Source organism: Cavia porcellus, unplaced genomic scaffold, assembly GCF_034190915.1.
Source record: "Cavia porcellus strain 051 isolate PalLab524CR breed Dunkin Hartley unplaced genomic scaffold, mCavPor4.1 scaffold_14, whole genome shotgun sequence".
Classification (NCBI taxonomy): domain Eukaryota; kingdom Metazoa; phylum Chordata; class Mammalia; order Rodentia; family Caviidae; genus Cavia; species Cavia porcellus.
In genome coordinates this window covers 63,624,650-63,758,553 of record NW_026947497.1, presented here as the reverse complement: position 1 = coordinate 63,758,553, position 133,904 = coordinate 63,624,650, and the positions used below count along the sequence as shown (strand labels likewise).

Genomic DNA, 133,904 nt, shown 5'->3' with positions numbered 1-133,904 from the left:
AGATGAGAACAGCTTGACTGTGAGAGCTTAAGCCAAAGTGCGATATCTCTGCTGAGAGATGGCATAGCTGGGGGCAGAGCCTGAGACCAAGTGACTTGGAAGCTCCTTAACTTGGGCTCAGGGTCGCTTCAGGTTTGGCCCAGCTGGACCTGTTATGCTCTCCGCAAGTGGTCCTGGGCCAGGCCTCTGCTGGGAGCTCTGCCCAGCTGTCTTCGGAAGCCGTGGCCAGGCCTCCACCTCTGGCTCCGTCTCTGGCGCAGCCTGCAGGGTTCCTCATCTCCCTCTGCTCCCTGCGCAAATGCCTTGTGCCGCCTTTCTCCTCCTGAAGCCTTGGCCCTCTGCCTGTGTCCTGCTGTGTCTGAGACACAGGAGTTCCCAGCTCCATTGCATGAGTCACCAGGTCCTGGACAGTGGGGACTGATGTCCTGTAGCTGGTGACGCACCGTCCCTTCCACTCCCAGCTCCCCTCCACGTCTCCTTCCACCCTGCATCCTGCAGATTCCTGCAATACTGAACTAGGAGAAAAAACCAAAAAGGAAGATTCCTCCTCTGGTGTGGGCAGTGCAGGGGGCGCTGGGGTGTAGGGAGCGAGGAGATGGAGAGGAAGCAGGAGCCAGAAGTAAGAGAGCGGCTCCCGGCAGGCTTGCTGTCCAGGGCACTTAGAGGCCTCTGGGCTGCCACCTGGCCTTGGACTTTCGGAGCTGATAGAGGGCTTGGGAAAGCAGAGGAAGGATGGGAGTGGGTGCGGAGGCCAGGCAGCAAGAAACAGGCACAGGAGGAGGGAAGGATGGAGCCAGATCCTGCTGTTCCATGCTGCTGACCTCTTTCCTTGCCTGTGTCTCCCATGCCCCCCACTTTTTGGGCCCCACGCAGAGCAAGGGAAAACAGCCTTTCAGACTGGGCAGGGTCTGCATTTGTCACTGATAAACGAGGTCATTTACTTCCTCAGCACTTTTAGTGGGAGAAAGATTTCATGACATTTATAAATAGAGACCTGCTGGGCAGAGCCCTTAAAGATGAGAGCAGAAGAGGAAATGGAGGGGAACAAGTGGGTGCCAGCAAAGCAGGCTCTGAACCCCAGCTGGAGGGATCCTCACAGCAATGGGGAGCTGGGCTTCCTAGCAGCTGATGTCAAGAGGGGGCACAGAGAGTTCCCAATTCTCGGAACTCCGGAAATCAAGAAAGCTGGCTTCCCACAGATACTGCTGTTCGTGCTGGCTTCCCGGCATGACTTGCTCTGAGAAGGCCCGGAAGGAGGAAGCCTGTCCTGAGGTCTTGCACATGAGACCTAGATTCCACACTGGGGAGCGCCAGGTCTGAGTGTCACAGGCTCTGCTGCTAGAGGCAGATGGACTTCCAGGGCTCTGGGTCCCATCCAGCATCTCCCAGTCATGAGGCACAGGATAGCAGCCACAGGGATGGTGTCAGGACCTGTGGTGGAGTTGCAGGCTCTGTGGAGTGAGCACAGCTGTGTGTCCAGAGGGAAATGCTCAATAAAGTCCCCAACACAGCTGTGACGTGTTCCATGTCATGACACAGCTCAGTAAGCTGCGCTGCAGATAGGAGAGGGTGCTGGTGGCCTCTGCCTCAGGTCCGCATTGCACACACCTGGGGGTTGGATCTCCTCTTTGTACCCCAAAAGCAGCGCCTCCCTGAGACACTGAGCCCATTCTTGGGTTGTGGGTTCTGCTTTTCTTCCAGATTGATCAGGTCACCTCCTCAAGGGTCCTCAAGCCTGAAACAAGGAACCAGTCCCACGCGAGTAGGGGAAGCTTGCAGGTTCACTGCCTCCTAATGAGCAAAAAGACTTTTTAGGAAGTCGCCCGAGAAGGGTTACTGGCAGAGATAAGGGCTCACTGGGGCAAGGGTGCTCAGGGAAATGAGGCGGCTGTGAGCTGGAGCTGGGTGAATTTAAGGGGCCTCAAGGTGGGCAGGCCATGGTGGCTGTGGTGGCCATGGTGGCTGTGGTGGCCATGCCTGTGATCCCACCATTTGGGAGGCTGATGCAGAAGGAGCGCTGCGAGTTCAAGGCCAACCTGGGCTACATAGTGAGACTGTCTCAAAAACAAAATCCAACAGTCAGACACCAGCCCTTTCTGGGGCACGGGCTGGGAAACAGGAAGAGCCACTCCACTTTCCTCACCATAAGTGACCAGCTGATGCAGAGAAACACACCTATGGACGTGAAATGCAATTGGATGCTTGTGGTGTTTGATGTTTCACTGATCTTGCAGATCTAGGGTCTGTAGTATGATCATCTATTCAGAAGATAACAATACGCAATGCAGCATCTATGGGGATCTCCTGCTAAAGGTGGCAGCCATGGTTAATTCCCTATGGTCTTGTCTGGAAGTCCTGGGTTTTACTCTGTATTGTTTTGTTTGATTTTGTTACAGCTGATTGCACAGGCAGCTACCTAACCCTGACCCATTTTGGATTTTCTGTTGTCTTGTTTTGAAGTCCTTTATTGTATTCATTGGTTTGTTTTTAATTAGTTTTGTCTGTTCTGTTCTGTTTGCTTTTTACTATGTCCGAAAGTATCTGCAGCTCTGTTGAAGACAACAAGAGGCTTTATGGTAACTATTGTTGATTTTGTATTGTTTTGAAGTCCTGTGTCCGCCTTAACTTGAGCCCAAGTTAAGGAGCTTCCAAGCCACTTGGTCTCGGGCTCCGCCCCCAGTTTGTTTGTCTCTCAGTTTGTTTTGATTGGCTTTATTCTGTTTTATTTTGCTTGGTTTTATTATCTTTAAAATTTAAAAAAACCACTAAAATCAAAAGCCAAACAAACAGAAGAGGCTGCAGTCTGGGTTGAGCACCCTCATTGTCTGTTCAGTTACACGGCAGGAATTGCTGCCCGCAGTGCTGTGGCTTCCTTGGGGTGGAGGTGAAAAGGCAGGCCCAGAACCCCAGCACAGGTGTACGGGTCTTCGGAACCGTTAGGGATTCCTTTCTTCCTTTTTTTTGAACGAATTCCATGAAGGGAAAAAGGCTTCAGCAACTTTTGTGTCTTGAAGCTGCACCTAAGTATAATTTTAAAAATCTTGATTTTCTTGTTTCCTTTCAACCTAATTCTTCTTTCTTCTTACTTCAGCAGGGCTTGAAATTTGCCTTTTAGGGCGTTCTCGACAGGAAAAGTAACACACCTGACACTTTGGTGGAGAGGAAGTGTGTGACCTGTGACACATTTCCCCAAGAGGAAGGTTAACACCTTGGGGCTCTGGCCCCATCCCAGCATGTCACCCCATCCCTCTGCCTTTCTCCAGCCCCAGGGGCTGGGGTGGGCTTTGTGATGGGCTGCAGGCCCCTTGTGCCCTGTCCTCCACCTGTAGTCCTCACTCTATACCATGGCAGAGGACGCCGCTCTCTGCTCAGTCACTGCCGTGCAAGGACCCAGACAAGCACCAAACCCAGCCCGCTCTTCAGAGAGCCACAGGGAAAGGGCAGGGATGTGCTCAACTGGAAAGCATCGTGGTCACCCTGGACTGCTGGCTGCCTCAGTTTCTACGTATGTGCGACCTCCCTCCCCCCATTCTTTTACCTTTTAGCCTGCACAGGGATTGAAACTCACAACCTTTGCATCTGAGCTCGGGGTGATTTCCCTCTCCCAGTTCTGGAGCCGCATTCATGACTCATTGGCCTCTACTTTCAGAAAGTCAGTCCCTTCTGCCCTCCACCCCCAAGGCCACTCATCCTGGGACCTGCCAGTTGGCTTTGATTGTTTCACCCTGGCTGCCACATCAGCCTTTTCTCTTAGGACTGAGGCTCAGTGATGCCTCCTCCTTCCACACCCACGGCACCCCTTTGGGCTGTTTCCCTCCCTTCCTCAGTGGTGCTTCTGGGCTCTGCACAGTCTTTGGTGACCATCCCACTTCCAGGAGGGGGCAACTCCTGGATTAGAGAGGCCAGCAGTAGGAGGTGGAGGCAGCTCAGGAACTAGGGGATGCCTGTATTTCCTTGTGGAGGACCACCAGAATTGATGTATACAGAGCTGGGGAAGCCATTCCCTTTGCCCTTCAGTTGGCTCTGAGGAATGCAAATAGGGCTGGCTGAGGTGCTGATCTGTAATCTTTGAAGCCAAGTGATAGCCCTGTCTCCTTGCCTGTGTCTCTTTGTAAAGACTGAGCCCAGCAGGATGGCAGAGCCACAAAGCTCCAGGAATGTCAGCTGGGTTTGAGCCTCAAAATAAGAGGCCATGCCTTCCCAGGGCAGGAAAGTTTGCTCATTGGAACGGAAGCACCAGCTCCCTCCTGTTAAATGCTCCCCCAGTTGTGTTATGCAGATTAGCCTTTCTGCATATTCTCTCTGCATACTGCAGAGCTGTCCTCTGGCCTCCTCACTAGCCCCACTCACAATGATTCCCACCATTCTCACCTTCACTCATCCTTGAGACACTCCCTTCTTCATGAATTAATACTTCTGGGTTAGGCCCTGGGTCAAGGTCTTTGCCCTGTGAACCTTCACCTGGACTGGACTCACGATCCTCTGGCAGCCTGTAACTGTAAATATACCTCAGTGTCTTTATTCTCACTATGGATTACTCTGGAAGTGGTAGATTGGACTTAACTCACTGGAATTCCAGTAATGTTTCCATGGGACCACACATACAAACTTCCCATACCTCAAGGAGGTCGGGGAAAGGGATTTCTATATTTCCTCACTGCTGTCCTCACCCCTAGTGTCCACACTGTCACTGCTACGCAAGGATTCATGGGTAGCAGAAAGAGGCAGGCAAGGCCTGGGCTGGAGCAGGATGGGGAGGCGGCTGGACAGTGAGTCTCACCATAGGACCTGCTGTCAGGGGAGCACCCTCAACAGTGCCCAGCGGTGAGTCCTGACCCCCTTCCTGGGAACCTAGGTCAGAGAAACAGAAGGATTGACCGCTGTGTAAGGGGATTTAATTGGGGGGAACCATGGGAACTGATTAATCAATCTACAGGGAATAGCCAATGAGTCGTCAGAGTCCCAAGGGCTGTGAAGTCGGGAGTCTCTGGGCAAGGAGATAGAGGGGATCATGGCAGAGCCAGTTGATGAGGTGGAAGCCTAGAAGTGGGTAACATTTTACTGGAGATGCTTGTGATGGGTTAAAAGAAAGCACACAGGCCTTCTCTTCCTTAGCATTATTTTTTCAAGTATACTGAAAGCAGAGTTGTACCTGCCTTGCTAATCTAGCACAATTTGCTTTGCTAGAAGCCACCGTCAGGAGGGGAAATCTGGGTGCGAAACTTGTTCCTTATCTCATCAAGGTGTGACTTTCCACAGCGGGGCCATCATGGGGCTGTTTGTCTTTTTCGCCTAAACTTGGAAGAGCTCCTCTGTATGATGGACATCCATGCTTCCTGAAGCTCCTCCCTCAGCTGCTATTTTTATATTTATTTTGCTCTATTTCATGTTGCCAGAAGTTAAAATTTTGTAGCCTTGAAGGTGTTCGTCTTTTCTAACTTTTGGTTTCCTGTGTCACTTGCTACCAGGGTAAGATTCTTGTATGTTATAGAAGCATTTTTAAAAAATTTGTTTGTTTTCCTAGAGAGACTCAAGGGTTTCTAGAAATGCAAGCATGCCAGGGTTTGCCACTCTTTTCCTTGCTGTCCTCCCCGGGTTTGTGGGAGAGGCCCCTGAGATGAGACAGGTTCCCAGGCACCACGTCTGCGAGTGGTTCCTTGTGAACATCACTGGTTTAGCTTTATTATTTTGGGAGACATTTTTGAAGCTTTAGGGTAGCAGACTTCAAAACAAACAGATCCAGAGCTTCTGTTTTACTTAGAGTTTTTACTGGAAACAATTTTAAGCCTTTAATCAAACAATTTTCAGTATCTACGAGTGTGTTAACTCGGGGCTTGTTATTTAACTTGATCTAATGCATGGCAGGAACACAGCCACCTTTTCCCATGTGGATAATGTGATGTGAATATAGATATTATCTTTTTGGTACATTGCTGGATTTTATTCACAAAAGTTTGGGTGATTCCTTATAAATTTATAAGTAAAATTGATACACAGAAGGGCTTTCTCTGCATTCTTACTTTCAAATAGGCAGGCTTCATAAATTAAACAGGAAGATTCCCATCTTTTTATAAATGCCAGGATAATTTCGATATCATAAAAAACTTTTTTTTTAAAGTGTAGGTTGAATTTAACTGTAAAAATCTGTTTCTAGTAACCTCTCCTTTTTCTTAATAGCTTAGCTCTCTAGTTTTGCTGTATTCATTGGCCCACCTCTATTTTCTACTACTTTTTGGGTTATTTTTATTTATTTAACTTTTTCTGTGAGCTCTCCCATTTCTTTCCAGCTTTGAAATGCATCACTTCAGAGTTTATGTTTTCTCCCTCAGCCCCGATCAATGGACGGTGCACAGAAAGCAAAACCAAACAGCAGACATACAAATTCCGAAAGGACAGGTCCCCTTGGGAGCGTGATGCTTCTGCCCATCCTACTGACCACATTTTGGAAGCTTGGTCACGTGCACTCAGGGGCAGGGCAGAGAGGAGAGCCAGGTTCCAATCCCTCTGGAAGAGTACAACCAATTATTGTAACAATTTCAGAGAATAATCTAGCAGGATATTTTCACTTTGGAAAACACACACCCTGCCCACTGATCCCGTTCCAGGAACCTATGCCACAGAAATAGAAGGACTGGTGACCGCTGTATAAGGAGATTTAATTGGGGACAAAACCATGGAAAGTAATTAATCACTGTACAGAGAACGGCCAATGAGTCATGGCCCATCTGCACCTCGGAAATTATTGAGCTTATTAAAAGGAAGGAGGCTTGTGGCAAGCTCAAGGCCAGCCTGAACCACATAATAGAACCTTCTTTCAAAGAAAGGAAACCATTAGTAACTATTAACCTTTGATGCTGTTCCCATCTGATCTTTCACAGCAGCAGGTGCACCTTGGGTCAGTCCATAGCTGGGGCGTGGGGTGGGTGCTAGGAATCTTGCCACCGTCACTTGCACCTTGAATTGAGTTTGGAGTGCATGTCACCCAAGCACATGCTCTCTGTGACCTGGTGTCCTGAGGATTCCGGGGGGAGCAGCAGGCTATGCTGAGCCATGATGATGTCTCCCCACACAACAAAGAGGGAAATGCAAAGACAGGGGACATGCTCGTCAGTGGAGAAGGGAGCCCCTCCCTTCCACTGCTCCTTGTGTTTCTCCTATTCTTTGGCCACCGCCTCCCGAGGAGGCTGCAGAGGTGGCCTGGTCCACCATGGCACTTGTAGATGCTCCTCCAGGCTTCCCCACTCTCTGACAGATGTCCTTCTCTGTCCCTCTCTCTCATTTCTTCTCCTTCTCCCACTGGGGCCGGGTGGCATTCTCTGTTTCCAACTAAGGAGCACTTTTTGGGGTCACCTGGGCCAGAGGAGCCCCGCTAGCAATGCAAGGACAGGAAGGAACCTTGGTGAGTGGATCTTGGGTTCAATCCTGGGATCAGCCATCTCCTCCCTCATCTCCATCCATCCCGACCCGGGGCTCCGCAGCCTGTATAGCTGGGCTTGAGTGCAGAGACCAGGTTCTGCCTGTTAGCAACTCAGCTGAATGTTTAAGTCATTTTAAAAATTCTGCTGACTTTTCAGACCTGTTGGAAAAAGTTCAGCATCATACCAATCCATCTTTAGCTTTTTACAAGGCTTCCTGGAATATTTCTCTTGAATATTTTTATTTAACCACACAAATGTTGCTTTCTTTTTTCTTGTTTTTATGAGTCATACAGGACAAAAATAGTACCTAGATTTTGACAAGTACCCAGCAGGGAAATGGTTCACAGAAGAATCTAGGGCTGTTTACCCCGAGGTGGAGGTGTAGGAGGGAGGGAAAAGGCACAGCTGAACAAACCCGAGTTGGGCTTCAGGGTTGACCTCACCCACTGGAAGATCAAGGAGCCAGTGTGTACACTGACATCGGTTTTGGGGATTCCTGAACCTCTGAGGGATCAGTAGGCTTGTTATTCTGTAGGAACCCATCATATCAGTGCTCACAGACTTACTGTAAGTAACTAAGTGGTCAGTTTCAGACATAAGTAAACGTGTAGACGTAGCAGAGGGAAAAACCACCATACCCACTGAAATTCTGTTAACCAGCTGGAGTGTAAATATACACTGAAATTACAAAATAAAATGCTGCAGAAAGTAATAACATAAACTGTCAGTTTAATATATAAAACTAAGATTGTTTTTCAGGTAGTAAAATAAATAGAAAAAACAAATTGGCAGATAAAACACATAATAAGAGAGAAGATGTATTATTACCTTACATGAATTAGGGAATTCATGGACTCAGCCTTGGACTAAGAAATATTTATGGGGAGATAAATAGCATTAAAAAGTAAAATAGAGGCCGGATGTGGTGGTGCATGCCTATAATCTCAACCTTCAGGAGGCTGAGGCAGTAGGATCACTGTGAGTTTGAGCCCAGCTTGAATTACATAGTGAGACCCTGTCTCAAAAAAACAAAGAAAAACCAAACATGAAAAATAAAATAGAGACGAGCAGAAGCCACAAAGACATACATCATAATTTTGATCTCTGTAGAGTGGTTTAACACACTGGAATTATTCACAAATCAAACAAAATAACCTGTAAGAATTATAATTAATTTTTAGTTTTATTTCAATTTTAGCCAAGAATCTTTTCAAACAATTTTCTATTTGGGAATTCATGACATTTGTAATGATGAATTAAAATCTTGATATCCAGATTCCATCTTAAAATTTACCCGAAAGTCACCAGAAGAATTATAGAAATAGCCATGATAAACTGTCTTTGGTCCAAGTATTAGAAGTAATAAGTCATAAGGAAGAAAAGCAAGTGGTGAAGCAAAGAAGATCTCAAACATAGTCTGTCTCACTGTTCAAATTTTGAAACAGGTTGCTTCACAAGAATATTTTACAAAGACCCAATTCTTGCCTTCGAAGGATGATTGAAGACATACAGGCTAAAATATAAATAAAAATCTTATTAAAAACACTGGGTAGCTAGGTGTGTGGTTCTCACGTATACTTCTACGACTCAGGAGGCTGAGGCAGGAGGATCATTGTGAGTTCGAGGCCAGCCTGAACTGCATAGAGAGACCCTATCTCAAAAAACAAACACAAATGCAAAAACAAAAACATTGCTGTCCATTTTCAAAAGTCGAACGATTTTGAGATACGTCCAGGGTGTGAATTCCAGACTCAGTGGTCTTTCGAGAAAACACTTCAGTTGCAGGTTACTAATAGTGCAAAGTGTGCTGGTTTCGTGTCCGGTGCACCTGATGTTTAGACACAGGGAGACAGCGTACACCTTCTCATTGTTTGGTTTTTGAAACGGGGTCTCACTAAGTTGCTAAATTGCTCAAGCTGGGCTCAGGTTGAGGTCCTCCTGCCTCAGTCTCCCAGAGTGGAGGGATTACAGACGCACACCACCGCACCAGTCCCAGATGTCTCTTCTTGCTGTTTGCCAGCACAGTGGGGTGAACCCTAATTCTACTGAGCACTGGCTTATAAAGAGATTCCTGGGTGTCACAGAAAAAGCAAGCTAGAGCATCTGAAAGAAGAAACGCTCATTGAGTGGAAAATGAACAAAAGAAATTTCCTGTATCTGTCTTCTGATGTCGGAAGACACAGGGTGCCCCTGTGAGTGATTTCAGGACCCCAGATGGGTGGTGCCTCCTCACACCTTCAGCTGTGTTTGTAGAAAGTACAGCTACAGGGTTGTAGGCAAAACAGTTTTTGTTATGCCATTTTTCAAAACTCATTAACAACAAAACTCATTACCATTTTGTGTAATGTTTATAATTTAGATAAATTTGTCTTACGACATTTAAAAAACTGTCAAAAGTATGATTTTTGCTTATAAAGAGAAAAAGAAACCCAGATATCCTGATTATGTTTTATTTTGCTTTGCTTTGCTTTTTGAGTCAGGGTCTCGTTATATATTCCGGGCTGGCCTTGAACTAACTGTGTAGCTCAGGCCGGCTTAATCTCAGTGACCCTCCTGCCTCAGCCTTCCAAGTGCTCATGATATAATCTCATGATTATAGGGATGTATCACCACACTCAGTCTCCTCATGATTTCTACGAAGTGAAAACAGTCATATATCTTCAACCCTTTTTAACTGACCTGTACATCTCATGTGTACCACCAGTTTTATCCTGAAGTACACTATGTGATATATATGTATATATAATATACATGAGAGAGAGTGAATTTATGTCATGCATTTTTACCCCAAATGCTCCAACAAAAATGGTAGCACCCACAGTGTCAAGAGAGGCTGTGGGTTCTGAAGAAAGTGGAACCATAAATTTCGCAGAAAGCGGCGCTGGCACGGTGGAACTTGCTAAGAATCACAGTGGTTTGTGGAAAACTAGGTCACTTATGGGAAACAGCTGAAGAAGTTATACAGAGAACAGAGATTCTGCTGTGAGGGCCCTGCCCTCTCTCACTCCAGAGTGTGTGCAGCTGGAATCTTAGGCCTTGTCAAAAAACTAATGCCAAGCTGTCACCTGTCATCCCAGCTCTGGGAAGGCTGAGGCAGGAGGATTGCTGTGAGTCTGAGGCCAACCTGGACTATGTAGTGAGTTCTAGACCAGTCTGAACTACACAGCAAGACTCTGTTTCAAAAAATAAAAAGATTTTAAAAACATGGATTGTATTGCTGAGTGGTACATTACGGGATCCAAGGCTTAAGCTTAGGCTCTCTCAGGAGCTTGTGTGGGAACTCTGTGTGTGGAAAGCGTTAGACCTTTGGAGATTAAGAAAGAGGTAGGACACGAGCCCAGGGCAGGAACTGAGGCTGGGCTTGCCTGTGGGAACTGACTAGGTCCTTGATGAGGCCAGGGAGGGGAGAGGAGGTTGCAGCCAGGTTAGAGCTCTCCGATGGCTCTCAGCTTCCCGCCGTCCCTCTGGGGATGAGGAGTACACCCCCCACCACCACTCCTGTGCCCCCAGCACCAAGGCCCACCCATGTCCTCTGTGGGTGCCAAGGGCCACAGAGGAAGCCTGTGGCACAGGGGCACTTGGGATGGGGCCCAACAACCTCTCTTGGTTATTCCACAGTTGCTGGTTAAGTTGCTTATGGTTCACACTGTCACTGCCACCAAGGAAGTTTTACCTGCACCGTTCTTTGTCATTCAGTGTCGTGGGCCTCGGAACCTGAGCAGTGTTCAGTCCTCCCGAGTGCCTGGTTTCCTCCCTCCGTGCCTTCAATACGTGGATCATCACTGCCACCCCAAGAGCTGGGGACAATGTACTCCGTGCTCATTTTCCAGACTGGGCAAGAGCCCTGTGCACCTCTGTTCTCAGCTCTGTCCCCAAATTACTCGCTGCTGCTCAGGGAGAGTGTGCTCCATGGCACTGTGGTTTTCTAGGCTTCAACGCCTTTGGTCAGTGTTTCCGGACAGCACCCAGGCGCTGGCAATCTGTAGTTGACAGCCAAGGACAGGCTCAGTGGCACCCGGAGACCTCCGTGCTCAGCTTGTGCCAGCCTGAGCCAGGCACACCTCTTCTCGTGGTGGTCCTAAATGGACAGAAAAGAAATTAAACACGCATTATTGTTGTAAGCCACTAAGTTGGGGGCCATGGATAACCAGGCCTGTCTGGTGACTTGTGATGTCCCCAGATGACCCTAGATGACCTGTCCAGGGCTTGCAAGAGATGCTTCTGTATGGCTCTGACCCTGGACACCACCGTTTCCCTAAGGTGAGAGGCTTTGAGAGTAAATCCCAAACAATGAGGATGACACGGCATTTTGAACAAGATGATAGGGAATTAACCATGGCCATCACCCTGTGTAGACATTTTTAACTTGATGTAATCCTATTTGTTGGTTCTTGCTATTGTTTTCTGAGCGATTGGAGTCCCTTTGGAAATTATTAACCACGCCTGCATCTGAAGTGTTTCTCCTATGTTTTCGTCAAGTAGTTTCAAAGTTTCAGTTCTTACCTGAAGATCTTGGGTCCCATCTGAGTTGAGCTTTGTGCAGGGTGACAGGTAAGGATCTAGATTCAGCCTTGCATACGTGGATATTTCATTCTCCCAGTAGCATTTGTTAAAGAGGCTCTTTTCTCCAGTGCATGCCTTGGGCATTTTTGTTGAGAATCTGATGGTTGTAGGCACATGGATTTATGTCTGGATCTTCTATTCTATTCTGTTGGTTTGTATGTTTGTTTTTATGCCCATACTCTGCTATTTTTTTATTTTAAAGATATTAAAACCCAACAAAACAAAATAAAACCAATCAAAACAAAGCAGTGAAATTGGTACAGAATTTCGAAGCAGAATAGGAAATCAACAATGGCTACCATAGCAGATTTTGTAATCTTCACAATAGTTGTCAACTCCACCAGACATAGCAAAATCAAACCAAACAACCCAGAATAAAACCAATCAAAACAAAACATTGAATAAAGAGAAATAATAAATCAGAATAGCACAAAACAGTGGAGAACAATATTGGATTTCAAAAACAAGGCAGGAGGGAATCCCCTAGTTGTTACACTGCACACTGTCACCCTCCCAACAATGCCCAGACTCCCGCCTGTTCCACAGCTTCCTGGCCTCTCACACACTCGCCTGGGAGGAGCCAGCATCTGGACAGCTCTGCAGATGTTGAGTTCAAATCTGCGAGCCAGCTGCTGAGGGGGGTAAGCTACGGCGAAGAGCAAAACCTGGGTGACCGGAGCATTTTCTAGCACTAAAGACAAGTGGTTACCTAAGGAGAGACCTGGGGAGGGGACAGTGTGCCAGAGGGTAGTAGAGGGTTAGGCTTCCAGGGATATCTGCATGCCCATCAGTTCTCACAATGTCAACTCCTTTTCCTACAAGCTTTCTGGAAAATTTGTGAATTCAGTTCACCTGCCAACCCAGCTCTGAACTGATTTCCAGCAGTCTTCACTTGGTGGATTTCAGTAATATAAGATTTTTTTTTTAACTTGGTCACTGAGAGGCGCCAACTTTCACTCTAACTTGGATAGTGTTGGATAGTGTTGGATAGCGCTGCTCCCTGAGGCTTGGTGCCATCAGGGGCAGCCTCTTTGCCCTCTGGCATCTCATCTCTTCAGGCTGGGAGATCAGTCCCTGCCACACTGGTTCTGCCATCAGTGGACACGCCCTGGAGGTGTTAACCTGCCTGGTTGTGTCATCGTGCTGCCACACAGGTCGCTCTTTTGCCACCGGAGAATCTGGAGGGGAGTTTCACTTTCCGTTCACCAATTCATCCACTGGCCACCTCCCCGGAACCCCCATGCCTGCAAGCACTCACTTCGTGTCCATTCATCTGAAGCCCCCGCTTCAGCCAAGAGTGGCCATATGGGCACAGTGCCAGTGACTCATCATAACACAGAAAAGCAGTGACACCAGGCAGGGCAGGGACCTCAGCCCTGGACGCTCATGGAGCCTCTCTAGCCTGCAGGTACAGAAAGAGTCGTTCCCACCCGCATTCAAGTTCTTGATTCCAAGTGGCCTGGCTTGGGTCAGGATGGGGTAAATCAAACAAGTCCAGAGAGGGAGTCGAGGCAAACAGGGTCACGGCCACAGCGGGGTCACAAGCCCAGTAGACGCCACCTCCCACCCAGCTCCTGTCCTGAGCATTGTCACACCCCAGGGCCCATGGGGAAGTAGCGTCTGAGGTCTTAATTCAGACACCGAAGAGCCCTTGCTTCCACACATGCTTTCCAATCTCCCAGCCTGCCATTTCTCTGGCCCACGCTGACTATGGGTCCTGAGCATGCTCTGTCCCCACCGCAGCTGCCTCTGCTTTTGGTCCTCCTCCTCCTCCAGGAAGCCCTCCCTAGACACCTCCCTGTCCCTCCTGGATCTCTCTCTCTATGATTAATTTCCCTTCCTGTGCTATATAGGGTCTCCTGAGGTCATTCAGGGTCCCAGCAGGAAACAGTTGTCATACTTAAACAGGGCAGTTTGGGGAGAGTTTGATTCGAGGAGGCCCATTTACAAAGAGGGCAGCAGGGAGAAGGGAGAATTAGCCCCTGAGATGAGCAAGGGCAGGGACTTGTGTCCAGTTCCTGGGAACCATGGCAGTCCTGACAGTTTTGTGACACAGGTGGACGAGTTCAGACTTAAGCATTCCAAGATCTTGCTGTGACTGCATCAAAATCTGACCTCACACCCAGCGCAGCCCGCACTCCGCTGCAGGGCTGGGCGTGGCTGCCCTCCACCTCCGCTCCGCTGGCCAGCGCCCCCTAGTGTTGACATCTCCTGCTGTGGCCGGAATCTCTGCGGAGGATTGGGCCCAGCCCAATGGGCCAGGAGAAATCGTGTCCACCAACTGGGAGCGCCTCCCCTCAGCTCCACACAGTCTAGACTGCATGAGGCAGCCCTGCTGAGGGGCGAGTGGCAGTGCCCAATGGGCCAAGCCATGCGTGGTTAGGAAAAGCTAACCCTGAAACAGGCAAAATCTCGGTTCCTAGGTTTCATTTAGAGTTTAGTCCATACCTCTGAGGAATGATGCAAATGCATGGAAGTTGCACCTGGACCTCAAAGAACTGAAATTTGGGGGTTTTGATTTGCTCCCAGTGTACGGAAGGACAGGACTTACGAGTAACGACTTTACCTTTGCATCCACAGTCCTTTTACAAGGAATTAGGCACTCAATCCTTCGCCTTGAGTGAAAGCCCAGGCAGTCCTCTGACCTCTGTCATGGTGCTCAGGTACAAAAAGCCCCAGGGTCATCTGAAGTCACAGAAGGACAGCGTTTTGATTCAGAAATGGAAGTGTCACCCTATGTGAGACAAACTCAACTGTCTGACATTTAGACCTCCCTCCCCCTCCCAGGTGGCCCAGGGATGGTGACCTGTGACCTGCTGGAGACAGCAGTGGTCTAGTCCTACCCAGCTCTCTCCCCACCCACATTGCAGGCCTTCTCTGGCTGAACCCCCTGCTGAGCTGAGTGGGAGAAGGGAGGAAAGTCCGCAGGCAGGGAGGCTCGGGCTGTCATCAGCTATCACCTTTTCTGGTCAGTGTGGCAGAGGTGAGCTTTGCCTAAGTGGGCTGCTTTGGTGGGACCCTGGAGACTTCCCTGTGATTTAAGGAAGTGAATTTTCCCTGCCTGTCCCTCTCCTCCTCCTGTGACTCCGGCCACCATCCACTGCACCCTCAACTGCTGTGGGTCCCTGCAGAGCAGCCCCAGCCAGGCATCCTCATGATCAGATTTCAAGGCCTCCTGCGGCTCTGCCTTCTCTGGCCTATGGGAAAGAATTACACATTCTTGACAAAAATAAACTGCAGAGTACACAGGCATTCAGCCCAGAGGCCACTGCAGCTCCTGCACAGCAGGCCACCTGGCTCAGGGCTCCAAATTTCCAGGGTCTGAGTCAACTTGGTGCCTGTTTTAGCCATGATGACTCATACATACCCAGCCCTCAAGTGATCCCCCTTGACCTGGCTTTTTCCTGTCATAGGGTAGAAGTGGGTGCCCACCTGCTTCCGTCCCTCTCTTCCTGTGCAGAATGGGTGGCACTCCTGGGCCTCAGCAGCCTTTCCAAGCACCCCCTAGTTCCATCATGCAATCCCTTTGTTCCCTGTAGGGGTAGGTGTTGATTGTGGAGAATGGTGAAATCTGCTTTTGGAGTTCTAGTGCGAATTCTGTCTCCCTTGGAGCTGGCATCTATGGATCTTGCTGTTGCAGTGACATCTGTGTGACAGCTTGGTATTTGCATCAGTGTTGGCATTTGCATCAGTGAACCTTTGGGGCTGGCACACAGGCTAGCTCTAGTTTGCTCCTTTGGACTGCAGGGGGTAAGGCAGAACTGACAGGAAGGTTACTCAGCACTGGCTTCTCCTCCACTGGTCTCTCTGGGCGTGGCTGTGCATATGGAGACCAAAGGCTATGGGGCATGGGTTATCGGGGCTCAGGAAACGTCTTCTGTAGGGGAGAAGACAGTAACTATTTCAGGGCTCCTCTGGGCCAAGTGCTGGTCTGCTGTGGCAGCACAGAGGCAGCTGGCGACAGTCCCTAAAAGCACAGAAACCCTGTGCATGACAAGGCGATGAAAGAGCGGGATGCAGCACCCTGGCTCTTCTAGCCCTTGAGTGAGAGAATTGGCCGCGTGTGACCACCCTGAAGATTTCCAGTGGCTTTAACCCCATGCCCCTGCCCCACTCACCTGTGTCCCCCTTGCTGGCATCAGCTCCTGCCGTCCTGCCTGGAGTTCCCTGCTTGTTTCCAATAAACTCACTGCTTTCAAGTTCTTACTCAGGGTCTGAGCCCAGGGAACCCCACTGAGGCAGAATGTCACTTTCGCTGTGTCCCTTTCCCTTGGTCCCCACCCTGCATTCCACGGCAGGGCCCCATGGGCACCCGCTCATTTCATTACTATAAATCCCATGAGTCAGATGCAAGTGGGGTTTCTAGAAACATGTTTTTACCATTGCATCAGCCGCCTTTCCCTCCTGGGTCACACAGGGTCCAGGTCGCATGTTTGCTGGCCGCAGGAAGCTTCCTGTGCGGGGAGGGAAAGGGCCCAATGTCCCAGGGGCAAGTTCAAGGCAGCCAATGCTTTACTCCAAACCAAAAGTGGTAGGTGCTGACCACACCAGCTACTTAGCTTAAAACCCAAAGTTACCTAAATTGTATACAATTGTAAAATTCAGTTCTCCAGTCGTAGAACCTACGTTTTTGTGTGTTTGATAGCTGCTTGTGGCTTGTGATAACCAGACTGGTTTCAAAATATTTCCATCTTTGCCTATCGTGCTATGGGACAGAGTTGAGCTGGGAGCCGAGCAGAGCCCACAGGCTTCATGAGTTGGTTGTGTGCAGCTCTGTGTGGGTCTCCAAGCTCCTGAAAGCTTCTGGGTATACACAGGCACCTGTACCCATCGCTGTGGTTACCCACGGGCAGATGCAACTTCAGAGTGCAAGAGAGAACCGCTGGCTTAGAGTTAAATCTATAAAGGATGTTTTATTTATATTTTGGCTGAACCACAAAAAAGAGAAAAGTACTTCAAAGCCTTCCAGCCAACTTGAGATTCCGTGGCGCAGTTTAGAATGCTCCAGAGTTCACCTCGTATGTCCCCAAGCAGAGCTTTCAGGTAGGGACAATAGTAAGAGACATCAGGGCCACTCACTAAGGCTGGGGACCACAGCATGGACAGCTGAGAACCTGCGCAGACCTCTCCGCACTTTTGGCTGGGAAGGGAAATGTGTTTTCTGGTTTTGACGTGGAAGTTTCTCTCATTTGGGCTAAAATTAAGTGTCAGCAATTCCTCTGTAAGCCCTGGCTTTGAACCCTGGCAGAGGGGGACAAAAACTATGTGCAGTGTAAGGTGGCAGTGAGCCCTGAGGGTGGGGTCTATGGTATACTCAGGGTTGTTCCCTAAGGATGTAGCTGAGCCTTTTGGCCAGTGTTTGCTGAATGAATGAATTGATATAAGCAGATGACCAAAGGAGTAGGCACCACCTGAATCCACCCCAGTGAACATCGGCAAATGTACCTCCAGCTCCTGATACGATAGCAAGGTCCCCTTGCTAAAGACCCAATCCTGCTTCATTACTACGTGGATAAAGAAACTGGAGTCAAAAGTAGTCAAAGGGTTTGCGCCAGGTTGAAGGAATGAAAAGCCACAGCTGAACACTAGCCTGGCAGCATAGCATTTTATGTTTTAAATATAATCCTTAGGTTTTATTTGAATAAGTAGCGTGTTTCATGGCTCAAAATCCAAAAGGCATAGAGGACCACCCTCCTAGGCTTTAAAGGGACGATGGATCTCGGTGCATCCTCTCTGCTCAGCTTCCTGGTTCACGATCTAAGAGGTTCAGTGCCACATGGGCTCTTTGCTCTTGCTCGAAGACCCACCAGAAACTCAGAGCTGCTGGATCTTAAACAGGAATCTCCAGAGCCTGAGCTAAATACCTTTTCTCTTTTATAGAGAACTGCCTCGGGCACGTCGCTGTAGTAACACACAGCTGAGCAGTACACTCATGCTCTGTCTTGTCTGTTGACTTTTACAACCACCCATATATTGCTCCTAAGTCTTTGACTCTTCCTTTATCCCATTTTGTGGATGAATTGTTGTCTGGCAGCTCCTGGCGCCACTCTCAGCAGCCGTGATCTTTCCTTGCCTCCACATTTGCGTTCAGCTCCTAATTTACCTCCCTTCGCAGTTCTGGGTTCTCAGCCCACACTCCACATGTTACAGATTCAGCTTCCTAGTGCACAGCATTTACTGTTTTACTCCTCCGTGCCTGTTTCTTCCTAACAAAGCCCAGGATTCTTTGCTTGAAATTCATGACCCACGCCACCCTGTCCCTCACATTCTGCTGCCTACGCATATACACACTGTCTACCTCACCTTTTCCTTGGCTTAAAGTTCTTCCCCCAAATTCTTTCCCTTTCCCTTTCCCTTCCCTGCCTGCTTCTCAGAGGACTTCTCAGGAGCCACGTCCTCTGTGGACTCTTCCTTCTCAAGTTCCCACTGGAAATGATTTTTCCCCTCCTAGCTCATAGGAAGTGAATGTTTGTCTCTTTGCACTGGAGTCATTTGCTCCTACTGCAGAAAAACTAGTATCAAACTGAACAGAAGACTCTTTGCACTTGGAGTTAGAAGACAACTTTATTATGCTAGCAGGGAATCTCAGTTCCAAATCATCAGCACTGAGGCGGTTTTGCAAGCAGGAAGTACAAGCCGTTACATGATTGAATTAAGTCATACAGTGTCAGATGAACTACCCTATTACACTTGCTTAAAAGGAGTTGTCTATCATAGGAAATTCTTGGAGATGAGGGCAGGGAGTCCAACTTGAGCAAGCAGAGTTAAAAAGTATCTTTATTTTACCCAAACCAAAGTTCTTGAAGCCAGTTAGAAGCAGTATATTTGCTTAATTAAGGGAAACAAATTGAGAATAGTCAAATTGACCCAGCACATTATCAGAAGGAAAGCAGCTGGACCCAGATGGTCAAGGCTGACTGAAGTTAGCAGGTTAGCTACAGGACAGGCAGCAATAACATCGGCAGAGGCTATTGTTTGATTTTAATTTGCTATAACGTCTATAAGTTTGTTGTTCTATAACTGTGCCTTACTAATCATACAATGTGCTCCAACACTATCTTGTAACTCCTATTAGACTGAAAGCTTCATGGGAACAGAGATTGCATTTATGTATTAGTCAGATTTTCAGTTCCTGGACAGAATACCTGACAAGTACACCCAAGGTCCACCACCAGTATGTGCAGGAGCCAGACCCTCTTGAGCCATGGCTGCGGTGACTTCTGACTGCCTGAAAGACTGAGTTCATGAAGCAGAATCCTGGAGAACCAATTCCCTAGGTGACCCTCTGTAACAGGGACCCCAGAGACTTTCCTTTCAAATGAAAGCCTTACATCTTTGTACCTTGAGCCTTGCTGTATAGTTGGTGATGCAGCTTTGCTGATTCCTGAGATGCCCTCTAGGCATCTGTCTTTGTCTTTGCTAAAAATATTTGGGTTTTTAAAATTTTATTTTATTTTTTTACAGTACCAATCTCTTTACAAATGGTCCCCTTCAGGCTAAAATGTAACATTTTCAAATATTTCTGTTTTCCTTTTTGTTCCTAATTCTCACTATAAATCTGGCTAAAAAGCAGACAGAAGTACTCATGACTCAGCTTGAACACTGGGCTGTTTTGAAATTTCCTCCAGCAGATCAGTGAACCCACCATCCTTAATGCCAGCCTTGGGCAGAGTCTCAGGACGTGTACAAACTACCGCAAAAAAAATTTTTTTCCCAGAGTGTATCGCTCATGACCTTTAGTTTCCTTCCAAATAAGGTCTTCATTCCTAACTGAAACCTCCTGAGCCTGACCTTGATTATCTGCATTTCCATCAGCATTCTGGTCTTCAGAACTCTGAGCATAAATCTTCTACAGCATTTTACTATCAAGCTTATCCATCAAGCTCTTACAGAATTTTAAGGCTTCTCTAGGTCAAATCTCCAAGCCCATCCAAACTCCTTCCACAAACCAGTTCCAAAGGCTTCCAAGCCACATGGTCACATAGAGACACAGCAATGATCACACTCTCATTACTAATTTTCTATAGTAGTCAGTTTTCTTATTTCTGCACAGAATACATGACACTCACTAGTGTCAAGATATTTATTTGGCTGGTGGCTTCAGAGGATTCCACCCATGTTCAGCTGGCTCCAAGCCAAAATATCATGGCAGAAAAATGTGGCAGAGCAAAGCTACTTAGTTCATGGAGATGAGGATGCAAAACAGAGGAACAGCATCAGAGAAGAATAAACGAAGGACTGGGCATAGTTCCCAGGTCCCCCACACTGAGAAATGTGGTTTGCAAATCCCCTAGGTAGCTCCCAAGTTGATCATGGTAACAAGCTCAGCTGTCATAGCTTGTCATATATTTTTGCATCTTCACTGAAGATGTATACCTCGTGTCCCTGTCTCACCTGACAGCCGGATGAACACCTGGTGGCTCATTTGACACTGTCAAACGTGCTCGCTAGTGCAAGGTAAACATTAAACAGAAATTTAGACCTTCCTTCTTTCCCAAGAAGACTTAAACAGCAAGAAGAAAGAGAAATGAGGACCTGGGCTGTTCCTTTTAAAAAACACTTAAAAGTTGTATTTCCCTCCTTAGGATGTGCTTCTCCCAGGTTCCATTCATTTTGTGCCTCCCACAGCTTCTAGTACAAGGTGTGAAATACTGACACTCAAGCAAAGCTTAGCTGAGTCAAACTGGAGGACTGGAAATCCTCTCTAGACCACTTAGCGGTGGAGACAACGTTAGCAACTGTGCACCACGGTGACTGACTATCCTTTATCGATCCTTTATCGTTAGCATAGCTGCATCCACGGGGCTTTTGGCGTCTCCCTCTGACTACTGTCTGACCACCATGAAATCTTTAGTTTCGTGATCATCCTGAGTGTGTCTAAGAGCCTTCTAGCCAGAGCAGTATTTCTCAAAGTGTGGTCCCAAAGTAAGGCTGAGAGCCACTGAGCTGCTGAGCTAGTGCCCTTCTGAGCCTGACCTTGCTCCTGTCCGCTCACGGAACTCATGTGTAGGGGAGGCCCTTGACCTGCTCTACTATAAGAGGCCGGCATTTGAGAGGACAGAGTGCACTCTCCTGGCCTGTGAGAGTCACTGGTGAGAAATCTGGTAGTTTGTTATAAACTGGATGTGAGTCTCTATTAAGAATATCTAGAAGTGGTATGGCATGCTATTATGTTGCTTGGGAAAATTTATTCACATACAATCCCCCACCTCACACTCACAAAAGCCTTTCACAAATCAGAGAAAGGAAATCAAGTAGATAGAATATGGTGTTTTATGCAATTACGTCATTTATGCCAGTAGCTGGCAGAAGTAAGTCTCTAAGTTATAAGATATGTCACCTGTTTGCAGCCAAGCATACTAACTAACTGGTAGGTGCATGAAAATTTAGGTAACTCTTCAGGGAATCAAGCAGAGGTTTCTTTGGAGGAAACTGCCCATCCTATGGCTTCTGGTGATGATGTTGGGGTGGGCATGTTCTGGCACCATTGTATGTATTGCAAGGACTTCAAAAGCTTCAGTGTTGTGCTGCACATTCAAAGCACTGGCCAAGAGGCTGATGTAGCCGGCTTCTCCTGCCCAGTCCATCCTTAGGAATCTCTCAGCAGTGGATCTAAAACACAACAGAGAGTTCCGGGTCCCCTGACGATGGGGAGATTGAGCTGCTCCTTTCCAGTTTCTCACTGGTGAAGAAGGGAATGTATTTGCTCAAGTGCATGGTCACATTCCTGTGCAAGAAGTGGCGCAGGTACTTCTGGAACCTCTCCCCCACGAAGGCGTAGATGATGGGGTTGATGCAGCAGTGGGTGTGGGCGATCACCTCTGTCACGTGCTTGGCCATGTCCAGCTGTTTGCTCCGCTCACAGTCATCCAGGAAGGACAGATCAAAGGCAGAGAAAAGGAGGAGCAGGTTGTAAGGTGTCCAGAACACAAAAAAGACCACCATAATGACAAAAATGAGTCGGATGGCCTTGTACTTTTTTTTACTGGGACATCTCAGCAGGGTCTTAATGATTCCTGTGTAGCAGATGATCATAATGAGCAGAGGGAGTGCCAGGCCAAAAATGTTCATCCTGAGAGCTTGGAAACGCTTCCAGTGGTGTTCTTTCTTCTCTGGGTAAGAAGGACCACAGAATAAGACTTCAAAGTGCCCCTGAGTCCCATAAAACATGAATTCAGGGAGCGCAGCTAGCACCGCCAGAACCCAGGTGATGACACTGGTTATGATACCAAAAGTTACAGTACGGGTTCGCAGGGCGAACACGGCATGAACAATGGCCAGATACCTGTCAATGGTCAGCAGGATGATGAAGAAGATCTCGCTGAACAAGCCCACGTAGTAGAGCCCTGAGATGATCTTACACATGAAGTGGCCAAACACCCACTTGTTCCAGTGAACATAGTAAGTCCAGAAGGGAAGCGTGAAGAGGAAGAGCAGGTCAGAAATGGCCAAGTTGAGCAGGTAAATGTTGGTCATGATTTTGAGCTTCTGGTACTTGGTGAGGACCACTATGACTGTTATGTTTCCCAGGAGGCCGACAATGAATACCAGGGAAAACAGAGAGGGTAGGAACTGGGCCCCAAGATCTGTGATGCTGACTTTGAAACAAGGCTGTGCAAATTCATAGTCATAGAATGTGGTCCCGGGGAACTCGGTCTCCAGCTCAGCCTCCTCTGGGTAGGTCGCCATGCCACTGGTGCCTGTGGTGGAAGAAACAATAATCCCATAATTAAGCAGAGTCACCTCTGCTTACTTATCCTTAAGCAGGATCTGTTGAAACACGCCAAATGGTCCATGCTCCCAGAAGATATGTGACGAACAGCCCAAGCATTTCGGAGGTTCTTTAGCACGTAGTTCAAAAGCTGTATCAGAAATAATTTAAGTAGGGTCAGGAAGTGAGACTAGGAGATAGAGGGATGTAGGCAATTGGGACAGAGACCTGAGTAAACTGAAGGCATGGGTAAACGAGATATACAAGCCTCAGGAAACTGGAATGCAGGGGATAGTCTGCTGAGGACAACGAGGAGCCCAGCCACAGTGGCAGCTACGTACCTGCATTTCCACACACCTGGCATCTGGCGACACCTGCCAGTGGCAAACTACCTGTTTCATACACTAAAGGCTGCATATGAGCCCCTAGATGCAGGTGCTTCTGTGTCTTCCCTTAGAACCTCAACTTTGCTTTATTCTTTCTAATAAACCACATCTGGTTTGTTCTCCACTGCTATGCTGCCAGCCTCATTCCTCAAGAGCCCAGAGGGAAAAACTGGTTGTGTTTTTGGTGTCTAACAGGGAGCTTGACTTCTCTGTGGAGAGCTAAGTATGGGGAGGGGTGGTCAGATCTCTCTCCTCCTCTCGCTTTCTCTCTCTCCTTCTCTGTCTCTGCCTCTCTCTCTCTCTCTCTCTCTCTTTCTTCCTGTCTCTGTATCTTTCTGCCAGTTAAAAGCTACCAGTGGGTCAGCAATGGAGACTGGGGGCAGCCACCTTCTAATCAGTGCTCTACTGACTCCCAGGGACAGGGGTGAGCTGGGTCCCTTTCTGAGGCAGATTCTGGATGTGTGAAATTTGTAAAAGTTGGGGTGACAACTTTGAGAGTCTGACTGAACTGCTCTCTGGTGGGCACTCAAAGGTGGAAGTCTGGTCCTGATCACCCCATGAGAAACCTCCATCAGCCTACTGTATGCAGCCTGCACGCCTCTGTGAGGTGAGGCGCTCTCCATGTGTCGTCTTTTCAGGGTGACCCGTGGTCCCTCCGTCAGAGCCCTCTCATAAACCTTTGCTAAGGCTGGGGGAGAGTCCTTAGGCCTTGGTCCTATGACAACACTTTGGGGCTGTCTGTGGCTCTGGTCTGGAACTTTCTCCAGTGCCCTTTCAGAGCCAACTCTGGACCCTCTCTCATAGATGCCAGGTCAAGGGGTGGGCCTGCCTCTGAGTTTCAGTCAGGTTAGTTCATACAGGTTAGTACTGGTTCCTTTCCTATGCAGACCATATTCATCAATTCCTCTACTTCCTGAGAGAAAAACTCCTACCCCTCAGGCAGTGACCACCCAGCATCCCTGTCCCTCCCAACTGGAGGTTGGGGAGAACCCTCACAAGGGCCTTTTGTGACTTCTGAGAAGCCTTCAAAATGTATGTCATCCAGACCTAGTTAGCCGTCATGGGGAGCAGGCTCAGGGTGCCCCTTCTGGGACTTACCGGCACACGGGAGACTACCACACATAGACCCATGGAGGGGGTCCCTCCCTTGCTGCTTTGAGCAGGGAGAGGTGGAGAAGAGAGAGCAACAGGGAATGGCAGGGGGTCTCTCCCCTTACCATGTCTCTTACAGATGGGGACACTGAGACTCAGAGCTTTCTGGTTCTCTCTCTGTTGTGGTTTGTGTCTGGATGTCCCTCCAAAGCCTTATGCAGTCATGGGGAGTGGGCTTTTCAGAAGTGGTTGAATCTAGAGTTTGTGATTTATTCATGGTCTAATTCTGAGACTAAGAGTGTGAGTGCTACACCCACCCTAGAGTACATACAATAGGATAACCTGCATACAATATAAGGGACAGAAAGAGTTCTCTCTCTCTCTCTGTCTGTCTCTCTCTGTCTCTCTCTCTCTGTCTCTCTCTGTCTTGTTGCTTTTGCTGTCTTCCACCTCCATGAATGATTGCCTCTTGCCATGTGCCACCCTGCCTTGGAGCCAGATGATTATGAACTGAAACCTCTACAAACTGAGATAAAAAGACCTTTTCTCCCCTACCTTGGGTGTTGAGTATTTTGTCTCTGTAACCAGAAAAATCACTAAGACATTCCCCATAGGACTACACCATTAAGAAGCAGGAACAGTTTGACCCTTAGGACTTGGAGGAAAAGTGGCTAATCTTCTGTCCATACACCTGGTGAGGCTGCCCTTGGGGTGATGAAGAAAAGCTGCCAGTAGGAGGAAGCATCAGTTACAGTGAAATGCTCCAACTAGACCTATTTTGTCAAAAGCAAGGTAAATGTCTCAAAGTGCCCTATGTGCAGGCTTTCTTTGCTTTGAGGGACACTTCTGAGCTGTGCAGGTCATGCAGCGATTCGGCCCTGTTGATAGCCCTTACCTTCTGACCTTGGGAGGGGTCCCTTATCCCAAAATATCTCCTGCGGGACTCTGCTGCCCTCACCCACTCCAGGGAGATCCACCTAGGAGCCCTTCTGTCTGCCCTTTCCTGAGCTCCCAATTCATGAATAAGAGCAAGGATGTCCACTTACCTTCCCCTGCAGGTGGCAGGGACAAGGCCAGAGGGGACCCCAATGTGGGCTCATGTTTCTTTCCCCTGGGAGACCTCTGAAATATCAAATCAGACCTGAGAAAGATCTCAGGATCCCAATAAATGTATATGGCATTCAGGGAACAGTCCTAAAAGCATGATCTTTCTGAAGAGACATGATGCGTCTTTTACATTAAACTGTCTCGGACTCAGGAGAGGCAGCTCTGAGAGCAGCACAGCTGTATGGCGATGAACTCTGCCTGCCCGATGACCAAGGGGAGCCCCAGCTGGGGTTCATAGCAGATCCTCACGAAGAGCCCAAGTGGGACCCTAATGACTAGGTGGGAGGAGTGTTCTGAGACAGAAACTTCCTGAACCTCTAAACCGCTCCAAGCTCTCTGTGGTGATGCCAGGAAAGAAAGATTCCCTCAGTTGACCTCCAGTGACTAGAGGAAGCCCTAGCCAATCCCCCCTCCCTGCCATGAATCTCTTGAGATGCAGCTTATTCTGAGAGATAAATGCATTATCTGGTCCACCCTTTCATTTTGAGAAAGCCACAAAAGTCAGTTGTGGGACCAGACCATACTCCAGATAACCTATGAGGAACAGATCATCTATAAAATGATCTTTTTCACTCAAGATCAGCAGGAGGCCAAGGAGCAGGATTGAAAGGATAGGAAGAGGCAGCCTTGACAGTAGCTACTCTACAGACTCACCCCACCAGGCTTCTTGGTAGATGGGGGGTGGATGTTAAAAGTGTGCAAATCCGAGACTCTTCAAAAAAACAGTACAGTTGGCCTCTGCTAGGGCCCTCAAGTAACCACCATGGTGACCACTGGAATGCTCTTTGTCCCCAAGGATGAAGATGCCCACTGCCCAGGAAGGTGGGAAGCATCTCTCTGCCAGTGGGAGCCTTCCGGTGAGGCAGAGAGGGGGTGGTTTTTGGTGTTTTGGTACAACTCGCATGTACTATCGAGTCCACAGTGTCTCCATGTCTGACCCAGTAAACAGTTGATTGCCATGTGAGGAGCTCCTTGCTTCCTTGAGCAGAAAGCGAAGGTCCTTCCCCTGGCTTGCTGTCAGCAGAAGAGTGATTTTCCTCATTTGTTGGAACCCTCCTGAGGGAGGTATGTGAGTGCAGCCCATTGCCAGGAGCTTCTTCAGTTCCTCCCTGAAGTGGGGAATGGGGACTCAGCCTCTCTGGGGAGTGTTCCTAGAGCAAGGATTTGAGGTGGCACCGGGAGGTTCTCACACTACCTCATAAACTGCAGTGCTGACCATGGCCTCCCCCCGCCCCCCGCTGCTACTCCATTGGCCCCCTGTTGCTGCCCTTTCCAGAGGATTATTATGTCTCGTGGGGTAAGTGGGGACACTGCACATAACAGGTGGTCACTTCTTGATGCTATTTTATTGGGGACCCTGTGGCTGTGAGGAAATTTTGTTCTGCCCGATGACAGGTTGAGCCTAAAGCTCCATACTTCAGGTCTGTGCGCGGATTAGCCCTGGCCCTTCTCATTGGTCTGAGAGCCCAAATGAGAGCAACTCCTGCCAGATAAGCACCTGTTCCTGGAGAGTTGAGTGAGTTTTCGATGACTTTTGGCAGAGAGATGCTTCCCACCTTCCTGGGCATCGGGCACTCAGTTCCTCTTGTTCTGGGTGGGCACAGTCACTAGATACACAGAGGCATCGCCTACAGGAGAGAAATGCCCACTGGGTGGTCTGAGCCCTAATAAATGAGATCACCCTCGATTTGGCCCACTCTGGGGCTCCAGGGCAAGAATGGCTCCTTCTACTGGGATGCAGCTCCTCAGGGCTTCTTAAGGGCCCTGGGCACACAGTGTCACCTGCACTGTGCCTGGAGACCTCAGCCTCCAGGGAAAATAGGCCCCACAGAATTCTCAAAACTTACCAGGATGCCAGGCTTCCCAGATCACCCTCTTTCCCAACCTCTTGCTTAGGACAATGCACTGTCCTCAGCATCCAGGCCTCAGCCCCTTGGAGTGCTGTAGAGGAGCCCAAGTCTCAACAATGATTTCCCACTAAATCTGGAAGAAGCTGGCCAGGGGAAACACCTCACCTCTCAGTCCCACTTCCAGAGAACCCTCAGAGAGGCCCAGCCTAGAGAGGATGGGCTCCGCCCTGCCCTTAACCCAGGAGCCCAGGGCTAGGAAAGACTGGGTTACCTCCACTCTTTCCTGGATCTCATTACCCTGTCCTAGGCTAATGTCTGGAGACACTGAGGGACCTAGCCACCACCATCCTAGGCTGACCAGAGGTCCCTATAAGCCTCTTCCACTCCTTTATGCTTTGATACCTGCTTTACACGCATAATCATGGTTATGAAGGCCCGATCACTAAGGCTTTGCCCCAGAACTGTACCACATTCCTCAGCCCTGCTCCTGACAGATAGCCAGACACCCTACATTATTCTAGCAGACACTGCCCCTCCTTGTCACTGAGCTTTTTCACAGCCTCAACTTGAATGTTTCTCCTCATGGCGTTTCTTTATGCTAAAGACCCTGAAAAAGACCTCGTCCTGGCAGTCATAGGCCAGGAGAAGCAAGAAGCCAACCTCCTCCTGGGTGCTGGCCGGCACATGGCCTGGAGACAAAAAAAGCCCCCCATCCCACCCCTTAGTAAGTGGCTGATTCAGAGGAACACAAGCTGAGATGATAGCTACTGAAGTAAAAAAAAAAAAAAAAAAAACAATAAAAGCAAAACAAAACTTGATCCTCCTGTTGTTTGACTTTGCAGGCCTGGGTTGGTAGTCTGAGCATCTGTTTAGAGGTTAACAATGTGCAGTATAGCATTGGTGGGGGATTTCTTTCTGTGTTCTTTTTGAAATCCAATAGTGTTCTCACTGTCTTGTTTGTTTCCATTTTATTGTTTTGCTTTATTCCCTTTAAAATGAAAAAATTAGAAAAAAAGAAGCAAAATGAGGGGTATCTGATTTACAAAAGAAAAAACATGACCTCATCCCCTGTCCTCGAGCTGCAGTGTGGGCTCCATGCTGGGGCAGCCCCTCTGTGTTTGTTCTACAGAAAGCTGCCCTGACTGGTGAGCATGCATCTTTGCTCCTCGTTCTCCCTAACATTTGGTAGCCCATACGGGGAGAGTCTGAGGGGACTGTTCCAGGATCCCTCACCCTTCCTCCAGTAGTCCTGACACTGCAGATTTCATCCGGCATAAGGGACACACAGTGCCTGGTCAGAGGTAGTCAGGGCTTACAGTGACCTGTGAGCAGCCAAGAGATGCCTTCTATTGGAACCCTCTCCCAGTTCTCACTCTCTCTCTCTCTCTCTCTCTCTCTCTCTCTCTCTTTCTCTCCATCCCTCAAGAGCTCCAGTCAGCAGGGGTGGTCATTTGTTTTTTCCTGCTGAGTCTCCATGCAACACTGGACTAATTAATCCCAGGATTGGACAGACTGGCCCTGCCTTCCTGCAGGCACCTGGAGGAGAAGAGGTTATCCATGCTGAAGTCCCTTGGGGTCTCCTGGGGCCTCGCTGGAGATTGGAGTGGGGATGCTGGCCCAATTGCTCAGGGAGTCACTTTCTCTGACCCCAGGCATGGCCACTAGAGAAGCAGATTGGATCCCCAGTCTTGTCCTGGAGAAGCCCTGAAACAAGCTACCAACCCCTGGCCATTCTCTTATCAGTCACCCCGGGCTCCCAAATTTCCCAGATTCTGGCTAGCTCATTCCTCATTAGGTGGTCTTTCCGCAGGGACCTCCCTGGAGAATCCTCTCAGCTCGAAGGGAGGCTTGAAGCCCAAATGTCTGTGTTTCACCCCTCACAGCCTGGTGTAAAGCCCACGGGTCACAAGGCAGCATGTTTCATCCCTGAATCCTCCGTGATCCTGATAACTGCTGTTCCTGCAGAGAAGCTGCAAGTGGGGAGCGCTTCTCTATGCCCAAGCCTGCCACTTCCCTCTCTCTTTCAAACCCATGCTGCCCACCCGGTCTCCCTCCTGGAGGGACAATCTACAGCTGGCCTTTGAGAGTCTGACACTGACCTGGAAGAGGAGCCTTTGCCCCATGGGTGCCCCACCCCACCCCTCCTGAGACAGTGCCCTGCCAATGCAGCCCAGGGAGCTGGAGGAGCAGCTCAGCCCTCCACCCTGCCATCGTCTTGCTCCCACTGATGGCAGGGGCCATGAGACAGGTACATATTCAGGGGTCCCTTTTCTCTGATGGAGGTATTGGCACCGCCCAGCCCCTTTTATCCATGAAGGCATTGGCTCAGGTGGACTGGAATCTGGGCTACTTCTCTGAAAGATCGTCCTGGGTATACACATCCCTGCCTAGAACCCGGCTCTTCTCATCTCCCACCTAAAGTACGCTACTATCAACCCTCACCCCAGGGAAGCTGGGTCTGTCACCACTTCCAGATCCTGTCCCAGTTTACTTCTGATGTAAGAAAAAAAATCTTCAGAAGTTAAAAGACCCCTAGAAACCAACTCATAAATGCTGCCTTCTGCATTTTTAAAAATTGGGAGGGTGAGCAATGGGCCCCAAAGTAAAAACAAAACAAATTAAAACCCCAAATGCTTGTCTCCGCTACACCCAGACCTATAAAGGACCACTACACCCCTCCTGGAGCTTGTTGATGATGTGGCAGTGGTGGACCCTGGACAAGGAATTATCCTAATCTTTGTCCTCCAACTATACCGTGCCCTAACTGGGATCCACGGGGACATTGGAAGATGGGCATCCCCAGAAGATACGCCCTTCCAGCTCAAGAATCCAAGCCAATCTTCAGCCGTCTGTCTCACTGCCAGCTTCAGCAATGGAAGAGTGAAAATCCCTGGGATCCACTGTCCCACAGAAAGTGAGTCCATGGAACCCACAGCTCTCAGCATAGAACCTGTGATGGCCATTTCTTTATTGATACCAGGGCAAACCTTTCTGTCACCCTCCAAGTCCAGGGGCCCCCTGCTGGCTCTGTTGCTTTGGTTGGCATCAAAGGGCCCCAGGACCCCCTGTTACACCCCTTCCTGTGTGCTGCACAGCAGGCTGGCCCTCCTGCATGCTAGTTACTCCCCACTGCCCACCCCCTTATGGGCAGAGACCCCCTACATAGTTAGGGCCATGCTCCATATGTCCACCCTCCTCAGCTGCAAAATTCTTACTTCTCTGCCAGAGAGCCAAGCCTAAGAAATGCAGCCTGCCTAATGCCCATCCAGTCTCAAGAAAATGGGTTCTACTAACCCCCAGGTCTGGGACACTAGGATCCCCAAAATATCATCCTATCACACCCTGAGGCAAGTTTCACGAAAGGATTCCACAGGCTTGATTTCAGCTCCCTAGAGCCCTCTTACCCCGTAAGTCCGAGGGGAGTCGCACCTGCTATTGACCACCTTCCTACTGCAGGATTATCGATTCCCACCTGCTGTCCTGTAACATCCCTTCTTGTCCACTCTGCTGCTCCCCAGGTCATTCAGTGTTGTTCTCCAACTCCACAGCCTGCTTCTTCCTTAACACCAGTGCCTTTGATCTTGCCCTAGAAACACCCTAGACAGACAGTTCCCCAGATCTTACAGACCCTGCTGCCATGGAAATATTAATATTAATCAATGTCAATATTAGTTGATACCAAGATTAATCAACATCAATATTAATCTACACACCAGGGAAAAACAACACAGGCCTGGACATGAAATGTTTCTTCTCACATCTCAGTTCAATCTCTTTCTCTGTCTTTCTCACAGGAGTAGTTTACCAAAGCCCAGTAATCACGGCTTCACCCCAGAAATCCCACCACATTCTCCAGCCCTGCACCTGGATACCACCGCACCCTAAATTACATCAAGCCTTATCTCTAGCAGACAGCCAGGACTCCTTTTCACTGAGCTTTCCTCCCCACAGCTCTGCGTCACATTCATGGCCTTATAAGAGCTCATGACCTTCAGAAGAGTGGCCAATGTGGTCTAAGGGATGGGAGGTCCCTCTCGGGTTTGTCCTGACTGTGAGCTCATATCTTTCTTCATCATTTTCCTAACAGACAGGATTCCTGGATTCACAGTTTTTGCCTAAAACAATGACCCATAACCTGGGAAAGGGTTTCACCAGATGACCCAGTAGCAGAGGGATAGCTTGCTAGATACACCTAGCAGACATAGAAGACATGAGATTCCTTTTAAAATAACGCGGCTTCCAACTCCAAAAGATAAGTGGTGACAGACAGAGAAACCTTGACACAACCCCTTTTCAGGTTAAGTCTCTTGCTAGGAACCTGACTCAGATTTTCCATTGTCACCTAACCTTTCAGTTCCCTGGCGAGTTGTATCATCTTCACTGCTGAGCTAGAGAGGTGACTAGGTTTGCTTTTTCTAGTTAACAATCAGCACTGTTCTGGACAAGACCCTGGACCAAAATCTGATCCAGGGGTTTCATGTTGCTCTCCTACTCCTACTTCATCTAGTTTACCTCTGGCTTTCTCCCTGAGCTATGATGGTGCCTCATCCCTCTAATTTGGTCTCACTCAGAAACGCCTTTGTATTCTTGTGCACAAGCTATGGCTCCGAGGCTCATTGTAAGACTTTTCCAAAGTCCATTCTTCTGCTTCTGCCTGTTAGTGGAAACTCATCCACCCACTCTCATCTTCTCAATCAGTCCCACCCCACACCCCATTGACTACAAGTTACTATGCTTCTCCCCTGCTGCCTGCCATGGCCCACTGCATGACACCTACACCAGCCTCTGACCTGGCCCCAGTGAAAGCCAGCTGTCCCCTGCAGAATCAGTACCATCCTTCATAGAGACAGTGGGTCCACAGCCCAGGACCTCGCTCCACAGCTCACCTTGAGCTCAGTCGCCTTGAACCCTGTCACCTCATTTCAGGACCTGGCTTGCACACATCCACACCCTGACCCTCACAACCCCTCTCATCAGTGCTTCCTCCTCATGCTCGCCCCAACCTGTAGGGTCTCAGGGTCTCCAGGGGGCAGAAGGAACCACCAGGAGGTCTCAAGGTCAGCACTCTCCATGATGGGGAAAGAAGCAGAAATGGTGTGGGTTAGGGAGAGACAATGGGCACACAGATTTCTGAGAGCATTTAAAAGAGGAAATTCAAATTGCTCTGTGGAAGAAATCAAGGACTGGAAAATGATAATGATAATGATAAAAATATGGTAATTATTGTTGTATGTTCCAAGGAAATTTGCATTTTATATGTAATTATTTATAGATGACTTTCAAAAGCACTATCTTCATATTCAAAACTGAAACTCTTATGACCACAAGACTCATTCTCATTGTTAGTAAGAGTATGGCACATAGCTATGCCCTTCAGGGCCTGGGAATGATGTACCACATGCATTAGAGCTCACGGAGAAGCTGAAACCTGAAATCTTATGGTTTACCCAAAATCATCTACCAAGGAAATACAAAGTTTGGAAGAGACCCTTTGTTTCCGCCTGTGTGCAAATTGCTCGTCAGTGGATGCAGACCTAGTGACTTCTAAATATAACTTTTGAGGATTCAGCTCTTGCAGGCATTGCTAACCACTGCAGTGGGCACAGTTCTGTGTGATGTAAGCCTTGGTTGCCACCATCCTGCTCCTGGTCATGCTGAGCTAAGCAGATGTGTGCCAACAGTGAACCCCTAAGAACTTCTCCTGCACAAAAGAGGTGAGTGCCAGGAGTTTGCCAGAGGGATTTTGGATTCCAATTATTTTCTAGACCAAGAATTAGAGGACAAATGCCTGATTTTCTTAAGATTACAAACTCAGTGGGGAAAGAGGGGGCGGGGAGACAACTCATTGGCCCTCTGCGGCAATTTTCTTAGAAGTGCTAAGGAGCAGTCTCTACTTTTGTTGTTAGTTTAATCTTGATGACCGCCTGCTTGCTGTACATAATGATCACACCCATCCTGCGGGGAGCTGGAGTGCGCATAGGTCACATTTTAATTGTTCCAACAACACCTTCCATCCTGTCCCCTCCATCTTTTGGTCCTCTTCTCTTTTGCAAAAGATGCGTGTTCCTGTTCTGCTTCTTAATGAGACACCAAGCAGACACTGAGGCCACAGCTCCTGACACTGTGTATCAGAGCAGGAGGGGAGAGATGGAGCAGAGGGCCGGTACGGTTGGACAAATTTAACCCTAGCCCTGTTTACTCAGCGTGGATGGGGACACCCCTGAGGACCAATGTGACAACTGAAAGCCTTTGGCCCTGACCTTCATCTACTCATCTCCAATTTAGTAAGGGTCAGGGTACCTCCAAGGGCCTGAGCGTCAAGTAAGAGAGCAGATCAAAGGAAGATCACCTGTTAATTTCAAGAGGCTGTAGAGCATGGAAGAAGCCGGAGGAGGAGAGAGATAACGAGAAGTGAAATATGGGAGAAATGGGGTTCCACGGGGAGAGCTGCTGATCTGTTCTTATAGCTCTGCCCAGGTACCTCCCCTCCATGCTCTTGGATTCCAGGAGGAGAATGAATTGAGGATCAAATGACATATATTCTTATTCCCAATGGTATAATCCAGAGACAGGAACCCTGAAGCAAGAGGTGGCTTACCTGCAAGAACCTTTGAGAACGAGGTGGGTTGGTGGTGGATGGAGGCTAGCACATCAGTGCAGAGATGAGGGGAAAATGGAGAGGTGGCTTGGTGGTGGTGGGAGCTCAAACCGGGGAGGCCCCCAGGAGCTGCAGGCCCCAACCAGTCCGAGTCTTGGCACCAAAATGTGAGGTTTGTCAGTGCAACCACAAGACAACAGGGCTACAGAAGAGTGCAGAATCTCTCCAAAAAGGGGGAGCTGGGGAATGGCTTTTATGGAGTTGGGCTGGGGGTGGGGCGCTTGGGGGATTGTGGAGTCTTGGGATTGGAGAGGGCTCAGTGCATGTGCATAAAGGGAGCAGGAGGTTTATTTCTGGAACTAGAGGAAGAACATTGAAGTTACTTTTGGAGAGATAAGTGGTTTCCTGGGGCTTGGCACCAAGTTGGGTGGATGTCGTGTTAGAGGCAGCAACGTCCCAGGCAGCAGAACCTATCACTTTCTCCTTTCCTAGAGAAATGTTGAAGTAATTTGTCTTATCTGAGATACTGAATTTCATGTGAAGGAATTATCAATACAAAATTATGTTAAAGCTTCATGTTGAATCTGTGTAACTATGTATTAGTAACACAAATCTTCCAGAAATTATGTAAAATTTCTAAATATCTGATATGTGCTGCTACATTATCAAAATTAGTGTTCTTATCTTAATGAGCAAATTTATTCATCAATTGTATTATTGAATTCTCAAGGTTGTTCAAAGTCTTGCCACCCATGGACAGTATGGTTTCTCTCTGATGACTTTCTGAAAGCTTTTGCAAATCATCTGTGACACAAATTCTAAGAAATTCATAGAAAAAAACTCTAGCAGGCATAGGTTTCTACTAACTTTCAGGTGGGATTTCCCTAGCCCTATGCCCTGCCAGTGTCACCTAGGTGACTTGATGTCTCCATCGAAGAAGTCATTTCAATGCCTTTGTGCCTGCTGCCTTGTGGTGGGCAGTACTGAAAGTCCCTGAGAACAGTGACATCCTGGACACATTCAGACTGCAGGACAGGAAAAGCCATCAAAGTAAGACTGCTGTATATAAAATACATGCTATTGGTTTCTATGTCAGAAAGGCAGGAATTGCAGCCCCAGGTTTACTTTATAAACTTCCTGCACGTAACTTGAATTTAATATAATGTAATTTTCTATGTTAATTAACCTAAATCAGTAAAGTTTTGCATGCAGATCCTGGGAAGCGATTCTAGCATCTTTCACTTTTTTTTTTTTTTTTTTTTTTTTTTTTTTGATTCTAGCATCTTTAAGTGTAACTCCGATCACTGAAAAAGCAAGTGATGTGCTCAGGGATCTAATGCTTAGAAAGCAAGGAGATGGGGTCTTAGTCCCACTCAGATCGGAGGACTCATGGGTGACAGGTTTGGTTTGTTTAATGTTAGCTCCAGAGGATGTTGGTTTGGGGACACATTTCAAATTCTTGGTATTGCCCTCCTGTAAGTCCTATTGTCAAGGACCCACCTGATTGTATTTTCGCAAGGGCTGAGATGCTTATCAGCAGCCATTCATTCAACACATGATTCCATGAGAACTGAGCATCAAACACCACTAGAACATAGCTAGGTGTGCCTGTTGTCTCAGCACTTCGGAGGCTGAGGCAGAAGGTTGAAGTGAATTCCAGACCAGCCTGAGCTGCATAGTGAGAGCCTGTCTCAAAAAAAAAAAAAAAAAAAAAAAAAAAAATGCAAACAGAGACCAAGAGAACAACAATCACAAGAATCTGCTTAGTGCTTGGTCCCGTGGAGGACAGCAGACAGAGAAACGAGCATGAGCATCGCTGATCACAGCTGAAGTGAGCGGATAGGTGGGAGGGGAGCGTTGCTATGGGAAGACAGACACAGAGACTGCAGACTCGACGTGCCCCAGAGCCACCATGCCAAGGATGATGTCCGGTGATTTCCCCAGGCATCTCCAATCATGAAGCAGACACAAAGGTATGATTTATCTTTTATCCACATGTTCAGTAACTCAGCTGTGTTCAGTAACTCAGCTGACCTTGGCAGGTCAGCTCTCCTAGTGTGAGTGTATAATGGCCAATCAGGTATTAGTAACAGTACTCCTGCCCTTGTATTTTTAAAACTGCTGTGCTTGGAATTCCTCACCTTCCTGTGCAAGTCTCCCAGTTTTTCAACTGGTCAGTTGTCTGTGTGATAAACTTCTACAGTTTTCCACTTTGATCAGATTTTACTTTTGACCTGTGAAAAGTCCCTTTTACTCTCTCTTCACCCAGCTCCTCCTCTCCTCATGGGAGGATTTATTGTTTATATTCTAGATATTTATTCATGCAAGTATTCTCTTTGTACACAAGTCAGAGTAAAATTATATTTACTCAGAGTAAAATTATATTTTTCTGTAACTTTTTAAACTTTACAATGCATCTTGGAAATCTTTCTGTATCAATACTTATAAAATAATCTCTTTCTTTTTAGTAGATACAAGAAATTCCACTGTGTGCAATTTAGCCAGTTTTCTATTAACTGATATCAGTTTACTCATATTAGGCATCAATAATTTGAAATAAAATTTGTCAATTCTAGTGACTGTAAAGTTAGTATGTGATGGGTTAATCAAAACAAACTTTCCTACATTTAATCTAACTTAATTAACACAGTGTAGATTAGGAGAAGGATTACATGCAGATTATGGGAAGCAATCATTTCACAGCATCTCAAAGCAGTCCAGCTGGGCCTGGATTAAGGTAAACATTGCTTAACTGAAAAGCAGACAAGAGGACTCCGTGCCCAGTAAGAGGAGCTCAAGGAGCTCAGGAATCACCCTGAGGAAAGGCATTTTGGGAAAGACAAGGAACAGCGCACTGGCTGTGTGGATGGGAATCAGAATCCCAAAGGGAGGCTGATTCAACGGCCACACGCACAAGCTGGTGGTGACGCCAATCTGACCCCGCCATGGGCACCTTGGGAGGCGCCGGGTGGATGGAGACTGGGGGAGTGCAGCAGAGGTCGAGGGACTCCTGTCAGGAGTCCCCAGGGACAGAATGGTGGACTGCACCAATGCTTCCCTACTCTGGCGGCACTGGGGAACTCCCGAGGTCACCACGGGAATCAGGCCGGAGCCCAGAACAATTAGACCAGCCCTGCAGGGCGACCCATCTCCTTGTGCTTCTCAAGCTCCACCACTGAGCCTTGGGTGCGGCCAAGGGGGCCGAATCCTGGTGACATATTGTCCACTTCAATTACATGAATCCATTTTCTGTCTGTGAGTTACAAAACTTTCCAACCTGTTTAAGTGCAGTGAAGAGGGGTCTTTGCGATAGAATCAACCCTTAGTGAAAGCTCTAATAGCCAGCACCATGACACAGCACCAGTGTGACAGCTCATTTAATCCAGGATGACGTAACCACAAACACCTACTGTGAATTAACTGCTTGTGCTCTTCACCGAATTTATTCTTCTAAGTAAGTCTGCTTTTTTCTTACTGATTCACATAAACAACTCACATTTCTATCCCCAGGAAAAATAACTGGACCTTCTGGATCCATTAAATTTTGAGACAGGATCTCATTAAGTGGTTAAATAGACCAGGCTGGGCTCAAACTTGTGACACTCCTGCCTTAGCCTACCAGAGTGCTAGGGTTCTAGGCAGACCCCCCTAACCTCGGTTCATTGCCACCTTCTGAAGGGAGCTTCAGGTTCAAGCAGTTCCAGCCTTTCATGCACTGAACACCCATGTCTCAGCACTGTCCTCAAACACTCAGCACCATCCTCAGCTAACCAGGGTTTGTCAAAAGCAGGGCTTCCCAGCTCCACCCTGAAAGTCAGCAACTGCTCAGCCTCATCCACCAGACAAAAAGACACCCAATCAGTCATCAGCTGGATCAACTCATAGGCTGACTTTGAGTGGATTTGCAACAAAACCTTGATATAAATAGATGGCTGCATGGATATATTGAATACACACTCATATGCACACATACCCATATACACACATGTACAAATTAAGTTTTCACTGACTTGCTTTTCCAAGGCAACATTAAAAAACACAAATAAGCACTGTGGCATGGTTGCATTCACTAGAGTTGAAAATTTTTGAATGTAAAGGAAAGCCACGAGGCGAGGTGAGTGGAGTGGGTATAGAAGTCAAATTCAGATAAGTTCAAAAGCCGTGGGTAGAAAAAAAGAAAGAGGACAGCAGAGAAAGCAAAAAGAATATGAACACAGTTAGCCAAGCCTTCTGCCACTCTGGCCTTTTCCTCCTGATGTCACCAGGTACTTGCCTGCTCTACCCGTGAAATCCAAGGAGGCTTCTGGAAAGCATTTCTCCCACTGCCCTCGGTCTCCCTTCTTCCAGCTCCCATTTCCCAGAAACCCAACACCTACCTGGTAACTCCTAAATAACCACCTCCAGTCGTTTTCAATCTGTTCTTACCCAGATGAAAACAGAGAGGAGACCAGCAGTACCTGGTGGCCTCGTGAAGTCAGAGTGGCATGTGTCCAGTGGCAGCCTTGGTCTGAACTAAAGCAACAGAGATACCATCTGGTGAGACACTAGCAAGGTAGTAAACACAGAACTTCCTGTTTTAAATAAGCTAGCTTCTCAGATTTTGCAAGTTTTCAGAGAGACATTGAGTTTGGTACAGTTCTTCTTTTTGATTTTTCCAGCCCACACCGAGCTCTGGGGATGAAGAGGGCTGGGGTCCAGCAGGGCTTCCAGAGGCTCTCTGCTTCCTGTGCTTTGCTTGTGTTTGCTTTGGGGAGAGGACTGCAATAAGCACTATTAGACCCAAGGGGAGCCAGGATGAAAGATGAACTGAGACTTTCCCCACGGGGATGGATGACAACTAGGGACAAGCTAAATGTTCTGCGGGTTCAAGCAGAGACTTTACTGCAAGTTGTAGCAGTAAAAACTGAGATGACTCAGGAAGATTTGGGCTCGAGTTTCGGTTCTGGTGCCACACTGCAGAGCCCTGGAGTAATCACTGAAACTTGCTGGATCTCAGTTTTCTCATCTGGAAAGTGAAAAGGCTGAGATCTGTGTCCATGCATTGTCATGGAATCAAGAAAAATTTCTGAAGAATATACAGAGATAAGGGAATGTGAAAATAGGTCAGATTCCACTGTGACACAAGCTTCACAGGAAGTACTACTTGTCTGGCCTATGTGTTGATGTGTCGTTGGTGACTTAGAGTGATGTTGCATATAGAAAAATATTCACCCAGTGTAACAGGGAAAGCTCCAAGCATGCAAGGTGCAGTGTCTGATATTCTAGACAACTGGATTGGTCCGTGAGTTTAACAAGCATTTATCAGACATTTGACATGTGTGGTGCTCTGCTATATATGTTTCATGATAAAGTAAAGGTAGAAATAAAGGGCAAAGAGAGCTGGCAGGGAAAGACACATGGAGAGAGGAAGAAAGATGAAAGTGGAGAAAGACTCCTCTCTAGATGGATATTAATATCCATCCACATCTATCCATCCATCCATCCATCCATCCATCCATCCATCCATCCATTTATCTAGCTACTCATCCATCCATCCATCCATCCATCCATCCATCCATCCATCCATTTATCCAGCCACTCATCTACCCATCCATTCATCCACCCATCCATTCATCCATCCATCCATCCATCCATCCACCCATCCATTTATCCAGCTACTCATCTATCCATCCATCCAATGCATCCATTTATCCATCCACTCATCAACCCATCCATCCATCCATCCATCCATCCATCCACCCATCCATCCATCCATCCAATGCATCCATTTATCCATCCATCCATCCATCCATCCATCCATCCATCCATCCATCCATCCTTTTATCCAGCCACTCATCCATTCATCCATGCATCCATTTATCCAGCCACTCATTTACCCATCCATCTATCCATCCATCCATCCGTCCATCCATCCATCCATCCATCCATCCATCCATCGACCCATCTATCCATCCTTTTTATCCAGCCACTCATCCATGCATGCATGCATGCATCCATCTATCCATCCATGCATCAATCCATTTATCCATCCATCCATGCATGCATCCATCCATTGATCTCATTAGGACAACATGTATTCAGAAATTCTATTTGTGCTCAGTATTCAGAATCACTAGGCAGTCTTTCAGCAGAGGATGGGATTCTGCAGCACCGTTGTTGCTGGTCCAATTGGCTTTAACTCCTGACCCTTCACCCAGTGATTTGTATCCCTAAGATCCATCAGATGTCAACAGATGTTTGATGGCATCTCAAGACAAGTGAGGCATGGGCCTGGCAGAGATAGAGAAGAGTGAGAAAGATAAGGTAATCATTGGTCTTGGCTACTGATAAGCAGCTGAGGAGCTTCAAGCAGGTTCCATAGGCATCTGGGAGCTGTTAAAGGTTGTGACTGTACTGGTGCCACCTTATTTTGAGGTCAGTGTTTGAGAGCTTTCAGAGAATTGCCACACATGTTTCTGCAGAGAAACCCATAGCCTTTGACTTACTAGGGTGATTATTACTGTGGCCACCCCAGAATGGCCTCCATGGGACACCTCTGTGGGTGCAATTCATGCCACAGTGTGTGCAAAGAACTGTCCTGGACGTGCACCGTACACCACAGTGGGAAGTGAGGCCTGGTAATCCCCTGCAGATAAGGAAGCCAAGGTCTCACAGTGATCACACATTACCTAAGGGTAGAGGGGAAGTCAAGCACCAGCCTCCTGCTTCCCACACCATTTACTCAGCAGTGGGGGCACAGAGAACACTGGGTTCAGTGCCAGCTGCTGGAGGTCCAGGGGATGAGCTGTGTGGTGCTGCAGAGTCCCCTCCTCACCTGCAATGGCAAAGATAGCTAAGTGGCTCCCCATAGGAGGGGGTTAAGGAGCAAATCCTAACCTCCAAATGACAGACCTGGAGAGAGCAGACTATGACAAAACATTCTTCTGAATCCAGCAAATCACAGTATGTGCTAGAAAGTTGTGAGGATTTTCCAAGGCATTTGGAGATTTCTCCGAGGAAGCTCCATGCATAACTTTTTTGATTTAGCATTTTCCCCACTGCAAGGCAAATGCAATAAAAAATGAATGGGCTTTGTTTGGGGAGATATGTGTGTGCCTGTAACATACTTGGATCATCTTGTGCCCACCTTTCCCCCTGGTTTCATGGGTGAGGATTTCAGTGTGTTTATTTTGCTCTATGCATCCCTCTGTTACTTTTTTAAAATTCTGCATATTATAGATGATGTGATTTTTGTCTTTCTGTGCCTGGTCTTTCTTGGTCACCATGATGTTCTGTGGATCCACTCATTTTTCTGCAAAGGGCAGAATGTCAGTGTTTCTTAGGGTTGAGTGATAGTCCATGGTGTATATAGCACATTTTCGTTATCCGCTCATTGCGGGTGAGCAGCTAGGCTGCTTCCACATCATGACTGTTGTCAGTTGTCCCACACTAGATGTGGGTGTATGGGTCCCTGTGGTAGGCTGACTCTAGTGGCTTTGAGTGTACAGTTCTAAGGAGAGGTACGGTTGGTCAAGCTGGACTTTATTTTGTTGTGAAACTGTAGCATCATCTTTACTCTTTTTTCATTTTAAAATAAAAATATAAATAAAAAAGAGGATGAGGAGTATTTTCTGATGGATGATGACAAAATTTTAAAAACTTTTTAAGGATTTCTTGATTTTTCTATTAATAAGATATCAAAGTATCACTGACTGGATGCTAATTTAAACACACAGTCCAATACATCTGAAAACGACACATTCTTGTGCAGTACCGCTATAATCAAAGATACTGTATTTATGCCCCCCACAAAGCCAGTTAAATCCCAGCGCAGGTCACAGCCACATAGCCCCGCCCTCTGAGGTCAGCTCCCAGAGAATTGGTGTCCTGCCATCCGATAGGTTTTGTCCATAAAATCTACAAAATCTATGTGCAAAAGTTAGTGTCAAACAGTGAGTGAGGAAGGAAAAATTGAACCAAGATTCAGAAATGGTTCAGAAAATACAGCACCCCACTGCCCATGATGGACAGTGTCCCCTCAGCATAGGCAAATCCCATGCACTTACAGATAAAAGGGAAGAAATACGAATGAAATGGAATGATGTCAGTCAATGAAATCTTGATTTTCCACAACATCTCACACTATAAGATGAACCTAAAACAGAGAGGGAAAGGGGAAAGACCACTTAGACTGAATGGACAAAAGAAACCAGAGAAAAGAGGGACACCTGACTAACAGATTTGGGGTGCTTTGGGTTGGAGACTCAGTCTTACTGTGTAACCCAGGCTGGCCTCCTGCTTCAGCCTCCAAGTGCAGACATGACAGGTGTGTGCCACCACACTTGGCAAATGATAAATTTTTAAAACTCAGTGTGAAGTCCCTGGGTTCAAACACCAGCACTGCAACTCACACAAACCAAAACTCCTCACTGAGGTGCGACCAAAGCTCTGTACATTGCACGTACAGAACATAGCGCATTTGAGGTGAGTTTGGTGCTCAGAGCTCCTTGCACAAGGTCTGCCTGCAGCAAAGCCCCAGCCTTGGTGGCTGCAGGCACCTCGCTGTGCTGAAGTTCCCTGGGACTTAGTCATCTGGTGTCCGGAAGCTTCTGCCCTTGACTAACGCAGAGAGAGCTTCAAGCTGATCTCCCTCCTTTTTGTCCAACAGGCAGAGATGCTTGTTATCAGGTGGGGTAGCTTAATGTCTGCTTCGTTCTTTGATGAACAAGGAGTCCTAAGGCGTCTGTCACACAGGGCTGGAAGGGCACCCAGAGGCCACCTCAAGGCTGAGAGCAGCTGACAGTTTCCATCTGAGCCATGCTGCCCTGTCCCGCCCGAGATGAAGCTGGGCACCTGTAACGCACATGGAAGTCCGTGCTTGGAGCAGTGCACGTTGTGAGTGAATTAAAACACCTGCCCTGGCCCCTGCTGAGAAGCACAGAGGAGCTGTGTGGGTCTGGAGGGAGACGGATGTCAGTCCCCGATGCCACAGGAATCCACACAGTGGCAGAGGACGGGGAGGTGGTGTCCAAGCGGCAGCTGCAGGCCATGCAGCAACCTGCCTGGTGCTGTCCAGACCCATGGGGGAGGTTAAGTACATGCATTTTCACCCCTTATCAGAGGAGGAACTGAGGCAAGTGGTTAAGCAACAAGCCAGAGTTCACATAAGTGCAGAGTAGCTCGGTCAGTGGTCAGTGTGGGTCCCAGCCCAGCCTCCCCAGCTGCTGCCTCCCGGAGACCAAGGACATGGCCTGAAGAGGCCCCGGGTGGCCTGGTGCCTCTGGAGCCAGAGGGTTTCTTCCATGCCACACCCGGCAGGCCCAAAACCCAGCAGTCTACTTAAGTCAGAAGAAGATGCGCTTCCTTTAGAGAAAAGTACCAAAAGGCCACAGTGTGACTTCCCTGCTACCTGACACCTCCCTGCAGGGGGAGTGGCTGGCCCCCAGGGGGTGAGAGCCTCCTTCCCTTGGGCGTCCTTCCTGTTTCTGCATACTTTGACTTCCAGGGTCTTAAAGGCAGCATTGCTCCTGGGGGTACCAATTGCTACACAAGTTAAGGAAGTTCTAGCCAGTAGAAAAAACTCCGAAACAGAGGCTCCCATAGGGAAGAGTGCACTTCCTGACCTTGTGCACTAATGGGGAAGATTGATGAGGTGCTTGGCAGTGTTCCCCCAACCCTGACTCAGAGATCAGGCAGCTTGGGTACTGGGGTTCTGGTACACACAAACCGGCATCCAAGGTCACCACCTGTACATCTGCATTACCAGAGAGGAAGGGAGACAGAGCGTGAAAGAAGATTTATGGGAGGGCTTTCAGGAAATGGCCCGCACGCTTCTGTCTACAATATGCTGTCCAGAATTCCCTGACATGCCGTCTGCCTGGGGGCCCAGAAAGGATCAGTGCTCTCACATATGCACAGAGGTATCTGGCCAGCCAGCTACAAAGCTAGAAAGAGGAAGAAAAGAGAGAGGCTGGCAGTTAAGACATCCTCATCATTCCTACTACTGCATAACAATAAAATAAGCAACCCAGAAAAGACAACTAAGAGATGGAGGGAGATGGGAGAGAGGAGGAAGGGGATATAAAAAGAACAAGGTGTCTCAGGCACACTTACCAACTCCTTCCAAGAGTGCAGTCATTAGGTTCTGCAAGCATGGACTGAAAAAAAAGAAAGGAAGGAAGGAAGGAAGGAAGGAAGGAAGGTGGTGTAAAGTTAATATATACACAAAATGGAATATTACTCAGCCAGAAAGGAGAATGAGATCACATCATCTGAAGGAAAATGGATGGATCTCTAGATCATGACACGAAGTGAAATAAATCAGACACATAAAGTGAAATATCATATGCTTTGCCTTTTATGAGGAACCTAAAATATAAATAAACAAAAGGGTGAAATAGAGAGAAAGTAAGAAACAAAAAGGCAGACTGTGTAGAGATGAAGTAGGGGTCTGGGAAAGAGAGAGGCCAGGAAAGCGGTGCCAGGGTGGAAGAGGATCGGGATGTGATGTACATAGACCCATTCCTCCAAATGAAGGCAGTACACTAGCAAAAATAATTGAGAAAGATACCAATTGTCTGCGGAGCTGTTCCATGACAAATATTTTATCTCTCATTCTCCTGTTTTCCCTTGCAGCTGTGTGCCTGTCCCATTTACAGGTGAGGACTGAAGCTCAGGGGAGGGATATGGCCCATCGTGTTCACAGGGAGGCACAGCAGAAGAGATCAGATGCATGCTGTTAACATCAGGCAAACAAACAAAGCGTTTCTTCCACCCTCCCCAAGAGCTATGAAATACCAGGGGCAGATTTTGCAATAACTCAGATCGTCAAGGGCATGTTGTTCAAATATTCTAGAAGGACAACAGATGACGTTTTCCATGGCTCAGGGCCCAGGGCAGGCGGCCAGAAAGATATCTGATCAAAGATACTGGGGTGGACCTCAGAGGTAGAGAAATGTGATTCTGTTTCTTGTGCCTTCTGCATTGTACAAGAGGCAGATGACAAGGAAATCTTTATGGGTGGTGGATTAGGAGGAAAACCTGAGAATCTGAGAGAGAAGAGGGTCTGTGTGGAAAAGAGCTGGAGGGCCTGAGATGGGCTGTGGGTGGGGTGTGAGCTCCAGGGACAAAGCCAGGGTCACAGTGATCTTGGAAAGGCTGTGGGGACTGAAAGGAAGGAAAGCAGGGACTCAGCAACTGGGCCATGGTGAGAAGGAATGGGGCAGAGGAGACAGAAACGGAAAAGGCCTTTCCAGGAAGGGTTGTTCAGTTTGCTCCTGAAGAATCTCCCATAAGTGAGTTGATCAGGGAGGGGTCCCATATGAGATTTAGAGCCCTTCACAGCTAGGAAAGCTTTTCTAGGGGCTGTGGAGCACTCGCCAACATAAAATATATTCCAGGCCTCAAGGCCTTTTAGGTTAACATTATATAAAACATGTTCTCAAACCAAAACGGCTACTGTATTTTTTAAAATTTTATTTTAATGAGAATAAAACAGAATAAAGCCAACCAAAACAAAACAATGAAAGTGATACAGGACTTCAAAATGAGATAATAGGAAATCAGCAACAGCTGCCATAATATATCTTGTTATCTTCAAAATAGCTGCTCGTATCATCAGATGTAATAAAATCAATAAAACAAAACAGAATAAAACCAAACCAAACCAAAAAATGAAAATAATACAGGCTTCATAACAAGATAACAGGAAATTAACAAAGGCTATCATAAGGCCTCTTGTTTACCTTCAAAATAATGTCCAGACCATCAGACACAGGCATGTAAAATCAACCAAACAATACAAGAACTAAGCTATTTCTTTACTTCGGTTGTTACCTTTACAAGTTTCAGGGGTGTGACTTCTAATTTCTAACACAGCTGTGTCTCCTGAACCTGTTCTATGTGGAGAGCTGAGATTGTATTTTGCTCCTTTGTCCTAACATTTTCCTGTTGGTCCTCTGGATCAGTCCATTGCAGTGTCCCAGGTGCTTCCCGCATTGGCTGCCAGTTGCTCGGTGGAGTGGAGTGGACTAGACTGGGGTTGGTGGGGAGGCATAGACTGTGGTTCAGTGATGCTCCCCCCATGGCAATAGGACTTTCGGGAGTGGCGTCTTTTCCAGACCCTCGCTAGGGTTCACTGTCTCTCTCCAGGCCACCCGCACGGAGCCTCAGGGCACAGCTTCTTCCTAGTGACTCCATTTGTTCACAGGTTTGGCTCAGCTCTGATATTTCTTTGCTGACTTTCTGTCTAGTTGATCTGTCTCTCTGTGACAATGGAGTGTTGACATCTCCCGTTGCAACTGTGTTATTGCTCATTTGATTTTCCATGTCTACCAACAACCATCTTACACAGCTGGGTGCTCCTGTATTAGATGCACAAATATTTATGATTGTTGTGGCATTTGTGCTATCTCCAGCTTTCTTACTGACCCCAGTGAATCTTGTGTTATTTTTCTTTGCTTCGTTTGTAAATGTTGGATCAATTTCTCATGGTCTTTGATGGGGGCTGCTCATAGCATGAACCTAAAATTCAATAACTGAAAATTAAAGGAAAATCTTTGAACACTAGAAAACTTAAAAACATAGCTCTAAGTGACCCCCGAGTCAAAGAGGAAATCTGAAAGCAAAAGAAAAAGTACACAGAACTAAATAAAAGCAAAAATATACGAGCTGTGTGAGACACAGCCAAGCAGTTCTGAGAACGGTGAAGTTGTGCTAATGGCTTACATAGGAGAGAAGACTCAAGCCAGTGCCTTGACTTCCTGCCTCAGGAAAGAGCAAGAGAAACCTGAGGTAAGTAGAAGAAATGAAAAGGTATTAAAAAAAAACCCCAAAAGTCAGTAAAACTGAAACAAGAAGAAAAACAGTGGAGGTCATTAATGAAGCAAAAGCTGATCTTTAAAGTCATCAAAAATTAAAGATCTCTAGCAAGACTGATGAGAGAAAGAGAAGAAGACAAAGGAGGAGGAAACATTAGAAGCAGAAGGAGGAGAAGTTGAAGAGAAGGAGGAAGGGAAAAAGGAGGAAGAGGAGACATCGAAAACAGGGTAGCGCTTTAGATTCTGCAGCCACTAAGAGGAACAGTAAGAGCACACTGTGAACAACCTGATGCTCACAGATCCCAGTTTGTTAAATCCTAACACAAAGGAGCAGAGCCCCTGAACTATTTCACCCAGTCAAAGAGAAGAAGCCACCTAAGCACGGGAGGCAACTCCCTCGACTTGATAAACGGCATTTACACAGAACCTGAAGTAACATCACACTCACCCTGAAGCACTGAATGTTTTTCTGTAAAGTAGCATGGCGAGCCATGCAGCCTTACCACTCCGTGCAGCTGGAAGCTCTGGCCAGTGCAGTCAGGAAAGAAAAATAACTAAGAGGCACACACACGGGTGATGGGAAGGGAGGGCATTAACTTTTCCCTGTTTGGTGATGACTCTGTTGTCTCTGTAGGACATCCCAAGGGATCTATTTTAAAAAACTTGTAATTAATAGGTGAGTCCAGCAAGGCTGCAGGAACAAAGCCAACAGATGAATGCCAATTGCATTTTTATATACTAGTGAACATGTAAAATGTAAATTAAAAAGCATATCATTTTCAGTTGTTTCAAAAAACTTTTAGGTTATACTGCAGTACAAATCTAACAAGGTTTCTATGTTGAGAACTATAAAATGGTAATAAAATCAGTCAAAGAAGACCTAAATAATTGTAGAGGGATAGCCCATGTTTATGGATTGAAAGATTCACACAGTAAAGACACTAAATTTCCACAACTTGATATACAAACTTAGGATAATTTACATCAAAATTCCCACAAGATTATCCCAGTCATTGACAAGATTATTATTCTTACGTTTTTATGAAAAAAGTCACAGCATCTGGACTAACTAAAATAATTTTGGAAAGGAAGAATAAAGTGGGAGAAATCACCCCAATGTCAGCACTCAGGACATTGCTCCAGTAGTCCAGGCAGTGTGGTGCTGGAAGGGGGACAGATATTGTAAGAGCATTTATCACAGGCTTAAAAGCAAAATGGAAAAAAGCATAAAACTATTGGAAGATAACAATAGGCATTATCTTTGAGAACTAAGAGAGGTAAAGAGTTCTCAGGGTTGATATTGAAAACATTATCCGTTAAAAGAAAAATTGGTAAATTGGGTTTTATCAAAATTAAAAACTTGGAGTCGGGCATGGTGGCTCATGTCTATAATACCAGCACTTGGGAGGCTGAGGCAGAAGGGTCACTGTGAGTTTGAGACCAGCCTGAGCTATGAAGTGAGCTTAAGGCCAGCTTGAACTGTATAGCGAGACCCTGTCTCAAAGTAATTAATTAATTAAAATAAAAATCTTGGCTCCATGAAAGACTCTGTTTAAGCAGACCCAGAGAAAAATATTTGCAAATTATATGCCTAGCAAAGTATTTGTATTTAGAATATAAAACATTTTGAGATATCAAAAGCAGAAAAGCAAGCGACCCAATTAGAAAACGGGCTGGCACAGCAACACGTATTTAAGAGTCTGCGGAAATCAACCTGACAGTGAGTGACGCTCAGCATCACTAGCCATGAAGGGAACCTAAATGAGGACCACTGTGGACCATTGTTCTGTGTCTACCAGGATGGCTGAAACAAAAAAATAGTAACGAATTTTTCTGGCAAGGATGCACGAAACTGGATCAACTCTGCTGCTGCTGCTGGGAAAATCGGGGCAGTTTCCTACAAAGCTAAGCAAACCTAACCATTGCATTCTGGGTAGCTGATCTCAAACAGTTTTACATATTTTTAAAATGTCAGTGTAATACGCATATGATAAAGGCCTAAAGTACACACATCTCCAGTGTTTGCCTGTGGCCATCCCATGTCATCACCAGTGGGGACATCCCTGTACCACCAGACTTCCCCAAATACTTCTCAGTCCACATGCTCCTCCCTGCAAGGCCATGGGCACATACATACTGACTGTGTTCCAATTTGGGATCAGTGAGGTCATAGTGGGTGTGGAAGAGTCATTTCTCCTTCATTTTCCTGCACAGAATTTCGTCATCTGGATTCCTTGCTCCCTGAAATCGAGGGAGGTTGAAAAGGGAAAAGAAATATCTCTAGGCACTCTAGGCACACGATCCCACACACACACGCACACACACACACACACACACACACACACACACACACACACACACACACAGCATGGACCTTAATCAACCACTACCCATGTGGATGGGACCTGGGTCTAGCTGCCAAGCTGTTTCCAGTCTGGTGGAAGAGAGAAGACTTAACACAGGTAACACGTCTAATAGATAAAACCAGTTTCAAGTCAGAAAGTTTTCGAAGTGGGCTCGCAGCCCCAGGACTGTTTGCCTGGGCTGGACCTGGGCTGAAGAGGAAGTTTCTAGCTGTCTCCTTCCCCATTTCACGGGGGGCTTTCCAGACAGCTGCTGTACGCAGTCAGTGACACTGGACAGAGCTGCAGGATTGGCTGAGGCACCAGGTGAACGTCCCTACCAGGGCCAGGCACCTTGGAAGTCACATTTAACTCTCACCACCATTCCAAGGGGGAAATATTAGGAGGCCCGTTTTATAGGTGAGGAGACTGAGGCTCAGACAAGAGATAGAGCAAATCACTGGAGGTCACATGGTCAGTATCTGATGGCCCAGTTATCCATGCTGAGCTAGTTGCCTGTGGTGACACACCCCAAGGTCAGTGCTCGCACAAGTCGGGACCCAGGAGCCTGGTCCCTGAGGTCAGCAGTTAGCCCCAGGCCCAGGATGTGGGATCTCCAGGGCAGGACCCAGAGGAGCAGGGCCTGCTGGGGCATTTCGCCCCTGAGCCTTGTGCTGCTTGGTGGCCACCACCAAGGGGAGTCCACGGCTGCCAATTGGTTTTGGAGGCAACAGGGCCAGGGCCAGTCTGAGAGGAGAGGAACCAACCAGGCTCTGGCAGCCCTGCTTAGGGTGTGGGATGTCACAGCCTGCCCAGTGAGCTTTGTCCCTGTACCTCCTGGCCCCTTGCCTCCAGGCTCCCCTGTGGGTGTCTTGTCTGAGGCCATGCTTAGGGTTGGGAGCCATGCTGCAAGGCTGTGATTGGGGTGGGGGAGTGTGACCCACAGGCCTGCATCCTCTGTCTCTCTGCTCTGAAGCAGGAGTTCAGTTGGTGCCTCCTCATGTCTGGGGAGGCCCAGCAAGCTGACCTGGGTCCTCCCTGACCTCCAGGGCTCTGTGGTTAAAGCTGCCACCTATGGAGGACACTGCTCTGGGTGGTGCGGAGGCTGGCAGGGGCCAATATCTGATCCTGTTGTCGTGCCCTCTGGGGTAGCCACATGCTTGGAGGGCAGTCACTGCTCCTCTCTCTTTCCCCAACATGGTCCAGGTTGGAAACCTGGAAGTCTTTTTTGCTGGTCAGAGCCCTATTGGGCAAATGGCCTTTTCCAATCTGACAAAGGCCATTGGAATGGAAAGGCTCAGGCCAAGGAGACCCCACAGCTCCACCCCTCACTCCACCTCTCCCAGACCTCACAGAACAGGAGAGGCCAAAGCAGAGAAGGGAGAAGGATGCTCACAGTGGGAGAAAGAGCTGGCTGTGGGGTTCACCCTGTGAACCCAGCATTGGGGAGTCTGTACAGGGCCAGCCTCGACTCCATAGTGAGTTCAAGTTCAGCCTAAACTGCCCAGTGAAGCCCTGTATCAAACAGCAAGAAAGAATGGGAGAAAGGAGAGAGGCCATTGGGGTTGCAGGAAGCAGCACAGGATGGAGGAGGCTTGGAGGCCAGGGAGACACAGCCCTTCTTCGTCTCTAGTGGCTTTAGGGCTGGCTTGTGAGGGGCATAGAACCAGGGCCATGAGCTGGGTAAGCTCAACAAAGTCCAGTGACAGAGAACCTGGCAGGCACTCTCAGGGAAGAGCCAGCCTAACAAATGAAGGCCAGAAAACAGAATGAGGCACCTGCCCCCAAGAAAACTCACAGAGGGAAAAGGAAGACAGCCCAAGACTGCATCTCCAGAAAAGGGAAGTGGGACTCGGGCAGAGGATGCCCCAGCTCAAGATGCAAACATGTGGTGGGAACATCTTTGTGCACCTGGAACCAGCACCACAGGAGGTGGAGGGCCAGGTCCATGGCTTACCCCAAAGTGAGGGCCACCCCTTCTCCAGGAATGAAAAAGGTGAAATCACCACACATCTTGCAGAAATCCACAAGATCATCAATAACTACTAAAAAACCTGTGTTCTAATAAGATGGAAACCACAGAAGAACTGTGAAGATTCCTAGGTACGTATGAATTATGAATGCTGAATAAAAAATCTAAATAAATTAATATCAGACAGTAAAGTTGAAGATGTAATGAAAAACCTACAGACAAAGAGAAGTCCAGCCCTGATGGAGTCACTGCTGAGTTCTACACCATGACCAGATGGGATTCATCCCAGAGATATGGGAATGGTTTAAGACACATAAATCCATAAATGTCATACATCATATTAACAGAGCCAAGGACAAAAATGAGATGATCATCTCAATAGATGCAGAGAAAGCTTTGGACAAAGGTCAGCACCCATTCATAATAAGACTCTATAGAAAACTGAAACAGATGATCTTTATCTTAGCCTGATGAAAGCCATGTATGACAAACCAACAGCCAACATTATATAAAATGGACCCAAACTGAAAGCCTTAGCTCTAGATCTAACCTAAGAGTCCAACTTACAAAGGATGTAAAAGATCTTTACACTGAAAACTAAAGGACACTGAAAAAGGAGATCGACAAGGATATCAGAAAGTGGGATCCTTCATTCTTGGGGAGGAAAAGCCAATATTGAGAAAAGGCCATGCTTCCAAAAGTGTTGCACAGACTTAATGCACTCTCGATCACAATACAATTAGCATATCTCACAGAATTACACAAAACAATCCTAAAATTCATTTGGAAATGGAAGAAATGATAGGCGTGTGGCACCATGTCCAGATCAATCTGTGTTTCTGATAATGTCCTTTTACCAGATTTCTGAGTCCCAAAGAAATTCCTTCCAGGTTCTTGGTGTCCAGAACAAAGAATTAGACAAGAGATCTGGGATCTTCTCTGTTTTCCTTCCTAGATCATTTCTTTTCCCATGTGAATCAGGCTTCTGGGACGATTGTCCTATCAGAGGCTTCCCTGGTCTGAGGTCAGGTCTAAACCATCCTATCAAAGTCCTGCTTAGTTTCACACTGAATGTTAATGAAGAATTGAAATCAGCACTTTCTGATTGGCCCAGCCAGTCCCCCAAACAGGGCTTGGAGACCTGGCAACTATCTATTCTGTGTTGGACAACTATGTATCAGGCCTCCATGACTGACAGGTCATGCCCTTGCCTGGCCCTAATCTCCCCCTCATTCTCTTCTTGCATCTCAGCGAAGGTTACTATAAGGAGCACCTGCAGGATTATTGAGACACTGGTCTGCAGTAGGACACAGGTGACAATGACACTAGGCTGCTGGTCCACCTCCTGGGTACCAGTGGGCCTGGTCTTGGCTGCTCCATTGCAGGAACTCCTGATTGCCCAGGGCCTGATGGAGTGGACCCATGCAGAGATGCAGGAAGCATGGAATCTAGGAGATGGGGCCACTTTCAGCCTGCACAAAAGAGGTGGCCAACAGGCATGCATGAGGGTCTGCAGCCTGGAACTGCAGTACCCAGGATCTTTCTCGGTCTCTGCACTCCTGTCTTTCCCCGTGAGACCCAGACCACAGTGGGCTGCAGCGTTGGTCCTGGGCTCCCTGTGCTTCTGGTAGAGTCCGTGTGCTAAGCCAGCCTCCGCAGGCTCCTCTGCAGCCCTCTGCACTGGGACAGCCTCAGATGTCTGCATTTGTGGTAAGGAGAGGGAGCAGCCTGGACACCCACAATAAGCTCTCAAGTCCTGCCCCCCAGTGTCTGCTTCCTGCCACACACCTCAGGCGTGGCCTCAGGACTTCAGGCTCAGTGTGCAGTGACATTTCCCAGGAGGTAGCCTGAGGGTGCTGTTTCCCACAAACCACAGAGGAAGAGACGCCTGTCTTCTGTTCAGTGTCATCTTTCCTGTGAGGTAGCATAGAAGAAATAAAAACAGGTAGAAAAGAGACAAGGAAAATTGGAACTAAGAGAAAGTACTTTTTTTTGTTTTTGAGGGTTTCACTATTTAGCCAAAGCTGATCTTGAACTCACAGCGATCCTCCTGCCTCAGCCCCTCAAATGCTGGGATTATAGGCATGCGCCACTATACCCAGGTTTAAACACTGTACTTTAAAGAAGGCTGAAACCAAGGCACCACGTTTCCCAAGGTGTTCCACATCACTGCCCCCTAAGTCTGTGTATTCTTCAATTCTTCCAGGGTCATGACATCCCTAACCCCTTTTCTTTAAACTCGTATTTTAGCTTAGTTGATAAAGTGAAGGGTAGAAATCTGATCTTAAGGGAAAAAAGGAAAACTATTTTTAGGCAAAACATGTTAAACCCCCCTATTAAAAATAAATAGTGGAGCTCATGCCTTTTCCTGTTAAATGGGCCATCCTTTTCCTGGAAACCAAGACCAAAGGCGAACTTGCTATGCAATCAAAAATTCTGCAGATGTCTGCACCAAGGAGACATCAATATTCCCAGCACCAAGTTGTAGCCTTTCCTCTTCTCTCTGCTTCCCTTTCCTCCTTCCCGTCTCTCTCAAGCTTCACTCTTATTTCTCAAGCGTACACTTCTAAATGTATGCCTCATGAATCCATTTCATGCTTCTTATTGGAGAGTCCTGAAAATTATTTTCCATGCTGGGAAACAGTGACACCATAGCTTGTGTCAGCTTGTGAAGCTGGGGTCAGAACCTTCATAGGCAACTTGGGAGCCTTTTGGGACCCCCCCCCAGGGGTCCCTGGACATCAGACCACAGCCCTTGGGCAATGCTGGTTTCTGTAGACAGAGCAGAAAGATGGGAAGACCTGGGTCTGAGGAGCCAGCTCTGTAGCCAGCCTCCCTTTGAGGAGGTGACTTTTGGTCACTGGACACCTGTTGTGTGGGGACAGAGGAGCGGGCAGCACAGCCTTCCAGAGCTGGCTTCCATGCAGAGAGCAGTAGACAAATGACTGGGTAAACCCTGACCCCCTGGGTGGTGATGAGCAGAGCGGAAGGCAGCACAGATGCTGCTTTAATGCAAGTTGGTTGTGGGCAGGAGACCAGGGCAGGGTTAGGGTTAAGGTTCCCTACCCACACACAGAGCAATTCCCCCAGCCTCCCAGAGAAGCACTCAGAGCTCGGGCTTCAGCTCCTGCCCCAGGCCGCCTCTCTGCTCCAGGCTGCTGTGCTCTCTCCTGCAAGGCGATGCTCTCTCCACATGTAGTTTCCCGGTTTTCCTCCTTTTGCTTGGCCTGAACTTGTTCTGCAGAGCACGTTTCTTTTTGTAACTTTTATAAATGTAAAACTGCTCTGCCTTTTGTGCTTGTCTTGGCCGATTGTTTGCCAAGGACAGCAAGAATCTGGAAATCACCTGGGAAAGGACATTCCTGCCTACCCACCCCCCAAAACCTGGTTGCATTTGGACACCACCTCACCAAGAAGGGTATCAATTCCTTGGTTCTGAAGGAAGTGAGGCAGCAGTCTCTGAAGGCAGCTGGAGCTAGGATACTTTCAGATGCAACTGCAAAGGCCCCGTGGCACAAGACATCCCATAAGCTGGTGTGACTGGAACAGTGAGCACAAGGGAGCACTAGAAAGATGACGTTGGTGCAGGGTGTCCCTAGGCTGCTGGCTGTGCTTGTCGGCTGCAGGGCTGCCGGGCTGAAGTCAGGCATCTCTCAGCTTTCTCTGCTGGAGATGGACAAAGTGAGGGCCGTAGCTGTAGTGAGAAAAAATCAGATTCTTCCTCATTCAGAGATGGAACTGATTTTGAAAACATGTTATATGTCCAGTTTGAAAGAGTCAAGTACAGCTCCAGCAGTGGAAAGAAAGGCACTGGCATTTACCTCTGGATGGAGGCATCTGTGACAGAAGAGCCTCGGTGATCAGGAGTCCAGGTAAGGAGATTCAGATGTGAGCATGGGTTGGAGGGAGGCGGTGGAGGGGGAGAGATCTTGTGGTGCCGAGGAGGAATGGAGCGTGTGGAACAAGGGCGACCACGCTCTTTGCCAAGCCGGGAGTAAGTGTACGCGCACGTGTGCGGACCAGAATAGCCCAGAGAAGTGGGGTTCTGGGAGGTGAGTGTGGGAGCAGAGTCCTCGAGTGGGGAGAGTGGTCAGGTTCTTGTGCAAAGTAGAATGAGGGATCTAGATCAGAGCGCGGGGATTCAGGGAAAGGGAGGAGGCAAAGAAACGGGACTGAAAAGGGACAGTGGAAAGACCCTGGCAGCGCGGCTTCTTGTCTCCCCAGTGTAGAGGAAACTGAGTCTTAGATAACAGTGAGAGGACAGAGGTGGTGTCGGATACTCAAAGAAGAGGCAGAGGCGTGAATGACATGTAGGAGAGGGACGGCAGGCCGTGACCATGCAGGACCTCTGTGCATGGCCGCGGCAGGCTGGCTCTTTACCACCTTGGACAGCTGTGTGATTTCTCCAGCTGTGTTCAAGTCCAGGGGTGCAGGTGGGCAGGGGACCTAACTGAGCCTCGGGTCTGGCCAACAGATGTGCCAAGATCAGAAAAGTGCAAAGGAGCCAAGGGTGTCTGGGATGGGCCGTGACACCAGCCAGTGGGTTTTCAGACGATGGCATGGAAAAGCCTGAGGAGCTGAAGGGCCACGGAACATTGAAACCTCCGTGGCTTTGTTCAAAAGTCTTTGCTTCATCAAGGCCTTCAAGAGTTTTGCCTAGTCTATCTTCTAGCAGATTTAGCGTTTCTGGTGTAATATTTACATTTCGATCCATTTCAATTTTAGTTTAGTGTATGGTGGAAGATATGGGTCCAGTTTTAATCTTTGGCATGTGTAGAGCCAGCTTTTCCAGCACCATTTATTAAAGAGGCTGTCTTTCCTCCAGTTAAGGTGTTTGGTACCTTTGCCAAAGATAAAGTGGCTGAGTGTTTCTGGAGTTGTTTCTGCATCTTCCTGTTGCACTGATGGTCAGGCATGGCCCGGTTTTATGATTCGCTGTAAGTAGTTGCTACTCTAATGCTACAGACATTAGAGTAGTTGCTAAGGCTGTGATTTAAGGTTCAAGAAGCCCACCTGGTTCACTAGAGGTGCAATAGTCACCTGGAGGTGACTAGAACTTTGCACTAGATGACTGGATACAGTCATTGGGGGGAGTGGGGCCTCCTGGGGCCAACATCTAATCCAAGAGTCTCATAGATTTTAAACCTGCTTGTTTGGCTATAAAGACTAAGACATGTTGAGGAAATGAAATCATTATGAAGAGGATGATAATGTTAGACAATAATGTTAAACCGAGCTAATAATTAACTTTGTGAGAATAAAAATGGATTCTTGTTTTTTTTCATTGTCTATTTTGAGCCAATCACCTTGTTGGCTCTCAGGTATCCCAGTGAGGTCTCAGCAACGCTATTTTCCTGCCCCCAAATGGCTTACAAATCTGCGTACTGTGACATCTGCCTTCACTGTGTTGACTTTCCATGGTGGATGCACAGGAAGGTGTAGGAGGGAAGAGGACAAGAGGACTATGACTCGGACGTGCCCACAGCCTCTTCCCCTCTGGGGCTGACCTCAGACAGAGGGACAGCACAGCAAAACAGAGGAGAGATGACATAGGACTTCTGAGTCCTGTCCCCTGGGTCTGTCAGGGTGGAGTTGGCAGAAGGCTGGACTGATCCTGGGAGATGCCAGGGCCAGGCAGGGATTAGGGGGAAATGACCACGTGGCTGGAATAAATATGGAGTGAGCAGGGAGTTGGACAGATAGGCTGGGGTGAGAAAATGTGGTAGTCTCAGGGGCAGGAGGGAGGAAGGGACCAGGGTGCTGTGGAAGGGTTGGGGTGGGCAGTCTCTTTTGCTCCTTTTTCTGCAAGGCACCTGCTGATCTGATTTTGGTCGCCTGGGTAAGAAGCGACATTTTTTTAACATGAAGACCACCCATGTGCACCAGAACTTCAGTAGCAGAGGGACCTCTCGGTCACCATGGTACCCCCGTCCCCTCTTAGAAATTAGGAGCTACACCTACAAGGTTGAACTCTCTGACAAGCAGGAAGCATGATGCTGAGGGCCTGGGCCCTGTGCCATCTTGGTTAAGAGCACAGGTTCTGAGAGGCTGAGGCTGTCAGGAGGGGAGAAGCAGGGTGCAGGTGAGTCACCCTCAGATGTCAGGGACAACACACAGGACACAGAGTCAAGCATGTTAGGAGGGACGGAGCAGGATCATGCCAAGGCGCTGGAGTCTCAGACTCAGGCAATCTTTGTTTCTCACTCTACAGTTCAGGCTGGACTTGAACTCACTAGGTCGTCTAGGCTAGTGGTCTTGAACTCACGGCGATTCTCCAGCCCCAGCCTCCTGAGTGTCACCATGTTAGGCATGTGCCACTCAGCTTGGCAGGAATCTTCAGGCATCAACTCGCTGAATGACGCTTGTGGATCCCACACATCAGGAGGCCACAGCCACACCAAAATGGCCTTTTCTGTGTGAAACATTCAGTGACAAAAACAGTGTGGAAGGTGTGTTAGCTGTGACAGATGGCTCAGACGATCAGCTTCTGAGAGAAGGCTTTATTTGGTTCATGGTTTGAGACATTTCAGTCCGTGATGGCTTGGGCCTGCTGCTTTTGGGTCTGTGCTGGGGGACCTGGCAAAGAGTCATCTCAGAGCAGTCAGGAAGCAAAGACAGAGAAGCAGAGGGCGGGGCACAGGGAGAGGAAGTGAGGTCACTGCGGCCTCAGCACCCTCCAGGATCTTTCTTCTCCCTAGGTCCCACCTTCCAATATTCTGCAAACCCCAGCAGCACAATGCTGGGACTAAGTCCCAGTGCAAGGGCCTTTGGGGGAGACCTGTGCAAGCCACAGCAGGAGATAGTGTAGGAAATTGCACACTCATGTGTAAAAAAACACGTTGTGCACACACATGCATGCATGTGTGTGTTGTGTTATTGGGGACCTGTCTAAGACCCCCATGGCAGGTGTGAGGGTTATGGTGAAAGGGTGGAATAAGAGGCAGAGGCAGGTTAGTAACGGGAGGTCCGCACCTCAGGGTGGGCAGGGGCCAACACTGCCCCACCAGCCACTGTTTATTGGCCAGTGCACGGTGGGGCAGCGAGCGATTCCAGGGACACCAGTGGCGATGGCGGTGGGCTGGCAAGAAGCACAAAGCGTTATTGCAAAGATGAGGCCAGGGGCAGTCAGGAAACTGTAGTTTCCGCAGGTGAAGCTTTTTCCCACTGCTGCTGCATTGCTTTAAAGATCTTTGTCCTCCTCATCAGGTCTCCTCTTGCCCTCTGTGTGCCACAGGGTCACAAGCCACAGGGCTTCAGCTGTGACAGGAGAAAGTGAGGAGTTTCCTCATTCCAGAGCAGCTTTCTTGTTCCAGTCTGGCTCAAAGAGCTGGTCAAGAATGGCCTCACACACCCTCTAGACCCAGTTTATAATCTGTGGTTCCTGATACTGTATGTATAAAATGACACAAAAATCTTGTATCTCAGATCTTCTGGGAAGGGAAGCAGCAAACAATAGCCAGGAGCAGGTGGATTAAACTCTTCACTTTAGATTTTGTGCACTTAAAAAAAGATACACATTATGACTGAGGTATTCTTGTAGACCAGTGTTCTCAAAATCTATTAGAATTGCATTTCTCAGGCTCAATCTCAGACCTACAAATAAATCCAAATCGCTGGAGCTGTGGACCTCGTATTTACCTCAGCAAGCAAGCCTTCCCTCACTGGATTCTGATGTACAGGTAAGTTTGAGAACGGCTGCTCCCAACCACATGTGCCTAATGGTTTCTTAACCTGTTTGGGTACCAAATTCCAGTGCTTAGGCTACACTGTGATTAAAGTGGATTGTCTAAGCCACTTTCACATGAAACACAACACTGAATGCCTGCAACTTCTAGCAGCAAAGGTTTTTATGCTTTGAGATGCCAGTTGGCAGGCTCCAAAACAGCAAGGCATGGTGAAAGGGTCTGGTGAAGGAGAGCTGCTCAGGTCATGGTGAACAGGAAGCAGAGAGAAAAGAGAGGAGCCAGAAGGAGATGCACCCTTCCAGCCACGCCCACGGTGAGCCACATCTTCCAACCAGGCCCTGCCTCTTAATAATGCTTTTAGTTGTTGCACTTCCATGATTCCATCACCCTTCAAAAGCCCCACCTGTAGGGCCTTGGGAGACATCTGCACAGACACCCCAACACAAATCCTCGTGTCCGAGGGTGAGACAGGCATCAGCCTCTCCTGAATCTCCCTGGACAACTTTAATGTGTAGCCACTCAGAAGCAGTGTCTTCCAGGCTGTTCTCAGCCTACAGATGTGGTAGGTGGAGACACTGTCACTAGGGTTTACCCTTCCTTCACTGGCTGGGGCAGAGTGCATGGCCAGGGGCTGGACCCCGAGATTGGGTTGAGCTCAAGAACACCAGGGACCTGCGGCTCTTTGAGTGTTGAAGAGCCCGGAGTGCACCTCTGCCAAGGCTCTCCCAGGACAGGAACCGCCTGCCATGGGCTCTGCCAGGCCTCCCTTTTCTCTCCAGGGAGCAGGAGTGTTGATGGGGCAGCCTTGAGAGACACTCAAGAGAAGTCAGGACTGTAAGGAAGGCACAGGGCCGCCCTCTTTGCTGGTTTCTCCCTGTGTTTTCCATGTGCTATACAGGTCCTATGCAAGGCAGGAGAGAGAGACAGAGACAGAGACACAAAGAGAGAGAGAGAGAGAGACAGGAAGAGAGAGAGAGAGAGAGAGAGACAGGGAGACACAGAGACAGAGAAAGAGACCGAGACACACAGAGACAGAGACACAGAGAGAGCGATGAAGAGAGGGAGAGACAGAGAGACAGAGGGAACATGTGCATGCCTTGAGGTGTGGCCTCCCTCTCTTGAAAGACCACAGAGACCTGGATGCAGGCAGGGGAAGGAGATCTGAGCAGCTCCTCTCTGCCCCTGACTAAAGAGCAAAGAACCCAGTGCAGCTCATGTTTGCCCCATCCCTGGCCTCCCTGGGACATCGGGCCAGAGGCCCAGAAGGAGTCCAGACCCACCATTCCCAGACATAAGCCCACCACAGTCACATGTGGATCTTGGTAACAGATGTGGGGCCTTGACCCCAATAGGCCAGGGGTGGTTCCCCGGGATATGCGTTGCTGGATAGGTCCAAGGGATGGTACTATTGCTGCCCAGGGACCCTACTTTGGGAACTACTCCCCACCCCCCTGACACATACAGAACAGATGCATGCTTCCCAGCCATTATGTAACTACCCCTGATGGTGGTGGCTCAGGGAGATCTGTGATTTTCCCTAAGCCATAGGCTTCAGAAGAACCCTGACTGCCTCTTTGATATATTCCCTATAGAGTACCAGGCTCTATGGTGGTATTATAGACAGTTAAGTTAGGTAGAAATATTGTAGGCAGTCAAACAGGACTGAGCCCTTGAACATCAACCCGGAGGACCACTGTGGCTGGATTTACTGAAGGCCAGACTTAAAGAAAAAGAACTATTCACCTGTGTACTCCCGCTAGGGTTGAACAGCAGTGATTGATATTCTAAATAAGCATGAATCACTTTTGGTTTTGGGGGATCAAAACTCCTTGTCTGCCTATGTGTAGTTGCTTGAGAACTTGCTTCCCAAATTAGTCTCATCTAATGAATATTACCTATGCAATGGTACTTCTTGTGGTCTTATTGGTTCTCTCTAGTTTTGTCCCACCTCGTGACTTCCCTCTGAATCAATATTACCTCATCACCACACTTGTACTCATAATTGACTATCGTCAGTTGACTCTGGCTTGACTATAGTATTGTCCGCCCTTGAACCCACTTCACCCCATAATTTTTCTCAATAAAACTCACTTGAAAAGCAGAGTTGGTGAGGATACCACTTTCTGGACCCCATCTGTTTCTCTCAGACAGATCCTTTTCTTCCCTTCAATAAATTCTCCCTACTCTTAACTTCCATTTTTCCTAGAATGCATTCCTTGATTTTAGAGCACATAAACTTGGCTTATCAGACATCTAGCAGTTTGGGAATTTCTTTCCCTTGAATCATTTGGAATTTCCACCAAGATAATTGGATAGAGATAAGAGTTTGCTTTTGTTTCCTAGATCCTGGATTGTGACTCCCTTAGGTAATGAAAATTTTATGCTTTGAATTTTATGCTATGTCTTTGTCCATTGCTTATTACTGCTCATGCTTTTTCTCTTATATAATCCTTAAAATGATGGTAAATTTAAATTGAAAACATGGAAGGTTATGATGCTTCTTTAATGTGATTGGTTTTTTTACTTTTATTTTGAAGGCAGTAAAATACAACAGAACAAAGCCAATTGAGACAACTGGAACAGAACTTCACAACAGGTGCCATAGTATATCTCGTTATCTTCACAATAGTTGTCCTTTCAATCAAAACAGAATATTGAATGGAACAAAACAATCAGAATAAAGCAAAGCAGGAAAGATAGTATTTGCCTTCAAAAAGAAGTTATAAAGAAATGCCCCATATTTGGTATATTGCATAAGGTCATCCTCCCAAGAGATGCTCAGACCTCTGGCCCCAGTTGCTAATGGGGGTGGGAAGTGGGGTGGGGATGGGACGTTGTTGTCAGTCTGCTGGTAGGCTCATGGGAGACGCTGACTGGTTCTCTTCCTGGTTCTCCTTAAGCTCTTAATGTGACGTTTATTCCTTTATTGTATGTGTTGCATTTGGATTTGTTGCTAAATTTACTAGGAGTCCTTGTTGGATCTCTTTGACTTCTTTGATTGCTGTGGTCTAATAATTTTAGGCAGCACCACTAGAAAGACTAGTGATTACATGCTATACCTCAATTGATTTTGATATGAAATGCTATAAGATTATCTTTCTATGAAATCTAGTTCATATTCAGAAACTGTACATGACTATTAATAATCCATGGGGTTCCTTCCACCAGTTAAAAAAATCTTGGCCATTCTGAGACTTGAAGGACAGGTTTCACTGGGGCAAACTGGCCCTGATCCTCCTCTACACTCTAGAGGAAATGGTGAGCCTGTTTTGTCTTAGTTCCCTTTCTGGTCTGATCTTCTGCTGGTGAGGACACAGTTTTAGCTCTTGAGATTCCCCACTCTTGCCTTTCCAGGCTGAGAGTGATGACTTATGGGCCCGTTGTCCCAATAACTCATCACAACCTTGAGAAGAAAAGACTTCCTTTCTCTGATCTTATTTCTGATTTTGTCCTGCCACTTTGTATTTTCCTTTTTTGTTTTCTTGGAGGCATGTAAGATTAGAGAGTGAAGAACTCTAAACTTCTCCAATCTTTTTCTCCTACCCAACAACTAAGAACCTTTCATTTAAGCCAGTAGAAAACGAGTATTTGCTAAAGCCAAAGACAGAGAAGTCATCTTAGATGAGAAATACATACACCATCTCTGGGTCAGATGAGACATCGGAATTTTGCCTGTCAGGAGAACACACATAAAAGCCACATCCTGGCTTGGTGTTCTAGGCAACAGTCTTCCTTGGGAAACTGAACCTGACACACACACACACCCCCATGGAAAGAACCGACTTCTGGGTGAAACCCTAAGGAGCTATTTCCCCAAGCAGCACACTTAGTGGGCCAAAACATTTAGTTTAAGAGAGAATCCCTAACCTCCTGACTGTCTTCCCATCCCAGGCCTGATTCTCATCATTTATGTGTGGGAGGGGAGCATACTTTGTTAATAGGTTGTGGACTTTGAAACTTCTACTGTAATCTTATAAAATGCTTTGAAATAATTTTTGCTTGGATTTTTATCTGTCCCTTACAGAACTTTCACAGACATTGGTCACTCTCCCAGCTATTTAAGTGCCCTTAGAGCAGCTGCCATTCTTAAAGAAGAGGACAGATTTCCCAGCATCTTCTGGTGAATCCTCATTAAAGCCATTGGCCGAGGAATGTTGACCAGACAGGCAGTTGGGTTCTTTTCTGGTATCAGATCTCGGGTTGTGTGGATCAGTAGAAACAAAGCAACTGAGATGTCATGACCAGGGCTACTCTCTGGGGGACACCTAAAATTTCCTTAGTGGAAACTGGCTCCTGACTGGGCAGCCAGCAGAAAAATCTCCACTTATCTATTGTACTTTTCTCTCTCTGAGAGTGAGTTAGAAACTCCCCTAAGTTTGCTCTGATTTGTTGGGAGTTAACCTAGATTCAACTTTTCATTAGGCAACCAGCTTCCAACAACTGTTTGCCTTTCCTGGAGGAAAGCAGCCTTCAGGGGAACAATTTACATTTGTGCCTTGCATATGCTAAGAGTAAAAAAGAGATTTCAGTTAGCCTTTTTTTTTCCTTCATGTGCATGTAAAAGACTAATAAATGTAACTTTTCTAACTTGTAAATTGTGATTGTTTTGTGATGCATGTAAGATTAACTTGTGAGTTTCAGGGATATTCAAATGGGGAGGGAAACTAGAGAGAGAGGAAGGGAAAGGAAAGAAGGGAAAAGTTAAAAGATGATAAAAAAGAAATACATGGAAACAAAGTTTTGTAAAGGGGAATTGGAGGAGGGGTTGAGGAAGGATAGGGGAATGGGGGAAAAACAAGTTATATCATGTATAGGTACAAACTCTCTATGATGAATGTGATTGCTCTGTGAATCTAAAATGTATCAATAAAATGCAATGTAATAAAATAACAAAAAATTTTAAATGTGTCATTGATTGTTTGCTTTTCATGCTTTGATTTTGTGACTTGAGCAACTACTTCTAAGATAACTACATAATTTATCAACTAGTGATTTCTTACTTTTTTTGAAATTCTGTATTATTTCTATCCTTTTTTTCTGTTTTGCTTTTTTCTCTAAATAAAAATATTTTAAAAAATATAACCTTGTCTTCGCTACAAAAGATTGCCTAAGTGATTAAGTAGATAATAGAAATGTTTCAGAGGCTTCTTCACCGTGGGTCCCAGGAGGGATTTTCCTGCAATCTCTAGAGGTGATCTTTGCAGGCTCAGAAGTACTTCAGTTATTTCCAACCTGCTTTTCGGTATTTGCCCTCTCTTTCCAAGAACTGAAAAACAATGCTTCAGAGCTAAGCAATTTTTCCTTCTTTTAACAAGATTGTCACAGCTGAGATCAACTGTGACTTCTGCATATAAAAAACACCCAGGTGGTTGCAGGAAAAGTTGAGTCACCAGTAGGAGATGAAAGAGCTCAAGAGACGGAAGGAAATTTTACTGATCTTAGTGGACCCCAGAGAGGTAATCTCCAAAGTCTCAGGCACTGACTACGGAAGGCTTGTCTTATTTACAGGATGGCAAACAGAAGTTACAAGAATGAGAAAAGCTATGTTAAAATGAGCATCTTGTGGCGAGCATAGTTGTATATAGCAAAGTGGTTTTTTTTGGTTTTGTTTTGTTTTTTTTTAGCACATTCACAGAAGTTTCAATTTGATGACAAGTCATATGATTTAGCTGAGTCCAGGGGCAGAGAACAGAATGACCTCAACTTTACTTAACAAAATGGCTGAAGTTAGATCAGAATTTCTGCTTCTTTCTCCTCTCTTGATGCTTCTCCTGGATTTTGAGGGGCATCACCATTTGAGTCCAACAGAGACTGTTGAGTGTAGGCAGGTCTTAAGGGCATCAAACTAGGACAACCTGGGATCTCTCCTGAAGAGCTGTCTCAATTAACCTCTCAGTTAAATCATGGGCACAGGGGCTTATACATCAACCCATAAGAATGAACATTTTAGTACTCATGATCAGAGAAGTACGCATGGAAACCATTAAACCCTTTTAATTGTCAAACTATTGTTTCATTAAACTTGTAAAGGAGTCATTAACGCCAGCATTCTTGGCTAGTTTTTCTGACAGGGTTGTTAGACTTTGGCAGGGTTTGGTAACTGGGTTATCAGAGGTAGCGTTGTCTGTGATAAAAGTACATCACTGGGGTCCAGTCACAACACAGACGCCACCTTTTTCAAATCCAGACTGAGTCTATATTCTTAGGCCATCTAGATGGCCAGCCCAAGTTGTTCAGCTTTCTCTTAATAGCATGCCAAACGTAATTTATAAACCTTTGTTGACTGTACTAAACATAATTTATCTCATCATCATTTTTTGTTGATAGCGACCACCAGAACAATGAACTTCCAAATCCTGTAGATGATGATTTTTAGCTTCACATTCACTGGGACCCCTCGTGGGAACCTGACTGCATCCACGTAGATAGAAGGGTCAAAGGAGCCTGGGGATGATTTATTAAGCAGCATTTTCTGGATGCATGTGAAGGATCAGGACCTTTTATTGTAATCCAAATATTGTAATCCCCTTTTCCCATCCTCCTTAGAGTCTGGGAAATTTATGTTTGTAACCTCACTGAAATGTTATTGGAATCCTGGTGAGTTAATTCCAACCCACCACCTCTAGGGTAACCCAGAGTGAAAATAAAAACACTAAGACATATTCGTAGTTACAGGCAGCCACGAGGTCCTGAGTCCAATCCAGGTGAGGATTCATGGGATACAAGCTTTGATCCAAGGCCTCACCCAGAATTTATTAACTTGTGAAAAAGGGAGTGGCTTGAGGATGAGTGATGGTGAGAATGGTGGAGATTACATGAGTCTGTGAGCTGGGCTTAGTTAGGAGGCCAGTAAGCACCTCTGCAATATGGAGAGAGATGGGTATGCGGAAAGACCAGTCTGCATAACTCAGTTGGGGTAGCCGGTGAATGTTTAGGAGGCTGTGGCTTCAGTTTCTGATGTGTACATTTTTGTGCCCTGGGGACTCATACCCTCTTTATCTTGAGGCTCATACCTAGCTGACATGCCTGGACCTCAAAGGCTCTGCCATCCACTGTGCTCAAAATGTTTATAGGGAGACAGGAGATGAGGAAACAGGAAGCTGTCAGCTAACTTAAAGATCACACATCAGCACCTCAGCCAGCCCCATTTGCATTGCTTAGAGCCAGTTGAAGGAAGAAGGAAACAGCTCAGCCAGCTCTGTACATCTCAGTGCATGGAGATAGGGCCCAGTTTAACTAATGTGGAGGTAATTATTCTGCATTCAAGGAAAGCTTTTTGAGTGGTCTTCAACATTTGAGCAATTGTAATCGAAATAATCAACTGAACAAGGGCACAGGTTATAGTTCATCCACTGGGAAGGGTTAGTACAGAGACTTCTTGTATAACCACCAGACATCTCCATGTCTGTAGTGAGTTCCACAAGCTGAATTGGGGCTAAGTCAATGAGGTTTCTAGGGGTGGTATATCCTGGAGTGTTGCCTAGTGCTTTTAGTTCTTTTGATGCATGTGTTGAACTGGTATATATTAGTTGGCCTGACTGAGCAAGGAGGCTGATGGGGGTAAAGGGATGCTGGACAGAGCAGAGCTAGAGTCTGGCAGGTGTGATTTAGGTGCCTGGGTTCAGGACTGGAAAACCAGATACTGAGGCAAGTCATCTTTAGGGTTAGCTCTTTCCCTGTTGCCCCTGGGAACAGCCGAGGGTACCCAATCCTAAGACTGACAATCATTTTAGCAGTAAAAATATGCAGGTTCTAGTTTTCTCAGTTGGCAAGCACAACACTCCAAAATCCTATAGCAAAAAGCAAGGTTAGAGTTTAAGGAGTCCTAAGAAGAAGGGGGCAGTCAATAAAACTTTCCAAGTCTGTGTCCTCAGACTTCTGCCATGGGTAGACCTGTCAGTTTTCAGGTGTGACAGGAATGGGCTTGGAGTTCTCCAGCAATGGATGTGGTCTCCAGGGTGTTGTCTGGATCAGGTGACGCCTTCCACTCTGTAGTGGTGGCAGGGTGGGCTCTCTGGAAGCGGGTGCAATGTATCCAAGACTGAATCTGTGTAACTTTAACAGCAGTGAAGTGAATCCAGCAGGCCCAGGTGAGTGCTGAACATGAAGAAGGGCCACAGGAAGAAGGTCAGTCCGTGGGACTTTGCTTTCATGGTTAAGGTTGTCATCAAGGTCTGGTTTATCTGTTCCACTTTCCCAGAATTCTGAGGCCGATATGCAAGATGCAGGTTTCATGTATTTTGGAGCGGTTTAGTGAGGTTTTGAATTACTCCAGCTACAAAGCCTGGGCCACTGTCATTTCCTATGCATAATTTCTTGGAGTAATACCTGACTGACCTTGGAAGATTTTTTATTTGGGTGGGGAAAGCTTCCACTCAACCATAGAAAGTACAAACTATGCCCAGAAGATATCTGTATGCTTTGTGGGGTTTGACTTCTGTGAAATCTACTTGGATGTCTTTAAAAGGTGATGTTTCCATGAGTTGGGGCCTGCAGGGGACTTAGGCCTCTGAATCAGATTATTTTGATCATTGGCAGACAGTGGAGCAGATGCCAGTCATGCATGGGGTGTAGTAGTGGTAGACTATGAGGTCCTTCATGGCTATTTTTCCTCCAAGGGTTCATTGTGGTGATTCTGAACCTGGGCATAAGCCATCTTCGTAGGATGACGGTTTATCCATCTGGGAGTGTCCAGCAGGGTCTGGGTCCCTTAGTGACTCGCTCTTGTTTTGCCCAGTCACCTTTTTTCCTTTGTATATGCAGGGAATGATTCTTGATTATCATCAAGGTGTCAGAGGCGATGTCATCTACGTTTGCTTGTATGGTGGTTCTGTCCCAGGAGGCTCCTTCAGCAGCTGCTGGTGTGATGTTATCCACATTACTGTTTCTTAAGGAAATGAGACTTTTGCCCTCTTGATGTTCCTGCCAGTGAGGACGGCCACTTTGGTAGATTTGCAGACAGCAGCAAGAAGCAATAGAACTTTTTCTTTGTTTTTAGTGGTTTGCTTTTTGTTGTGATTTTGCAAACATGAACTGTGGCAAAGGCGTACCTAGAGTCTGTGTAGATGTTGACCTTTTCTGCTTTCAGACCAACTGAGGGCCTGCATGAAGGCCCACAGTTTAGCTTGTTGTGCAGACCATGTTTATGGGAGAGCTTTAGCCAATGGAACCTTGTCCATGGTGATCACAGCATATCTAGCCTGTCAGACTCCTTTCCCAACAGAACTGCCTCTGTCCATAAACAGTGTACTCAGCATCTGTTAGGGGGGCCATCTTTAAGTCTGATCTGTTCAAGAACATTTTATCCTTTAATACCAGGCAGTAATGGTCTGGTGGGCTCAGCTTGGTGGGCAGGTAGATGGCAGGATTGAGTGATTTTATCACAAGAGTCAGGCAAGAATTTTTGCATAAGAGTCAGTTCTGGGTGACCTGGCTATTAGAAAGCCAGCAATGTCCATGGTGACTCAGGAGGTGCAGTACAGCATGTGGCAGCTGGAAAGTTAGGTTGTGGCCTAAGATGAACTTGTCAGTTTTCTTGATGAGAAGCACAGTGTCTGCTAGAGCATGGTAGCAAAGGGAACAGACCTCCATGACTAGTGACCACTGGACCCTCCGACAGTTTGAGTAAGATTCTTTGAAGCCACTTGTCATCATTTATCAACAAACAAGTTGAATGAGGAATCATATTTGGAATTCCCAAGGCTGAGGTTACAGAGAGCGCTTTTTAGTGTTACTGAAGGTTTTTCCTTGTTCTGGGATCCTGTCAAATGTGTCAGAGTTTTTGTTTTGTTTTGTTTTTCAGACAAGGAACCATGGAGGCTTTGCTTTTTTTTCCCCTTTGAACCCAGGAATCCAGATTCCACAGAAGCCAGCAGCTCCAAGAAATTTGTGGGGTTTCTTTCTTGTGGTTGGGACCAGGATGGAACAGATAACTTTTTTTGTTCAAAGGCATGGTGTCTCTGATTTAAGTCAAATCCCAGGTGTCTGACATTTTATTTGTCGATTTTTGCCTTTTTCCAAGGCAAAAATCCTTGTGGCCAGTTTCTGTCAGGTGTCGCAGCAGGGCTTTTGTGCCTTGCCAATAGGCACTTGGGTGTCGCTAGCTGCAAGGCGATAGATCATCAGTGTATTGGAGGAGGGTGCAGTGATAGTTTGTGCTGGGGAAAGTTATGAGTTCAGCTGCAAGGGATTTTCCAAAGAAGCAGGCAAGGTTTTGAAGCCCCAGGAAGCCATGAGGTCAGTCGACTTCTGATTCTAAAGCTGCAATCTTCCCATTTAAAGGAGAAGAAGGGCTGGCTGGCAGGAGCCGAGCAAAGGCAGAAGAAGGCATCCTTTGGGTTTAGGCAGGTGCACCAGTAGGCAATGAGTGGCAGAATGCTGAGGACCTCATAAGGGTTTGGGACTGCAGGATGGAGGGTGACCATGAGGCATTGGTGGCTCAGAGATCCTGAACTCAACGATATTCCCTACTGAGTTTTTTTACACGCAGGAGACGTGTATTCCAGGGTGATGGGCAGCCTATGAGTATTTTGTAGTTCTGAAGTCTCTGGATATGTGGTTGAATTTCTAACTGAGTCTCTAGCAGCATAGTGGCATGTTTGATGCAGAAGGTGTTGTTTCTGAATGGAGTTTCACAATGAGAGGTGGGCAGTTGATGGCCCAAACTCAGGGAAAGAGAGCCCTGAGAATATCTGGGTTAGTTTCATCTGTGTGTGCACCCACCAGTTATTTTTCTTGGGGGTCTGTGACACCAAACAGGAAATGTGGTTGTGGAGCTGTGGTCATGAACAGCGAAGCAGACTGTTCTGGAGAGAAGATGATAGTGGCCCCTGACTTAGACAGGATGTCTTTCTCCAGGAGTGGATGGACACTCCAGCAAATAGAATTTATGTGTGATTTGATATCCTCCCAGGCTACAAGTCCATGCCTGCTAGACGAGGTGAGAAGCAAGAGTCCCAGTTGCCCCAGAGATGGTAACTTTTTTTCTGATGGAGGAGCAATAGGTTGGATAACTACAGTGTTCTGTTCCACTTTTCTGTAACCAGGAAAGTCACAGGTTGGCCCCCAATATGGACATGGACATGGACTGTGGGCTCCTGGTACCCCAGATAAAGAAGGGAGCCCTGTCTGGCCTATTCTGAGCCTCTCAGACCAATGAAAGTGTTGTCATCTGGTTGACACTGAAGCTTTTGAGAATCCTTATCTTTTAGACTGAGTGGGCATTTATTTTTCCAGGGTCCACAGCCTTGCACATTGGTCTTTGGCCAGGGGGTGTGGTCACCTACCAGGCTGAATTTTCTTGCAGATATTGGGTGCTGCTTGTTCAATGAAGGCTGATACACCATCTGTAGGTTTTTTAGGGTCTCAGAGCCAAAAGGAGCGTAGACCCTATAGGCTTTGTAAGTCTCTGGTAAAAATCCGAAGGGTCTGTTAGGCTTCTGGGTGACAGCAGTAACTTTTGATGCATCAATGGGCTTTCTGCATGCCTCTTTGATGCCTTTGAGAAGGGCTTGATGGTATCTCTGGACTGCTTTGTTTCTTCTTCACTGTGTTGTAATCTTAGGTTGTAACCTTAGGCAACCTTTAGGAAAGGTCATGTAGCCCATCCATCAAGGCTGACAGTCCCTGGAGGGACCTCTCCCTCTAACCAGTAATTTTTTTTTTCCCTCATTCAGAATGTGGCATGTTTTCCAGTGCTGAAGATTTAGGCAGAGTTGCTGACATCATCATAAGTAGGCTCTAGATGACCCCACATGGCCAGGATGGGCGGGTAAGGGCAGCTATAAAACAAAAGGCTCTGGGGCAAAGCCTCTGTTGTCTAAAACAGACAATGACTGCTCAGAATTCCAGAGCTGGAGATGGAGCGGAGGGCCAGTGTGGTATCGGAAAAACTAGCTGGGTGGAGGGAAGGAGGGCTGGGAACTGATAAGCAGAAGAACGGGTGGCTGGACCCTGGCAAGTGGCGGGGCTACAGATAGTGAGTGTGGCCAATGAGGTATCAGCTCTGAACTGGAGGAGTCTTTAGGCAGGATGAGCTCTCCCTGGTCAGCCCCTGTAAGTAAATATGGGGCTCCGCTTTGTGAGCAGGGACACAAGGCTTCGTCAGGAGAATAGCGTGTGGCAGGAGGGCTGACAGACCAGAGCAAGGCTGGAAGTGGATGAATCAGGAGCAGCAGGGAGCAGTGCTGGTGGGGCAACTGTAGGTGCTGGCAGCAACCGCGGTGGCCTGACAAGGGGTGACAAGTCTGCCACGGAAGAATCCTCAGGAAGGGAGGGCTTTTGTGAGGGATCTTCCAGGATATGGCCAGCTTCATTCTAATCTTGTAATTGCCAGAAAATCCCTTTTAAAAATTTCATTAGGATACATTCTAGAACTGCAAACTTTGACTAATTAGATCCTTCTTAGTTCTGGTTTCAAAACTTTAGTTGTTGAAGACCCAGAAGAGAAGATCAGTGACGTTAGTACTGCAGACAGGGAGCTTGACTAATAGGCTAGCACCTGGGTGGGAAGCACTTAGAAATGGAAAGGCCAGCCAGAGGACTGCTGTACCTTACCTATCACACTGTTTTAGTGTTTTAATCCCTGCACAACATTAACAGACAACAGCTACACAGCTTTACAGAGAAAACTTGAGCTCAAAAGCCACATAGTGGGCATGACAATCACGATATTATCTTAGGGTAGAATAGCCTTTCTAGTCAAACATCTCCATCTGATCACAAGACATTAAATGACAGACAGAAACTCTCACCCCATTTGTTATCCTTTAATAGGATGTCATCCAAGGAGAATGTACTGGCCTATAAGTGTACCTCGGAAGTATATATAACGTCTATCCTCTTTTTTTTTTTTTTTTGGTCTTTTCCGTTTCTATCGGTACCAGGGATCGAACTCATGACTGCCTGCTTGCAAGGCAGGCGCTTACACCGCTGAGCTAAACCCCCAGCCCCCCAACGTCTATCCTCTTAATTTTAGTGTGTGACATTGTCTGAACTGTTTGGTACCTGAGCATCCCTGAGTGTATGATATGTAAGACTTTTTTTAAAAAAAACTATCATCTGACTGGTGGTCACATGTTGCTTTGACATATTCCTTTTACCATAAGTAGCTGGAACACAAGAGAAAGGCAGATATCTGAGTCTAGATAAAGTTTATCAGCACAAACAATCGTAGTCTTACGTCTTGGAAGTCTGTACACCTGGAAGGCATGAATACATTTAGTATTCTGTGAGATTAACAAAAGTCAGTGTCATAGTCATATGGAAACCTGTGACTCTTAATCTAGTTTTGTGCTAACTGCATTTTTTAATAAGAAAATTTGATCATTTTACCCACAGGAAACTTAACTTTTTGATGATAACCAGTAGTAAACATATTACAATAATATGCTTAGCAAATTTTATTGAAGTGTGTCTTTGATAAGGCTATGGAAATTATCAGGGTTTCATTAGTGAAAAAAGGTTGGAAGAAAATATGTCCAGGCAGCTGATTCTTTTTCACCAATGGGAGGTTTGCTCAACAGTTTCCTTAGGCCTAAGGGGTCACCATTAAATTATCAGAATGACTTTTTGATGTCCTATGAGAATCAGATCATAAAAATTAACACATTGTTTTTGACCCATGAAAAATTTCAGAGTTATACACAGACAGTAATATTTACTGTATTTGTAAAACATCTTGAGATCATTTTGATCAGGTGGCAACCTAGGAGGAAGTGTGTCCTTAACTCTCATGACACCTATAATCAACTTACATCATAGACAAATGTTTTAAAAATTCAACAAGGCAAAAGCATAAAATTGTTGAGCTCAGACAGAAACAGCTATAAGTATTATAATCACTCACAAATTAAACAGAAAGACAGAAACAAATAAGGCAATTGTTAATAGACCAGCGTCTACTGGAGGGATACCAGGAGGGTATAGAAATCAAATAGAAATTAAAGGGATACCAAATTCTTTCTTCTTTTGCTCAATACCGAAATCTCTTACTCCCCTGGATGGATTCTTAAGCACTGGTGGGGCTTTAACCCCCAACACTTTACCTCCTCATGCCAGCAAGGAATGCAGAGGGAAGGGCGGATTATGATGCCCTTTCCAACTTGAGTTGTAGTGTAAGAAAGAAAAAAATCGGTCAAAATCGCCTCGTGTCCATACTTTTTTGCATCAAAGAAAGAATTCTTGTGTTCCACTATAAGTGCAAGCCGAGCAGCAAGAAAATCAGCCACCTCAGACCCCTAAGACATGCACTGTCACTGAGCCTGAGGCTGCTCTTCCCAGACCTTAGGAACCGGTTAGGTTCCCAGGACAACTCCAGTTAAAGCCTCACCCACTTGATTGAGCCGGAAGCTTTCCCTGCTTACCTTTGGGCCCTGAGTGTGGCGTTTCCAGGCCAGACATCACGAAAGGCTGTGTCCTGTTGTTAGCTGGGTTTGTTCAAGATCCTCCAGGACAGTATTCCACAAGGATGTAAACAGGATACAGAAGTACCCATGCTCATACGCCCCTTCCTGCAGTGACCTAAAACAGATCAGGTAAGATCTAGAGAAGTTTTCAAGGGACCCTGATAAGTACGTTGAAGCTTTTAGAGACTTAGTCCAACTTGTAAATTTGCTTACAGAGATGCAATGTTACCCTTAAATCAAGCATTGACTTCTAATGAGGAACAGCAGGTACAGATTTTAGTCTATGAGTTTCTCAATTATATTACAGATACGGGGAGACATATTTTCCGAGTGGGCTTAGAAAGAACCTCGCCAGCACTGTTATAGAGGGAAATGACACAGGTGACCAGATAGTCCAAACTGCCTTAGAGACCTCTTTATCCTAGGGCCAGGATTTCTTCTGGACTATTCCTGGCCTTGTAAGTGATAGATTCTTTGGCAGGCAGGGATTTCAGAACATTTGATTTAGAGTCATTTATTAGAAAGTAAGCCCTGAAGAATGTAATTGGAAGACTTTCATTTTCCCTCCCTCTCACTCTCTTTCCAGAGGTTAAAAAGCACCTATTCAGGTTCCTTTATCAGCGTAATCTTCTATTTGGCAACGCAGCGGGAGTCAAGCATGCTTTTATTTCTGCAGGTAAATCTTACTGAGGATTAGAGATCCCCCAGGAAAGCTCCTGATGGAGTCTTTCTCCTCCTGAGGTGGCTGGGCTTCAGCTGTCCTGCGCACTTGGAGTGGGTCTTCTGCCCTCTCCACTGCCCTGCCCCTAAGAACAACACCGTTTACAGCAGAGTTTAATCCAAGGCAGTTTCTCCTCTGTGGCTGCTGGACTTCAGGACCAAGTCTGCAGAATGGTGAGTGTCCCCTCCCTGGGACCCTTCCTGAGTGAAACTGACCTTCGCTTATTGCTGGGCCATGTTAAAAAACTGGTCTAGATCTAATCCTGAAACTCTCAAGGAACAAATGTAAAAGTTTCAGTCCAAATTTATCTGCCTCTTAATCCTTAGGCAGAATGGGAGGTCAGCTCCTCTCTCCTCTCAGGAGTGATGCTGACTGGTTCCTAATCACAGGGCAGACTCATTTATATAGCACAGATAAATTCACTGCTGGAACAAAACAGTTTTAGGGGACCTTACAAGTGTAACGGAAATTTTAAATGGGAACAGGTATTAAACTGTCTTTAACAGTTTGCCCCTTTAGAGGAAACGGTTTTCTATTATTAAAAAGGCAATTTCAGCTTTCAACTGTGACTACCCAACAACCATGGCTACTAAAAAAACTCGAGAAGCCTGTGTAGCAGGATATTCCAATCAGACAGACCTTCAGCCTGGTGCCTCTCTTAAAATTGTCTTTCATTGGCAGATACAAATCGATTTTATTCTTTCTGATTCTAATTACAAGAAACCTCTGTTCACTGACCCACAGACAGCTCTGTCTACTCTATTTATAGTTACAATTGTGAAAACTTAGTGGAATCCCTCAAACTCCATTTGGCCAAGTACACTACTGTCTGCCTCTTTACTCAACTTGTGACTGGTAACAGCTTTACTGTTTGGGTTCGGTGACTTTTTTCCTTCTATCTGCCTTTTTGGGAGTTTTAACATAGTTACTGATATCTTAAGTTGCTATGTAGATATCATTTGAGTTAAGGAAACACTTCCGCTCAGGTTGTCTCTCCTTGATGGAAAAGAAGCAGCTGTCCAGAGGTATTTTGTTCTGCTATTTTTTTGCTCAGGGACCCCAATAATTTCCATAGCCTTATGGGGACATACCTGAAGACTGAAGAAACACTGCTAAACATAGTATTGTAATATATTCACATTGGTCATCATAGACCGACTAAGTTTTTTGTGGGTAAAAAATAAGGTTTTCTTATGAAGAGATGTCTTTCACATAAAACTAAGTTCACAGGCAAAGGCTTTCATAGAATGGTGGCATTCGTTCTTGCCAATTTCCTAATATAATGAATATATCCGTTCCTTCTGGGCACACAAGCTTTCTAAGATGTGAAACCGAGATTGTGCATGGTCAGATCTTTTGTGTGCCTTTCCCTTATGCTCAGTTTCTTTTGATAAGAGGTAGGCAGGAGGAACATTAGTTCAAGGCCAGTGTGGGCTACACAGTGAGCTCCTGTCTCACAATAGCGAAACTAGAAACCTAGGGCAGAACTTAGGGCTGGGCTAGGAGTCAGTACTGACCATGTCTCTCCCTTGGTCACGGCCTCACAGCCTCAGTCCTTGCTGGACACTGACGAGTCCTAGAAGTCTGAGAAAACCAGATCCATGCAGACCCCGGTCTTGGGGGGTGGAGCTGAGTGACTGCCCAGCGGAGATCCCTCGTCTAAGGTCTTCATTTTCCAGATGAGCAAACTGAAGCAGAAAGAATGGGGACCATTTCACAGCACTTCACACTGGTGATCTTGTGCTGGCCATCATGGTTCTTACACGCAGTACCAGAAATTAAAACTGTAGCATGGATATATAGGGAAAAGCATTAACTAAAAACACTGGGAGGGGCTTTGGCTGGAGGAGCTGATGTAGATCAGGCTTCCCCTAACAGACGCTGGGCAGGGAATTGGACTGGCTGAGGCCTAGGGCAGCTCCTCAAGAACTGCTGGTGAGCTGGGGCCTGGTTTCCTAGCTCTGGGCTCCTCAGGGCTGGAAGGCAGTTCTGGTCCCAGGAAAGGATTCTCCCTGCCTCTGCTTCTCCCAGACCCCAGTGGATCACAGGTTCAGGACAATGGCTGGAGGCTTCTGGCTGTCCTTGAATGTCCCTGTGGATTCCTTATCTTGGTGTCCTCAGTCTTCACAGGGAGTGAGGTCATGGAAATTCAGTGCTATTCTACCTTGGTTTGCTAAGGTTTAGATGACACTCCTTCATGATTACCATACCCTTGTGCAGAGCTGAGAAGGAATGTGACCTAAAGATTTACAGTAGTGAGGGTTACAAAGCGAGAGGCAAGCTTTGGTCCACTTTCATTTATCCATTGGGCATTAGTAGGAAGAGTCAGGGTTTTTTTTGTTTTGTTTTTTGAAAAACTGCATCCTTGACTGCTAGAGAAGAAATAGGACAAAAGACAAACCACATTTCTTTTCTTTTATAATGGACATACAGCCTTTTGAGCAAACCACACTTCTAAAGTGTTCCCCAGGCTAAGGACCCCCTGAGGGGCCAGATGGTATCTCAGCAGAGTTCTCTGAAATGCTGCTTCCTATGAGCCAGATTACAGGCACAGGAGCCCAGGAGCACAGGGAAGTTTCAGTCACTCTGGGGAGAGTCATCCTGAGAAACTCAGGATATTTTTCTTTTCCTTTTTGCGGAAATTGGTTTTTTGGAGACAGGACCTTGCTATAGAGTTGAGGTTGCCCTCAAACTCACTGTGCAGTGGAGACTAGCCATGAACATGCAGGAATCCTCCTGCCTCAGCCTCTCGAGCGCTAGGATGACAGGCTAGGGGCAGCACTCTGGGCGATGTGACGTTTTCCAGGTACCAAATGACCATGCGCTCTTCCTGCAGCGTAAATGCGCAGCAGCCTTATTTCACAGAGTGGGAACCAAGCCCTAGTGATCCGCTCAGATTGGAACTTGGTACGCATTTGACCTTTGCATAAAAGAAGTAAAGACCAAAGAGAAGGTAAGACTCCAACCCCACCCTGCCACCCTTTCTGGCTGCAGATCCCTCCAGGGAACACCACTCTGGGGAAGGGGAGGTGAGCAGGGTGGGCACCTTGAGGAGGCAGCAGCCTCTCTCAGGATCGAAGTACCAGCTAAATGGTTTTGAGAGCAGATGCAGGGTTTAAACCCTTTCATCTACAACCTTGTGGCAGCCTGGAGGGGAGGGAGCTTCCCTCTGACCAAAGATCTCTGTGTACTCCCCGGCCCAGGACACTGTCCCCCAAGTTCCAGGAAGAACTTGCTGTCACTTCCTCCCTGACCTAACTCCACACATGCTGCCCTCCTGGATCCCGCAGGGGCCACAGCCACCAAGCAAAGTCCCTGCTGTGAACCCAGCCACACAGCAGGCCGTGTGGTCTTCCCAGAGGGCCCCCCCCCCCCCCGGCAGGAGGAAAAGAGGTCTAACTGCTTCTTGTCATTCTGACAGCGGGCAACTCCAGCAGCTCCATCACCTTACAGGAAGCTGAGCACTTTCTGCTCAGCCAAGAACTGGAAACTTCAGTGCATAAATACACTGAGAGGCCAACCCCTCGGAGCCAGGGTAAGTGGTTCTTGGCCTTTCTATGCTGTTGCCTAATGTTAAGAGTGACTCTGCTTAGGACGCATACTGCTCAGGGCTCCTCAGAGGTAGGGAATGCTCCAGGGGCCAGGCTGGTGTCTGGGTAGCCTATAGGTGCATCTGTAAAACAATTAGAACCAGGCAGTGTGGACTAGGTGGTATGGAGGCATAACTGCCAGACCTCGAGCAGCATAGTATTCTTGGAGTGCTAGGTGGAATTATAAGGCTTATGTGCAGATGCAAGCATGTTTCAGGGTGTGGAGGTACTGGAGACGGAACCCAGGGCCTTCCCGTTGGGCTACATTCTCAATATTTTTTTTTGAGACTGGGTTTTGCTGCATTGCTCGGGCTTACTCAAACTCATGATCCTCCTGCCTCAGCCTCCCAAAGTGCAGGTGTGTGCCACCAAGCCCCCTGCCAAAAGGAAACTTCCTTACATGATTTATTGTTGGGGACTGATTAATAAAGCCAGTCACACTGAAGACACAAGAGATGACTTTCATGCAAAGTTATTTAAAAACAAATTGCTTGCCAAATTTCCCCCTGTAAAGGAAAATCAGATATGGTATATGAAGAATCTGTAGTAAGATGGAAATGTTAGTTAGAAAAAGCACAGCGGAAGCGAGGGTGGTTTGACACTGAGCCAATTTCCTACAAAGCTTCAGTGGCTTTTAGCATCCCTGTAGCCCTGTCAGTGGGCAGAGACTTTTCTGACTGGTGGACTGGATGGAAGACACAAGGGCTGGGTGGCTCCAGGCTCCAGGGGACAGCTGACCTCTGTGAAGTGACCTTAAGGCAGGTTCCATGGCAGCAGGGTCCCTGCATTTCTCCTGTAAGCTCCCTTCTTAGGCCATCTTTAGGAGCAGCGAGCCTGGGGTTGTCACAGGGCCTGGAGTTTTAGGGAAATGGCACCTAGAGTGGGGTCGGGTCAGCTGGCAGTGGTGACTCAACTTCCTGTCACTTCTGCCAGACTGACAACCATCTGGGTTCAGGGGAACAGACTGGCCAGGCCACCCCAAGGTGCTGACCTCCAGGCCAAGCAGCCTGTCCTCAGTGCCATCTGTAGGGGCAACAAGAGGTGAAATTGAGCACCGGTGGGTCACCTGGGCTTCTCAGAACCAGGACTGAGAGTCGGAGCAGTGCAGCAAGCCCAGGGATGGATCCAATGGGACGAACCCTAAAGAGCACTGCCCCTCCCAGCTGGAGCACCTGCCACCCGCCACAGGCCTTGGTGTCCATTGGCCAAGCCAGACGCGTGGACTTCACAGCTGGAAATCTCAGTAAGGGGAGTGGAAGGAAGAGCCCCAGACAGCCAGGTCCCAGGCCCGATGATGACTGGCGGTTGGGTCCAGTCTCATCCTCTGGTGACCACATAATGAAAGCCTTGTTTGGTTTTATTTCCTCATTTTCCAGGGTTAAAATATTTTTTTTTTCAAATTTTTTTTTAATTTTATTTAAGGAGAAAAGAAAAAAAAAAGCAGGGAAAGGGTACAAGTTATACAGATTTACAGAAAAAAATGAACAGTAGGAAATCACTAGTTAATGGATTACATATTGTCATCTTAGAAATAATTGTTCAAGTCACAAAATTAAAGCTTGTAAAGTGGACATTCCATCAATGATACTGCAAACAGTTCTGTTCATTGATCCAATAAAACTCTGTGATATCATTTTCTATCTTATACACTTAAATATACATGCAGTTATATAGTTTGGAGCACGTTCTTTTCCTTTCTTTTGTACCATGACTATTACACATTTTGAGTTTCATTGCTCCCACGGTTCTTATTACTTTTTTGGAAGAGAGTAAAACCAAATGTGCCATAACAGAACAGAATTGGTCAAGTCAAAAGGGTGGACATAATAGATAATGTAAAAACATAATACAAGGTGATCAACAATGGTTACCATAATGCCTCCCGCTATCTCTAATAGAATTGCCTATATCGTTAGTTATAATACAATTGAACAAAACAGTAAAGAATAAAACCGACAAAACCAAAACATTGGAGACATTGTAGGTCTTCAAAAGTAGATAAAAGTCAACAAGAATGGGCGTCATAATAAATCTCATTATCTTCACAGCTGATGCCTAAACTTTTGAACCTGATACTATGCAGCAAAACAGAATAGGGGAACATCAGTTAAAAACCAGATGGTGAGAGTAATACAGGGCTTTAAATCAAGGTAATGAAAAGTCAAAGTGGGTTACTATAATATATCCTGCTATTTTTTTCCTTTAATTAAAAGGATAAAGATAAAAAAGTAAATAATGGAGTGGAGATTGAGATAAAAGAGGGCATAACAACGAAACAGTGCAGATCAAAACATAACCATTTAAGCAGAATAGTGTTTCACCACCAGATAACCCTGACCTAAAAGTAGTTACCATATTGTCTCTTTCTTTGAAATCCTTTAGTACAACTTCGTATACTATAGCATTAAGTATATCAAAACAATGTAAAACCATTCAAGAGAATGACAGCATTACAGAGTATTTAGAATCAACTAACAGAAAATGAACAATGGTTTCTGTATAATCTCCTTGTCTTTAAAAGGTTTTTGCTTATACTATCGTACATAATAAAATCCAATAAGATACAGCCTATTTAGACCATTGGAGACAGGACAAAAGCTAGATGAGACTTCAAAACAAGATGATACTAAATCAGTATTACCTATTAAGATGTCATTTTCTCCAAAATAGCTGTTCCTATCATCCAATCTTCTCTGCCTCATTTCTGTTGAGCTCTTTTTCTGTCAGTAGCTGTCAGTTTGTCTTCTTCATTTTGTTCTCTGCTCCATTCGTTGTGGCCTCCCCGCCACTATTTCTGGGTTCTTTGTATTTTTCTTTTTTTAGAATATCCTGCAATACTTTCTGTAGAGTTGAATTGGTGGTTGCAAATTCCCCCAGTTCCTCTTTATCCTGGAAGCACCTTGTTTTTCCATCAATTTCCAGGGACAGTTGTGCAGGATATCTCAATCTTGGCTGGAGATTATTATCTTTCAAAGCTTGAATTATTTCCCCCCACGCTCTTCGTGATTTGATGGTTTGTGCAGAGAAATCTGCTGTAATTCTGATGGGTGTTCCCTTGTAAGTGGTCTGTTTCTTATCTCTTACAGCTTTTAATATTCTGTTCTTGTATTGAATTTCTGGAATTTTTATTATTATATGCCTGGGTGTTGCTCTGTTTGGGTTGTAGGTAGCTGGGGTCCTGTATGCCTCATACATCTGAGTATCTTTACCTTTTGCTAAATTAGGAAAATTCTCCTGGATTATTTCTGTGAGTAGCTTTTGTAGTTCACTTGTTTGTGTCCCTACTTCTTCTTTTATGTTCTTAATCCTCAAGTTATGAATCCTCTTATCATCTTCTTGTCTTTGTATTATTGCTGTTTGTTTCTTTGTTATTTTTAAGAAGTTTTTCATTTCATTCTCCCATATTACAAGTCTGCCCTCCAGTTCAGATAGTCTGTCCTTAGTTTCTTTCAAGCTGTTATGCCAGTCTTCGATAGACTTCTTAGTATCTTGGTAGTCCCTTTGAACCTGCTTCACGTATTCTATGCTTTCTCTGTTTTCTCCATCAAACAATTCTCCCCTTGTTTTCTGTTCTTCCATTCCACCACCTGTTTTTTCTTGGGTGGTACTTAGCATTTCTCTAACTATTCTGCATACTTCTAGCTTCAGGTCGTTGATAACTTCATTCTTGAATTGGTCTATGAGGCTCTCTATATGGTGCCTTATGTGTATTGGTGCGGTGTCTGCTATTGCCTGTTTCTCAGAATTGGGGGCCGAGGAGCCTTTCTTGTTGCTGCCTCTTCCCATGCTGCCTCTTCTTCTCTGTTCCTTATATATGCAAGCTTATATAAGAGGCCCAGCTTCTCTCCCAGTCAGCCACAGCCTGATCGAATTGCGCCAGTTAGGTGTTCCCGCTCACTGCTGCGCACCAGGGAGTTACGGACCAGGCAGCCTACGCGTCTCCCCTCCCGGCCACCGTCAGGCTCTGGGATCTGGGTTGGGACAGCCTACCGGGTCCGCTGGCAGCGTCACGCAGGCTAGGTGCTTTTCACCAATCCCGTCCGAGAGGGGGATGTGTGGCTGGAGTCGCCACCGCGCCCTGCTCCCGCAGGACTGCTCGGGCCCAGAAAGTCCTCTGCTGGAGTCAAACTGTGGTAGAGTGTCAGTTTCTCTCACTCACCTCACCACAAGTCAGTGCACGCCTCCCTGCCGTTCGCAGATTGCCGTTCTCAGAGCTTCTGCGTGTCTCTCTCCTTGCCGAGCCACTGTAGAGGCAGCCAGCCGCCGTGCGGCGGGAAACCCAAATCGCGGCTTACAATGGCGCGGGGTCCAGCCTCCACACCGAGGCTTTTCTGTTCCTGTTTTAGCACCAGGACTGCATTCCAAGTTGGTTTCTCTCAGCCCAGTTCGTTCCTGAGTCAGCAGAGCATATTCCACCTGCTTATGTCTCCTTAGTCCGCACCATTCCTGGCTTCTGAGCCGAGTCTTTCAGAGAGCCTCCGGTAGTTGCTGTTATCTGTCCGCCATGTTCTCCCGGAAGTCCCAGGGTTAAAATATTTTAATCCACACTTAGAAAGATACCTGTTTAGGGGCTGTGCTGGAACAGCTCAGTGTATGTCTGTGATGTGTGAGGACAAGAAAGGGAAACTGGTAAACCTGTCACCTCAGACTTTTGTCATTTCCTTGGGTTAGAAGCATCCCAGGCTCCCTACGACCTACCCAGAACTCACAGCTATGGTCACCCCTGGTCCCCGCACTGTGCAGCAGGGCATTGGAAGTTGCCCCTCTCTTCCCCCAGCTGCAGCCCTGCACATATTCAGCCTCTGCCCTGCACTGCACAACCCCAGCCTTCCCAGACTCAGGAAATCCCTGTGCTGCTTCTCGAAATTTCTAACTATTTTCCAAATGGAAGGCACTGTATGTCCATCACTGCCCAGATGCATTAGTGCCTAGACTGTAAACCAAGAGACCCAAGGTGTGACAATCAGGGAAAAGGGGCATCCACTGGGACACAGGTCACTGTGTGAGGTCACCTCACAGCTGAGGCTGTGGCTAACTCTGCATGTACACACACACGCACGCATGCACGCACACACCCCCTGGGCTTCCTGCTGAATCCTCCCCACGGCAGGCCAGCAGGTCTGCTGTGACCTGTGCTCCCACTGGGGCCACATGAGGCCCCATGGCCCAAGCCAGGCTGAGTGGTGAGGCCCCCGTGCCCTCATCCACAGAGTGATGGGCTCAGCTTCCATCATCTCACCGTGGCAGCACTTTGGGGTTTGGAGTGAGTCACTTTTGCATGACAGGACATCTTTAGCCTTTGTAGACGCAGAAGCCACGGAGCTCTCTGTGTGAGTTTTCCCTCCCAGAGTCCTCCTGGGGACTTCAGGAGACAAAGCCATCACCTTGAGGTCAGAGGCAGGAGACTGAAATGGACTCTAGGTTGGGTACCAGAGGAATGCACCCCTGGACTTGAGCTCCAGCTCTGCTCCCCAGAGCTGTGTCCTCAGGCACCTTTCCTACCACTTGGCACCTCTGTGTCACCTGTTCCCTTTAAAACAGGAAGAAGGAGTTCCCTTCAAGGGTCACTGAACACTGAGTCTGAGTCTTGATCCTCAGATGTGCTCAGGAAGCCTTGGTCACAGAAGCGTGGGGAGGGCCCCGGAGCTTGTCCCCTGACACTCATCGCCGAGGGATTCAGGGTCAGTATGAGCATTCAGTGCTGCCCTTGCTGTTGGACTTGACGGTCCATGAGGCAGAGAGGACCCTCCTCGCTTGTCAGTTTGTCCCAGTAGAAAATGGGTCTTGGGTAAACATTTGCCCAGGTGATGGGAGAAACATAACCATGGCCATGACTGCCCTGCCCAGAGCCTTTGAGCCCTGATAGAAACATTATCCTCTGCCCACAGGGCAGGCCAGGATGGAGAGCTTCGTCACCACAGAGGACTACAGCCTGATCACCGAATACGACTATTCGGACTCAATTCCATGCCAGCAGGTGGCTGAGATGGCCTTCGGGGCCCAGCTGCTGCCGCCCTTGTACTCTCTGGTGTTCGTCATTGGTGTGGTGGGCAACACCCTGGTGGTCCTGGTCCTCACAAAGCAAAAGCGGCTCCGAAACATGACCAGCATCTACCTGCTCAACCTGGCGGTGTCGGACCTGCTCTTCCTCTTCACGCTTCCCTTCTGGATCCACTACATCCTGAAGAACGCCTGGGTCTTTGGCCACGCCATGTGTAAGCTCCTGTATGGCCTCCACTATGTGGGCCTGTACAGTGAGATTTTCTTCATCATCCTGCTGACCATCGACAGGTACCTGGCCATCGTCCATGCCACGTTCGCCCTTCGAGCCCGCACCATTACTTTTGGCATCATCACCAGCGTCATCACCTGGGTCCTGGCCATCTTGGCTTCCATCCCAAACTTGCACTTTTCCCAGACAAAGAAGGTGTTCACTGAGTATGCCTGCAGCATTTATTTCCCCCATGAAAGCCACCGGGCCTGGCGGTACTTTCAGGCTCTGCTGCTGAACCTGCTGGGATTCATGTTGCCTCTGCTGGTCATGGTGTTCTGCTACACAGGCATCATCAGCATCCTGTGTCGCCGGCCCAACGAGAAGAAGGTCAAAGCCGTCCGACTGATCTTCGCCATCATGATCATCTTTTTTCTCTTCTGGACCCCATACAACCTGGCTGTGTTTGTTTCTGCTTTCCAGGAGCACATGTTCACCAACTTCTGCGAGCAGAGCAGGCAGCTGGCTGTGGCCCTGCAGGTAACACAGATGATTGCCTACACTCACTGCTGTGTCAACCCGGTCATCTATGTCTTTGTGGGTGAGAAGTTTCGGAAGTACCTGCGTCAACTCTTCCAGTGGCATGGGGCCATGTACCTGGAGAAGCCTCAGCCCTTCCTCAGCAGGGTCCGTCTGGAGAGGGCCAGCTCCACGTCTCTGTCCACCAGTGAGCACCAGCTTTCTGGCATGCTCTGACTAAGAGACCGGTAGCCTCTGTGATTCCTGGTGGGAGTGGCCTGCTGGGTGGGCCACCAGGCAGGGAGTGGCGGCTGTGAGGCTGTCCACACCAGATTCCAACCCCCCCCCCACACACACCATGGAAACATAGCATTTGGGACAGATGGCACTTGAAGGTCTGGACTCAGTCACTTGGGGCTTCAATCTTGCCATGACTCTTCTTAGTGGAGAAGGACAAACGGGTGACACGGGACATTCCAGAGTGTGAGCCTGTAAATTCCAGGGAATGGCTTGAGTCCAACAGGATGCCCAGTCTTGGAACACTGGCATTCGCAAAAAACCCCACTGCAACTGCCCTGATCAGCTCAGAAACAGTGATTTCCCTTAGCTGCCTCCCACACCCGTGCCATCTTCTGGAATTATGGGAACACAGAACTCAGGGTGGCCCACTGGATACTGACACAGGAATGAGTTTGGGGAGGAGCTGTTGATAGTGAATAAAGGGGAATAGGCATCTGGGAAGATGCCTGCCTGGCAGCTGGGCAGACAGCTGTCTGTCCTGAGCAGAGGAGGAGGGGCCCTGTAGCTCATTCACCCAAGTTGTGCTTCCTTGCCCAGCTTCAGCTGAGGACCCTGCCCACCATCCTTTGTCCCCCTCCTCCAGATGGATAGTCTAAGTGCCGGGGAGATACTCCCAGGTTTCTCCTGACCAGTGAGCTCACATCTTTGTTCATCCTGTTTCCTAACAGACAGGATTCCCTGTTTTACCACACCTGCTGTGTCCAGTAAGCCAGGAAAAGTCTCACCAATGTGAACTAATAGCAGAAGAATTGCTTGCTAGACACCCCTGCAGAGTGGTGGAAGACTTAGGATTCCTCTTTAGAAACAATGCCACCTTCTCCAAAAGATAAGCAATGACCAACAGAGAAACCCTGATGTACTCCTTGTTCAGGATAAGTCTCCTGCTAGGAAGCCTGCTTGTGATTTTCCACGGTTGCCTAAACTTTCAGCTCCCTGGCGAGTTGAGTCATCTTCTTTGCTGAACCAAATAAACATCTAGATTTGTTTCTTCTATTTAGTGATCAGCCCTGTCCCGAGCCAAGGCCCCAAGAACCAAAAACTAATCTCAGGGAGAAACCTTTATATGCTCGTGTACAAACTATGACTCCAACCCACCTTATAAGACTTCATAAGTTCATTCTTCTGTTTCTGTTTTCGCTTGTGAGTGGAAACTCACCCGCCCAATCTACTGTCCCAGTTTACCTATCATCTTCTCAACCAGTCCCACTCTCCATCAGTAAAAAGTTACAGTGCTTCTCCCCTGCCGCCTCTCGCGGCACACTGCATGGTTCCCATGCTGGTGGTCCCAGAGAAAGCCAGCCGCCCCTGCACAATCAGGTACCATCCTTGCTTCAATCTCTTTTCCTTCTTGTATTTCTCTATATTTTGCCCCAATCACTTATAAATTTTTTTTTCTGGAGGATAAAATCACCATATTAAGGACTTACTTACTGCATATAATTTTCTGGTTTGTTTTAGATGTTGTTCTATAGCTACAAACCTAGTTCATAGGGTTAAACTAATAGTTACCATATTTTCACTTTTCTGGTGTGTTTGATGCTATTGTTTCTGCTGCTGGTACCACCTTAGCCAAGATGACATAGGTGTTCTAATCAGTTGTTCTTCCCAGTGTGCCAAGACTGAGACTACCTCTGGGGCACGAGCAGCACTGCAGGCCAGTGCCAGAGAACCATGGGCCAGGCCAAATAGGCAGCTGTGGGAGGCTGCTAAGCTGCGTTCTCTGGAGAAATGAAGCCCCTTGTCCCCATCTTTCCCTTACCTTTACTTCAGCCCTGTTTGCTGAGATATGTAGAGCTAGCTATGCTGAACCAGACTCTCCCCTAATTGTCCACAAGAATGTGACTGAGTCTGACAAGATGATAACCTGTCTCATTGCAGCATCTGGGTCAAAAGTGCTTCCGCTCCTGCTGGCTAGAATGGGGACTAACTCTAACCGTACCCTAACCCTAACACTAAGACATGAAGTCACATCTCAGCTGGAGCCATGGGACTCAAAAAGAATTATACTTTCCTGGCAGCAAAGGTGCCAGCCTCGCACACTGCAAATTGGCCATTGCATTGTCAACTGGAGAGCCTCTGTGCCTGGTACAAAATTGTTCTGTTTCTTTTTATAGCCAATGACTGCAACCTCCCCCCAGCACTCTGTCATGACAACCACCCACCTCCCTAATTGAAACCAATAAAACTTGTGGCCTGTTGTTCCACAGAACACACTGGGTCATTCTAGAGTTCCTCAACTGCAAAATGGTCTCTCTTTGTCGCTCTTGTGCATCCCTGTGTTGTGTTGCTAGGTGGGAGACCCATACCCTCCACAAGGGTTTTGGTAGACACCAACTTCTCATCCCCAATAAATTAAAAGAAGTAGAACTTTGCAACTGACTGAAAACATAAAACACAAAATCCAGCTAAACCTGGTTCAAAGAAGTAATCGCTTCCTAGATGTTTTCCAAATTAGAACACACACTAATTCATAGAACATGCCTAAGTAAATATAAAGGAATTGAAATTACGGCATGCATATTATCAGACCATACTGAAATTAAATTGGAAATCAGTATCAAAAACACACAAAAACTTCATAAACACATAGAAATTAAATAACACCCTCCCAAACAATCAATGGGTCACAGATAAAATTAAAGAAGAAATCAGACAGTTTCAACAATAAAATGATAATGACAATAAAATATACCAGAACTTATGGGATATAATGAGATCAGCCCTACCAAGGACATTTATTCTGGTGAACTTTCATATCAGGTAAACAGAGCAAGTTCAAATAAAAAGCCTCAAGTTGAACCTTAATCTTCTAGAGAAAAAAAGAGCAAGTCAAGCCCCAAACTGGTGTGAGGAATGAAATTATAAAGATTAGAGCAGATATTGATACAATAGTGACACAGAAACAATAAATAATGAATCAAGGAATTGGTTCTTTCAAAGATTAAAAAAAATCTTCATACAATGGAGAATTATTCAGCTAAGTGAAATAAATCAGACTCACAGGTGTAAACATCATATTGTCTCCTTAGTGTAAAAAACTGACAGAGTAATTAAGACCCAAAATGTATAATAGATATTGTGAAAGTGAAAGGGGAAGACCCTGATCAAAAAGAAACAACAACTGAGATTGGGGAAAGGAGAAAAAAAAGGAGGGAAAAGACTATATATATAAATATACATATATATATACATATATATGATAGATAATTATACTACTAATTTCTGTTAGTTCATCTAATAGAATGGTTTGTGCTTTCATTGTATGATCATTTTTTCATAACTGTATCTTGTAATCTGAGCAACTACTTTGAAGATAACAACCCACAATATAGTAGCCATTGTAATCTCCTATTATGCTGAGTTGAAATTATTCCCATTGTTTTTAGTCTTTTATTTTTGGTTGTTTATTTTAAAATTTTAAAAAATATTAAATAAAATCAACAAACCTTAAGCTAACTTTATCAAAAAAAAAAAAAAAAAAAAAAAAAGAAGGAAAAGACTCAGACTCACACAATTAGAAATCCAAAGGGGGAAATCACAACAGATCCTGCAGAAATTCACAAGATCGTTAATACCTACTTTGAGAACTTGTATACCAATAAGATGAGAACACAGAAGAAACAAACAGATTCCTGCATACATATAAATTACCAAAGCTGAATCAAGAAGATATAAAAATTCTAAATAAAACAATATCAGCCAATGAAATTGAAGATGTAATTAAAAATCTATCACCAAGGAAAACCCAGGCTCTGATGGATTCACTGTGGAATCCACCATAAATTTAGAGAAGACCTAGGGGCTGGGGATTTAGCTCAGTGGCTTAAGCGCCTGCCTGGCAAGTGCGAGGTCATGAGTTTGATCCCCGGCACCAAAAAAAAAAAAAAAAAAAAAAAAAATTTTAGAGAAGACCTCAAGCTGCCACTTCTCAAACTCTGTAATGAACTTGAAAGGAAAACGATACTTCCACAATCATTCCTGGAGCCGACCATTACCCTGACACCAACCCAGAGAAGGAATCAACCAAAAAAGAGAGCTACTTGCCAGTCTCCCAAAGGAATATGGTTGCAGAAGTTCTCGGAAAGATAATGACAAACAGAATGCAGCAAATCATCAAGAAAGTTACACCCCATGGCCAAACAGTGTTCATCATTCAGGTACAGGAATGGTTCAGCATGCACAAGTCAATAAATATAACATACCATACTAACAGAGCCAAGGACAAAAATCATGTGATCATCTCAATAGATGCAGAAAAAGCATTTCACAAAACCTATTCATGATTTAAAAAAAAAAAGATAAAATTGGAAAAGATGCTCTTTACCTCAATCTGATAAAGGTCACTTATGACAAACCAACCGCCAACGGCATGTGAAATGAACAAAACTTTCCCTCTAAAATCAGGAATGAGACAAGAATATTGTTGTAATCAAGGTCTGCAAAAGAGAACAAGACAATACAGGACACATAAATTATAATATTATTTATAATGATCACTCAAGGAGTCAAATGCAATGAAAGTGCAAGAAATCTGCCCACAACACTAAAGACCTAGAGAATCCAGCTGGGGGCCTGAATCCCATGGGAATGTACTGCATGAGTTCAGCTAAATATCTAGAGTCCATGACAGTGCCTCCTACAAGTCCAGCTGGAGGCCTACAGCCCATGACAATAATTCATTCATGTCTGTTTAATGGATCTGCACTGAGAAGGCCTCAAGGTCAGCTGTGGGAGCTAGAAAGTCTATGCCAGCAGAGTGAGGGAGCTGTGCCAGGAGGCTGAGGGCTCTGTACTGGAGCCAAGAAGTGATGCTCAAAGTAAGGATCAGAGCTCCCCTAAAAAAGTACCACAGACACCCTCACTGATGATGGGGTCCTGAGTTCCTTCAATGATGAGAACAGTGAAGTTCATATCAGGAAGCCAGTGTGACAAGCTTCTGGAGAAGCAACAGCACACATCTTCCCCTCCAGAGCCAGGAATCAATGCTCAACGTAAGGACCAAAGCTCTTCCAAAGTGAAATACAGCCATTCTCAGTGACAACAAGGTCCCAAGCATCTCTGACAATAAGAACAGCCAAGTTCATGTCAGGGAAGAAGCTCAACAAGCTCCTGCAGGAGAACTCATGGTAACAAGAGAACCAACAGCACCAAAGACAATGTCACACTTACTTCTTCCTCTCCAGTCCTCCCTTTTGTGCTGGCAGCAGTCTGCAGGTGAGTGATCCACTCAGCACCATGCTGATTGAATTCAGCTAGGGCTACAAATTGACTATCAATTTTCAGTCCACCACAGTTGTCCATTGTCACCACTCTTCTTCAATACACTTCTGGAAAAATTAGTCAAAGCAATTAGAAGAAAGAAATAAAAGGAATAAGGACAGACAAGAAAAAAATTATCATTATTTGTGAATGATATTGTGTTATACATAGAAGCCCCCCCCAAACTCCATCAAAAGACTTCTAGCTTTAATAACCAAATTCAGTAGCATAGTGGCACACAAAGTTAACACACAAAAATCAATAGCATCCCTGTATACAAATGACAAACTCATTGAGAGAGAAATTAGAGAAAAAATGCCTTCACAAGAGCATCCAAGACAATGAAATGCCCAAGAGTCACTCTAACAAATGATGTAAACATCTTTACACTGAAAACTAAAGGATGGTAAAAAAGGAGATGGAACAGGGTATCAGTAAGTGGGATCCCTCATTCTTGGGGAGAAAGAACCAATATGGTGAAAATGGCCATACCTTCAAAATTGTTGTACAGATTTAATGAAATCTCAATCATAAGACCAACAGCATATCTCACAGATTTAGAGGAAACAATCCCAAAATTCATTTGGAGTTAGAAGAGATGACAGTCATGTGCCACCATGCTCACATGAGAGCCTGCGTTTCTGATAATGTCTGATACCTTTTACCAACTTCCTGGGTCCCAAAGAAATTCCTTCCAGGTTCTTGGTGTCCAGAACAAAGCATTAAACAAGAGATCTGGGACCTTCTCTGTTTTCCTTCCTAGATCGTTTCTCTTCCCATGTGAACCAGGACAATCTCTGACGATTGTCCTATCAAAGGCTTCCCTGGCCTGAGGTCAGATCTAAACCATCCTATCAAAGTCCTGCTTAGTTTCACACTGAATGTTAATTAAGAACTGAAGTCAGCACTTTCTGATTGGCCCAGCCAGTTCCCCATACAGGATTTGGGAACCTGGGAGTCTTTTAGGGTTCTGTGTTGTGTGCACGTGTACTGGGGCTCCGTGATTAACAGGTCCTGCCCCTGCCCCACCCTAATCTCCCCCCTCACTCTCTTCTTGCATCTCTGCGAAGCTTGCTGTAGGGAGCACCTACAGGATTTATTGAGACACTGGTCTGCAGTAGGACACAGCTGACAATGACACTAGGCTGCTGGTCCACCTCTTGGGTACCAGTGGGCCTGGTCTTGGCTGCTTCATTGCAGAAACTTCTGACTGCCCAGCTCCTGACAGAGCAGACCCACAGTGAGATGCAAGAAGCATGGAATCTAGGAGATGGGGCTACTTTCAGCCTGCACAAAAGAAGTGGCTGACAGGCATGCATGACAGTCTGCAGCCTGGAACTGGGGTACCAAGGACCTTTCTCGGCCTCTATGCTCCTGTCTGTCCCTGTGACACCCAGACCACAGTGGGCTGCAGCATTGGTCCTGGGCTCCCTGTGCTTCTGGTAGAGTCCGTGTGCTAAGCCAGCCTCAGCAGGCTCCTCTTGCAGCCCTATGCACCGTCACAACCTCAGATGTCTGCATTTGTGACAAGGAGAGGGAGCAGCCTGGACACCCACAATAAGCTCTCAAGTCCTGCCCCCCAGTGTCTGCTTCCTGCCACACACCTCAGGCGCGGCCTCAGGACTTCAGGCTCAGTGTGCAGTGACCTTTTCCCAGGAGGCAGCCTGGGGGTGCTGTATCCCACAAACCACAAAGAAAGAGACAGCCTGTGTTCTGTTCAGTGTCATCTTTCCTGTAACGTAGCGTAGACTATATAAAATAGGTAGGAAGGAGACAAAGAAAGTCAGAACTAAATATTTGTACTTTTTTTTTGAGGGTCTCACTATGTAGCCGAAGCTGGCCTTGAACTCACAATGCTCCTCCTGCCTCAGCTCACCAAATGCTGAGATTGTAGGCATGCTATACCCAGGTTTAAACATTGCACTTTTAGGAAAACTGCAACTCCAAGACACAAGGTTTCCCAAGGTGGTTCACATCAGTACTCCCATTTATTCTTCAGTTCTTCCAGTCCCATCACACTCTCCACTCCTTTAAAAATTCATTAAGTGCAGATCTTAGCTTAGTTGATGAAGCGAAGGGCACACACCTGATCTTAAGAAAAAAAAAGTGGGAAAAGAGTTTTTAGGTAAAACATGTTAAATCATCCATCCCTTTCCCTGTAGAAGGGGCCACTATCTTTCTGTGGGTGGACCATCCTCTTCCTGTAAATCGAGAACAAGCAAGAACTTTCTAGAGATTCATGGATTTCACAAGTGGCTGCAGCAGAACACATGGACAGGCCAGACACAAAGCTCGGCAGGACAGTGCCTCCTGGTGGGCACATGGTCTTGTACCAAAACAAACAAAAATCCCACACACATGAATATTCCTAGCACCAAGCTGTGGCATCTCTTTCTCCCTCTGTCCCTTCTTTCCTTCCCTTCAGTCTCAGGCTTGCACTAGACTTCTGGAGCAGGTACTTTGAAAATTTGCCTCCCTTTTATGCCTCTTATTGGTGACTCCTGAAAATTCTTTGCCCTACTGGTAGCCAGAGGCCCCACAAATTACTACACGGAAAGCTGGAATCAGGTCTCCCACTGTCATCTTGAGAGCCTGCCCGGTGATCTCTGGACATCAGACCACAGCCCTTGAGCAATGCCGGTCTCTGCAGACAGAGCAGAAAGATGGGAAGACCTGGGTCTGAGGAGCCAGCTCTGTAGCCAGCTTCCCTTTGAGGAGGTGACTTTTGGTCACTGGACACCTGCTGTGTGGGGCCAGAGGAGAGGGCAGCACAGCCTTCCAGAGCTGGCTTCCATGCAGAGAGCAGTAGACAAATGACTGGGTAAACCCTGACACCCTGGGTGGTGATGAGCAGAGCGGAAGGCAGCACAGATGCTGCTTTAAAGCGAGACGGTTGTGGGCAGGAGACCAGAGCAGGGCACACTGGCTGGGAAGGGTTCATCACGAAGTCCAGGACCCATATGCAGAGAAGTTCCTGCAGCCTCCCAGGGAAGCACTCAGAGCTCAGGCTCCAGCTCCTCCCCCAGGCCCCTCCTCAGCGCAGAGCTGCTGTGCTCTCTCCTGCGCAGTAATCCACTCTGACCCTGTGGTTCAAACTCACTCTGCAGAGCACATTTCTTTTTCCTCTAATTAATGTAATATCTTATTGCAGTTTGTATTTGACCCATCTTTGCGAAGGACAGAAAAAACATAGAAACCACCCCAAAAGGAGAGTCCAGCCCCCCACCAAAACCCACTGATGGTTGGACTCCACTTCACCAAAGTAACATTTCCTTAATAAAGGAAGGGAGGCAGTAGTCTCTGCAGGAACCTGGGCAAAGACAATTCCAGATTCCAGTGCAAAGGCCCCATGGTACTGGTGTGGCCGGAACAGGGAGCCAAGGAGAGAGCTAGACAGATGAGCCCGGCATGGTGATGTGTATGTACCGCTGCCCCTGCATGTGGGCAGTGTATGGGCTTGGCAGAGAGCTCCCAAGAGAAATCAGGAGTCACTCTGCTTTCTGTGTTGGAAATGGACAAGGTGGAGTTGATAGATGTCGTGAGAAAGAAATTGTTATAGCCTAGTTCTAACCATTGCGCCTCATTTCTGTTTTGTATGCGCTGCTCAGCACCCCCTTCCCTTCCTATCTTTCTAGGTTAAATTTCAATTTTCTGAGAAAGCTGTAAAAGCCTTAGGTATCAGTTTCCTGTAACCCCTCCCCTACCCCTCATCCCTCTATCTGTAATAAAATGTGCTGTTCTTTAAGAAATGCTGTCCTCTGTAAAAATTGTAAAATCTTACCTAATTGAATGTTAACCACTGTTGCCCTCTACAAATAACAGATGTGGTGCTAAAATAAGCTAACAGGGGTTGTTAATTACTGCTAGACTTCTCTATTCTCTGCTAAGGGAAAGATGTTTGCCCAATATGAACTTGCTTGTATGCAGAGAGACTTGCTTGTTAGCCCAACCCCTACCTGAACTTTGCTCTTTCCAATGTAATCCCCACGTTCCTGTCCTATAGTGCACCCCAGCCCCCCTCCTTGCATTGTGAGACCAGCAGCTGTTTGTGGTTTTTACAAGATAAAAGCCCTGACTTTTAGCTGTCAGGTGCGCAGTCTCCAAATCAGCTCCTGGAGACTGTGTCACCAGGCCTGGTCTAAAATAAAGCCTTTGCTCCCCAAATTTTAATTTCTTGCTTCCTTGGGTTTTATTCCGGGTTCCAAGATATCACAGAAATGAATTCTTTATAATTCAAAGATGTAACAAGCAGATTTTGAGGACATGTTATATGTCCAGTTTGAAAGAGTCAAGTACAATTCCAGGAGTTTGGTAGGAGTGGTGGAAAGAAAAGAGCTGACCTTCACTTCGGGATGGGTGTTACTATGGCAACAGAGCCTTGGTGATCAGGAGTCCAGGTGAGGAGATTTGGATGTGAGCATGGGTTGGAGGGGCGAAGACCTTGTGGTGCCGTGAGGAGGAATGGAGCAGATGTAGATAGGAAAGAGGGCTCTGCCGTCAGATTCACTGTGGCCGTGGCAGGAGCTGTTTCAGTAGAGTGGAGAGGACAGGGTTGTGCAGAAAACAGGCTCACCAAGTCACAGGAGACATGGAAGTGGGCACAGGGCAAACTGAAGCAGACTCTAGATGTGAGCTGGACAGACAGATGGACATAGAATCAAGTGGACATAGAATCTCTTTGCTTGCCAAGCCAGAAGGAAGGTTTTGCCCATGAAGGTCGACCAGAACAGCCCTGTAGCACAGAAAGATAGGGTACAGTGGAGAGAAATACCAGAGACCTGAGTGGGAAAGAGGTCAGGTTGTTGTGCACAGTAGAATCTAGATAGAAGGGGAATCTAGATAGAAGCATGGAGATTCATCTGGGAAAGGGGAAGGGAAGAACACAAGGGACAGGAAAGTGGGCAGTGGAGAGGCCTTGACAGAAGAAATTGCTAGAAGAAATTTAGTCTCAAACAAGTAAGAACATAATAGAGATGGAGTTGTACACTTAGGAAGAGGCAGAAGGTGTGTAATAATAGGTAAGAGAAGGAGTGGGTGGTGGTGGACATGTAGAGTCCTTTGAGTACTGCTGATGCATGCTAAGAGTGACCCTCCAAGATTTCTGGGGAAATGATGGAATGGTACACATCAGAAAAAGAGCCTCATGAAGATTTGGTATCCAGACACTAGAATATAGAAATCTGAGCAAATGGAGGACAAAAGGGGGTCCCTTGGACCAGGAAGGATGTGAAGTGAGAATCGAAACCCACAGGGACAGCAAAGAGAGAAACTTCAACAAAGAAGAAGGAGGTAGCAGGTGGTGCCTTCTCTGAATCAGAACCCAATGCACAGAAGAAGCGATCTGAACACGGGGACACACAGTGAGTGCCGGCAACACCAGAGCCCTCTGCAGAGAGACGGAGCAGTACCGAGAGCAGTGGGCAACTTGGACTGCACTAGGTGGTGACTGCAGCAGACATGGCCAGCCCCTGGGAGAGGGTGATTGGATGGGAGCATTTGGAAGAAAGGTCCTCTGAGCTAGGAGCTCAGAAAATCTGCTGGCTCCATCTAGTGGACCCCAGCTAAGTTCAAGGCCCCAGCAGGTGTGCTGACCCCTGCAGGATGAGCAGGTCTGGTTCCAGCCTTAGGGCTAGAAAACAGCCTGGACTTCAGGGGAAACAAAGGCACAGGTTCACTGTGATTATTCACCACCCCACTGCAAAGCCACTGGCGGGTGGTGAGGTCAATCCACATGGTTTTGGACTCTGTGTCCATAGGGTTTACCAGTGACTGCAGAGAGAAACCATGAGGTGGACATTCTTTTCTTTCTCTCTGTCCCTGCTTTTTTCTGTTTGTATTTTCCTTGTTGTTTGATCTTGTTTTTAAGTGACTGTGAATATGGCTTCTGTTTTTTTGGTGGTTGGTGTTCTGCTGTACTCTTCCTTCTCTCTTTCCCTCCTGTCTTCGGTACCAGCTCCCCAAAGTTTATATGATCCTCTTTTGTCCTCCAGCCTGGCTTTTAATATCTTCCTTTTCTTTTAGTTCTTCATTTTTTCCCTTTGCCCCTTCTAAATTTTCCTCCCCGAGGGTAAAATTGGTGTACTGAGGACTTTTTTTACTGCATACAATTTTCTGGTTTGTCTTGGATATTATCGTGCAACCACGAATCTAGTTCATATGAATAAAGGCAGAAAGTTAATGGTTACCACGACTGTGATGGATGCTATTGAAATTACTGATTGTTCCACTTTCTCCAAAGTGGCGGAATTGTTCTAACCAGCTGTTCTTTGAATACTAAGACTGAAGGCCGGCAGCTTTGACGCTGTTGGTTTCAAGCAGGAGCCTAAAGAGATTTATTCCTATGGTCTGTTGGCCATTTCAGAACTTGGGCAGTAGAATGGTCAGTTCATTAGAAAGAAACAGCTTGAAGCAACACCCCCTCCCCCACCATGAGCGGCTGTAAGCATGGCAGGCTCCAGAGGGTGCAAGATGGAAGCCACTGGCATTTACTGGGACCCCTGCCATGCTGGGACCTGGAGTGCTGGGAAACCACGCAATCCCTCCCCCCAACCTGTTTTGTTTTGTTGAACTTCAATATACATGAAAGTATGTATAGCTGTCTTGAAGAGAATGAGAGACTCTACGACAGCCATTAGTGACTTCTCTATCATCTGGTTCTGAGGACCTAAAATGCCTTCCTCATTCAGTTCAGATCAGTTTTATACTGTATTGTTTTGTATGAATTCTCTGTATGCGAAGACATGGATAACTATTTGGAAGAAAACAAGAGACAATATGATAAACAATGAAGATCTCAGGTCATCTAGCTTTGAAATTTGTATCTCTTATATTGCTTTTTTATGTCCTATTTTTTGTGTTTAATTTTACTCCCTTTAAAATAAAATTTTAAATTTAAATTTAAAAAAAGAATATTAATACTGATATTGTCTGACATGATATAAAATACTGTGGGCCAGTGGGAGAAAAACAGAGGCTGAGGCAAGCAGGCAGAAACTTCTCATCCCCAGTAAACTGAAAAGGTAGGATCTTGCAACACTCAAAACCTGAAAGCCAGCTACACACCCTAAACACCTCTGAGAAGTCATCACTTCCTAAGGCTTCTAAACACAAGCAATAAAGCTACACACCCAGAGGCATCCAGGAATTAAAATTTAAAAAATATGAGAAGACACTTGAATGAGATACAATGCCAGACATCCAGGTCAGCAAAGGCAAGCCCAGGGATCAGTGAGGTGGGACAGATGGTGAACTCCCATGTGGCCTCATGGAAGCAGTAACAGCAGAGCAGATGTACGCTGCCCCAGAAAAGAATCAGTTAGAAATAATTTATCACAGAAATGATAGCCACAGTGAAAACATGACTCAAGAGCAGATAGGATAAAATAACAACAGTGACTACATGGAAATGATGGTAACTGTGAATGCCCAACTTAGGAAAGGAATGGGATCCATAGAACAGATTCAAGAGGATCTCCAGGAGAATAAAGATTCCATTGGAGGTATCCACAGCTGAGTACACCAGTGTCCGGAGAGAGTCTCAGACAGAGAAGGCAGGCTTGTTCTTAGTGATCATGAAAAAGAGGGTTTCTTAAAAATAGTAAAGGGTAATGAAAAATCCATCTAACAGCTTCTTGATAATGCAAAGGATAGCATAAAATGTTTAGGGTATATGGGCATGAATGAAAAAGCGGGAGATAGCACAAATGACATAAAGAAGCAGTTCACACATTACTCTGGCCGGGTAAAAGAATTTGACTTACAGATAAGGGAATTTGACCTAAGATATAGGATTCCAATCAGCCCTACAGTATCTACAAGTAGGCACGTAATACTCAAGATTCCAGAAATTCAATACAAGAGCAGGATATTAAAAGCTATTAGAGAAAAAACAAATCATAGTATTAAGGGATGTCCATCAGAATCATAGCTGACTTCTTAACACAAACTGTCCAGTCAAGGACAGCCTGCAGTGAAGTATTTTAAGACTGAAAAATAACCTCCAACCCAGATTGATGTGTTCTGCACAACTGTCTTTCAAAATTGATGGAGAAATATGACACTTCCACGACAAAGACCATCTGAGGAAATTCATGACCACCAAACTGGCACTCCAAAATACTCTGAAGGACATTTTAGAAACAGATAAGAAGGAGCACAACACCATGAATCCTCCACAGAATGAGTCCACCAGGCAAGGGAAGGGATTAAATGGAGAAGGGAACCATGGGAAAATATCATACAAGAATATTTCAATGCATATCCATTATAACCATCACATTAATGGTCTTAATTCATCAATCAAAGGATACAGACTGGCAAATGGACCCTGCAGCAAGCTCCAACAATATGTTGCCTACAAGAAACACACATAATTCAAAAACAAACTCATAGATTAAAAGACAGGGGATGGAAAAGAATACTCCTTGTGACAGAAGCCCAGAAAAAAAAAACATGAGTAGTTATTGTCTTTGCAGAAAAAGTGAATTTTAAGACTGAGAGACAAGGAGTGCCATTAAATTCTTTTAATGGGAGCAACCCAACAAAAGCACTGTCATAAATACAGGTGCAACCAATACCAGTGCAGGCAACTATATAAAATAAATACTAAAGACACGGACAGTCAGAAAAGCACTAATGCACTTGTATTGAGGGGATCTCAATAACCCACTATTTCAAATAGGCAGGTAAACTAGGCAGCACAACAACAAAGACGCATTAGAGCTGAACCAAACTTTTAAATAAATGAACTAAGTAGAAGGCTAAGGAGTGTTCCACTCCACGACATCAGAATACACATTCTTCTTTGCTGCACACTGTTGTTCTCCAAACCAGACACATACAAGCTCATGAAGAGTTCCTAAGTAAATGCAAAGTAATTAAAATTATCCCATGCATATTATGAGACCAGAATGCAATGAAATTGGAAATGAATGGCAAAAGACACCATATGAACTTCATAAACACATGGAAATTAAATAGCAAACTACTGAACAACCAATGGGTCACGGATGAAATTAAAGAGAAATTAGACACTTTCTACAAGTAAACAACAATGTCAATAAAGCACATCAGTACTTATGGGACAAATGAAGGCAGTCCTATTAGGGCAGTTCATAGCAGTGAATATCCACATCAAGAAAGCAGAGTGACCTCAAATAAACAACGAAACACTAAACAACAAATTTTGAGAAAAGAAGACCAAGCCAAGCTCCAAACTCGGACAAATTATAAAAAGCAGAGCAGAAATTAATGCAATGGAGACTCAGAAAACAATAAAAAGAATCAATGAATCAAAGAGATGGTTCCTTGAAAGATTAAATAAACACACAAACACTTAGCCATCATCCAAAAAAGAAAAGAAAAAATCTGATCCACACAATTAGGAATGATAGGGTGAAATCATAACAGATCCTGCAGAAATCCAGAAGATCATCTGGACCTACTTGAAGAAACTGTATTCTAATAAGATGGAAAATGCAGATGAAACGGACAGACTCCTAGATACATATGAATTACCAAAGCTAAGTCAAGACAATATAAAAATTCTAATCAGTGGCATTAAAGGTGTAATTAAAAACCTACAAAGAAAAGCCAAGACCCTCAAGGATCCCCTGCTGAACTCTGCAAGAAATTTAGAGAAGAACTAATATTACTCATTGTCAAACTCTTTAATGAAATTAAAAGGTAAGTAATCACCCCAAATTCATTCCTGGAAGAAAACATTACCCTGATACCTAAATCAGAGAAAGACCCAACTAAGAAAGAGAACTTCAGGGCCATTTCCCTAATAAACACAAATGAAAATTCTGCAGTCAAGTATTGGCAACTTCTCCGAGATGTAGAACAGGAAAGCAGTGAGGTGCGGGCCTCTGGGACACCATGCATTGAAGCAAAGGCTCCCTACCTGTGACCTAATTCACCCTGGGTTAGCCCGGTACAGCAGATCAGCAGAACAGTACAGAGGAAATGACAAAGGACAGCTCAGTCCTCTCCCCTGGGTTTCAGACTGGAGTTTGCAGAACCCTGGACAGATGCCAGAGGTTGTGCAGGTAGAGCTAGGTAGAGATTAGGGCAAAGGGATCACACGGATGGAGGAAATATGGGGTGAAATAAAGAGACACCGAGGAGGAGAAATGCAGTGGCTTAAGGGGACAGGCGGGTGGGGAGGGTCTCAGGGGCTGTGGAAGCCTCGGGGTGGGCAGTCTCTTTTTATTTTCCAAATCTTCTTTTTCTGACTGCTGACCTGACTTTGGTGCCCTGGATGAGAAGCGACATCTTTTGCCCTGTCGTGAGACTGTGTGCCCGAGAACACAGCCACAGAGAAATCTCCCGGCCACCACAGCTCACCCATTTCCCTCATGGAAATTAAGAGTTGTGCCTGCAATGTCCCTTTCTCTGATAAGCAGGTCATGGGAAGCCAAGCCACCTTGGCTTTGCGCCATCTTTGTTAAAAGCGTAAGCTCTGGGAGGCTGAGGCTGAGTCAGGAGAAGAGGAGCAGAGTGCAGATCAGTCACCCTCAGACATCTGGGACAACACATAGGACAGAGAGTCAAGCGGGTAAGGAGGTGGAGGAGGGCAGAGGTGGATCACACTGAGGAGCCAGAGTGTTGGACAAGCCCAGGGTGGGAATCTTTCTTCTCCTGAGACAAGGTATCAATCTGTCATCCAGGATGGCCTTGAGTGTACTATGGAGCCTAAGCTGGTGGTCTTGAACTCAGAAATTCTCTGGCCTCAGCCTGCTGAGTGCCACCACTCTTAGCTCTGCTGGAATCTTCAGGCACCAACTCGCCGAATGACGGTTGTGGATCCCACACATCAGGGGCCACAGTCACACCAAAATGCCCACTGCTGTGTGTGATATTCGGTGACTAAAACAATATGGAAAATGTATTAACCAGCTTACCCCCGCTGGCACACATGTCTGAGGTGACCACCTTCTACGAAAAGGCTTCACCTTGGCCCATAGTTTCAGAAGTTTCAGTCCGTGGTGGCTTGGGCCTGGCACTTTAGGGCCTGTGGTGAGGGCCTTCATCATGGCGGGGACACAGCAAAGGAAGATGCAGACCCAACTCCAGACACTGCACTACCTTATCTTTGACAAAGGGGTCAAACACATTCACTGGAAGAAAGACAGCCTCTTTGATAAATGGTGCTGGAAAAACTGACTGTTCACATAATGAAGATTACAACTAGACTAATACCTATTACCCTGCACTGAACTAAAATCAAAATGGGTCAAAGCTCTAAATATTAAAATGATAACACTAAATCAAGATAGAGTAAGTGGAACTCTTAAAGCCACTGACACAGACAAACACTTTATGAACAAAATCCGGATTGCACAGGAAGTATCTCCAACAATGCACAAATGGTACCTCGTCTTGTTAAGAAGATATTGCACAGAAAAAAATAAAAGAGACAACTACGGGAAAAATTTTGCCAGTTGTTTCTCAAACAAAGGACTATTATTTAGAATATATAAAGAACTCAAAAACCAGACCTTTCCCCACAGATTTAAAGACCTAATCATCTGGGATGAATACACAGTTGTCCATTGAAGAAGGGCAAGTCTCAAATAAATATGTGAAAAATGTTCAGCATCACTGGTCATTCAAAAGATGCAAATTAAAACAACACTGGAACTTGGAGACCTGCTGAGCTGCGGACGGATGGGCGGGCCCACACTATCAGCCTAGCCCAGCCTGTTTAGCTGCCGCGCCTGGCCATAGGTCTGCAGAGGAGGAGCTGGGCAGATCTGGGGTGCCCTCACCGGCCTCTCTGCGTGTCTGGAGGACTCTGGATATCTCCGCCCAGACTGCTGGAGTTCCCCCAGACTTCCAGGTGCAGTGAAGGGGAGAGGTGGGTTTGAGGCTTCCACATCAGCCTCCCCATTCCGGCTTCACTTGGAGACCTGCTGAGCTCCTGATAGGTGGGCTGGCCCACACTACCAGCCTAGCCCAGCCTGTTTAGCTGCCGCGCCTGGCCATAGGTCTGCAGAGGAGGAGCTGGGCAGATCTGGGGTGCCCTCACCGGCCTCTCTGCGTGTCTGGAGGACTCTGGATATCTCCGCCCAGACTGCTGGAGTTCCCCCAGGCTTCCAGGTGCAGTGAAGGAGAGAGGTGGGTTTGAGGCTTCCATATCAGCCTCCCCATTCCGGCTTCACTTGGAGACCTGCTGAGCTGCGGACGGATGGGCGGGCCCACACTATCAGCCTAGCCCAGCCTGTTTAGCTGCCGCGCCTGGCCATAGGTCTGCAGAGGAGGAGCTGGGCAGATCTGGGGTGCCCTCACCGGCCTCTCTGCGTGTCTGGAGGACTCTGGATATCTCTGCAACCAGGGAGGGTCCACAGGTTCCTGAACCACTGCGGCCTGTGGTGAGTACCCTAACCCGGCTGCGACTGAAGAACTGTGGAGCTTCCAAGGGGCAGGTGGGCGCACAGTGTCCCTGAGGCCCAGCTTGTCTGGAACTGTGGAGTTCTGAGCAGGCAGAGGAGGGCCACTGGTTCTGTAGGCCCAATGGCTTGGGGTAGCGCGGTGCCAGAGTCTCAGTAGCTCCAAACATAGAAGGGGATTTTCAACAGATCCTGAGGAAGCTTTCAAATAACACTTGAAACACAGAAATATAGGAAAATGACAAAAACGAAAGACCAAATTACAACCTCAAACCTCCAGCCCATCTCAAGAAACCCTAGGAGCGATGTATATAGAAGAAAATATATCCCATCCACCTCATATATCGGACACAATAGCCACTGAAATTGACAAGCAACTCCAGGAAGCTTTAAAGAAATTCAAACTCAAAATAATCTCCCAGATAAAAGAAGAAATGATAAAAGAAATGAAAGAGATTCTAAATATATCTAAAGAAAACACAGATAAAAAGTTGGAGGAACTAAACAAAAAGATAGAATCCCTAGACGAGCAATATAAGAAACAAACAGAATACATAATGCAGATGCACAGAGATATACAAGAAATAAAAAACTCCACTGAAAGTTGTAAAAACCGCCTTAATGAAAGTGAAGATAGAATTTCAGACCTTGAAGACAGGATTGCAGCTAGTGAACAGGAAAGGAAAGATCTTTTGAAAATAACAAGGAATCAGGAAACAACAATTCAACAACTGCAAGACGATGCAAAGAAGAATAACATAAGAATGATAGGGATTAATGAAAGAGAGGGAGACAACATGAAGGATGTCAGGAGGATATTTAGAGAAGTAATAGCTGAAAATTTCCCAAGCATGAGATCAGAAACTGACATCAGGATCAGTGAAGCATATAGAACTCCAAACAGTCATAACCAAAATAAAACTACACCCAGACATATAATAATCACCATCCCAGAAATCCAATACAAGAATAGATTATTAAAAGCTGTCAGAGAGAAAAGACAGATCACTTATAAAGGAAAACCTATCAGAATCACAGCAGACTTCTCAGCACAAACGATAAAGTCAAGAAGAGCATGGAGTGAAGTATTCCAGATCCTAAAGCAAAATGATTTCCAACCGAGACTGATATATCCTGCAAAACTATCATTCAAAATAGATGGTGCAATACGATACTTCCATGACAAAGAACAGCTGAAGAACTTCATGAACACCAAACCAACCCTGCAAAAAATATTGAAAGACAGTTTAGATACACAAAGGAAAAAACCACTAAGCAAAGCAAATAATTAAACAGAACAGAAAGATAAAGATGCAACAGCAGAGAGATAACATTCCTACAATTAACCAGCATTTAACAGTAATAACCATTAATGTAAATGGTCTCAATGCACCAATCAAAAGAAACAGACTAGCAGAATGGATCAAGAAACAAAATCCAACCATATGCTGTTTACAGGAAACCCATCTAACCCAGAAGGATACTCACAGACTGAAAGTCAAAGGATGGAAAACAATTCTCCATGCAGCAGGAATCCAAAAAAAGGCAGGAGTAGCCATTCTGTTTGCAGACAACGTGAACTTTAAACCAACAATGACCATAAAGGACAAAGAAGGTCACTACATACTCGTAAGGGGAAAACTCCAAGAGGAAGAGATAACTATCTTAAATATATATGCACCAAACTCCAGAGCACCCAGTTATATAAAACAATTATTAACAGAAATGAAAACTCAAATTATCAGTAACACAATTGTAACAGGAGACCTTAATACACCACTGACACCAAGGGACAGATCAACCAGACAGAAAATGAGCAAAGAAATAACAGAACTGAATCACACCTGTGAACAAATGGGTTTGATAGACATATACAGAATGTTCCACCCAACAACATCAGAATACACATTCTTCTCAGCAGTACATGGATCATTTTCTAAAATAGACCATATATTAGCTCACAGAACATATTTAAGCAAATGCAAAAAAGTTGAAATCATCCCTTGCATATTATCGGGTCATAGCGCTCTGAAATTAGAAATTAATGACAAAAGATACTGCAAAAATTCCACAAACACATGGAAACTAAATAACACACTCTTGAGTAATCAGTGGGTCACAGAAGAAATTAAAGAAGAAATTAAACAATACCAAAAAGAAAATGAAAGTGCAGATACAACTTACCGGAATCTGTGGGATGCAATGAAAGCCGTTCTGAGAGGAAAATTTATTGCACTGAGTTCCCACATCAGGAAAACAGAACGAATACAAATAAATAACTTGATGCTACACCTCAAACAGCTAGAAAAAGAAGAGCAAGTCAAGCCCAAAGCCAAAAGAAGAGAGGAAATTATAAAAATCAGAGCAGAAATCAATGCAATAGAGACTAAGAAAACAATCCAAAGAATCAATGAATCAAAGAGTTGGTTCTTTGAAAGAATAAATAAAATCGATAAGCCCCTAGCCAACCTTATTTAAAAAAGGGAAGAAAAAGCTCAAATTCATGCAATAAGAAATGAAAAAGGAGAAATCACTACAGACCCAATAGAAATACAGAGGATCATCAACACCTATTTCGAAAACCTCTACTCTCAAAAGTTTGATAACACAGAAGAAATAGACAGATTCTTAGAAGCATATGAAGTACCAAAGCTAGATCAAGAGGATATAAAACTGTTGAATAACCCAATCTCTGCTAATGAAGTTGAAAATGTAATTAAGGCCTTACTCACCAAGAAGAGCCCAGGCCCAGATGGATTCACTGCAGAATTCTACAAGAAATATAAAGACCTAATGCCAACACTCCTCAAACTATTCAATGAAATTGAAAGGGAAGCAATCCTTCCTAAGTCATTCCTGGAAGCAAATATTACTCTAGTACCAAAACCTGAGAAAGACCCAACTATAAAAGAGAACTATAGACCGATCTCCCTAATGAACACAGATGCAAAAATCCTCAATAAAATATTGGCAAATAGGATCCAGCAAATCATCAAGAAGATTATACACCATGACCAAGTGGGATTCATCCCAGGAATGCAAGGATGGTTCAACATACGCAAATCAATAAATGTAATCCACCATATCAATAAAGCCAAAAATAAGAATCACATGATCATCTCTATAGATGCAGAAAAAGCCTTCGATAAGGTCCAACACTTATTCATGATAAGAACTTTACAGAAAATTGGAATAAATGGTCTTTACCTCAATATAATAAAGGCCATTTATGACAAACCAACAGCCAGCATCATACTAAATGGCCAAAAATTGAAAGCCTTTACTTTAAAATCGGGCACAAGACAAGGATGTCCTTTATCACCATTCCTATTTAATATAGTACTGGAAGTACTAGCCAGAGCAATTAGGCAAGAAAGAGAAATAAAAGGGGTAAAGATAGGAAAAGAAGAAGTTAAATTATCATTGTTTGTAGATGACATGATACTCTACATAGAAGACCCTCTAAACTCCATTGATATACTCTTAGATACAATAAATAAATTCAGTAATGTGGCTGGATACAAAATCAATACTCAGAAATCAATAGCATTCCTATACACGAACAACAAAATTACAGAGAGGGAAATAAGAGAAACTGGACTATTCACATTAGCAAGCAAAAAAATGAAATATTTAGGAATTACTCTTACGAAAGAAGTGAAAGACTTATACAGTGAAAATTATAATACACTGAAAAAGGAAATTGAAGATGATCTCAGAAAATGGAAAGACATCCCTTGCTCATGGATAGGAAGAACAAACATTGTGAAAATGGCCATTCTCCCAAAACTGATATACAGATTCAATGCAATCCCAATAGAAATTCCATCAACATACCTTATAGATCTAGAGAAATCACTCCTAAATTTCATCTGGAACCAGAAGAGACCTAGAATCGCAAAGGCAATTCTAAGCAGCAAAGACAAAGCAGGAGGCATCACAATCCCTGACTTGAAGTTATACTACAAAGCAACAGTAGTAAAATCAACATGGTATTGGAATCAAAACAGCCGAAGATCAGTGGAATAGATTAGAAGATACAACCACAACTACGAACACACTCAACCACCTTATCTTTGATAAAGGAGCCAAGCAGGTTCACTGGAAGAACAGTCTCTTTAATAAATGGTGCTGGAAAAACTGGCTCTCCATTTGCCGAAAACTAAAGCTAGACCCATGTCTATCACCATGTACTAAATTAAAATCTAAATGGATCAAAGATCTGAATATTAAAACAGAAACACTAAATCTACTGGAAGACAAAGTGGGTAGAAACCTTGGAGACATAGGAGTAGGTAGAGAATTCATGAACAGGACTCAAACCGCACGGGAAATACTTCCCAGAATCAATAACTGGAACCACTTCTTATTATAAAGTTTCTGCATGTCAAAAGAAATCTCCAGCATAGTGAAAAGAAAACCCACAAACTGGGAAAAGATTTTAGTGAACTCTCTCTCAGACAAGGGACACTTGTCTAAAACATATAAAGAATTAAAAAAACTCAGACCTCCAAAATTCAAAGATCCAATCCAAAAATGGGCATCTGAGATGAATACGCAATTCTCAGATGAAGAAATGCAAATGGCAAATAAATATATGAAAACATGCTCATCATCATTGGTCATCAGAGAAATGCAAATTAAAACCACACTGAGATACCATCTCACTCCTGAAAGAATGGCCAGGATTAAGAAAACCAACAACAACAAATGCTGGAGAGGCTGTGGGGAAAAAGGAACTCTCTTGCACTGTTGGTGGGAGTGTAGACTGGTACAGCCTTTGTGGAGGTCTGTCTGGAGGTTTCTCAAAAAGTTGGGACTGGAAATCCCATTTATTCCAGCTATTCCACTTCTAGGCATATTCCCAGAAGAACTGAAAGCATCATACCACAGTGATATATGTGCACCTATGTTTATAGCAGCACAATTTGTAATCGCCAGATCTTGGAAACAACCCAAGTGTCCATCAACTGAGGAATGGATAAAAAAGTTGTGGTATTTCTATACAATGGAGTATTATTCAGCTATAAAGAAGGATCACATTGAGATATTTATCAATAAATGGGCGCAGCTTGAGACCATACTCATAAGTGAAATAAATCAATCTCGCATGTGTGAATACCGAATAGTTTCCCTAATGTAAGTAATGATTCAAATATATAAAAATATGTGGTAATCATGATTCCCCATTAGGTGGCCTTGGAGCCTTATAAAGTTTTCACTCATTAATTAGAAAGGCTTTATTCTGGGCTTCTTGATTTGAAAATATTTGAAGCTAGAGTATATGAAGTTTTATCCAAATATTTCAAGGAAAAAGACACTATGGTAACTACTATTAAGTCAGGTTATATGGTGGTGAAGTACTAGGTTGTTGAAACAGTCATGCTGTGACCTCTATTGTTATATTGTTATGTCCTGTTTTATCTCAATCTCCCCCTTATTGTTTTAAAAAAATTATTTAGTCATTTCTTATGTTTGTCTTAATTAAAGAAAAAATTCAAAAAATTAGGATATATAAATAGTAACTCTTTTTGATTTCCTATTAACTTGTTTTGAAGTCCTGTAGTACTCCCACGATCTTGTTTTGACTGATTAGACTCTGTTCCATTCTATATGGTAGTATCAAGTTTGAAGACATAGGCAACTACTTTGAAGACAATAAGATTCACTAAGATACCCATTCTGGTTTGACTATTGTCTTCTTTGGAAGTCCTGTAATGTTTACAATGCCTAAGTTTTATTGGTCTTGTTCTCTACTGTTTTGTCCAACTTTATAATATCTAATGAGATAGACAATTCTTTTTAAGGAAACAAGGGACAATGTTGATAACCATTGTTGATAAACTTGTACTCTGTTCTACATCATGTGCTATGTCTATCCTTGGTATTGACTGACAGCTTTGTTTTGCCATATTTGACTGTATTCTCCCCCCCCAAAAAGTAATAAGCACTAAAGAGTAATGAAATCCAAAAAAAAAAAAAAAAAACAACACTGGAATTTCATCTCACTCCTGAAACAGTGACTACTATCAAGAAATCAACCAATAGCAAATCCTGTCAGGGATGGTGGGAGTGCAGACTGCACAACCACTGAGTAAATCGGTGTGGAAGCTTCTCAAGAGGCCATGCCTGGGCTGACTTGGGGAGAGCCAGATACCAGCCATCTCCTGCAGCCTGTGCCATTCTCAGACCTTCAGGGAGGAGGAAAAAAAGTCAACAAGACGGTAAGACCTCCTGTGAGTCAGTACCATGTGCAGCCTGGCACCAGCAAGACAGCAGCCCCTCCTGGCCTGCAGGCAGAAACACAAGAAGAACCAAGGCTCCCCCACCCCGCCCCTGTAAACAACCAGCTGATCAAGAGAAACACTGTGATGGTAGCTAATGAGGTAAAATACAACTTAATCTTGGAATGTTTAGTATTTCACTGACCTGGCAGGCCTAACGCAGGTAGTCTGATCATCTGTTCAGAGGATAGTGATAGGATGCAATGCAGCATCTATGTGGGTCTCTTTCTGAGGGTGGAGGCCATTGTTAATTTCCTATTATCTTGTTTTGAGAATCCTGTATTCTCATTGTTTTGTTTGGTTGGGTTTTATTCTGTTTTATTTTGTTTGACTTTATTATATCTGATGGCATGGGCAGCTATTTCAAAGATAACAAGTGTCTTAGTTACTTTTTACTCATCACTGAGACAAAATACCTGATGCTAAAAGTTGGGAAAGGAAGGTTTATTTCTTACAGTTTTTGGAGGTTTCAGTCTGTACTCAGTTGGTTCCAAGACAGGGTGGCATGGTACGGCTGCAGTCCATGGCAGCTGCAAACAGTAAGGCAGAAACCGGCAAGAGAGAGATGTGCCTTCTTCCTGCCATTACATCACATCCTGGCTCCACCCCTAGGTGGGTATAGCACTGACACCATCAATCCAAGCACTAGACAATGAACCAATCACAAATGCACAATGCAAAGGCGTGAGGCCTGGGGGCCACCGACATAAACCATGATAAGACATGTAATAGCAGCCATTTTGGATTTACTATTATCTTGTTTTGAAGTTCTGTATTGCATTCATGGTTTTGTTTTTATTGATTTTATTCTGTTTCTGTTTTGTTTGATTTTATTATGACTGAAGCTATAGGCAGCTATTTTAAGACAACAAGAGGCATTATGGTAACTATTGTTGATTTCCTATTACCTTGTCTTGAAATCCTGTGTCACTTACATTGTCTTGTTATGATTCGTGGTGTTCTATTTTATTTTGCTTGGTTTTATTCTCTCTAAAATAAAATTTTTAAAAAACCTTGAACTAAAGGTTCCATTCAACCCATTTAGGACCCTTCTTGGTGTGTTCCCTAAAGAATTAAAAGCATCATACCACAGTGATATACATACATCCATGTTTATAGTGGCACAGTATGTAATAATTAAATCTTGGAAACAGCTCATGTGCCCATCAGCCAAAGAATGGATAAAGAAAATGTGGGATTTTTAAATATAAAGCTGTGCTACGGTGCTATGAGGAAGGAAAAATGTGAGACATTTATATCTAAATGAGTGGACCTTGAGACCATACTTTTTAGTGAAATAAATTTCACACAGATGTGTAAACCTTGCATTGTCTCTGTGGTGAGAGAAACTGAAAGTGTGGGCAAGAACCAAATTGTGTAACAGATATTATGAAATGGGAAGAAATTGTTCAAAAGGAAGAAGTACTAGGAATGGGGGAGGGGAAAGGAAGAAAGGAAAAAGAAAACATGAGAAAATGAAGATAGAGGAGGAAAAAGCTTTGTAAATAAGAAAGGAAAGGAGAGTTGAATGGAACAGAGGGGAATTTTGAAAAAGAAGTGCCAACTTATGACTTATAAGGGGCAAATCTCCCATGATAAATGTGATCACTCTGTATACTAAATTGTACCCAGTCCCTGACTGAAGTGTTTGGAAATTTTGTTGTAATTTTTTTCTTCTTCTTTCTTTTCTTTTTTTTTTTTAACCTTGAAATAAAATGGATTTGGAAAAAAATAAAATAAAATAAAACATGTACCAGGCCAAAAAAAATTGTACCCAGAAGCTCAATAATAGAAAAAAATGTTAAATAATTCCATCACAAGGAACACAAGAAGAAATTTATAAACACCAAACCATCACCCTAAAATGTTCTGAAACACATTCTAGAAAGACACATCAAGGACTGCAACTCCATGAACCCCAAAAAGAACAAATCCACCAAGCAAGGCAAAGAATTAAACAGAGAAGGTTAAAAATAAAATAAGAAGCTAACAAAAGGAAAATTACGTGATAATGGTAACTCACATCATAACCATGGTAACTCACATCACACATCTCAGTTATAACCATCAGTGTTAATGGTCTCAATTCACCATTCAAGAAAACACATTGGCATAATGGATAAAGAAGCAAGATTCAATAATATGCTGCATATAAGAAATGCATTCAAATAAAAAAGAAACTCACAGACTGATAGTCAAAGCATGGAAAACAAATAATCCTTGTGACAGGTACCCAGAAAAAAAGCAGAAAGAGTGATTCTACTTGCAGAAGTATATTTCAAGCCAAGAGTGATTATGAGAGACAAAGAGGCCAAGACATCCTTATAAAGGGACTATTCCAAGAGGAAGAGATAATAATCATAGATATATACGCAACAAATACCAGTGCACCCAGCTATGTAAAATAAATGTTAACAGACATGAAAAGTCAAATAAGCATTCAGGGACCTCAATACCCCATTGTCAAAAACAGACAGAACAACTAGACAACACACCAAAAATGAAATATGACAACCAAACCAAACTTTTGAACAAGGAACTTAGTGGATGTCTACTGAGTGTTCCATCCCACAATATCAGAACACACATTCTTCTCAGATGCACATAGGATGTTCTAAAAAATAGACCAATACAAGCTCATAAAACATACTTAAGTAAACACACAGTAATTGAAACTATCCCATGCATATTATCAGACCATAGTGCAATGAAATTGGAAATTAATGGCAAAAGACACCAGATGGTCTTCATAAACACATGGAAATTACATAACAACCTCCTGAACACCCAACAGGTCACAGGTGAAATTAAAGAGAAATTAGATAACAGCATCAATAGAACATATCAGAACTCACGGGACAAGTGAAAGTAGTCCTCTGAGGGCAATTCATAGCAGTGAATACCCATGTAAGGAAAGCAGGTGACTTAAATAAACAACTTAACATTGAACATCAAGCTTTGAGGAAAAGAAGAACTGGCCAAGCTGCAAGCTCACACAAGGGAGGAAACTATAAAGAGCAGAGCAGAAAGTACAGTGAGCACTAAAAACACAATACAAAGAATCAATAAATTGTAATGTTGGTTCTTTGAAGGATTAAATAATACCAACAAACCATTAAGCAACCGTATTGAAAAAGGAAAGAAGAGACTCTAACTCACACAATTAGAAATGCAAAAGGTGAAATCACAATGTATCCTGCAGAAATCCAGAAGATCATCTATACAGCGATAGCTATTCTACTTGTAGATTGCTTGGAAAACTTGTATTCTAATAAGATGGAAAATGCAGAAGAAATGGACAGACTCCTAGATACAAAGGTATTGCCAAAGATCAATCAAGAAGATATAAAAATTCTAAATTAAGCAATATCAATCAATGAAATTGAAGATGTAAATAAAAACCTATGAAGAAAGAAAAGCCCAGGCCCTGATGGATTTACTGCTGAAATCTTCAAGAACTTTAGAGAAACTCCAACACCAGTAATTCTTGATAGAACTGTGGGGGGACCAGCAGCAGCTGAAAAGATAAGCAGTATGAAATATAAATGACCTTTATTTCGAGAATGCAGGGAGAGACACCTCCGATCCCTTGGGGTATGGCATCTCCCCCCAGGGTTGGCGATTTCTCTGTGGAACATGTGGAGTGGGGGTCTATATGTAGCTTAGGTTAGGGGTGGTGCCTGAGGGGGCATTAGGGATGCACAGGTAGCCCATTGGCACTAGTTTGGCACCAGAGGTAGATTCCTAGAGATGGGGGAGATAGAGGTTCCTTGGTTCCGGCTGAGGCTTTTCCAGCTACAGTGTCTGGCCTGGGCCAAAACCCTTTCATATCCCATCTTATGATTATTATTATGAAAAAAGGCTAAATTTCTCTCTTTAACTGCTTCCTGCTGGCAGAGGGCACTGTACTGGGGTCTACGGGAGTCGACAGGATGACAGTTATGCCCAGATAGAAGCTGGTAGATTGCTTAGCCAAGACAATTTCACTGGTGAATGCACGTATGTTAGACTGGAAAAGAAAAAGAGACAAGATGTTATGAGGAGGTATGGCACTGTAATATTTAAGGACCCAGGTGAGGTAGAAGGAAAGGTGCCTTTGATTTAGACATGTCATTATATCAGGACGATGTTGAGGGAGAAACATTTCCACAGTAAGGCAGAATTCTAAAAATTAAATGTGGGGTTATGAGGAGTGAAGTTATGAGAGGTGATTACTCCCCCATCTGAAAGGGTAAAAGTTAAAAGGGTAGGTAGGTAAGGCTTGTCTCTGGTATGTATGACATTGGAGTCTTTAGGAAATACTGTTAAGAGTACTGCTGTAAAAGAATAAGAAATTAGAAACCAAATTGGATGACAGCCTGAGAGTTGTGGCTATGAGGCCTTGGTAAGGCAGAGATGAGTAGGCAAGAGGATGGTTAGATCTAGGGCCTGAGTGAAGTGAAACCAGAATGGCAGTCTAGCAACTTTGATCACTGTTGAGGTTGCCAAGAATATCAGGCAGATATGGGTTGCTGTAACCTGGTTGTAGTCCTTGGAATGATTTGCTGTAATAGAACTTTAGCAAGTATATTAGCAGTGTCCCTGAAGCAGCTGCAGTGCCTGGTCAGCTGTCAGCCACCCTGCCTGTTTCCATTGCTCTAACCCTGCTGACCATGCCATCACTGCCTAGCCTTTAGGAGCCACCTGCACCAAGTCCTTTTGGTCACTGGCTGCGCTCATCATACCTCCAGATGCCCCTCCTAGAATAGGTATCCTGACATGGAGGAACCACATTAATTTTCTGCTTTACATTACCACCCTTTAGCTCTACTGATCTCCTCAACTGGATTATCATATGCCCTTATATTCATAAAAGCTCCACGTCATGATTGATCTCCTAACCTTAATCTTGCAGACACATCAGCTGATGTGGGATGATATCAACAGATCCTCCTGAACTCTTCAGCACTGAAAATGGGTTTCAAAGTTTGAAGGAGAGTTAGCTTAGTAGCTAAAGACTAGAGTTGAAGATGATGCTACAGATCCTGATGAGGGTTAACACTGTTTCCCCTACACCTCCACCAGATTAGAACTTTAACGTTGCAGATGGCCATCATGCTTTAACAGAGTATCATAAAACACCCTGGTGGGGATAAAAACAGGGGAAGAAAAGCCCATTAGCATGTCCAAGATTCCTGAAATCCCTCAAGAGCCCAATGAAAGTCTTTCAAAGTTTTATTAAAGACCACGTGAAGCCTATCAGACTTGCTCCGCATTTGATCTCAAGGCTCCCAAAACTCAAGAGATGGTGAATGCAGTTTTTATGTCACAGTGTGCTTCTGACATGAGAGGGAAATTAAAAAGACAGGTGAATTTTCTGGTATGAGTGCCTCTCAGTTGCTCCAGATAGCTCAGAAAGTTTCTATACACCAAGACAGAGAGGACAAAAAGAGACTGTAAACATAGTCAGACTGCCCTGTTGGCTGCAATCATTGGAAAGTCACTCCCCATGGGATTCCAAATAAGTCAGCAATGTTACTATAACAAAATCTCACAGAGATCTCAATTCAAAAAAGCTTATTGTTCCTATGCTATAGCCCTGGACCAGTGTGCCCAATGCAAGCAATTCAGATGCCAGAAAGACAAATGTCCACTCCATCTGAAAGACCAGAAAGTTTATGAGGAACTAAACTTGCCATTGCCTAAACCCCCGCTCTCACTTTTTTATGGCTATGCATAGGATGGACCAAGCTCTACAAGTTTGGGCCTCCAGGAGCCTAAAGTCACAATGAAACACAGGGAAAACCAATGACGTTTGTTATAAGCTCAAAAACCAAAAATGTGCTGTACTTATTATAACTTGTTCTCTTCCTGAAAAGCTTGTGTAATTTCCAGGTAAGTTGCAACTTTGTAACATACTCACTATGCATGCAACCCCCTCCCTGCCTCCCTGTTCCTGTAACTGCTTGTTCCACCTCCCTGGTTCCTTTTATGGGGACAAACTGATCCTAAGACCTCAACCCCTCCCCTTGCTGCTTGTTACTTTATAACTCCCTGCAGCCCCTGGCTCTACACACACTTCCCTGGCTGCTTTTCTGGGACAGTGTTGCCGCTGAGCTCAGCTAATAAATGCTTCTTTTTAATTTTTAGAGTCCGTCATTTTTCTGCCCATATCAACTTTTATGGTCAACAGTGGGATCAAATATTCCACTGTTGCATAACCTTTTTCCCCCTTGATTTCTCAACAAATCCAAGTAATGGGGCTACTGGCATTTCCACTGAAAAGAGGTTTTGTCAAACAGATTTTGTGAGCTCACAGATTTTGTGAGCTTGGAGGACATCTCATAACATGAAGCTTTATACATGTCTGAATGCTGTGTCCCCTTACTGGGCTGAGACCTTCTGTCAAAACTAGCAGTGGCTGGGGCTGGGGATTTAGCTCAGTGGCATAAGCACCTGCTTTGCAAGTGCACAGTCATGAGTTCAATACCCAGTACCCCCCAAAAAAAAGGATTAAAAAAAATTAGAGTGACTCCTAATTTTTCCTTAGCTCCTAAACAGCCTACAACCTTCACCCTTTGGTCTGTGACTTCAGATTTGATATTAACTCTGTGCCCTAAGAACAAGAGTGGCAACTCCATCAAACAGAAATGCCCTGACTCTGTTATCCCGAGGCTCTAAGAACCATGTTTGCAAATATCTGGGTGGAAAACTTGTTTCCTGCACTGACATTAACTACGCCCTCTTAATGACTGGACTTAACCCAGGACCCATTCCCATTGCTATCTAACAGTATCCCGTGTCCTGCGAGGTCCACCTTGAGATTCAGTCCCATATTTCCAGAATGAAACCAGCCGGCATTCTAGTAGACTTCCGATCACCTTGGAACATTCCAAGTACCAGTGAAAACCCTAATGGGGGCTCTCAGTTGGGACAAGGTCTCCACACCAATAAGATAGCCATGACACCTGTAAGTCCAATGGTCCCAAACCTACACACCCTCCTGGGGATGCTCCTTCCCTGTGTTGCTTGGTTCACCTGCTTGAATTTAAAGAATGTTTTCCTCTGCCCGTGAATCACTTGTGCCAGCCAGCTGCCTTTTGCCTTTGACTGGGAAGACCCTCATACAGGACAAAAGGGGCAACTCACACAGACATAACTGCCACAGAGGTTCAGGAAATCTCCTACATTGTTCAGGGAGGACAAAGTGGTTGATCTAGTCAAGTTCCTGCACTGCAGATTCCGCTATACTCCTCTGCAGTGTGCTGATGATACCTAATTGGAAGCCCTGCTGAAGCGGGCTGTTGGAGGGAAACGCTGGCTCTCTTCTGCTACTCATGTGACGGTGGCTATGAAGTCTAGAGAAAAAGGCTCAAATCTGTAAGCAGAAAGTCAGACATTCAGTATTTGATTTAGAAAAATGGCTCCAAGGCCTGGATCCAGAAAAATGAAATCACTTCCTTCAACCCATGGCCAGACTGCAAAAAGTAATTCAGAGAATTTTTTGGAGCAGCTGGGTTCTGCCAAATTTGAATACTTGGTTATGTTGAGAAAGCAGGCTTCTTCATGACAATTTGAAAAAGCCAGTAACCAAAAAGGGTGTGTAAATTTGATTTTGTTTTTGGGTGTGTTTTTTGAGGGGGTACCAGGGATCGAACTTGCAGCCTTGCACTTGCCAAGCAGGTGCTTGTGCCGCTAAGCTAATTCCCTAGCCCCTATAAATTTGACTTTAGAAGAAAGTAGGGCATTCAAACAAGTCAAAAGAGTCCTGGCCTCAGCTCCAGATTTAGAAATACCAGGTTTGCTTGCCCTTTCCGCCTGTTTGTGGATGAGACTGAACATGTTGCCTTAGGAGTCCTAACCCAAACAGTGGGACCCTGGGAAAGACCAGTCACCCGTCAGTCTAAGACATTAGACTCAGTGTCAGAGGATGGCCTCCCTGTTTGTGGGCACTGGCAGCAACTGCCCCCCTGATTAAGGAGGCTGACAAATTGACTTTGGGACACAACCTGACTGTCCATGTGCCACAGTTGGTGACATCAGTGGCTTTCAAACAGCCACATCACCCACTACTGAGGACTACATGTTGGAAATCCCCCAATCTCCTCGCAACCATTAAAGTCTCAGAATTTAGCCGCCTATTTGCAGATAGTGCTTGGACAGCCTAACTGCAATTGCCTCAGGTTGACTGATGTGCTTTTCACACCCAGCCTGTCCTATAAATGGAGCCATTAACAGATGATGAGCACAACTTGTTTACAGACTGAGGTGGCTCTGTTAAAAATGGACAGCATAGGGCTGACCATGCTCTTGTTACCTCTAAGGAGGTGGTCCCAGCTCTTGGCTGGAGCTAAAGTGGTCAGCTTATCGGGCCGAGCTGTGGGCACTCACACAGGCCCTCAGTTGGGCAAAGGACAAAAAGCTGAATATTTACACAGATTCTCAGTACATCTGCACTACAGTTCATGTCCATGGGATGCCCTACAAGGAGCATGGACTCCTGAAAGATGAAGGAAAACAATTCTACAACAAAGATGAAATTTCTGAACTTCTGACTGCAAGTTGGAAGCCTGAAAATGTTGCCATTATTCACTGCAAAGGATACAGAAAGTAAAAGACAGTGTCACACTAGGCAATCATAAAGCAGAAGAGGCCACTAAACTGGCTGCTGAGGTCTCAACTTGAAAAGACAATGATTTGGTCCAAAATTAAGTTTTACACGAGATCCTACCAACAACTGTTCTTAGCTTGCACAATGGTCTCCTCTGTTTTACTGAAGAAGAAATAAAATGGGAAAAAAAGGAAGGGGCCAATGTAGACCCAAATGGCATCTGGGCCCTACCAGCCAATGAAATGATTATTCCAAAAGAGTTAGTCTACAGCTGGGGTAAGCAGTACTGTGATATCACCTGTGGAGCAAAGACTGCTATGACCCGGTTTCTGGGATGATTTCATTGTATTTCAAAATTGACATTGATTTGTGCACCCCTTAGCAAAAGGTGGTGAAGGCAAGGTGGCACAGGCAAGGACCGAGGAGGCCCCATCAGGCCCTCCGCTGCTGCCTGGAATTCATCACAGGGAACTTTCTCTTTCTGAAGAGCTCCAAATAGACTTTGCTGAAAGGAAACCATATCAGGGTGTTGTTTGCCTTGATTCTGGCTGGGCAGACGCATTTCCTACAAAGACTGAAAAGGCCTCTGAAGCATGCAGAGGTTTTCTTAAGCAGAGTCTTTTTAAAGGAAATTTATTACCGGATATGAGCTGCCTCTGACTATAGGCAGTGACATTGGGTGCCAAATATTATGGGAAGCTCATCCTGGTGGAGATCTCTGCGTTTTCTCCTCTCGTGACAAGGAGTCTGTGGGGACCTTTAATGCCCTCCTGGCAGTCATTCTCCCAGGCTCTTGTAAGATCCACATTATGACATGATTCGTGACTGCTTTTAAATGTTACTTCCCCTTACCAGCTACTGACTACTGAGGAAACGGGGAAAGAAAAATATCCCCTGTAATGCAAATGGCCGGGAATGCAAGGACAAAGTATAGACAATTTATAGCATAAGTTAAAAATCAGTAAGTGACCTGTGAGTGCTCATGCTACTGCTGTCTGGGCCCAGCTGCATCTCTCAGGTAACACGTTAGGTCCATTGGTTGTGTCCAGCAGTCATGTCTGTATTTTCCTGCCTAAAAATATATTTGTAGTTTTCCAGCTGCTTCGAAGACTTTAGGCCCATAACAGACTGGCCCAGAGAAGAACACATTTAACGCTGCCCATTCCACTCAAAACCTCCTCCCTCCCTCCATACTGTTTTATAGTTAAAAAAAAAAAAAGGTTTTTTAAAGTACACCTGTTTGGAACAAACCTGCTTGACAACATGTGACTTAATTCATATAACCAATCACATAAGAACCTGCTACCAGCCTTGTACTTCCGACTTGCAAGATTTATTTAGATGAAATTCTAAACTGACGCAGGGCTGGTGATTTGGAGCTGCTTCCCTAAAGACTAGCACAATGCATCACTGGTTTTGAAATTCCTCTCTGTAGAGCATTTTCCTTTCAGTCCAGGGCTTGTACACAGCACCCCGTTTGAACAGGTTGATTTGTTTTTTACCTGATTGAGTTGGTTGACTGCTATGGTTTGTTATCTTACACAGCAGCACTAGGAAGAGTAATTCTTGTAGCACTGCCCCCAGTGGATTCTGACATGAAATGATTTACAAAGACCTTTCAATGAAATCTAGCTCATATTTAGAAAATATACCTGCATATTAATATACCACAGGTCTTCTTTCACCAGTTAAAAGATGGTCAGTGGTGGCCTTTCTTGAAATTTGCACAAATGTCACAGGAAGAGTGTGGCCCTCATCATTTTCTACACACTGGACATAATGTCCAGCCTGTTCTGCTTCAAGCTCTCTCTGGCATGATCTTACTCTGCAGAGGAGGCAATCTTAGCTCTTAAGCTTTCTTATTTTTACATTTCCAGACAGAATGATAATTTATGTACAATTTGCATGTAGTGAGTCACCATAAACGTGAGAAAAGACTTCCTTTCTCTGATCTGATTTTGTATCTTTTCCAGCCAGTTTGTACTTTCTTTATTTTGGATGTAAGGTCAGCAAGAGAAGAATAAACTGCACCAAGCTTTTCCTACTGCTGAACAAATAAGAGCCCTTAAGTTCAGCTCATAGAAAATCACAGTTTGCTAACACGAGAGACAAAGAAATCATCTGAAATGAGGAATACATGTCCCATCTCTGGATCAAGTATGATATCAAATTTTACCTAACTAGGAGAAAACACATAAAAGCCACATTCCGGGTTACTATTCTGGGCAACCGTCTTCCCTGGGAGACTGAACCTGAGGCCTGTGGAAAGTACTGACTTCTTGGTGAATTATTTCCAAAGCACCACACCTATGTGAACAAAACATATTTAGCCCAAGGGAGTATCTCCAACCCTCTATCACCCCTTCTAGGTCCAGTTACATTGCTGTGCAAGAGAAGGAAAATATTTTGATAATAAGATGTGGACTTTGAAACTTTTCCTGGAAACATATAAAGTGCTAGATAATAATTTTGCTCAGGGTTTTACCTGTCCCCTATAGAACTGTGACAAACAGTGGGTACTCTGCCAGCTAGTTATATGTGCTTAGGGCAGCTGCCACTCTTAAAGCATAAGACACATTTCTCCAGCACCTTTTGGTGAATCCTCACTGAAGCCAATGACCAAGGAACCTTGACCAGACAGGCAGCTGGATTCATTTATGAAGACAGGGCTCTGGTTGTTTGGGTCAGTAGGAACTGTGAGGCTTCATGGCCAGGGCTGCCCTCTGGCAGACACCCAAAGGCCCCACAGTAGAAACAGGTTCCCAGCTGCAGACAGAAATTTCCACTTGTCTACTGCAATTTTCTTTATCTGCTAATAAGTTAGAGACTCCCCCATGCTTCCTCCAACTTGTTGGGGGTTGACTTTAGATTCACCTTGTCCATAGATCTCCCCTTGCTCCAGAAATGAGGCTGAGGCAACTTGCAACATCTGTTTGCCTTTTGCAGAAGAAAACAGCTACGAGGGGAATGATTTACATTTGTGTGTTCTGTGTATTAAGAGTAAAAAAGATTTTCATCATCCCTTTTTCTCTCTTGTGCATGTAAAAGACTAATAAAATGCCTTCACTAACAGGTAAATTCTGATTGCTACAAGATGAATGTAAGTTTAAACTGTGAGATTTAGAGAAACGAAAAATTTGAATAAAATTGAAAGGCACAGCCTTGTCTTGCTGCTAGAAAAGGTGCCTAGGTGATTAGTAGGTAACAGGAACGTCCTACAGATTTCTTCTCCTTAGAGCCCAAGACAGATTTTTCCCCTGGTCTGTTCTTACCTGACTATCTCTAGAGGCGACCTCTTTGCAGGCTGAGAAAGGAACCAACTATTTCCAATTCATTTTGGGGCATTTTCCCTCTATTTCAGAGGACTATGAAGAAATGATTTAATACTAAGCAGTGCTTCTGTCTTTAAAAAGAATCTATGCCTGAGCTTTTATAAGTAATTTGTGCTTATAAGAAACACCTGTGGGAGTAAATACACGAATTTCCTAGAAAAATAAAATTACACACAATGTAAATTGGTGCAACCATTGTGGAAATCAGTGTGGAGATTCCTCAAAAAACTAGGACTGGAGGTCTCACTCCCCCCAGCTAATCCCCGTCTGGGTATTCTCCCAGAAAAATTGAAAACATCATGCCACAGTGATATATGTGCACCCACGTTTATAGTTAAACCTTGGAAACAACCCAAATGCCCATCAACTGAGGAATGGAAAGAAAAGATGCAGTATTTTTATACATTGGAGTATTACTGAGCTATAAAGAAGGATAAACTTGAGGTTTTTATAGATACATGGATGCAACTTAAGACCATATTCATAAGTGAAATAAATAAGATTTGCATAGGTAAATATTATGTTACTTCCTCAGTGTAAAAATAGGAGTAAATAAGATCCAAAATGTATAATAGATATTGTGAAAATGAAAGGGAAAGAAAGTGCTCATAAGGAAATTACAACTGGGATGATGAGGGAAAGGAGAAAAGAAAGAAAAGATTATATATATACATGTATACATAAATGCATACACGGTAGATAACTATATTACTAATCTCTGTTCATAAAAGAGTTTGTGCTTTCATGTTTGATTACTTTTATGCCTTATAATCTGAACAAATACTTTCAAGATGATATGCAGTATATTAATTAGTGTTCATTTCCTATTTGTTTTCCTTTTTTCAAATTCTGTGTTGTTTTCAACCTCTTTTGTCTGTTTGTAAAACAAAGAAATCCCACACCTGTTTGAAGGTGGATAGGGTGGTCATAGTTAGCTTCTGATGTCTCTTCAGACGGCATCCTCCTGTCCCATAGTGGGTCTGCTCGAGGGACTTCTGAACAGCATAGAAATCAAACAGAAAGCAAAGGTGTGCTGATACTTTCTTTTTTGATTTGCTGGGGGAGCTCACTGACAAATTTCCTTACTCCTTTAAAATGTATTCTTAAGCACTGGAGGTGTTTGATCCTCACATTCTGAAAACTTCCAGGTTAATATTTTCTGTACCTTGCTCAGCCTGCATGCCTCTGACAGCCCAGATGGAACACCGGGGAAGTGTTAGGTAAGGTGCTCCTTCCCGACTAAAATTATGCTGTGACAGGAAAAATGGTCAGAATTGACTTCTGTCTATAGTTAGTTCCCTTGTGTTAAGAAAGAATCCTTACTTGTGTTCAAAATGTAAATATGAGCCCCATGCAAACCAGACACCTCCAGCCCCTAAGGTGGACCCCACACCTGAGCCTGAGCCTGAGCCTGCTCCTTCCCAGCATTTGGAACTGGGGGCCAGGTCTCCAAGATGACCTTAATCCAAGCCTCACTGGCTGTTACTGACTGTGAGGCTTCCCCTGCTTGCCCGGGGGGGGGGGGGCCTGAGAATAACGCTGCTAGGTCAGCCGTAACTGAAGCCTCCACAAGTATCCATCCACATCTGATTTTATTCAAGCTCCTCAAGGAGACTCTCTCTTACAGGAAATACATGGGAAATTTTAAAGCTACCCACGTTTATGTCACGTAAAACAGATCAGGCAAGATCAAGGAAGGTTTTCACGTGGCCCTGATAAGTACACTGAGATCTTCAGGGGATTTACTCAGACCTGTGAACTAGATCCAGGAGATACGAAGTTATACTTCTATCACTGACTTCTGCTGAGAGACAATGGGTACAAACTTACTCTGTGGGCTTCTTAACTGTATTACAGATACCCGGGGGTACATATTTTCAGAGAGGACTTAAATAGAGCCTAGCCAGGGCTGCTATGGAGAAAAGTTACCTGGGTAACTAGAGTATCCCAAATGTCTCAAAGACCTCTTTGTCCTAGGGACAAAATTTCTTCTAAATACTTACCTGTCTCTGTCTGTCCCCAGAGGACCTAGATCTCATTGCAGGCTATGATTTAAAACATTGATTCAGAATCATTTATTGGAAAGTAATCCCTAAAGAATACAATTGGAACACTTTTACTTTCTCAATCACTGTTTTTCAAAAGGTTAAAAGCAGCCATTCAGATTCTTTGATTATTGATTTAATTTTCTGTTTGACAATGTAGTTAAAGTCAGTCATAGTGATATAGGAGAAACACCAGACATCAAATACACTGAGATGTCTCCTGAGCTGAAGAATGAACTTTAAGGAACAAGGAAAATTAAGAGTAGGAAAAGTAGAAAATTAGTGGGAAATAGGAATTATAGACTGTTACGAGTGATAGATCCTGAGACAGAAGGGGTCCTAGATGTTTTACAAGGAGCCATCGGTCAAAGGAAGTTTTATACAGCAAAATTGTGAGGTAGGTGCAACATGGGTCAAAGTTATGATCAAGCAATAACATTGCAGGTGTAGTTATGTGGGTAATATTGATCTAGTGGTAGCAAGGATACATGGGTGACATCATTAACCTGGGTTGATAATGTATAGTTAAAATCTTGTTTTTAAGTCTTAGTGGTCTTAGGTTTTGTAGGTAGGAAAAGATGACCCATGCCTAATGAGATCATTGGGAAACACAAAAGGGTGAAACTGTTCACCCCAAATCCCCATTCATCCCTTAAACAAGTATGTAAAAGTAGCTATTGTGACTTTAAACTTCAGATGCGCCTCCAGATAAGGTCTTGATGCATTCTCATCTCCTGCACTGACTCCCTTAAGGGCCAGCCCTGTCTGACTGCCTAACACATTTCTACCTACCTTATACAATAATAGATTTCCCTCTGCAAGCATGTTTTGTTAAGGATCAGTGAGTCACCCTGAGAAAGCTCTGGAAGCATTCATGTCTCTGCACCTGAGATGGTTAGAATTCAATTCTTGTGCCATGTTTGGAATTTTTCTTTCCCTTCTCCATTGCCCTGCTCCTGAGAAATAACACAGTTTGCATCAGTGTTTGATCCAAGGCAATTCTGACCTTTGTGGCTGCTGTATTTCAGGACCTCATCTCCAGAGTTGTGAGTTTTCCCTCCCTGGGACTCTTCCAGAATAAAGCTGATCCTCACTTATCTCCAGGCCATATTAAAAAACTGGTCTACGTTTAATCCTAGAACTCTCAAAGAATAAATATAGAAGATTTAGTCCCAGTTTATCTTCCTTTCAGTCCTGGATGGATAATTCATTTTCTTTTCCTCCCTCAAGAATGACGCTGACAGATTTTTATAGCACAGATAAGTTCGCTGAGGAGACCTCATAAGTTCAATACATGTCACAGTTAAGACAGGCATTTGGCTATCAGCTGTGATTATCAAACAACTATGGCTATCAAAGCAACAATGAGAAACATGTATTGCTGGATACTCCAGTCAGACAAACCATCTGCTAGGGCCCATCTTAAAACTGTCTTTCCTCCACAAGTGAAATGGTTTTTATTCCTTCTGATTCTGTTTCTTATTTTAAAGAGAATAAAACCAAATGAAATAAAACATAATAAAGCCAATCAGAACAAAACAATGAAAATTATACAGAATTTCAAAGCAGGATAATAGGAAATCAATAAAGGCTACAATAATCCTCTTGCTATCTACAAAATTGCTACCCTTATGATCAGACAATAATAAAATTAAACAAAACAGAACAGAATCAAACCAATCAAAACAGAATATTGAATAAAACAAAACAATAAAATGGAACAAAACAAAACAGTGAGAATGATACTGGATTTCAAAAACAAGACACAAAGAAATCCCTCATACTTGCTATATTGCACACCATTATCCTCCCAATAGATGCTCAGACTGCTGGCCTTAGGCCTGCAAAGTCAACCAAACAACACAAGCATTCAGTTGTTTTTGTACCTCGGTTGCTATCAACTCAGCCTGTGCTCCAAATCAGCTGAATGCTTATGGACGTGAGTGTGAGCGTGAGTGTGTGTGTGTGTGTGTGTGTGTGTGTGTGTGTGTGCATGCTCTTGTCTCTCAGCCCACATGCTAGTTGGTTCACAGGTAGGATAAATTGGATTCTTGTTACTCCTCCCAGGCCTAGCATGTCTTCTGCCACCTCATAGAAGAGCAAATTGGCTTGTTCTCTTCCTGGGCTCTGCATGGTTTGCACTGGCTCATGCAAAGGGGGTATTGTCTTCTTGTTACTCTTCCCAGGCCCAGCATGGCTTTCCATCTGATTCTTATCACAAGAGATTTCTGTTAATTGATCTGCAAAAAGTTCTGACTACAAGAACTATAGTTACAGACTTAAAAATTACAGTACAGTTACTATATTCCATTGGCCAAATTCATATGAGTACACTGTGGCCTATTAATAACTGCCTCCATGTGTCTGTCTGCCTGTCTGTTCAATTTGAAACAATACTCAAAGCTGTTTTTGAGCTCAAAAATTTTTTCTACTTTGCCTTTTTGGAATTTTACAATATTTTTCTATAACTTAAATGGGCTTATAGAATCATTAGAGTTAAGGACATGCTTCTATCCAGGTTGCCAAGTGATCTAAATGATGTCAAGACTTATTTTACAAATACAATACATATTATTATATGTGTACAATAACTCAAAAATCTTTCATTGGTCAAAAATAATATGGTGATTGTTATGCTCTTGTTCTCATAGATCATCAAAAATTTGTTAAAATAATTCAATGGGGGCACCTTAGGCTTAAGGAAATTGTTGGACATGTCTGCCTTTGGTAAAAAAGAATTAGCTGCTGGAAATATTTTCTTTCAGGCTTTTCCCACTAAGGAGCCACCAATAATTTGTATAGCAACATGGGAGACACACCCTAATAAACATTACTGAAATATCATTGTGATATATTTATATGGTCATCATCAATAGACTAAGTTTTCTGTACATAAAATGTAAGGTTTTCTTATTATAAGATGTTCTTGATCTAAAACTAAGTTAAAAGACAGATTTTCATATAGCTGTGAGATTAATTATAGCTAATTTCCTAATGTACTAAAATATTCATTTCTTCTGGGCATACAAATCTTCTGAGATGTAAAACCCAGATTGCTCATGGCAATAATCTTTTATTTTAAACTCAAATACCTGTGTATCTATTGTGCTCCAATGACTTAGGATAAGAGGTAAGTGAGGCAGGAGAATCACTGTGAGTTCAAGGCCAGCTAGAGGCTACATAGTGAGCCCCTGTCTCAAAAAGAAAAACTGGAACCTGAGAGCAGAACTTAAAGGCTTAGTCATGGATTCAAGACTGAGAAGATCTCACAGCCTCTGTCCTTGCTGGATACCAGTGAGCCAGTGGAACCTGAGCAAAGAAAACCAGAACTATGCAGACCCCTCCTTCATGGAGATCAGAGCTGAGTGATGGCAAACTGCCAAGTGGAGCCCCTTATCTCAGGTCTTCATTTTTCAGATGAGGGAACATGAAGCTTTCAAAGATTTTGTTGCCAGCTTGTGTGAGTTCTTGCATTTAGTAATATAAATTAAAGCTAAAGCACAGATACATAGGGAAAAGCTTTAACTAAAAGCACTGGGAGGGGCTTTGGCTGGAGGAGCTGATGTAGATCAGGCTTCCCCTAACAGACGCTGGGCAGGGAATTAGACTGGCTGAGGCCAAGGGCAGCTCCTCAAGAACTGCTGGTGAGCTGAGGTCTGGTTTCCTAGCTGTGGGCTCCTCAGGGCTGGAATGCAGTTCTGGTCCCAGGAAAGGATTCTCCCTGCCTCTGCTTCTCCCAGACCCCAGTGGATCACAGGTTCAGGACAATGGCTGGAGGCTTCTGGCTGTCCTTGAATGTCCCTGTGGATTCCTTATCTTGGTGTCCTCAGTTTTCACAGGGAGTGAGGTCATGGAAATTCAGTGCTATTCTACCTTGGTTTGCTAAGATTTAGATGACACTCCTTCATGGTTACCATACCCTTGTGCAGAGCTGAGAAGGAATGTGACCTAAAGATTTACAGTAGTGAGGGTTACAAAGCGAAAGGCAAGCTTTGGTCCACTTTTATTTATCTATCAGACATTTGTAGAAACAATCAGGTTTTCTTTTCTTTCCTTTTTTTTTTTAAATAGCAAAAACAGTTCTTGCATCCCTGAGTGCAGAGGAGAAATAGGGGAAAATGCAAATTACATTTCTAATGTGTCCCTGGAAAGGGCCAGGAGTGGTCCTGAGCACACTGCTGCAATGCTCCGTGCTGTGGGTTTCTGCCAGCTGTGAGCCAGGTTGCAGTCAAGGGATCCCTGAAACTCGGTAGGTTTCAGTGACTGTGGGGCAGGGGAGTCATCAGGAGCAGCTTAGGTCTGATCTTTTTCTTTTCCTTTTTGGGAAAGTTGCTCTTTTTGAGACAGGATCTTGCTGTAGAGTTCAGGCTTGCCTCTGACTTACTGTGTAGCCCAGCCTGGACATGAACTTGCAGCAAAACCCCTGCCTCAGCCTCTCGAATGCTAGGGTTATATGCATGCAACATCCCTCTAGGTGATACGATGTTTTCTAGGTACCAGTTGACTCTGTGCTCCTCCAGCATTACAAATGCCAGCAGCCTCTTTTCCCTGAGTGAGAACTGGGACATGATGATGGTCTGAGATTGGAACTTGGCCTGTGTTCGACCTTAGCATACAACAGGGGCGAAGATGGAGGAGAAAGTAAGACTCAGCCTCCCCGGCTACAGGTTCCTCCAGGGGATGCCACTCTGGAGAGTAAGGGGTAAACAGGGGGAGCACTGGGGGAAGTGACTGTGTCTCTCAGACTACAAATCCCAGCCAAGTGTTGTTGTTTTTTTTAATTTTTATTTAAAGGAAGAAAAAAAAAAACAGTATAAGGGTTCAAGTAATACAGAATTTTAAAAAAAACAGTAAGAAATCACTAGTTAATAGATTGCATATTGTCATCTTAGAAATAGTTGTTCAAGTTACAGGATTAAAGCATACAAAGTGGACATTCAAACAGTGAGATTGCAAATATTTGTGTTCATTGATCCAACAAAAACTTGGTAATATGGTCATCTATCTTAACACACCTAAACACACTTGCAGTTGTATCCTTTAGAGCACTTTTTTTCCCTGTCTTTTTTACAACAGCATTTACACATTTTGGGCTTTATTACTCCCATAGTTCTTATTGCTTTTTTTGGAAGAAAATAAAACCAAATATGACAAAACAAAGCAGTCAGTCAAAACAAAGGATGGACATAGTACATGATGTAAAAACAGAATACAAGGTAATCAACAGTGATTACCATAATGCCTCTTGCTACCTTGAAAAGAATTGCCTATATCATTAGGTATAATAAAATTGAACAAAACAGTACAGAACAAGACCAATAAAACCTAAACGTTGGAGACATTACAGAACTTCAAAAGAAAATAATAGTCAAACCAGAATGGGCATCATAGTGAATCTTATTGCCTTCAAAGTAGCTGCCTATACCCTCAAACTTGATGCTATCAAACAGAACAGAAAGAGTAAAATCAGTCAAAACAAGATGGTGGGAGCAATACAGGGCTTCAAATCAAGTTAATAGGAAATCAAAAAAAGTTACTATAATATATCCTGCTAATTTTTAAATTTTTCTCTTAATTAAAAATAAATAAATAAATAATTTTTTTAAAAATAAAGGGGGAGATTGAGATAAAAGAGGACATAACAACACAATAATACAGGTCAAAGCATAACAATTTCAGCAACCTAGTGCTTCACCACAAGATAACTCGACTTAACAGTAGTTACCATAGTGTCTCTTTCCTTGAAATATTTGAGGATAACTTCTTATACTATCAGCCAAGTGGTTTTGAGGAATACATGCAGGGTTTAAAGCCTTCTGTCTGCAATGTTAGAAAAAAAGCCTTCCAATGACCACACAACCCTGTGCCTTCCCCACCCCAGAGTGCTGCGTTATTGCCCCACAAGTTCTGGGAAGAGCTTGCTTCACCTCTTCCCCAAACCCCCTGCATCCAGCAGGCCTGCCTGCCCCACAGACACCAAGCAAAGAAAGTCCCTGCTGTGAACCCAGCCCCAAAACAGGTGGTGTGGCCAGCAGAAGCAAGTAGGCATAGCAGAAGTCCAGCAGCTTCTTTTTTTTTTTTTTAGATTTTTTTTAATTTTAAAGAGAACAAAAGAAAACAGAATGAAACTAAGCAAATTAGAACAATAAAATGCAAGCAACACAGCACTTCACAGCAAAACAACTGGACATCAACAGTAGCTAACATAATGTCTTTTTTCTTTAAAATAGTTGAACATACCTTCACACACATTATCAAACAACAATATAGTAAAAAAAAATTTCAAAAGAATGAAAGCATTACAGGATTTCAAAACCAAATAACAGGAAATGGACAATGGTTGCTATAATACCTCATTTTCCTAAAAAAATTTGTCTACAAAATCAAAACATAATAAAATCAAATAAAACACAACAGGATAGAACCAATCAAAACAAAAACAAAAGCATGGTAGGACTTCAAAGCAAGATGATAGTAAATCAGCAATAGCTACCAGAATATCTTGTTTTCTTCAAAATACCATCTCACATAATAAAATCAAACAAAACAAAATAAAATTAGACCAATGAATGAAAGCATTATAAGGCTTCAAAACAATATAATAGTAAACCATGATGGCCATATTTCCCATTATATTCAAACTAGCAGCCCTTACCATCTGAAGCATAAAATCTAACAAAAGACAGAACAAAGCCAAACCTAATAAAATTGTATAAACAATGCAAGAGTTCAAGATAAGATAATAAGAAATGGACAGTAGTTTCCACCTTTCCCTCCCTTTGCTTAAAAATTTTTATTTAAAGAAAGACTAAACAAAACAAAAATGGGTAGAAATAATACATACTTTCAAAGAAAGAATAAACAGTAATAAATCACTAGTTGATATTTACATATTGTCCTCTTACAAATAGTTATTCAAGATACAAAAATGGAGCATATAAAGTGGAATTTGGCAACCAGTTCTGTTCCACAAAAAATCACTCTGAACAAAGAATAACACTGTTTCTGGGTTTCACATTATGATATTCCTGGATCAGCACTGGGTACTGTAGTGTCTCTTTTCCTTCAAAGTATTTGTTCAGTTCATCATGTGTCATAAGATCAGTTCTCATAAACTGTTTATTGGTTCTATGCATGCATGAGTCTTAACATGTATTTCTATCCTTTCTATATTAGAGGGAGGAACAAAACAAGGCAAGACAAAACAAAACATATTCCTATAAATACATGAAATGAAAAAGACATACAAGACCACTGTACAAGGGGTTCTACCATGGCTACTGTGTTGTCTCTTGTTATCTTCAATAGAATTGGCTATATCATCAGACATAGTATAATTGAATATATCAGTACATAACACTATTAATAAAAACACAATTTTGTATGTAATTTAAAACTTCAAAAACAGGTAGTAATCAAGCCAGAATGGGTATCATAGTGAGTCTTGTAATCTTCAGTGTAATTGTCTAAACTCTCAGACTTGATATTATCAATCATATAAGTTTTGAATAAAATCTATCAATACCAAACAACAATCAAACAAACCAGATTTAACTAAGATCAGTTATGATAAACCAGTATAAAGTCATATAGGGCTCCAAATTAAGTTAATAGGAAATTAAAGATGACTACTGTGCTATATCCTGGTGTTTTGGGGATAGCTGTCTGTGCCCTCAAATCTAATGCAAGTAGACAAACTAGGACAGAATAAAATCTATCTAAGCAGAGTGGTGCGAGTAATATGAGTTTTAATTCTTGATACACTATTAACAGTATCTTCTGCCATCTTTTTAAAGACCAGTCCTCCCCTTTCACTTCCTCAGGGTGCACTGTGTATTTTTGGGTCTCACCTAGACCCTCAGTTTTAAATTAGGTGTGGGGGTGGGCAGCAACCTGCTATTTACCTAAGTGATTCCAAACCTTCTCCCTTCTGGACTTGATCTCTAATTGTATTCCTTTACCTATTAAAGCCTGTCTTTCCAACCTATCCACAAATACTTGTCGAGTTGCCCTGACTACTCACTGACTCCCTGTCCCATATTTGATTTTCAGTCCATGTACCCTTTTTCAGGTTAATTATATTTCCTATGAAGAGCATCTCAGTGGACCCTACCTCCTGATCTACTCTACCTGTGATTCTGTCTTTTTTTTAATTTAGTATATCAAGGCCTTCTATGTTAGAGTTTATAACCAACCTTCTCTGCCTCACTTCTGTTATGCTATTTGTTTGCCAATAGTTGTCTGCTTGTCTTCTTCATTCTAATTTCTGCTCCATTCATTGAGGCCTCTCTTCCACTGTTCCTGGAATCCTGGTACTTTTCTGTCCCTCTAGAATGCCCCGCAGTATTCTCTGTAGAGTTGAATTGGTGGTCGTGAATTTCCCCAGTTCCTCTTTGTCTTGGAAGGATCTTGTTTCTCCATTAATTTCTAGCAACAGTTTTTCAGGGTATATCAATCTGGGCTGGAGGTTATTTTCTTTCAGGGCTTGGAATATTTTGCTTCAAGTTCTTCTTGACTTGATGGTTTATGTCTAGAAGTCTGCCATAATTCTGATGGGTCTTTCTTTATATGATCTGTTTCTTATCTCTAACAGTTTTTAATATTCTGTTCTTACATTGAATTTCTGGGATCTTGATGATTATATGCCTGAGTGTCTCTGTTTGGGTTGTAGGTGGATGGAGTTCTGTATGCCTCATATATCTTAATATCATTTCCTTTTTCTATGTTTGGGAAGTTTTCCTTATTTATTTCTGTGAATAGCCTTTGTAGTTCCTTTCACATTCTTTATTCTCAAGTTATAGATCCTCTTGTTGTCTTCTAGCCTTTGTATTGTTACATCTTATTTCCTTGTTATTTTTAAAAAGTTTTCCTTTCATAATCCCACATTGCAAACCTGTCCTCCAGTTTGGATAATCTATCCATAGTTTCTTTCAAGCAGTTTTGTCAGCTTTCAATGGAGTTTTTAATTTTCTGGTAATCTCTTTGAATCGGCTTCATGTATTCTATATTTTCTTTATATTCTTCATCAAATGGTTCTCTCCTTTGTTTATATTCCTCCATTCTTCCATTTGTGTCTCTTGAGAGGTGCTTAGCATTTCTTTTATTAATCTATTTATATCTTGCTTTACTTGGTTAAATGTTTCACTTTTGAACTCATCTATGAGGTCCCGAATATATTTCTTTATGTCCACTGATGCCGTGTCTGATATTGCATGTTTGCTGTTCTCAACTTCTTTTGTATTTACCTTTCTTGGATCAATGTTCTCAGGGTTAGGGACTGGGGGCTTTTTCTTATTGTTTCCTCTTCTCATATTTTTTGTTTCTTCCATACAGGCATATAAAGAAGGCCCCAATCCTTTTTTTTTTTTATTTTAATGGTTCTTCTGAAGCTTGCTGGCTAGGTGACTCTGCCTACTCCAGTGTGCTATTGAAGTGCAAATAGGGATGGCATATGTTGGCCCCTCCCCTCTGGGTCAGCCAGCCCACTGAGGGCTTCACCACCTTAGTGTGCACAGCACGTAGGGAATTGGTCTGGGATACCCTACTGGTTCCCAGCCAGGGGCCTGACCCAGGCCAAGCACATCTGACCAATCCCATTTGGGAAGGGAACAACTGACTGAAGTCTCTGTGGTACTTTGTTTCCGCCAGTCCTGCCCGGTTCCAAGATGTCATTCCCTTTCCTGTGGAAAGGTTTTATTCCCTACACTCACCACAGGTCAATGCAGGTCCCCTACTGACTCCACTCTCCATTGGTCTCACTGATCCCTGACCTCAGTGCACCTGCACCCCAGCACAACCATGGCAAGTCGAAGCAGCAGGAACCTGGACAGTTTGCTGAGTCGCAGCCACACAAGTCGGACACTCCAGCCAGTGCAGTTCTCTGGTTCACTGCTCCCTTCTGCCCTTACATCTCCTCACCAAGGCCTCCAGGCTTGCCAGTCACCAGCTTCACTGTGCCCGTGCATCTCCAGGTTCCAACAGTGCTTCTGGCACAGTGGGACTGGCTCTGGTGAGAGCGCCGCCAGCTACCGCCTTCTTCTGTGCAAGTTTTTATTTTTTAAAATTCTTTCTGTGGGTTTCAGTTCTCACTTTAGTTTCTTCTTGGGTCGAGGGGACCTACGTCTTTCCTGCTTTTCCTTCTCCAGAATGCTATATTCCAGCATTTGGGCTCTTTCTCTCAGAGAGGCTTTTTAGTTTGCTGCTTACTGTTCCGCCATCTTCCCAGGTTATCAGTCCAGCAGGTTCTTGTCATTCTGACACAGGACACCCCAGACCCCTGTCTCTATCACCTTACAGGAACTTCAGCACTTTCTACTCCACCGAAGCCTCAAACCTCAGTGCTAGAGACACTAAAAGGCAAACTCTTTGGAGCCAGGGTAAGTGGTTCTTGGTCTTTCTATGCTGTTGCCTAATGTTAAGAGTGATCCTATTTAAGATGTGTACTGCTCAGGGCTCCTCAGAGGTAAGGAATGCTCCAGGGACCAGGCTGCTGTCTGGTTAGCCCATGGGTACATCTGTAAAAAATTAGAACCAGGCAAAGTAGACCAGATGGTACTGAGGCATAGCTGCCAGGCCTTGAGCAGTGCAGTGTCCTGGGAGTACCAGATGAAATTATAAGACTTGTGTTCAGGTGCAGAGTACATGGTAGGGTATGCAGGTACTGGAGACTGAACCCAGGGTTTCTCACTGAGCCACATCCCCAGTATTTATTTGTTTGAGGCTGGGTTTTGCTGCATTACTCACTTAGGGTAGGATCAAGCTCATGATCCTCCTGCCTCAGCTTCCCAGAGTGCAGGTGTGTGCCACCAAGCCCTGCTAAAAGGAAACTTTCTTACATGATTTATTGTTGGAGACTGATTAATAAAGCCAGTCACTCTGAAGGCACAGGAGATGATTTTCATGCAAAATTACTTAACATGAATTACTTGTCACATTTCTCCAGAAATGCTGCCCTTGCTGCTGGACTGGAGGGTCCACAGGGCAGAGAGGATCTGGGGCTCCCTCCTCACTCATCACTTTGTCCCGAGGGTCCAGTAGAAAATGGAAGAAACATAACCATGGCTGTGGCTGCCCTGCCCAGAGCCTTTGAAAAGTAAGTAACAGAAACCATGGTGCTAGACCACAGGACAGGCTGGGATGGAGAGCTTCACCACCACAGAGGACTACAGCCTGACCACCGAATACAACTATGTGGACTCAACTCCATGCCAGGAGGTGGCCGTGAAGAAAGAAACAAGCACTGAAGCCATCAAAGTCTCACCCCCAACACCCACTGTGTATTTGGACATGTTTTCATTCCATTGTTCCTTCTGATGGGACTGGAACCCAGCGGCCCTTGGTGCTGCTCATGGCTCTGCTGCTGTGTTTAAGAGCAGGATGTTGCCTTCGCTTTCCCAGTGAATAAATCATTTCAAAATCACTGGCTTTGGTTCAGGTGCGTGCTGAGCTCTGTGGTGGAGCTGCTCCCTAATCTACTCTCCCTGGAACCCCATTACTGCTGGAAAGTTGATCCCCATCCTAGAATCAAGTTTTCCACAAATTTCCACAGAGGTGGGCTTCTCCATGCACAGTGAGCTCTTAGAGCCCTGGGGACACTGGTGCCGGGGAGGACAGTCCCCAGCTCTGTGTGTGGACTCATACAGGGATCCAACAGTGTGGCCAGAGGGGTGGTCCCAGGACAGCTGCTCACCAATAGGAGCCTCACCTTGTGACACAAGGACACACAGGCGGCTGCT

At 45.0% G+C, this 133,904-nt stretch overlaps 2 protein-coding genes, 1 long non-coding RNA gene and 1 other non-coding gene across 11 annotated transcripts; 3 read left to right on the top strand and 1 right to left on the bottom strand.

Annotated features, from left to right (window-relative positions):
• Positions 1-18,526: 18,526 nt before the first annotated feature.
• On the bottom strand, positions 18,527-111,152 carry LOC100718618 (C-C chemokine receptor type 3-like). 8 transcript variants are annotated; one of them, XM_063261047.1, is made up of 6 exons: positions 108,658-108,983; positions 89,437-89,594; positions 88,592-88,703; positions 75,165-75,335; positions 72,885-73,041; positions 18,527-22,681 (listed from the first exon to the last, which is right to left on the bottom strand). In XM_063261047.1, exons 5-6 carry the CDS (start codon positions 72,919-72,921, stop codon positions 21,594-21,596), a joined length of 1,125 nt encoding a protein of 374 aa, XP_063117117.1. In that variant the 5' UTR covers positions 72,922-73,041; positions 75,165-75,335; positions 88,592-88,703; positions 89,437-89,594; positions 108,658-108,983; the 3' UTR covers positions 18,527-21,593. The 8 variants fall into 8 exon arrangements, 7 of the variants coding, with proteins under 7 accessions (XP_063117117.1, XP_063117116.1, XP_063117115.1 ...); XR_010051581.1 differs by lacking the exon at positions 18,527-22,681 and adding an exon at positions 45,197-46,226 and having other exon boundaries at positions 108,658-109,010; XM_063261046.1 differs by lacking the exons at positions 75,165-75,335; positions 108,658-108,983 and adding an exon at positions 111,058-111,152.
• On the top strand, positions 83,137-86,512 carry LOC100718338 (C-C chemokine receptor type 1-like). Its single transcript, XM_003476883.3, has one exon. It carries the CDS (start codon positions 83,137-83,139, stop codon positions 84,202-84,204), a length of 1,068 nt encoding a protein of 355 aa, XP_003476931.2. The 3' UTR covers positions 84,205-86,512.
• LOC111753614 (small nucleolar RNA SNORA2/SNORA34 family) lies at positions 95,796-95,930 on the top strand. The gene has a single exon (XR_002788413.1). It is a non-coding gene; the product is annotated as a small nucleolar RNA SNORA2/SNORA34 family (small nucleolar RNA).
• A 21,172-nt stretch (positions 111,153-132,324) lies between the features above and the next one.
• On the top strand, positions 132,325-133,588 carry LOC134478615 (uncharacterized). The gene is made up of 2 exons (XR_010051367.1): positions 132,325-132,545; positions 133,112-133,588. It is a non-coding gene; the product is annotated as an uncharacterized LOC134478615 (long non-coding RNA).
• The last annotated feature ends 316 nt before the right edge of the window (positions 133,589-133,904 follow it).

Coding starts and splice junctions, on each gene's coding strand:
- LOC100718618 (XM_063261046.1), bottom strand. CDS start 72,921: ATGTCTGGCCTGGAAACGCCACACTCAGGGCCCAAAG. Junction 22,682..72,884: donor GCCACACTCAGGGCCCAAAG/GTAAGCAGGGAA, acceptor CTTCCACCACAG/GCACCAGTGGCATGGCGACC.
- LOC100718338 (XM_003476883.3), top strand. CDS start 83,137: ATGGAGAGCTTCGTCACCACAGAGGACTACAGCCTGATCACCGAATAC.